Source organism: Rhipicephalus microplus, chromosome X (assembly GCF_043290135.1).
Source record: "Rhipicephalus microplus isolate Deutch F79 chromosome X, USDA_Rmic, whole genome shotgun sequence".
NCBI lineage: Eukaryota > Metazoa > Arthropoda > Arachnida > Ixodida > Ixodidae > Rhipicephalus > Rhipicephalus microplus.
The window spans coordinates 210483005-210627183 of NC_134710.1; the positions used below are offsets into that span (position 1 = coordinate 210483005).

General features: G+C 43.1%; 3 protein-coding genes across 6 annotated transcripts in view; 1 reads left to right on the top strand and 2 right to left on the bottom strand.

The window, feature by feature from the left end:
• Window positions 1-20692: 20692 nt before the first annotated feature.
• On the bottom strand, window positions 20693-34443 carry Ttc19 (tetratricopeptide repeat domain 19). The gene is made up of 3 exons (XM_037435906.2): window positions 34251-34443; window positions 30378-30561; window positions 20693-21833 (listed from the first exon to the last, which is right to left on the bottom strand). Exons 1-3 carry the CDS (start codon window positions 34400-34402, stop codon window positions 21093-21095), a joined length of 1077 nt encoding a protein of 358 aa, XP_037291803.2. The 5' UTR covers window positions 34403-34443; the 3' UTR covers window positions 20693-21092.
• A 6173-nt stretch (window positions 34444-40616) lies between these two features.
• qm (geranylgeranyl pyrophosphate synthase quemao) lies at window positions 40617-94988 on the top strand. Of its 4 annotated transcripts, XR_012887170.1 has the most exons (11): window positions 40617-41107; window positions 41581-41649; window positions 47533-47618; window positions 48876-49039; window positions 55752-55853; window positions 65441-65501; window positions 76900-76978; window positions 77510-77729; window positions 81095-81156; window positions 82792-82906; window positions 94374-94488. XR_012887170.1 is itself a non-coding variant. In XM_037435902.2 (10 exons), the coding sequence occupies exons 1-10, from the start codon at window positions 41063-41065 to the stop codon at window positions 94447-94449; spliced, it is 1017 nt and encodes a 338-aa protein (XP_037291799.2). In that variant the 5' UTR covers window positions 40618-41062; the 3' UTR covers window positions 94450-94988. The 4 variants fall into 4 exon arrangements, 3 of the variants coding, with proteins under 3 accessions (XP_037291799.2, XP_037291801.2, XP_075734646.1); XM_037435902.2 differs by lacking the exon at window positions 81095-81156 and having other exon boundaries at window positions 40618-41107; window positions 94374-94988; XM_037435904.2 differs by lacking the exon at window positions 81095-81156 and having other exon boundaries at window positions 40621-41107; window positions 77510-77612; window positions 94374-94988.
• Window positions 94989-122482: 27494 nt separating this feature from the next.
• Window positions 122483-144179, bottom strand: part of LOC119183552 (uncharacterized) — a 22027-nt gene continuing 330 nt past the window's right edge. Inside the window, exons 1-3 of the mRNA XM_037433728.2 lie at window positions 144041-144179; window positions 130768-131596; window positions 122483-123182 (exon numbers count right to left, since the gene is read on the bottom strand). The exon at window positions 144041-144179 is cut by the window's right edge and continues 330 nt beyond it. Coding sequence (XP_037289625.2) covers window positions 123056-123182; window positions 130768-131596; window positions 144041-144179 — 1095 coding nt within the window. The 3' untranslated portion in view covers window positions 122483-123055. The remainder of the gene's footprint in view (window positions 123183-130767; window positions 131597-144040) is intronic.

Sequence of the window (144179 nt, forward strand, 5' to 3'; positions counted from 1 at the left end):
TTCAAGTACCGATACCTACGTTACAGACGTTAATTTCGCGTCACAACTAGACGAATGGCTAAGTTTAGGTGGCCAGCCGACATGGAGCCACAACCACTTAAGGGATACTTCTTGATCTCCTTCTACACCATGTTGGTCAGCAACTAGACTGCTTAGCAAGGCGAAATCCTGCTCTTAAATCGACTTCCGTGTCCCCTGATTCTCGTCCTGGGGGAAAAGAGACCTCTACATGGGTCCAATCATGCACGTTTCATTGTTAGAAATTCCACCCTATCGGAAAAGTTGCCATGGTGGATACTGGAAAACATGGTGGGAGTAGTGGAAATAATAGTGGGCATGGTGGAAATTATGATGGCTATGGTGGGACGTAGTGGAAAATATGGTGGTTATGCTGGGACATACTGGGTGGTATGGTGTACAGATGATGGGTAAAGTGGAAATGATGGTGGAAAACAGAGGCTAGATAGTGGGCAATAATGGGACACTCTGCCCACCATTGCGATAATGCTGGGAAGCCCTAAGCATATGGTGGGTGGTGCTTATTATGGTGGGCTACATGGTGTACCAAGTTGAGAAACTCTTCCCACCATTGCGATAATGCTGGGAAGCACTAAGCAGATGATGGGTGCTGCTTGTTATGGTGAGCCACATGGTGTACCAAGCTGAGAAGCTCTGCCCACCATCGCCATAGTGCTGGGAAGCAGTAAGCAGATGATGGGTGGGCTTATAATGGCGTGCAATTTATATAGTGTACAAAGCTGGGATCTGTACACTACATGTTCTACCACCATGATTTCCACCAAAGGTTAGGCCTACTGACTGAGCCCGTACAATTGTGTTATCCGTGCTTCCGGGTTTCAGAATACTTGATTACGACGATTAAGTATGACAATAAAGCGCAGCCATATGGCATCAATTAACCTAAATGAAGCATTTTTCATTGTGTATGGTGTCCGCTCAAGAAGCAACTAACATCGATGCGACGCGATTAAAGCACTCCCAGAGAACGTAATTAAGTGTCTTCTCACCGACAGCCGCCGGTCACACTCGCCGGCACTTCTCTAGCTTTTGTACGTGAACTCAGACGTGGCAATTCGTGTGCTTGGTGAACCAATATAATAGCGTAATGTTTCCGGCACACTGCATTCGTTTTGGCCAAGCCGTTATGTAGTTGTTGCTTTAGCGAAAGAGCTACAGCATTGCGCTGGCGCGACCGCCCTCTACATTGCGCGAAAAGCATCCCAATACTCAATCAAATAAATTAGGCGGGCGTATCTATGGAATGAGCCTAGAAGCGTCATAAAGCGTGAGCAGATGTCGCCCTTTAGAACGAGCGCGAAACGGATATTAAACTTGGCAGACCCCGCCGGTAAACTGTCGCTGCTCCCCAGTCCACTTGTTTTTTTCTCTTGAAGTTGTGAATTGCAAAAAATAGCACTAGTGTCATTAACATAGTGGCAATCGTTACAGGCCGCAGTTGCTTGTGTTTAATAAATGTGCAATATTTAGTAGCAGGCGTAGATCTTGTCTATGTTGTGTACACGACAAACATAACTAAGTTGAACCTTAAGTTTGTATGGCAACTAAGTATTTAACACACAATCAACGTCATGTTGGTGTGGCGCAGTTCATTCTTTCGTCGGCACTCACGCGCGTCGGACGCAAGAATCATGTGCTCCGTAGGAGCGGCGTTTGCGGCACATACTAGCCGCGGTAACAGGATGACCGAAGACCAAGACGCAGGATATGAGATTATTTTGCCACCACTGCCCAAGGGACGCGTCGCGCAAAACACCGTGTTTTTACACGGTGATGTGCGCGGCAGACCGTATCGAGTCGAAGATTTCCGAGACGCGCTCGGACCTACAGGACTGCTGCCGGAGGTGTTGGCACTGGGGGCCTACCAGATAAATCATGTCTGGGAAGTCACCATGAACAACGCGGACGCTACGAAACGCTTGCTGGATGTGAAGGAGTTGAAAGTCAAGGGCCGACGCTGCATTATCGTAGACCCCCAGGATCAGCAGGTGCGGCTGCGTCTTCATTGGCTGCTGTACGGCGTCAACGATGAAGACGTGCGAACGGCGTTGGCGGCTTATGGGAAGGTCGTACAAGTCACAAGGGAGCATTGGCGTGTTCAAGGTGTCAGCGACAAGGGTTCAACCACACGGACTGTGCTTCTTAAGCTCAAGAGTGGCGTGAAGGTTGAAGATCTCCCCCATCAAATCAGGGTGGCTGGTGAACTGGCACTTGTGGTTGCACCTGGTCGGCCAATGCAGTGTCTGCGCTGCCAAGGTACCGGCCATGTTAGAAGAGAGTGTAAGGTACCCCGATGCTCGCGTTGTCGGCGGTTCGGCCACAGCGAAGATGCGTGCATGCGCACGTACGCATCGGCTATCAGATCAGCCGAAGGTGACGACACAGCAGAGTTGGTGATGGACGTGAGCGAGGCTGAAGATGCGGCGAAAGGCGCAGGCGACGCGGTGAACTCTGAACCTCCAACAGGTACAGTTACACCGACTGGTGGTGATGAACCAACAGCCAAAGCAGACATAGCATCTGGGGAGGTGGTTACTCAAGAGCCAGCCGGCCAAACCGAAGAAGGCTTCACAAGCACCTCATCGAAGGAGCCTGAGCCGGTGGAATTAACCGAACTTCCAGTGTCGTGCGAGAGTATCAGTGGTGGGGCGCCAAGCAAAAGACCCCGCGAGCAGTCTGCAGGACGGCGTGAGGCGTCCAGCGAAAAGCAAGAAGAGGGGCCACCTGCGAAGGCGACTTCGTTCAGACGCAGCAGCACAAGGCTGCGTCCCAACCTGATATCGGACAATCACTGGCCACCTTTGTCCTCCAGTGGCACGGGTCCACCTGGAGGCTCCGAAGATGTCTAGCTCTATGCTAGACGCCGAAGGTAAGCACCATGCCCCGGGCTAACTTCTTCACTGTGTAGACATGGCTGTTGCACCGAAACTTAGAGTGGCAACGTTAAACGTTCGAGGTCTCGCCGCTAAGCGGAAACAGAGCCAAGTCTACAGGCTACTCGTGGATCATGATCTGGATGTACTTGCTGTACAAGAAACAAAAGTAGATGGTGAGGAGGAGACTCGGGGCATGGTGCTGAGGTTTACGGCGCGTTACCACGCAGTTGTAAGTCAAGCAATAGGCACGTCTGCAGGCTGCGTTTTGTTCATTAAGAAGTTACCGGGTCTGGTAGTGCAAGATACCTTCGCTTGCCCGTCTGGTAGATTGGTTTCCTGTGATTTTGTATTCAATGAATGTCAGTGGCGTATAGTGTGTATTTATGCACCAACCATTTGTGAGGAGCGATCACTTTTTTTTTCAAGCCTAAAGCAGCACTTCACTTTGGAAAGGAAATCTGTATTACTTGGTGATTTTAACTGCGTCCTCAATGGGCGAGATCGAGCGAATGGACGCGCCAATTACGATAAAAGTAGTAGGACGCTAGCGGACGTAGTTACTCAATTCGAGTTAGAAGACGTGGGCAGCTGTATGGAGGGAACGCGGGAGGTGCGTTTCACACATTTTCAGGGGAATAGCCATGCGCGCCTTGATCGTATTTACGTGTCGCTTGAATTAATAGCTCACTGCAAGACATATGCTGTTTACCCAATACACTTTAGCGATCATTGTTTAGTTAAATGTGATATGGGAGAGAAAACACAAGGTGGAACTTTCTCATGGGAGCTGTGGAAGATGAATTCCACTTTGATCACTGACGAATATTTCTTAGATCAGGTTATGAACTGCATCAATGATATAAAAATGGATGATGGAGCTAAACTTGCAGAACAATGGGAAGAGTTCAAGCAGCAAATAAAAATAAAAGCTATTGATCGTTCTTGCGCATTGAGTTATGAAAGGAAAAAGAAAGAAAAAGAACTCCGAAAGACTTTGGAAAGACTAGTAGACTTGGAGTGCAGACAACCGGGAGAGTATAAAATTGACATACGCAATATTAAGCAGAAACTTGCACTGCATGACGAGGAACGCTACCGCGGTGCACTCGTCCGTGCTAGGGCCGAGGCTTTAGCGGCTGGAGAGACGCCAACCAAAAGAGCGTTAGGGGTGGAGAAAACGAACGCCCGACGGAATCATATCGAGAAAATAGAGAAGGACGGTCACGAAGTAACTGATACGGACAGCATTTTATCCGTATTTTTAAGTCATTTTGAAAACCTTTTTGCGTGTAGACAGGCAAACCTAGAAAGATTTAAAGACGAATATTTAGGACTCATGCCGCAAGTGAGTGAGGAAGTGAAAAACGCTTTGGGATTATCTATATCTGCATCTGAAGTTGAACGGGCGATTGATAAGTTAAATCCTGGGAAATCTCCAGGACCAGATGGTCTTTGTGCCAAGTGGTACAAATGTTTTAAAAGCGAATTGTCTTCAATACTTGCGGGCGTTTTTAATGAGGCATATGAAGAAAAGAAATTACCACCATCCTTTGGTGAATCGCGTACCGTTCTGATTCCGAAAACAGACGAGGTTGAAAAGCTCAGGCACGTCACAGCGTACAGGCCAATCGCACTGACAAACGTAGACTACAAAATATTAATGAAAATTTTGGCGGCCAGACTTCAGTCAGTAATAAAAGATATTGTCGGTCCACACCAAACGTGTGGAATAAAAGGTCGGTCCATAGTTACAAACGTTCATAAAATGCGATCCGTGCTCGAATGTGTTGACACCTGTCATGCTCGTGTGGCCATACTCCAGCTGGATCTGGAGAAAGCGTTTGATTGCGTTTCCCGCGCTCTTTTGTTTGCAGTATTGAAGCACATTAATGTTGGCAAGATAATTATTGACGGAGTAGCCATGGCATATCGGAACGGTAGTACGAGACTAATTATCACCCCATAAGAATCGAGCGCTCAGTGCGTCAAGGTTGCCCTGTTAGTCCACTTTTGTTTTGCATCTATATTGAAACTTTATGTCAGTCGATATTGCAGAATGACATCATTAATGGGTTTAGAGTACAATCTTCAGAGGTCAAACTACTCGCATACGCTGATGATGTTGCGATTTGTAGCACTACCTATGTCGGTATTGAAGAATCAATCAGAGTTTCTAAATATTTCGCCGAAGTTACAGGAAGCCACATAAATTGGGGTAAATGCCTCGGCTTCTGGCATGGATATTGGCCTTCAACACCAGAATTTTTCGCAGCCATTAAATGGACAAGAACGCCAGTTAAATATCTTGGAGTACCGCTCGAGTCATACAAAAGTACTGACGAATATTGGACACAGCAAACGAAAGAAATTAAAGAAAAAGCGAATAGGTGGAATGCAACTTATCTGTCCATGTTTGCTAGGGCTACTGCATGCAACTGGTTTTTTGTGTCTAAGCTGTGGTATGTGATGCAAGTGTTGTACTGTTCCCGGGTCAATGTGCAAAAATTACATCGGGTGTTTGCAATATTTGTGTGGGGGTCTAACTGGGAAAGGTGCAGTCGCACGAATTGGTTTAGACGGGTGAAGTGTGGAGGCCTTGGGCTAGGACATCTGTTTATCAAGCAGTTAGTAAATAGGTTTTTCTTTTTTCGTGAGACAATTAAGAGATCCTTTCCTACTAACAGTGTGTCAAACAAGACTAAGTAGACTGTTGCCCGAGTTTGTTGTGAGCACCCATGTTACCCCAGGGGCTGTGCAAGGATACATGAAAGAAGTAGTAGCCAGCGTGCGGTTTTTGTGTGTTCGCTTTTCAACTGACTATCTGTGGTCTGTTGGAAAGAAAAAACTGTACAAAGATTTATGTGACACGATGCTCCCCGTCCCACTGTACAGAGCGCTATATACAGCACGCAAGGGTCAGAACGTACTTAAACGAGTAAAAAAAATGCCAGCAGCTCCAGGTGCGAAAACGCTCTTTTTCAAATTACACACTGGAACACTTCCTGTAAGAACCTTCCTAGAGGAGCGTGGGTTTTATATGCCTTGGGGATCTCACTGTCTAATCTGTAAGAAACCGGAAATTATCGACCATGTTTTCCTGCACTGTTGGGAAGGAGTTTATTTTTGGGACGTATTACAAAGGACAATCAAAAAAGAGTTTCCGTTAGACCCTCATGGTATCAGGTATTTGGCAATAGAGAACGAGGATGGATTACCTTTCGATTTTATCATGATGACTGCCTTGCACAGTATATGGCGCTCTAGAATGGCTGGATTTCATTGTGACCCAGACAGAAGACCAGCAAGAGAGTATTTTAAGGAAAGCATCTCAAGATTACTTGAGGTAGTAAGAACAGACGAATGTGTACCTTTGTGGGTAGAAAGGGTAGAAGCCCTACTGACCATGAAGGAATTCTAGGATGCGATGTGTTATAGTTATGTTTTAAGTTTTTTTTGTATTGTATGTAGTGAATTGTAATACATCTTAGTAACCCGTTTGTGAAGTTTACCGGAAATAAAGAAAAAAAAATGGTGTGGCGCAGTGGTCAGCGTCTTCGAATGGGAGTCCGCAGGTTGCACGTTCGATCCTCCGTGGCGCCTCGTTTTTTTTTTTTTTTTTTTTTTTACGGGACAGGTGTTTTTTATACCGTTTTTATAGAATTCTTTTTTATTTTTTGTGGCAGCTCGTCACGGTGATTCTGACGTCATTTTGCGCTCAAGTGTTGCAGGCACTGCAGCACCCACCATACCCACCATGCGCCATGGTGGGCGTTTCCCACCATTCACCCACTACATTAATCCACTATAATGGTGGGTGGTGGTTTCCACCATGCCCACCATTCGTTTTTTTCCGATAGGGCACCCTAAAAATATATTGACCACGTCCCTTTTTAATTAGGAGAGGGTCCTCAACTGAGCGAGAGTGACAACCTGTTGGGGTTCTCTCATACGGCTTGTCCACAAGCAGTTTTGCCCGTGGGAATGGTCAGTTTCCTTGGTTTCAGCCGGTGCGTCTTGCAGTCTACAGCTAGTTCGGGGTGCATCGCGGCCTTTGACGACCCTGCCGACGCCGCCGTAGGTACAAAGGATCAAACATCGGCGACTAACGTTTGAAGAAGAACACCCCATTCAGTACTTCCCTGCACTAAAGGCCAGTCTTTTCATGCGCGAACGGTTCCACCGGTCAGCGGGGGAGTGCGGCGCCCGTTAATTTGCCGCTACGCCGTGTCGCAAAAATGGCAGTCCGTGACAGCATGTATGCAAGCAAACAAACAAGTCGCCCGACATTCCGATCTTCTTGTTACCGTTCGCACATTCTGCTTGCTGGATAGTTTCCTCGTAATTGCGAAAGGATAGAAGGGTGTAAGCTTGGGCTAGCTGGGTTTAGCTTTTAATCGACTCTTGAAACATAGAGGGAAGTTTAAACGAGGAAGTTTTTCCTTCTCGGCAACTTGCGAAATTCTGTGAGGACTTGTTCTGGGGTCACTTGAAGTTCTCGATGGATGCTGAGCAGTGCTAGTCCGGTCAATCTGTCGTTGTTCATATGATTTCGAAGGTAGCTCTTCAGCCTTCTCAGTGTGGAAAAGGTCCGTTCCGGGGTCGACGTCGACACGGGTAAAGTCGCCAGGATAGAAAGTAGGCTGTGGATGTTCGGAAAAAAGTCGCGGTTGCACATCTCTAAGGCCTGTAAAGCACAAGCTGGGCGATTCTTTTCTTCGATCTGGCAGCATTTGTTCACCCACACTGTGAACTCTGCTTCGATGACATTATCCGAAGGAATGTCGCCAAGGTAAAACTGCACTGCATCATCAATATCAGAAAGGCTAGCCGATGCGCAGAATTTCGGCAGCAGCATGTTAAAGCCAACCACGACCTTCTTATGGGCATCGAACCGGTCTCTTAATTGATTTTCGAAGTCAGCCAGCAAAGGCAAATACACATTCTTCCGGTAGTACTCTTCGGGAGTAGCAGAAAGTACGTTGCTTCTTTGCATCTGCCTTCCAGTGATGCGTGGTATGGCCATCTCAACATTTTTGATCTTCAGCAAAGAGAGCGACTTTAGAAAAATCTTATTAAATTCCGTTTCCGCACTAGCCCTTTTTGTGGAAAGATCGTCTATAACATTCTTTACGTGATCGCACGCTTGAGCCAAGTCACAGTCAATTTTTTTAAGAAACTTGCAAAGTGGCAGTGTCAAAGAGAAGAGGTCGCTACAGATCTGAAGCGAAACGACAAACTCGGGCTTCGTAATGACATTGAGCAGTTGAGAAGCTTTTGATGAAGTATCAGATGACGCGGCCTCTTCTTCCAAATATTCGAGGAATTGTACAATAGGCACGTACAGTTCAAGGAAACGCTGAAGTGCATCGTGACTCTTTACCCACCTTGTTTGGCAAAAGGAGAGAACTGATTTTCCTTTTTCTTGTGTTAAATCTTCTACTTTGTCTCGCAGTTGGTTCGTCCTCTGTGGCGAAGCTCTCACAAACGTACAGGTTGAAGATACAGTTCCCAAACGTGCGGATGCTGGGGAGTTTGCATGCATGCGTGAAGCAGAGCAAGGTTGAACGAGTGCATGGGCGCTACAATGCACGTACAACGCTTTGGGCGCTGTTTGACGAATGAAGGCTTGAACACCGTTAAGGTGGCCGCTCATTGATGCCGCGCCGTCGTATCCTTGCCCGCAAAGTAGGTTCAGGTCAAAGCCATGACCTCTAAGGCTGTTCAGGATTGTGCTCGCCAGCGCCTTGCCAGTGAGATCGTACACGGGAACGAAATCTACAAAATCTTCTTTAAGAATGGGCACTCCCGACGTGTCGTGTCCAACGTACCTTACACATAGGGAAATGTGGGCGGTGCGAGATATATCAGTGGCCTCGTCAGCTAGAACTGAAAAACACGAACCTGAGTTGACGTTTTCCACTATCTTTCTTTGTATGATTTTACCACAGAGGGTGATCAACTCATTTTGAATTTTTGGGCTCGTGTACAGCGCATTCGCCGGAGATGTTTCCATGTGAGCTCTTAAGGCGGCATCTCCACATTTTGCTCTCATCCTAAGCAGGGCGCGGAAATTTCCATCATTTTTGAATGGCAGCACATCAGACATATTTATCGGACCAGAGTCGTCTGTGCCGCGAAGCGGTACTTCTTGCCTGCCACAGAAAAGAATTGTTTCTATTATTGGCAGCAAGTTCTTGCGGTTTTCTTCCGCCTGCTTTTTAAGGCCGTGGTCAAGTTGTGTTAAGATGTCATGCTGTGAGCGGGACCGGACTGCTAAAAAGTTCTCCGATAGCGTTGTTGACATGGCGTGATAACTGCTGGATGCGTGGCTCTTAAAGGCGTCCATGGCTTTCTTGTAATTGGTGAACTCCTTAGTTACAAAACAGCCCAAGCGCTGGTGCTCCCCTTTTCCTGCACACTCGCTTGCGAAGACTACGCAATATTTGCATAATGCTCCTTGAAGCTTCTCTGAATAAACAAGCCATGGGTAACGATCTACCCAGTGAGGTTGGAACTTCAGATTCCTTTTCCCTGTGGCTGGATAATCATAGTTAGCCGGAGGGGTCCACGGATTGAGCAGCAGCTTCTCCATCGTCTCTGGATCATTTACATTATTGCTTTTCGAGACAAACAGTCCCAAGTCGAAAATATTCGCACTCGTCGCACAGAGGGGAGGCGAACCAGAATGTGTAGGTGCCATGCCACTCACCTTCCTTGGGCATTGCCCAGTGGTAAAGGCGTCACTTTGCCCAGCGTTGACTGTAGAACAAAGATCACTTGGAGTTGCACTGCGGCCACCATCATTTCCCGGCGGCGCATGGGTGTCCTGCTGGTGTTCGTTCTCAGGTGATTCATATAAACCGGTGCGTTCTCCTGAGTCGCTACAGAAGTTCGGACGCGCTTGGCTTTCCACCAGTGCTGAGGAGGGCGAAGTTTTATCCTTCGAAGGAGGCGGTTCTTCTCCGTCCGCTTCATCGGTTCGAACTTTCTTGAAGTAAGACGCAAGACTCCTTTGCTTCGTTGTTGCAGAGTGTCTTCATTTTGCTGCCGCAATCCTGTGCACGCACACAGAAGTGGCCAGTGGCTCCAAAAAGACGTTTGCGACTGCTTCGACTGCCTGGCGTGAACGGCGGGCGATGTTTTCTTCCTCTCTTATCCACTTTACAGTGGCTAGAATGTAGAAGTGTGATGAACGCGCCGGCTCCCGCGTGGCGCATGTGTTTTCTGAACGCCGCTACAGCTGGTGTGCATGCAGGCCCATTATTGTACCCCAGCTGCAGCAAACTGGATTAACGCTACCTAAAGACCTTTTCACAGAAGACTCCATGGGCACTGCATACTCCCCTTAATATACGCGAACCCCCAAGAATGCACTGCCGAGACATTTGCACTCCCGTGGTACAGTCCAGAAAGGAGGTGTTGCTCCGTTCCTGTGAAAAAAGTCACCTTTTCACAGACGGCTCCCTGGGCGCCTGCATAATTCTCTCTGGGCTGCGCTAATTAAATAGCCGTGACCCCCCAAAAATGCACTTTGTAGGCTGTGACGTCAGCCTCTGTACTCCCGCGCACAGCCCAGCTTGGCGGCGTTTTTTTTCTCCTGTGAAAGTTGACCGCTGGTGCCGGATTGTGTGCCGGCTGTATCCTCGCTTTGTGCGCTTTGTAGGGAGGCGCATATACCTTCTGTGTACAGAAGAGGTAGATTTCCTTGCGTGTGGTTAAGGTTGTTCGAAGTTGCTCGGATATGCCAGTCTTTCAGTAGATGTCATCTTCGATGATTCGTTTCGGTGGCGAGGACTACAGTTTGAGAAAAGTTTGCCCTGCAGCCTGCGTCCTCGGAATGCGCCGCTGAGTTTTTCCGCTTAGGGGTTTCGTTCCCTGGCAAATTTGCGCACGTCGTGTTGGTGTTGCCGTTGCTGTCGAACTGTTTACCTTCACAGAAGTAGACGCGCTTTTCGTAGGAACCCAAAGCCGACACGTGCGGTCCGCACAAACGGATAACTTCTCCAGCGGCAATGCACAAGGAAAGCATCTGGAATCAATAAAGGAGCTGCTACGGTGTGAAAATGAAAAAAAAAAAAAAAAGACTCGAAGGAACGCGAGGGCGAAGTGCAAAGCTGTACAAATAGGGCAGGTGCGCGTGCGGGGGAGGGAGCGCTGAGGTGTTCTGGTAAAAGGGTAGGTTTGAAGAAAAAAAAGAGGGAAGCAATGCCAGGAAAGTTACAGTGTAACTTTGGCAGCTGGTGGTCGCTGTGAAGGCGTGTAAATATTTTAGTATCACCCGAAAAGTTAAAGCATCAAAAAAATTTCGGGGGGGGGGGGGTCAGAACCCCCTCACCCCCCCCCCCTAGTTACGGGCCTGGTCTGAGTCTTATACTACGGCATGCTCATATGATCATATTGGGCACATAAAACCCTGCCAGTTATTACAATTCTCGATAAGAAAAAAGGGCTGATAAGAGGCATCTTTCCGTCATGCAACAACAATCACCTGCTTTAGCTGTGTCTTCTTTCTTAAAAAGCTGCACCGATTATTGTCCTGTCAGGAATGCTATTTCATGCCCAGCACACATGGGTTCATGACTTACAAATACTGTGCGCATTGTAGGGGTTCGAACAGGTTTCCAAAAGAAAAATTCAAGGACTCTTCAATGACCTTTCAAAATATTTAAGAAACACGATTGTATTTGAGGGTAAATTTTACTGCACAAAACAAAGGATGCTCAGTTCACTTATTGCATAGTTTCGCTACACTTGAAGTTCTGAACCTCAGTGTTAGTCTTTCAGTCTTTTTCCTACTTGCATCTTAATGCTATCAAGTTCATCAGTCTTAACCTTCGCATCCTTTCGCAGGCTGTTGGATAGGACTAGGCTAGTGACTGAGGTGGCTGAGGCTAGTGAGAGTGTGCTGTAATTTTTTCAATGGTTTGCTGCGAGGTACCACTAAATGCGCAAAACTTTTTTTCCAGCTCAAGATGCTGTAGCTTGCCACCAGCTTATGGCTTCTGGCCCACCAAAGCCAAAGCAAGCGTGCATGTTTCGATCACGCCGCTGTAATATTGGCGGACTGACCGTGTCCGACTTTAAAATCGTGATGTCATTAAGCACTATAAGAATAAGTTTGCCCAGGGCCACCCTCAACTGTCATGATTTGTGAGTCGTGCAATCTGACTCTGTGAAAAACCCCTAACATTCGAGGGTTTTCAAAGACTGAAATAAAATTCCAGGAATTTCAATGAAAATGAAATTTTCAATTTCAAGGGTTTTCAACGATTTCAAGGACCTGTGCACATCCTGATGGTGAAACAGCAAGGAAAGACCAGAGCTAATGACAACTGTTATATAGCAGAAAGATGTCTAAAATACACCTTAGCAGCTTGGGGTGTAGTTTAATGGCTGCAGCATTCTCCTGCCAAGCACAATACTCTAGGCTTCATTAAGAGTGGTCCTGTTGAATGCTAAAATGCTTGAGCTACAGCAAAAACTTGTCAATTCAAACTTTATGGACTCCATAAACTTGTTCGAACAAAGTAGAGTTCAAATTTGTGGGCGGGCACTAGAATGAACGAACATTAATTGTGCTACACTGCACCCAAAGAAGCCACCTCTAACTCATTATTGTGAACTGAGTACTATTACACGTTTGTGCCAGGCAATTTTACAAATTAATTTCATGGACCTCTAACAGCGAGCAGACATTAATTGGTCAGTCAGTGATATGCCAGAAAGAAGCACCAACATGCATTCATGTGAGCAGTGAGCCTTCATGTCAGATCACATGACTCTATTTATGCTCTAAAACACGTTTACTTACATTATAGAGATAGTGCAATCAGAATTAAAAGTAGCCAGTAATTTTAATTTACTTGCATTCCTTCCATCGAAACTTTATGAGCATCATTTACAGCTAGCCCAAGAGCTCTAGTGTAACGTCCGCATTCTCATCTGCTTAGAAATGCATCTGTTGCGTTGTTTTAAATTTAGTTTGGTTTGGTTTTTCAACACACTGTGATCATTCACAGCAGACTTTTACAAGAGGTGATGAAAACCAGGTGCTCGAAGTTTGAAATAACCATTGTGGATACCAATGCATTTGAATTACCAGGGGTTTTCCCCCATAGAAATACACAACTGTGAGGGGACCTGGATGTCAGTTCAAATTGATCGAGTTTGAAATAATGAGCTTTTACTCTACCAAAATTAGTACCACAAAGTCTTCACTGTAGGGACAGATGCATGTTTTCGAAGCACCTGTAAAACTGCATAAGTTGGCATAACCCACGTTACTTTCATTACTTCTAACCAGCAGTGCTGCGGCACCAGCTGTTGCTGGCAGTGCTAATCAGCAGTGGGGAGGAAAGCAATGAAATGCGCATGCCTTTGTGTTCACGGGGATGGCCATCATCTATGCCTATGAGGAAGAAGCCTGTGTCACTGTTCATGCTTCCGTATCTGTATGAGCGCTATGCCAAAGACGAGAGAACCCAGGACTGCAGAAGCAAGAAGTGGAAAAATTATGGGCGCAACAAGCTGAATATATAAACACATGCACAACATGAAAAGGAGCTCACATAAAGCATTCGAAGGGTTTGCCAAACATATTTACTGCTCATTGTGGCTCATATCATCTAACAAAAGCGCAGCAAGGCTTTCGCCTTCTTGCATTACGAAAGTGTGCCAAACTTTTTATTTAAAGACAACTGTTGTCTTCATTCACACAACACGTGAAATGTTCTGGAGGAAGCACAGTCATCTCCGAAACAAATTAAGCCCTTCAATATTCTGATTAGCATTACAACTGCATCACTGTGGTCACTCCTACTGTAGCTACTCAGCCAAGTTGGAAACCCTTAGTTTCAGTTTTTAATTTGACATATCCCCTTTCCCCAATACAGCCCCCTTGCCTTTCTTATACACTAAAATCTACAGGAGACACTACTGAGTATTAGTAAACATGTTGGTAGTGACAATTACTCCATGGTAGTGATGCAAAATGAATGTTTCGTCAGCTAAACACTGCATTTAAATAGTAAACTGAGGTACAGCTCACTGTGCCATGTTAGCTGGTGCATTCAACTAAATCGCAAAGCAAAAGAAAAAAAATAATTAGGGCACAGATTAGCACTCCCATACTGATAGAGGCCACCCACATTGCCCACCTATAAAGTAGGCAAAACTCGACGCAGCAAGCATTCGATAACTTGGATGCCTTGCAGTATTGGCGAGCACAGGGAGTGTGATCAATCACCTTCAGCGGCGGTCACTGCGTGCGATGCAGAATCTCGCATATACGATGACTTAAGCAAATACTTATGCGCCTTTCTTCAAGCAGTCCATTGGCATGCAATGAAATCAATATTGTGGAGATATCTCACCCCGGTATAAAGCACCAAGGCTTCCTTTTGCTGGGCACAACACCAGTTGTAAAGATGTCTGTGTGTGTCCCAGCAACATGAACATCACAGGAGCATCTACTTTAAGAAGCTCGCATGATTGTTAATAAGCAAAGGAACTATCTATTGCCTCCAAAGTTGAACCTAGAATTCCATTCGACTTGAGTTTGACATTTTTGAATGTCCTTTTCTACAAAACCAACATATAATAGAATAGGCAACTGTTGAGTTTATTAGTAAGTGCTTTTAAATGCAAAGTGTTTCTCTATGAACTTCAGCGAATTTGAGAGTGTCTGTCTGTGACTCTCTAGCCGCCTAGACTTTGTCTTCTCTCGTCTGTACCAATAATGGGATTTATACCAAAATTTGTACGGCATAACATGACTGTGTTATGAACCTAAATGACTGGTCATATTATTAAAATCATGACTTGTAATAAGCAGCATGGTTTTCATACCACAATCATGGTGTTCAAGTGGTTGTTTTGTTAACCTGATATAAACCAAGACTGGTCATACAAGACATTTCTGTATGACTAACATAAATGACAGGTGGTATTATGAAAGTCTTTCATGCATGTCATGTATAGCATGACGTATATACATGCTCATGTTGCATTCGTGGCTGTTTTGCTATAGCTTGACATACACTAAATTTGGTCTTGGGTGATGTGACTGAATAGCGAGCGTTAATTACAGGTGGTATCATGACAATCATGACAGATATTTGATGTAAAGGATGATTTTTATGCTGTGTCCATGGTGCACTCACGTTCTCCTCGCTAGTTTCATATAGGCTGATATACAGCAAAATAGCTATGGCGCGACATTACCCACGACAAACACAGATGACAAATGATTGATATGTGGGGTTTAACGTCCCAAAACCACCATATGATTATGAGACGCCGTAGTGGAGGGCTCCGGAAATTTCGACCACCTGGGGTTCTTTAACGTGCACCCAAATCTCAGCACACGGGCCTACAACATTTCCGCCTCCATCGGAAATGCAGCCGCTGCAGCCGGGATTCGAACCCGCGACCTGCGGGTCAGCAGCCGAGTACCTTAGCCACTAGACCACTGTGGCGGGGCACAGATGACAAATGGTAAAATGAAATCATGACATCTATGTCACGTACAAGATGATTTACATGCTATGCTTATGGAGTGCCAACTAATGTTTCACTTCATATGCACCAAAATTGGTATCATGCAATGTCACTGTATGACAAATTTAAATGAAATGTTTATATGAAAATCATGAGATGCATGTCATGTCACCATGACTTGCATGCCACGCTCTTGATGTGTTTGTGGCCAGTTCGCTAGCTTGATATACACTAAATATGGAATTCCACAACGTGTCTGTAGGACAAATAAAAATCATGACATCCATGACCTGTCTAAACGATGAACATAAATGACAGATTGTAAAATGAAAGAAAATGATGACATGTCATATACAGCATGACTTGCAAGCCACACTCATGGTGTGCTCACAGCCCTTTCGCTAGCTCGACTTACACCCAATTTGGTATTGCAGGACATCACTATATGACAAACAGGAATGACAGATGGTAAATGAAAATAATGACATCCATTTCATGTACATTATTTACATGTCATACTCATGGTGTGCTTGCAGCCAGTTCACAAGCTTGATATACTCTAAAATATTGTCACGGGGTTCTGAAGCAGACGAATGGAGCACACTCTACATTCAGATGAAACTGTTTATTCAGCCGAACTTGTGGCCAGGAAACTGAAGGTCAGATTACAGCAACACACAAACACTGATAGTGGCAAACAAAGAGCCGGCCTACGACCAACTGACAAGTGGCAAAACGCGGTGTCATTTATACATGTGTCGTCCAACATTCCAGTCTTATCACTAGGCTTCGCACAAGCTCTGGAATAATCTCGAGTGTTCATGTCTACCCGGCAATCTTAACACAATGATCTACAATAATCGTAAAGGTTCTCGAATAATAATGCACAGTTTGAGTTGAGCATTCCTGACCCAGGCTTTGTGGGCGAAAACCAAATCAAACAAAAATGGAAATAAGAAACATGTGTGGCCACACCAAATTTGATGCATGTGGCCATACACCAAATTTCGTATTGCACGACCTATTTGTATGGCAAACATAAATGACAGATGATAAAATGAAAATCATGACATCCATATCATGTACAACATGACTTACATGCCATGCTCATGGTGCACTTGCAGCCACTTCACTAGGTTGATATACACCTAATTTAGTATTGCACAACTTGTCTATATGATGAACATAAATGGCAGATAGTGAAATAAGAATCACGACAGTGATGTCATACCCAGCATGAATTACATGCCACGCTCATGGTGCACTCACAGCCATTTTGCTTCCTTGATGCACACCAAAATTAGTAGCATGTGATGTGTCTATATGACAAACAGGGATGACAAGCGGTGACAAAAATCTTGAAATACATGTAATGTACAATGTGATTTACAAGCCACATTCGTGATGCACTCGTGGCCGCTTTACTAACTTGATAAACGTACACCAAAAGTGGTGTTGCATGATATGACTGCATGATAAACATAAATAACCAAACCTAACTTGTAAATCATTACATACATGTTATGCACAGCATGATTTGCTCCTTGCTGACTGTTTTGCATTACGCCAATTCTCCCAATGTGTGGGATCTGCCCGTTTTTTCTTTCATGTGCAATGTACTACTGCAACAAATAACTACTATGACTAATATATTTTACTCATGTTTATAAATGATTAAATTCTTTGTATTCTACTAATTTATCAAAACATAGAAATTATTGGGTTAAAATTTTTAATTGATAGCCAGCCCTAGCATAATCACAACACAAAAGAAATTCTATTTAATTGCTATGCATGCCAGCCTTGCATGGCTAACCATACAATTCATTGCTTCATCCAGACCAGATCATTATTATTATTACCATAACAAATTAGGCATGCCCATTGAAAAATAAAATGAATGCAATCCTGGTTAGTGTCTAAACTTAACTGTCGCTGCAAAAAAGCGAACCACTGCACAAGGGTGCATTGGAATGACGAGTGCAACTCAGGAGAAAATTAATTTTCAAGCTATACATTTCACACTGACACCATACCTTTACTAGTATCACGCATATGTTTAAAATTACTACAGCAGTTGTCTTCCGCTGCACTGTTCCACTGTGTTATTATCTATACTATCTTTACTTACACATACCCTGGCACTTCTACGAGTGGGACACATATGGTGAATTCTGTAGGCTATTTTTTAAAGCAGGTAACTATTGTTAGAGCAAGACTGCCTTATCCAATTGACAAGCTTTCAGCCATTGTTCAAGTGCAACTACAGATTTTTATTTCAGAGCAGCAATGAAAAATGAACACACAACCACAGTTGAGGCCATCATCCTAATGAAAGACAAACGAGTGGATTGTAAAGAATTTCTATTAAAAGCTCATTTTGGGAAATTAAACATAGCATCTATTATTATTGTATTGATTCATTTTTACTTCAGAATATGTGAATAACTAGCTACTACACTCTTACTACAAAGACCACAACCATATCTTAATTGCAACCATGCATAAAACACAATGAAGAGCGTTTTTCTTGAATTTTATTTCTTGTTACTTTGCATTACAGGTAAATTCACCATACAGAGAACACAAAGGTGTACAACTTTACCAAACACACGGTGCCAGCAGCAGAAACTGTGCCACACCACCAAGGTTCAACAAATCTTCAGTTGAACAAATAACTGTACAACAAATATATTTTGTATAAGACATACTGATTAAACAATTTATCATACATTGGAGAAGTTACACTTCAATGTGCATAAAGATATCCTGCTCAGTGTGACTCGTCGAGTCATATACGGCATTAACACTTGAACTGTAGCCGACCTGCCAAACTTTACACATTTGAGAAAATACTGCTGTCGGTGTTTCAAAATACAGAAATCTGGTGAAATATACAACGAATTGCTATATCACTCAAAGTATTGACTGCATATATATATATATATATATATATATATATATATATATATATATATATATATATATATATATATATATATATATATATATATATATATATATGAGCTGTGTTCTATACGAACTAAGAGGCACTCTAGGGAATAGTCAGGAAGTTTTATCAGGTAAATATTCACTTAATAGACAACAGAGCTGCAAGTTCATGTTACACAATGGTTCTATGAAAGAGCATTGTTGCTGCGGGTAGACACAAAGAATTTAATGGGCCAGAAAAATTCAAGGTCTAAAACTTAGGCTCGCAATCTAAATGTCCACTCAATTGAACAGTAAAAATATTTACACTTGCGTGAAGATTACACTTGCAAGCAAACTCTTCAAACGTTCACAACAAAGCTTTTGAAGTTGGCAAGTATGCTACCACTTTCTGACTACTTGGGGTGTGTTCCAATACTCATTGTAGACGGCTAATTATATGGCTAATTAGACAGCTAAATGGACGGTGGTCATCTTAAGTCCTATTCTAATTCTCAAGTAGCCGGCAAAATAGACAGCTCCGAGAAGATGGCATTGTAGACAAATACGAGGCAGGCTACTTTGCTGTCCAAACAAGATGGCAGCTCAGCTAATCGCTCAGATAGATAGAATCTCTACAGAATGGTCGTCTGCACACAAGCAGACGCTCCTCCTGACGCTCAATGTGAGTAACATTTTTTTTTTTAGATTTCAACACGAAATAAGCCAGAAAATACTGTTAGGTTTGTTTATTTTAGCTTTCTCTTCTCGACGCAAGATGGCGCTTTGTCGCGTAAAAGCCGTCCAGACGTGTTTCATTTCTCGGACAGCATGAGCTCGGTGCTGTCTTTCATGCTGTCTACTAAGCTGCCTGTGTAGACTGTCTACGTGTTGTCTAATAATTAGAACACTGCCTTGGAAAACAATTCTGAAAGATACATGCCATCAAATAGACCAGCCAGCATGATTCAGCATGATTCAGCAAATAGACCAGCCAAATTCAGCATATTCATGCTGAATTTGGCCAATGCCTATTAACAAATCAGAGCAGTGTGACAAAAACATACAATACTAAAATGGTGTGAAGTGCTGCAACACAAAATTAAAAAGTGATGTACACTACTGATCCAAAATTAGCAGTAACGACATGGTATTCAATATCTGCAATTTATTTCAACAGCAAGTGGCAATGTTTTTCTTTATACATATTAAAAAATTGATGTTACACTAATGAAGGTTTGCACCTCAGTAAACACATGTAAAAGCTACATTCAGGTAAATTTAACTTGCAGCAATTCTTAGAATAAATCTTCATCACAAAATTCTGAACCTAACAGGCCAAGAAAGTAGCTACCCAGCTTTTTTGGGGGAAAAAAACAGCACTCATTTTACATGGCTCATCTCTGTGTACTACGAAAAATGAAGATAATACTATGAACAAAAAAAAGGAGATAGTTATTTTGGGTTTTTAATGCCCTTGACATATTTGTCTCTACAGAAATAGCAAGAACAAATGATGATCGAGAGTGCGGGTAAAAAAAAACGGGCAGAAGGTACTGTACATGTTTTAAGCTTTCAAGCCTGCCTTGTGTATTGTACTGATTGCTTCTGTTACACACCGGCCAGCACAAACTCTATGATTGCACCAGAAAGTCAGGAATCGGGTTAACATTTCAAGCTGAAACAGCATTTAGCAGTGAACTTTACTCATAGCATATGAAAATAACACCGGCTATTCTTCAGCAGCCAGCAAGTTACTATACAATGTAGAGTATGTTATTTCTAGTTTGTGCAAGACACCCTCTTTGAGTAATAACACAAGCACTTTCTCAATTTTTATGCAGATTTTGCAGAGTAACATCCTGTTAAAATGCTAATGAAGCACTGTCACTCTGCAACTGCTTTCAGCTATATAAATTAAGTTTTTATACCATGTGTAACATTACTATGATTGATGCATACATATGCATCTACAAAAAAAATTATAGCACAACATTTGCACATTTTTTTATTTTTTGTTGCTGATGTACTAATAGCATTCCACCAAAACACAGCTTGAAAAATCACTTTTGATACTTTTGTTCCACCAGCACGCAAGTAACTGCTATGATAACATTAGACAATGCTTCTAACTTTATTGCTTAACAATGTTTATGCTCCCACACTTGTCACACAGAGTCGGAGAGAGATAACTAATGACAACAACAGTGCAATGTACATTATGCTCACTTCAAATGTTTACAACACATAGGTAGCAGTGCTCAATGAAAAAAATCCCTCGGAACAAAGTGGAAGAACGTTCACATGTATCAAGCATCACATTTTAACCCCAGTAGAATTATCAGCTAGGAGCTTTCAGTAAGGAAATATATCTACACACAATCAATTCACCTCAGTTGTGCACAGTGCCTACACCAGGCGCAGGCTTCTAAAGACCAGAGAAGGCAGTGCAGGCTAGGAACATAGAAGGATGCTTCTTGGCCACAAGCAAACATGCTTAACTGGACAGAGCTGTACCACAGTTGAGACAAATGCTATTCTTGCGAGCCGCCATTGTAGCTCGATGGATACATGTTTATGACTAGATGCTGTATTATGGCTTCTGCCATCAGCAAAATGGCAACATAAATGTGCAAGCATAACTACATGACACTGCAATTGATGTCAATATGCTGCAACCAAAGAAGTCAGCCAAGAGCACAAAAAAAAAACACTTTGCATCAGTGGAATGCAGCAAAGCGTCATTGATCACCTCACAAACACTGCTCTGGGAGCACGCTTCTTTAGCTCCTCCAGGCATTCACGAGACCTAGCTGCAGCTTCACTGTTGTTTGTTTTGTTGGCCAGCTTTAGGGCTTCACGGCATGCATCTTCTGCTTCTGCATAGCTCCGGCCTTCCTCCATTAACACACCACCCAAGTTGCAGTAGAACACGGCCAGATTGCCCGACTTAATTTCACGACCCACTACAATCGCTTCATTGAGCAATTTCAGTGCTCTGTCATAGTCATGCAGCATTGAAGCCACAGTGCCAACATCATTCAACAATGAAAGAGTAACTTCATGACCCATGCCATTAACCTTCTTTGAGACCGTAAGTGCATCCTCAAAGCATTTCTGTGCTTCTAAGATTCGCCCCTGCTCCAGCTGATGCCGTCCAAAGGCCTCTGTGCTTCGTGCCCAAAGCACCAAAGTATCCCTTTCAACATCACTTAACTCAGAAAGGCAGGCTAAGTAATCTTTTTTTTCCAACTTTTTTTCTTGAGTATCAATGCAAAAGCGATATCCCTGCTCAGCCTTCTTTGTGTATTTACGGTGATCATAAATCTCGGCAAGCTTGAGCGAGATCTCTACAATGGCATTGTCATCACGTGGCATCCCAGCAGCAATAGACCGCATGATGACATCCACGAAGAGCTTCTCAGCCTTATCATAGTCGCCCTTCTCAAATGCTACATTAGCCAGGACATCAAAAATGTAGGTCTCGGCCTGTAAAAGATGGAAAAATATGACATAAGAATCACTAAACGATGCTGAATATCTGTGACATTATTCACACATGAACTAATAGAGTGGAGGTTGTAGCAGCTGACTGAAAATAGACTTTCCTAGATCACTAAAGCAATAATGTAGTGCATCATACACTCTCTTTTAATCGTTTTCCCTGCTAACAAAAAGTAAATCGAGTGCCTCTATTTCCATCCTAATGCAACAGGCTATCCTAGAGTTCAGGGAATTCATTTGTAAAAAAAAATGTTAGCACCTAAAGCCATAATCAGCACCATCTGCTTCAAAGTAGTCACTTTGAGCATGTATACGTTGGTCCCAGTGTGTCTGCTATAAATCCATGCATTCAAACAATTCTATGCATTTAGGCAGCTAAATGTTAGTGTGCTGCCGACCATCTTTTCAATGGATTTCATCACCAGTGTGAAACCGATGCCCTACGAGCTTCAGACCGGGGTCAGGTTCAGGTTTGAGTCAGGCCCAAATTAGGCCCCGGTTTCATACGTATCAGTATAATGGCGAGGGTATGCTGCTTTACTTTGTTTTGTGGGGTTTGACGTAGCAATGTGACACATACCATTTGAAACGCTGCAAATGAGAACACTTTGAGTCCATTAGCCTGCACGGTAATTGCACAGTACAGGACGTCTACCATTTCGCTCCATCGGAATGCTGCACGAATATCTAAACTCTTAATATGACTTTACACCATTGAGTGAAAGACGCTCTTGAGTACTGTGTAAGGAAATGTTTATCAGGTGGTATTGCTACAAGAGCAACAATACATTGCCTGGAGTGGCGTATATAATATGTACACGTATCTCAGGAAACATTCAGAGTATGGAGCTACGCTCTCACGCCCACCGCTCCCGTTTCCAGCTGCGTGACTCCGTAAGACCGCTAAACAGGACCAGTGAGTCATTAATATATCAGGACCTGTTTTTCATTATAAACATGTTATAAACATTACATATGTACTCCTATAATACAGTTGTCACATCGGGTTAATGTCAATTGTACTTGGGCGCCATCCCCTAAAGTTGATTTACGCATCAGTGTTCAGGGACCATTCTCGCGAGTGCAAGCGTGACATATCAGCTTACTACTTCTGGTGTTGCCAATACCCTTGTTGCTGTTGGTATCCTTACGCAGCTGTAAAAACTGCTTATATTAACCATACGCGACTGTTCAACATAAATCTGGGTGTACAATTTTCGAACACATCTTTAACATTATTTCGTAACGTCTCTCTAAAAAAATTATAACACAGCCACCTTCCCTCCACATGCTTCGCATAACATTGATTCCCACGTATGTAGGATCTGCCAATCTTTTTTTCTTTACATTTGACTTTTCGTTCCCCACCATATTCGCCACTTTTCCTTTTTCTCACGCATCTCATTCTCCTCTATTGTCGCTGCCATGAACTGCAAGTCTGCAACCACTACCGTGGGCCACAAACAGCCAGACTTCACTCCCCAGATCACACCGAGGCCTTCGGCCATCGACCACCCTCTCTCCAGCTTCCGGTCCCTGCGGGAGATCACGCTCCTGACACTCGACACCATGCGTACTTCTGGGAGGGGAGTGCCAAAGATACAGCTGGCTGGTTGACTTCAGTGCCCTAATAGACAGTTATTTGGAAGGCTCTCAATGTGGTCTTGCTTTAAAACATAACACTTTCAAAGATCGGACGCGGTCACATGAAGACGACGAGATAGGCATCGTCGGGGAACATCGAGTACGGTGGCTCCCTTTCCCAGATCACAGATGGCAAGGCGGTAGCAGTGATTCGGGAAAGAAGGGTGGGGTGAAAAACCTTCTTGTTTTGAAAAAGAAAACAGGGTACGTTGGGGACAGTTGCTTACCGCGTAGTCAACACGACAGCTTTATGTAACGCTACCCAGCCTGGTGGTTTGCTGGCAGAAGCAGCTACAGCGCGTTTTGAATGCGGAAAATTTCTAGTCTCACGATGTCGCGCTTGCTCGGCGCTTGCTCGCCTCCCATGCCGGCCCCAGAAGACAACCGCTAAACTTTGGCTCCCCTCCCCTCTCTCACCTCGCAAGGCTGACGCACGCAGTTTCTGCTATCAAGACTCGCTCGCTAGATTTCTTGTCGACCGGTTGTGCCCCCGTGATCTCCCACGAAAGTGCAGCTCTGGCCGACCGGCTCGCCCTCCGCCATCTCCTGACGCCGTACAGCTCTCGCTGAGTGGTGCCCCGTCCTCAAACTCCCGTATCCGTGTCCATCTTTCCTATTTTCTCCTTATTTCTGTATGTGGGTCTCTCTGTCCCTGCTCTATCCCTATCCCCTTTAATCCCTCCTTACCCCCATCCCTCGTGAGCCACTGTTGGTGCCACATCATGATGCAGACAGTCATGGGGCTCACTTTTATCTTTTTTTCTCTCTTTTAGGAATCACTTACTGCTACTTACTACTGCTACTAACTTTTCTTGGCACTGAGGGGAAGGCTACGGAGCCAAATCACGTGCATCCTACCGCCAGTTAAGGTACTAGTTCCAAAGTAGCGCCCGTATTTTCAACGTGAAATATAAATGTTCTTCCTTCATTTTCTATGTGAAGTTATTTGAGACAGGATGCAGATCACACCTGTAAGTTATTCGTATTTCTTTTAATTTATCTGTAGTAACTTCGCGTTTTTGAACGCGTGAAAAAGTCCCGCTTTTTTACGTGCACCTCGAACGCTTAGCCGCGTCTGCATCTACATGAAACGCTGATGGTGCGCCCCCGTCACTTCGCACAGCATTACGAGACGCGCGCCAAAAGGGACTACTTCACGTAGTGGTACATGTGCAGAAGCTCCCCCCCGTAGCTTTCCCTTCAGTGCCAAGACAAGTTGCCGCCGAGTATAGTAAAGAAACGACTGCTCGCGCTGAGGATCGCGCGTTTTGAATTCAGTCAAGGGCGTCTTTACTTGGCTTCTGCTTGATGTTGAAGGCAATGCTTCCTCTTCATTCAATAAACAGGAATAATAAAGACGAAATAAGAAGAAAAAATGGACATGGGCCGGGCAAGTAGAACATAGACAGGATAACCGTTGGTCATTAAGGGTAACTGGCTGGATTCCCAGATAGGCAAACGCATGAAGGGGAGACAGAAAGTTAGTAAAACGTTCGCAGGTATAACATGGCAGCAGAAAGCACAATACCGGGTTGATTGGCAGATCATGGGAGAGGTCTTTGCCTAGCAGTGGGAGTAGTCAGGCTGATGATCATGATGAACAATTAAGCATTCCCAAACCATACCCAATAACGCAACATTCACGTGATACCCCTCCCCTCCCCCACCTCTGCGAAGCATTTAGTTCGGTTCCCTCTTGGGATGATGCGGTAGGCATTTTTTTTCTTTCCATTGTGCAAAAAACATTTGCAGACGACTTCCTACATCAACTCAATAGCCACAGCTCATACGCACTTTTTTTTATATAGAGCAGGAGTACAGGGTTCATACAGGTTTCTAAAGCGAAAATTCAAGGATATTCAAGGACTTTGCAGGACCTGCTGCAAGTTGTTCAAAGACTCGAAGCAGCACGCTTACAATAAGCACTTGCAATAAACGTGTGGATATTGCAATTATAAAAAAAGGGGCGTAGTCGCAATGACTTCTCACAACCTCTTTATAGGGAGAAGGCACGATGCCATGTCAGAAAGTTACGCGCTGATGGGCTTCAACGCGCTTGTGTAGTAGTCGGGCCTTAAAGGGGTCGTGCCACGATATTTGTGGCTTGCGCGCTCTTTGCTGCAAGCTTTAATTATAGCTCCAATAAGCACGATACACCCACCAAGGTTCATTTATTCGCGCTGTATAATTTGTCGCCTTTTTAATATGGACAATTTTCAGTTCCTGTTTGTGGGGATTGAGTTCGGCAAGTAGGTAGCAGTGTAGCTGACTTAAGTCACATGATCACAACGCTTTGCACGCGTCATGCTGAGTATTGTCAGCTCTCGCACACATGTGCCACAAAAGCATCTGCAAAACAAACTTGCCGCTACCTGCAGCAGCTGCGATGCTTTGCCTGTATGTACGGGGCGGAAGTCCAGCGTCCTTCGTGCTTGAGCGGCGCGTTGCATGTATGGGGTGACATTCTTCGTGTGACATTCTAATTTCTTGCTATCACATTCACCGCTTCACCCTCGCCACAAACTTTTTTTTCACATGCACTTTTGCTGAATGAGACCATGTGCACCCACGTCGCATTACTGCTTCAGAAATAAGGAGTGACAGGTTCACACACCGATATACCACATTTAGGAGGTCGCAATGCCAATATGAAAGTGCACTGCTTAAGAAATTCAAGGATTTCCAAGGATGGAAAAAAATTACAGGACTTTATAGGACCTCGAAAATTAAATTTTCAAATTCAAGGGTTTTCAAGGATTTCAAGGACCTGTACGAACCCTGTGAGTATAAATGTCTGGCATTTTTTGTGCTTTTTGAAGGTATTATACTTTGCAGTCTTTTTTTTTTTTTTAATTCAAAAATAAGGTAGCATGCTTAGCACCGCGTATATGAGAGAGCCAGTTACGACTCCAATTTTATTTGATATTGCTCTAAAATTATTTCCCGAAAGTTGTCAAAACCCTTTTTAGCAGCAGTTATCTTGTGTGCATGCTGCAGGTATCTACACAAAAACTGAAGATTGGACAGTGCTTCGTTTACGCTGAAGGCACATTTGGCTGAAACGGGCCAGGCCGGGCCCAAACCTTTCAGGCCCGGGCCGGGCTCAGGCAAACCAGAGCATGGATTTTTCGGGCCGGGCCCGGGCCTGAAATATCGGCTCGTGCAGTGCTCTCCACGAACTGTGGGGGTGCTAACACCCCCTGTAAAGTTGTTTGCACCGCATGGCGTACGTATCTCGCACAAAAGCCGTAGTTCGGAGACACAACTATTGAGCAGTAGGTGGCATTGTGTTCGCAAGCGTTGGTCACCACTATGACCATCATGGTTAGATCGGTAGCGCCGGCGGTAACCCCTGGCGGCAAGCCTTGGTAGCGGCACGAGAGAGTTGAGCGAGTCTCTTCGGAGCATGGCGGTTGGCGCGGACGGTTGTCTCTAGTGTGAGTCCCCGGTGCACGGCACCACGGGCCGTCTGCCGACGGCCCTTGTGGCGAGTCGGGCGTTGGGGGCACCACTTTGTCATATTGCTGAGTGTTGTGTAATAGTGTGTAAGGTTGTTTAGTGTGTGGATCACAATATCTTATAATAACACAGCTGACGATATCGTTGTTCTCAAAAGCAGTTAAATAAATGTTTGTGTGGTTCGGTCCAACCGTGACTACTGTGTTCTTTTACTCCAAGAGCGAAGCACTCGCCATTTTGAGACCCCACAAGACCTAAATTTCATCCCCAGTTTTAACACTGAAAAGACATCTGGGACTGCCTATGAATTGTTGCTCTTGTTCTGTATGGACAAAAAAAGCAGCAAAGCTTTGGTTCTTCACTGAAAAGTTTTTTCTCAAATTTCCCTGAAATTCCTCTCATGTGTAAGACACTCAACAAAATTTGACAAACTTACCATACAACAGTCCTACAATATCACAGCTATCCTTTACATTCAGCATGGAATTTGCAAGTATAGCGATACAAACTGCTGCAAACTTTTGTATTATTTTAGTGTTGAGCTTGTTCACAAACATTCAAGGCATGCATAGTTGACAGACATTTCACTGTCTTTGAATAATTTACACCACATTTTTTCTTGGCTTATAGCATCACTTCATAAGCATCCCGAGCTATAAAATGGGTTTCTGCAGTAGTTTTGCTAAGTTTATAAAAAAAAACCTGATGCATATCTTTTGCTCTTTAATGCCTGTCACACTCATTAAAAATGTGCCAAATCAGTGAAACAGTATTGCAAGACTACACATAACAAACCAACGCTTCTTCTTAGCTGTATAACTGTCAGCACACTGGTACAAAAAGCATACTGCTTGCCAGATTTAGCGGCGGAAATGTGTACTGCACCCAGTTTGTGTGCAGAATTCAAATTCACCAAACTTTCGGGTGGCATTGTATATTGAGAAAAATTATTACACCCAAGTTCTTTTCTCTTTGATTGCCAACGAGGTTGTGCCTGTAAGTATGATGCCAGAATACCTCAAACATTCCACACAGCTTCCAAGCTTAGGGTGGGTTTAGAATGGTTCCTCTATAGAAAAAAATGGGGATGGGAGGGGAAGGTGTGGTATCAAAGGCCACTGACAACTGTCAGTAAATATGGTGCAATGATCTCAAGTTATAACTATACAGTTGAAAGTTACATAGTTGTATATTAGCCATTCTTTATCATTTTACTATTAACTTCTCCAAGTTACACACAAAATAGTAAGCTTGATCCCCTACTGTCACTTTCCCCATAGCATGTATTGCCCTTGAATGTGTATTTTTTTCATGTGTCGTTTGTGCTTGGGTAGCACGCTGCAAGTTTTGAGCTGCTTGTCATTCTTCATATGACATTCCAATTTGATGTTATCGCATTCATTGCTTCACCCTTGCGGCAAAACTGTAACTTATTTTCAGACCATGCACAACCTGAGCTCTTTTTGCCTCAAGTCAAATTTAAAAAAAAATGGCAATTTGCCTGACATTAGCAGGCTTTAAAAAAAGTATTCCGACTACTTCAAAGCGCATCGTGCACTTTTTTGAAAAAGCGCGGTACTTACCAAGTCCACTTGCTCTGTGTGTATTAGATGCACACGGAGATGCGGTGCAATGCATTTAATTTGACGTTAATTGTGCTTTTTTTTATGTTATTGCTGCGGCAAAAGATATTTCCGTGTTGACAAATCAGTGTTTAGAAAGCGCAGCATAATTGAAAATTGACACGCTTCGGCTACTAATAGAAATGAGACCGGGAGCACTTGTGCAAGCACTTCAAGTAAGCACGGTCCTCATTCCGCATTACCGCAAGAACAAAAAATTACACATAGTGACAATGGCAATGCTTTCATTGATGTATATATGTATAGTTTCTACAAACTGCGATTACAAGCAACTGTGTTTATAAAAAAAGTGGGGAAACCATGGCACTCATAGAGAACACAATGGATCTTGTTCCTTCGTATGGGAACCCTCATAATTGCCAGTTTGAAACCATTCTTATTTTCAAAAAGGCCAGTATGGGCCAAGTAAAAGCTCTCTCAAAGCTGTTTGCCATATCACTGAGGCAAAACGCTATGATATGATTGGGTGAAATCGACTGCCATCAACAGTACTTGGCTATTAGAGACACAAAAGATATGACAAAACGAAACCAAAATAACAAGAAAAGCAAGAAGCTGATTCGTGTGATTACTATATCGCAAGCTGCTAATAAATCGTTCAGTAAATCTATATGAACAAAACATGAAATAAACCCATTTTTCCTTTCCAACTCTCAATGTCTCAAAAATAAATTTTTTCGTTACATCCACCCCATGATCAAAACAACTTGAATAAACAGAAGGCTGACTGTTTACCAGAATACGGCAAATGTCAATATGAAGCTACTGAAGAAGAATGGTGTACGTATGCCAAATAGTTTTTGGGGGATGATTTTATTTTAAAATTGACAAAATCACTAGCTTTGCTAAAAAAAATAGCAAAAATGAAAACACATGATAAAATTGTAATCCTTACTCTAGTGCAAGAATAGATGCCGACAAATAAAATTGAACGAACAGAACGCTTCCAACACAGTACTTTCGCAGATGAATCGTAAAGAAGCCTTAAAATACATGGAAGGTATAGGGCCTATAGCACACCTACAACAAAGCCATTATCATTACAGGTAACATTCTTTCCTCGCAGCTACGCATAATAAGGGCAAAGCTCACTAGTTGAATAATAATATCTGGGGTTTTATGTCCCAAAAGCACGCTATGATTATGAGGCGCCTCACTAGCTGAAGTGCTTGCACGAGTGCTCCCGGCCTCGTTTCTGTTAGTAGCCAAAGCTTGTTGATTTCCAATTATACTGTTCTTCCTAAACAGTTTCTTTGATTTGTCCCCACGAGAATATCTTTTGCTGTTGCAACAAAATCAATAAAAGCAAAAGTAACGCCAAAACAAATACACTGAACCACATCTTTGTGGGGCCCTCTCACACACAAGATAATTGGACTTAGTAAATGCCACACATGCTAAAAAGGCTGCACCACGCACTTTTAAGAAGCCGGAATACTTCTTTTAAAACCTGCTATGCTCAAGGAAACTACCAGTTTTGACTTTTAACAAATATATTACTTCGGGCAGAAAGCCCGGGTCGTACAGTTTCGTAACAAGGGACTTTGCTTCTCGTTATTTGTTCTCGAAAACCTGGTCTTACTGGTTCAATCAAAGCACAGCAAAGTGCGTGGGGCACTGAATATTTTTGAGAGGCCTCTTCATTTCATTCAAGCAAAAAATGAAATTTCAATTTTGTTTTAAATTTTACCCTACCTTATGCCCTTAAGCAGTGTGCATAAAAGAATGCACAAACAATACTGTGCCCTGTCTTTAGTCGCTGCTTGTTTGGCATTTGCATTACCTGGTGATCTTCCCGCTCTTGAGCCATCTTGAGAGCGATATGAAGCATTGACTCGGCCTTATTAAAATCTTGCCTCTGAAGGTTCAAAATGCCAAGCTTGATTGTGTGAATTAGTGGGTCCTCTGGTTCACGCTCCTGTAACCCAAGAAGTGACAGCAACCCTGCCAGCATGGCATTCTTGCAGCTGTATAAGCAGAAAAGGAATAAAGATGTCACCAACATAGCCATACCAGCCAAAGTATATGCAGCCCATAACGCAATAAATCGCCAATGTCTAGTAAATGTTTATTCATCAACTACTTGCTTTGGACTTTTATTACTTTCTGAAATTTCGGATAACATACAGCATCCCAATTACAGACTCTATTATCAGTTAGCAGCAGAAGCAGAGAAACACAACTATATAACAACTTAAAGGTGCACTGACATCAAATTTACTTATGTCAAGATTTTTGAGTCAACTAGTAGCTATCGACCCCCTAGTAGCGATTCGCGACCTAAAACGCATCCGAGTGACGAATGAAGATCTATAATATTGATTAATATATCCGCTATCAAACGTGGTTCAAAACGAGTCAAAAACGACCGAATTATAGCGCTGCCAGCACTACCTCGCAGCCACATCGAGGCCGCTGCACAGCTGATGCTGCTTCCATAAAAAATGGTGACGTCACGCACACTGGCATTTCGTCTGCTAGGAGGGCACGTGCAGTCAGTACAGGCACTGTGCCGTGCTCCCTAACGGGCTGTAAAAATTAGGTGCCTTCTTCCTCTTCTAACTAATACCACCACCACCAGTCAGTACAGCTGTATCTCTGATTATGTAGACTAGAGCCCCTCCATGCGTTGTCCGCCGGCTAGGTTAAGTAGCGCCAACTAGTTCTTCCCTTCTCTCTTTAGCCCCGGCCTTGAGAAGGGGCAGCTGGTACTGCCAGTGAAACCCAACTGGTTCGCCAACACAAGATTTACCCTGAAGCAACACGGCGCAAAGTGAAGCGAGCAAATGCGGCTGTTCTTCACAGGCGTCCAGTCTTTCTGTTCATTGGCGCGTACAAAGTCAACCCACTGTTGCGTTGAGGTTCCTGGCTTGGAAAGGCATGAAACACTACGCAGTTTCCGCTTTTTCCACGCCTCGACATACAGGGCGGTTCCCTGACATTCTGGAACGTATTGTCACTCTGAATGATCGTACTCACGCTGTGGAGCACACGTCAAATCAGTCGATGCGACAAGATGAATCGCACGCACGCTTCAACACAGCAAGAAGGGCCAGTAGTGAGAGCATGGCCGGGAGTCGGCTCCAAACACACTCAGATCGTTGACATCATTGTTACTAGTGTATCATCACTCAGGATGGTATTTGTGAAATGTATCACACCGAACACGTAGCACTAGTGTCGATGTTTCAGGGCAGTCTATTTTACGTTTTTTCCGCCGTAGCTTTTCTACACTGTTTGACATGAAATTAAAATAACTTCCACACGACGGATGCCATTCAAATTTGGCCAAGAAGACTTTTGCATACCAAGCGATCAAATAATGGGCACATCTCGATCTTGAAATTTGATGTCAGTGCTCCTTTGACTCAAATGTGCAATGCTCGCATAATGAAACACATTAATGTAGGGCTAAGTCAATAACACATATACTTTAATTTCCACAAACTTCACTTTTTGTCACATTGATTCAATTCTGACTCATACTTACATCAGAGCTCACATTAGTTTAAGTGGAGAGATCTGTAATCAATACTTATTATCTCTCAAAATTGCACAGTACAGCTGCCATTCTTGATGTTTTGATACTGCAATTTCATTTTGTGAGTAGTGTACATTTGTAAAAGATAGGCACAAAACAGGTAGCCAAAAGACAATGCTGCAATAATAATGGCATGACAGCTAATTATTTAAGTGTAGAAGAGTGACATAGAATGAAGCTGCCGTTGTATTTAATTTTCCCGCAGACAGGTGCTTCTGGGTGCTTAGCACAGCTCCTGATATTATTCATAAAAGCTAAGGTATAGCGGCAAGAAGGGCCACTTTATTGCACAATAGTACAATGAAAGTACATTTAGTACCAATTTAATATGTAACGAAGGTTGCACTGCGAGACCCATTTTACGGTAGGGCATTCATAACAAGGTGCACTTTTTTATTTAAATTTTACTCTAAATTTTATTCTCTTGTGGTCGGCATCTTCTTATTTTGACAAAACATGAGTGTCCACATGAATTCGTTTTCACAAACTGAAGTCATCAATCATCTTTGCAATAATCTCTTCAGAGGCTGCGCTGGCACGAAATACAGTTTATAATCAAAGGTCAAAGGCCGCACATACTGACGACTATCTCGATCAAAGGCACTCATTCTCATGCGTGAGGTAGGCACCTCAAATTCTTCTCCTGCTTTTTTACCATAATTTTCACCAAAAGGCACCAAAATGGAGAAAACAATAACAGTTTCACAGAAAGTCTTCTTACAACCGTTTCAGCATTGTATGTGTTCAGGAATATGGAATGTTTTCTTAAGCTACACAACAAAAAAATTAATGGTTCCTCACAACAACACTCTGTACTTTAACACCAGCATGGGGAAGGGGAATCTTCGTGACAGAATGGAAATACTGCAGAAAAAGTGGAGTCTAATACACACAAAATTAATTTTGTGATAAGAATAAATTAATTATGTGGGGTTTAACGTCCCAAACCACCATATGATTGAGAGCCGCCGCAGTGGAGCGCTCGGAAAATTTCTACCACCTGGGGTTCTTAAACCTGCACTCATGTCTGGGCACACGAGCCTACAGCATTTTTGCCTCCATCGAAAATGCAGCCGGGATGCGATTCCGCGACCTTCGTAGGAATAAAGTAGTACATATGAGCTTTAAATTTAAATAAGGTTGTGCACTGCTGTGTGCTGCAGATATGCTCTGGTTTTGGCAGCTGTACATTAAGCGGCGATCTTTAACCAAGTCAAGTTCATCATGTCAGACCACCAAGTTTAATGCAACGCGATTTCTTGATTTCTGAAGAACCCACATGAAGATGGGTTGTGAATTCCCAACTAGACATCGAGTTTGCAGCCAGGTTTTCAGCTAGAAATGGTTCGTCAGGTTGGAAATTTCCCATTCCCAGTTGGAAATGGCATTTAACGTGACATTTAAAATTCCTAATCACTAATTTTTCACACGCATGGTTTCTTCTGAAATTTATTTTAAATACGTCCGTAATTTTCATACCCCTCTGCATAATTTTAGTAGCTAAAACCGAGCACTAAAGTCCGGAAAAGCCCAGCAGTAGTAATGTTCAAACTTTACCCACGGGCGTGCTTTGCCCCTATCAATCATTACGCGTTCAGTACGTTCGCAAATAACTCTAACAACCACTCGTTTCATATGTCAATGAACAGCTGACGTGCTGCGATTGACTGCTACTCGATGAGCGGTATCCGCTGAACCACAGAGCACATGCCCGTTAAAATGAGAAAATTAGTACACTTACGACATCGCTAAGTCGCCTAGTTTGACAATTCAGCTGCTTCACATTCGAGCTTTAACAGCTATGACACAGTCAAGCAGTAGACCTCTGTGGCGACAACAAATACTTAGTGCGGTCTCAGCGATGGCGGGCTTTGAAGTTCTTGCAAGGAAAGCACGGCAGCTACAAATAACACGAAATAAACCCGGTCACCCTTCGTTTGAAAGATTTGTGTTGTAATATGCGATAAACACGCCAAGCAGTAAGTGTTTTACATTTCTCGGTGCACTCAACACGCCAAACAGTATTTTCTGCGCAGCATCAATGTTAAAATTTTCAAGGCCAAGATTACGCTTGCGGCTGCCGTGCGCATGCAAGCCAATGAGCAATTCGGTCACCTTGGCAACTTCTGGCAAAAGCTCTGCGTGACTTGCGGGAAAATGGAGGCATTGATCTGCGATGTTGGCGAACTGCTTTGCTTGAATATGTAGTTAAACGGTCGTCTAACAAGGCGAAAGAGGACACGGTATGAAGACGCCATTGACGCCATTTAGCATGCGCTCCAGTGTTAAAGTAGTTCAAGGTTAGCCATCCCTCAGTTCGGTTTAGCACTTTCGGTTTCAGTTTCATTTTGTGGATGTCATACTCTGTTTCAAACATAAAAATGATATATATAAACAGAAACCCATAAATGCGACCGGCATGAAGTACGTACGTGAGTGAACTAATGAAATGTATAAGGTGTGTGTGTGTGTCGGGGGGGGGGGGGGGGGGGGTTCCAATGGGTTGTAACATACGAGCTGTTTATTTGCCCATTTGCCAGCCATTGGTTGCAATCTGTCATCAGAAAGATACTATCATCATCTAATCGGCACGCGCTATATGTTCGTCCACTCATCATCTCCGTAACTCTGATGGGCGAGAGAACGAGTACGCACAAAGTAAATATCGATACTTACTGTGTTTAGTGTGTTGTTTTTGTTTCACAACAATAATCGTTATCTATCTTGCATTCCTTTCCTGGCATATCACTGCGCGCGGTATTATGCGTGTTATCAGCGTGACAGCGTGGCATAACGTTTATGATACGAAAGTCGAGCAGAGTTTTCTCAGAAAGGAAGCGCAAGCAAGGCAGATACACCGTTCGCACTCGATCATTTTTTTTTTAAGTGTCGAAAGAGAAAGTAAGAGAGAGAAATTATCGAAGAAAATTTTCTTAGGGCGGAATGACGATTTGTGGAGTGTAACGTCCAAAAATCACCATATATGATTGTGAGAGACGCAGTAGTGGAGGGCTCCAGAAATTTCGACCACCTGGGGTTCTTCGACGTGCACCCAAATCTGAGCACACAGGCCTACAGCACTGTCACCTCCATCAAAAATGCAGCCCCACCGCGGTGGTCTAGTAGCTAAGGTACTCGGCTGCTGACCCGCAGGTCGCGGGTTCGAATCCCGGCTTCGGCGGCTGCATTTCCGATGGAGGCGGAAATGTTGTAGGCCCGTGTGCTCAGAGTTGGGTGCACGTTAAAGAACCCCAGGTGGTCGAAATTTCCGGAGACCTCCACTACGGCGTCTCTCATAATCAAATGGTGGTTTTGGGACGTTAAACCCCACATATCAATCAATCCATCAAAAATGCAGCCGCCGCAGCCGGGATTAGATCCCATGACCTGCGGGGTCAGCAGCCGAGTACCTTAGCCACGTGACCACCACGACGGGGCTTCTTGATGCAGAATTCGAACCGGCATGCTTCGCCCATGAACCGATCAGTCCGATCGATCGCGGGCATCGAGGTGTGGGAAAGTGAAATATGAGGGTGGGTAGAATACATGTGACAGGGAAAGGCAGATGGGAGAGAGTGAAGCATCGCACAGAATTAGAAATATAGAGAGAAAGAAAATGAATTAAAAGAAAGGCCAAGAAAGAACGCGAGAAATATGAATAGAGAGAGGGGGGAGAAAGAGAGCGCTAGAAGAAGCTGCAGACAAGTATACAGATTTTTCAACGGCAAGAAGGATCACGTCATCCTCTAGACATGTATAGTTGCACGAGGGTAGTGTGTTCGGGGAGAACACACAAGGAGGACAAGAGTTATTAGGTGGGCTAGTTTTTCATTCATGAACATCGCGGCAGAAGAGCGCAGAAAGTGTGACGAAGAACGTTCAGCTAGTGCTTTGTCCTGCTTTCTCCTCTGCCACGAAGCCCAGAGAGGATTACGGCGGCACCCATGCAGGAAAAGCCTTCATTCACATATGGCCCATAGAGACAGAAAAATAAACAGAAGTAAGAAGGCCGCCCAGCTACACACTTCTTTACAATTGTCAGTGGGAAGCTGCCTTAATATTTATCTCCTCCAATCTCAGAGCACTATACTATAACTGCATCACCGACATTTGCATTTGCCCACTTTAGTTTTGTAACTTGACGCTGTGTGCATAGACCTGCAGCCACAAATATCTCTGGAGCAGGGGCGGCGCCAGGGGGGGGGGGGGCAAGGGTGGGCTGGAGCCCCCCCAAAATTCTCGCCTGCCCCCCCTATGCCCACCCAAGTGCCCGGAAGCATATATTGAAAACCTAGTAGGAGCAGAGCTAGCTTGGCCCCCCGGAGGAACTCACTTTTCGTGGTTGCCCCCCCCAGTAAAAACATCCTGGCGACGCCCCTGCTCTGGAGGAAAAGGGCGGCTCGCTTTCATGCCAACTTGCAATCGCTGTGCGCGGTGGATTCGTAACAACGTTCTGCATTCGTTCGCTATGCGCAGGGGTCTCTACATGATCCATGCCAGGAGCTCGTCCTGGCATGTGCACTATGCTGGAGCATATTTTTTTCCCCCATTACAGGATATGCCTGCAAAGTGTGTGGTGCATTTAACTGCGCTTATTAGAAAATCACGTGCAACGTGCTGCCAGACTGCGAAAAAGGCACGTGCAGTGTACGTACGTGTCGCGAATGTTCAGCTGCACGTGCTAAATTTACCGTGCAATCATCCTGAATATGTATTTGGATACCCACGCGTGCTAGACTGAATAGTACGTATAGTAATATTAATTTGAAGTAACTGGTAATAATGTCAATTAGTGTGAAATATTTTAAGTGTTAATTTAGTAGTCAATGTAATGTAAATGAGAAGAAATAAAAGCGGACTGCCTACGGCAACTTATCTTTAAGCCAACTGTTTTTTACAGCGAAAGCTGTTACGAGATCACAAGGGTCGCGTGTGCCGTGAATACATATATTGATATGCGTGTGTCATGGTATAGAATAAATGATTATTTCTGTTTTTGCCTGCATGCAGGAGTATTCCTTCTTCCTGTACATTTTCTCTTTGTTCGCCTGATCTGCGGGAATACACCGCTACACCGAAAAGACAAACAGGAACGAGGAACCTATACGCAATACGATGTGCGGCTGGCTACAAGCAGATATGCTGCGCACCCATGTTCCAATGGCTCAAAGTTCGCCGAAACCGACATCAGCTCAGCTGGCCCCTATCTGCTCCACGAAAAAGGTTTGTGCAAAAGTGGGTCGTTGGGGACGCGAAGCTTATAAGTGATGTTATAGAAGCACTCCTTCGGCTTTCTCAACGCAAGTTCCAGTCGACAAATACATGACCGAGAAGAACGTAATGAGGCATGCAGCACGCCAGAAGCATCAATACAGACACTTCAGCATGGCGCGAAGTGAAATGGAACTTGCACTAATTTCGTCACTTATTATGTTTTATTGGTTCGGGCGTACTCACGCTTTTGCCAATGCTACGAAGTGCGCTTATATGTAATACGTACGGTCCAGGTCGTTTTCAGTAAAAAATTTCAATGTCTTCATAATCATATGCGCAACGAACTCTTACCCCAACCACTATACATTTCCCATCGCATTGACCACCGTCACAAGGTTGGCATTAACTATTATCATACAAAATCTGCCACTCAGTCATTCTTGCCCCGTTCGTCCCGGGAATGGAACCACCTTCCCGCTGAAATTGCGGGTATCACCGATAACCAACTGTTCCGTGCTACCTTAGCCAATATTGTATATGCAGAAATATCTGATGTTTATTCTCTGTTTGTGTGACCACATTGTTGCGATAATACTAATTTGTTTTGTCTTTCCTTTTCCTTTTTATGTACACAACGTTTTTTGTAACCATGCTACCTCATGTTATGCCTTTGTTCTGTACCACTCCCCTCTGTAATGCCTCTGGCCCTGAGGGTATAATAAATAAATAAATAAATAAAAATAAATATGCTGGTTTCAGCACACATTTTTTTTTATGGCGTTGCTACCCCTCATACGTCGACCGCTTTGTTCCTATGAATTCGATACGCACGCACATCTCTCAAGAAGACGCACACTACCGAAAGAAGTTCTGCGCGTACATTTTCTACAGGCACCGATTAACGTGTACACAATGCAGTATAGAAGCTCAATATGCGCTACCACACTGAGTGCACTTTTCAAAATATTTTTTTTTTAATTGACGCTAATGCATGGTGATCGAGGGTCGTTTATGTTTCCTGCTTGGGAATATCGTAAAAAGGAACAACTGATAATATATAAGAAAGTGGGCTCTAATATGTATTCCTACATAATATATTCCATATAGCAACACCTATAGCTGTACATAGTGTTCACAAAACGTACGTCATGCGCTCCAAAAAAAGTCATGTCCTAACATGGCGAGTTTATGTAATCTGACGACTCAGAGGCGCTGCACACGGATCGCATTGAGAGGGCCAGACAACAAGGCTGCATTGGTAGGAGGTGCGTGCGTCCCTTTGTGATCTATAGCGTATGTGGATGCCGCGTCGGTCCTCGTAGGCTTGACAGTGAAGTTTCCGGTCCATTCATGCTTCAGAAGTGCCTTGCCTCTCTGGTTGGTGCCGCGAACTGTGATCATGCCCCTCCCCACCTCCTGCGGTGAGCCGTGTGCAACGTGTGAGTGGCTAAGAGGGAGGGTTACAGCGGGATATATATATATATATATTCATCAGTCTGACTACGTCCACTGCAGGACAAAGGTCTCTCCCATGTTCCGCCAGTTAACCCGGTCCTGTGCTTGCTGCCCTAATCTCATCTGTCAACCGAACTTTTTCTCCCGCTACCCCGCTTGCCTTCTCTGGGAATCCATGGTCAGTTATCCTTTAAACGACCAGCGGTTATCCTGCCTACGCGCTACATGCCCGACCCATATATATTCCTTCTTCTTCATTTCAACTATGATATCCATAACGCCGGTTTCTTCTCCGGTCTGTTGTGCTCTCTTCTTATCTCTTAAGGTTACACCTATAATTTTTCTTTCCATCGCTCACTGTGTCGTCCTCAATGTAAGCTGAGCCCTCTTTGTAAGCCTCCAGGTTTCTGCTCCGTAGGAAGTACTGGCAAGGTGCAGCTGTTATATACTTTCCTCTTGAGGGATAGTGGTAATCTACAAGTCATGATTTGAGAGTGCTTGCCTGATGTGCTCAACCCGATTCTTATTCTTCTAGTTACTTCAATTTAGTGGTTCGGCTCCGCGGTTATTACCTACATGTACTAAGTAGACGTAGTCTCTTACAACTTCAAGTGAATTATTGCCTATCTCGAAGCGCTGTTCTCCTCCGAGGCTGTTGTACATTACTTTCGTTTACCTTTCTGCTCTCCTTGTCTAATTCAGTAATCATTAGTCGCAATTTGTCCCCTGAGTTACGCAGCAATGTCATCGGCAAAGCGCAGGTTATTCTTTCCGTATCTTTGAGAATATATATATATATATATATATATATATATATATATATATATATATATATATATATATATATATATATATATATATATATATATATATATATATATATATATATATATATGATCACTTTCTTCTGGCTACCGTAATAAAAATGATAAACTTCCAGAATAGTGCAGCATAGGAAACAAAACAATAAAATATTTATTTAATCCTAAGAGTTTCGGCTGGTGGACCAACCTTCTTCGTAGGATTTAAGCGAAATGATACGAGTTGCCGTAGCAGAGGGCCACCCTCACAGTTTGGGGACCCGCAAAACAAAAAAAAAAAAAGGAAAGAAGAAGAAAGTCGTAGGTTTGATTCCTGCTCACAGCAAGTTATTTTTTCACTCACTTTTCTGTCTTTTTATTTACATTACATTGGCTGTAATAAATTCCCCTATACATTCCTTGGCATAATTGTGACACACACACACACACACACACACACACACATATATATATATATATATATATATATATATATATATATATATATATATATATATATATATATATATATATTATGATGTGTGTGTGTATATATCGGAGAGCTCAGCTTTCTTCCAATTCCCACCCACCCCAATTTTATGAAAGAAATGACGCAAGATGGCTAGATCAGTAGATCAGGGCTTTGTTCAAGGCGGTGGCCTTTTCCTCAATAACAACCGTTAAGGTGCAAAGCAAAAAAAATGAATTGTCTTCATTATGTGGTTCCAAAATAGTCATTCTTATGGTTGCTTGTCGAACGGATGAAATTCATCAGACTTTTTTTATCTATGTGTGCAATATGGACATTGAATGCTCCCGCGCTAGCAAGATGATTGTCCTGTGATTCACGTCGAAAACAGCGTTCATAGTGTCTTGCTTTCACGAGGTACAAATAAACAAAAAGGCAAATTATGCTCGTATCCTTATGAAACAGCGCCACGTCGCTTTTGATGACATCATCGCTCTTTGCCTCTCTATGCGTCTAGCGCCAGCCGCACTACCCTTCTCCTTCCAGCGTGGTCGAGGAGGCGGATGCGAGGCGGTAACTGTATTTTGTCTGCTGCCGCCGCACGTCTTCCGCTGGCGTTGATGTTGACGCGAATCAATGAACCTGGTCCGACAGCGGCATAAGTTCGTTTGCTTTGCTAGAATGCGTTAAATTTTACATGTTAAGAAAAGCTTTATCAAGTGCGCCACTGTTCGAACTCTGCGTTCGTCTACTAATTCTTCAAATTTAATGTGTGATGTCAACGAGTGTTCCGATTCACCATGTGTCTGCCCATCGTGCGTGTAGAAAACTTGATAGTAATGTGCGAGTAGGGAACAGTTTTCTCTAAAGTAGCGCCTCGCGCCTGTGCATCTTGAATTTTGACGTGTTTCAGTTGACGCAGTGCATTCTTTTAGTCTCTGCTGTGAAACAGACGAGGAAGAAGTTTACTGCATCTGTGTCTTCGCGCCATGGACAAGAAAGGACAATCTATGACCAGTGAGGAAATGGAAAAAGTGAGTACTAGGCTGCATTAAATAATCTTTTTTAATTGTTTCTTTAAATTGAAGTATGGGAGACTCGTCGTTTATAGTAAGGGACCGGCGTCCCAGTGCTTGGTGCATTGCTGTGTTCACGTTGAGTGCTCAATGCACAATGGTTATTGCTGGCGTCGTTATCTTTTTGACGGTAACTCTGGCCCCTTAGGAGGCGTGGTGCATGAACCGCCCTTAACTCATACAGAGATTCATAGGCAACATTATCGTTCCGCTGGCGCAGACCTGCCTTGTCTGTTAACGTGAAATGCCGTCGTTACTGTGCAGAGCAAGCTGGGTAAACTTAATAAAATAGGGCATGAATGAATCAGCTTTCTGGGAACAGGTAACACGAATTAAGTGCTTTTGATGACATTTCAGATGATTTCACTCGTAGAACTGCCACATAAGTCTAATGCTCTTGGCAAATTCTTCTCTCCTGGAAATTATTTCAGGCGATACTTCAACCTTATTATTACATCGTCAAAATTCCAGGAAAACAAATAAGAACCAAGCTGGCACAGGTAAGATGAATCTAAAGTTCACTTGCTTATTAATATTATTTTTATTGTTATTATCATTTTTGTTTCAGAACTGTAGACCTTGATGGGTTCTTATAGATGGAAACTTTTAAGGGGTAGTTTAAAATATTCAAAAGCCATTGGCGCATTGAATACTACCATTATTTCATCATCGTACAGAACATGCATATGTGGGCCTTAGCCAAACAACCTAATCATAAATAACTGGTACCTAAAACTTGCAAACATCTTGTAATTTGCTGGTGTACACCAAGTAAAATTTGTTCTAAGTGATCATGTATATGAATGAGTTGGCCATTACAATGCTGCTTCATTTCATTGAGCTTTTAAATGTTATACCATTCCTTCTGTGAAAATGGGCAGTATTCATTCACATAGGTCAGTTTAGCGAATCAATAAAGCATTGTATAATATTGTATTTACCTTACCTAATGTCTTCTATTTTGATAATTGCATGTTGACCATATGGAATTTTTCAGTTGTTTTTTATATCTGTCTGCCAGCAGTGCAACTTCATACTAACCTCGAAAAGCATAGTCACTGATATTGGTAATAAAAAAAGAAATGCTTTTTTAAAATTAAATTTCTGTGTTGATACACAACTCTGCTGAATACATTTTCTAGTTGCGGTTTGTCTAACACCACTCCTATTGACAGTGCTTTCCTTGTTTACACAAAACCAATAATTAAACATTGGCTTTCAGTAAGGCCTGTTCAGACATGGATCCCGATTTTCTCTAAGAAAAGTTGTCTGATGGCGTACCAGAGAAGTTGTTCTGGTGTAGTCAACAAACTATGTGAGGAAAATTTTTTAAGTCAAAATGCCAGGTCCGGGTGCCTGGGTCCTCATTATGATGTCAACAGCCTGCACTACGGACAATCAAGATTTCCACGCCCCTACTTTTTCCTCACATTCATTAACTGCCCTCATAATTTAGGTGAGTCACTGATTTCTGCTAAAAAAGACAAATGCTGTCACTCAAAGTGGTATTAGACAAAATGGGCCTTAGCATTGCATTCCCAAAGAACTGTGGTAGGCTATGGTATTGTTCTATTGAGCCTGCAGGCACAGGCTTGATTCTCGCCAGGGCAATAGCATTCTATTTGATACAGATAAGAAAGCTCTCATGTTGTGCATGTATTGGGTGCATCATTAAGGGACACTATAAAGTGAAGCTTTAAATCAGTGTAGGGAGACAAAATATGCCTTCATAACTTTACTGTCATTTATTTCACCATCACTGGCTAAATAATTAGAAAACAAAGTGGAGGTCAGAGTTTCATGTTAAAATTTCATGCTAAAAATTTAGCATAAAAACATCAATGTAACGGCAGGAACAGCAAAGTGCATGTAGCTATGTTAGTTGAGTGACGTTTTTTGAAACTTCCAATATTAGGCTTTTAGTTCCTTTGAGCGAAAGTAACTATTTTTTACCAGCATATAATTACCTAGGCCCTAACAGATGTCAAAATATATCACATTGCGGTGATCTGGTTCAGAAATTTCCAAGTGGCCTTAATTCTTGTATCAAGTTTTTGTGCGTTTTCTCATTTGCCAGACATCTTCTGGTAGTAAGAGTGGTGCTTTTAGAATTGTGAAATTGTAAGTTAATAATGCCAGGGAAACAAATTATCTTTAGTGTACCTTTAAAGGACCCTAGATGGCCAAAATGAAGTTGGAGTTTCCCACTATGAAATGCTTTGTAACCCGCATATTGTGGTTTCAGCATGTAAAATTCCAAAACTTAGTTTGTAAATCCATTTGCGCAGTAGATTGGGATATAAATGAATTGTTACAGAAAATTTGGTAAGTTTGGACAGAAATAGGACAAGAGAATAGAAATACAGAACATGTCCTCGTTCCTCCTCTGTATCTTTCTGTGGCATCATAGCCTACTTCAAACTTTTCATCTCTATTATATTCTTGTTCTGTTTATAACTTATTACATTCTGTGTTGCAATGACAAATCAAACGACCAACTTGTCCAGTAGACATTGCATTTCATATTTCATTTTTCCCTTCATTGTTTACAAGCATGGGCATGAACAACTGAGTGGCTTCTGCAGATAATCCTTACAGTAGCGTCAATAAATCTACCTACAGCTCGTACAGTACTTTTCACATTTCAGAGAGAAAGTGCTGCATAATAAAAGAAAAAAAAAGTTTCTACAAACTTCATGTGCTCATGTCCTCCTCTCCATAGCAAACTTGGGATTTCTTGTGTTGTTAAACTGCTTAATCTATCTTGGAAGTTATTTAGTTATTTTTTTTCTATGACCACAATAAGCAATTCAGAACATTCTGATTAACTTTGTGTTTGATTTCTATGAGATCTGCTTGTTTTTTTTTTCATCTGTATTGCTTTAGTTCGCTTGACAAATATTATGCCACTTTATAATCTTCAGAGAAAGTCTGATCTCTGCTTGTAATCATCTTTTCATTTCTTCTAAGCTTGTGCTCTTTTACATGTATGTTAACATAGCTGGCAACATAGAGGAATACTATAGCATTAATGAAAGGGTGGTAGGTATCGTAGTTAAACTGAATAAGAGATACAAGATGAAGGTGGTACAGGCTTACGCGCCTACATCCAGCCATGATGACGCTTCAGTTGAAAGCTTCTATGAAGACGTGGAATCCGCAATGAGTAAGGTAAAAACGCAGTATACTATACTCATGGGAGACTTTAATGCAAAGGTAGGGAAGAAGCAGGCTGAAGACCAGGCAGTAGGATAATATGGTATCGGTACTAGGAACGCCAGAGGAGAGCTACTTGTAGAATTCGCAGAATGCAATAATTTACGGATTTTGAATACCTTCTACTGAAAACGAGGAAACCGCAAGTGGACATGGAGGAGCCCTAATGGCAAAATTTATAATCAGTGCACACACAGACATCACGCAGAATGTGGAAGTGTTTGGCAAGGTATGATGCAGTGACCATAGAATGGAGCGATCTCTGATTCACCTAGACTTGAAAAAGGAATGACAGAAACTGATACGCAAGAAGCCAGTTAATGAGCTAGCACTGAGAGGGAAAGTACAGGAATTCAGAGTGTCGCTGCAGAACAGGTACTCGGCTCTTAGTGAGGAAACCAACCTTAGCGTAGATACAATGAATGATAATCTAACGAGTATCATTACGGAGTGTGCAGTGGAAGTTGGAGGCAGGGTAGTTAGACAGGACACTGGCAAGCTTTCCCACGAAACGAAGAATCTCATTAAGAAGCGTCAAATCATAAAAGTCTCAAGTATAACACACAAAATAGAACTGGCAGAGCTTTCGAAGTTGATTAATCGGTGTAAGGTATGCGATGTAAGAAGGTATAACATGGAGAGAATTGAGCATGCTCTAAATAATGAAGGAAGCGTCAAAGCAATGAAGAGGAAACTTGGGATAGGCTAAAATTGTATGTATGCACTAAGGGTCAAAGAAGGCAAAATAACTACCAATATGGATAGGATTGTTAAAATAGCGGAGGAGTTTTACAGAGATCTGTACAGTAGCCAGGACAACCACGACCTTAATACTATAAGAACTAGCAGTAACCCAGATGACACCCCACCAGTAATGATAGAAGATGTCAGAAAAGCTTTGGAGAGCATACAAAGAGGCAAAGCTGCTGGTGAGGATCGGGTAACATCAGATCTGCTGAAATATGGAGGACAGATTGTGTTAGAAAAACTAGCCACCCTGTTTACGAGGTGTCTCCTGACGGGAAGAGTACCAGAGTCTTGGAAGAATGCTAACATCATCTTAATACATAAGAAAGGAGATGACAAGGACTTGAAGAATTACAGGCCGATCAGCTTGCTCTCTGTAGTATACAAGCTATTTACTAAGGTAATTGCTAACAGAGTAAAGAAAACATTAGAATTCAATCAATCAAAAGAAACAAGCAGGATTTCGAACAGGCTACTCAACAATCGACCACATTCATACTATTAATCGGGTAATAGAGAAATGCTCAGAATATAACCAACCACTATACATAGCCTTCATAGATTATGAGAAGGCGTTTGATTCAGTAGAAATATCAGCCGTCATGCACATACTTCGTAATCAGGGCATCGATGAAGTATATATAAACATCCTGGAAGAAATCTACAGGGGATCAACTGCTACTATAGTGCTTCATAAAGAAAGCAACAGAATACCAATCAAGAAGGGTGTAAGGCACGGAGACCAAATCTTCCCAATGCTATTTACCGCGTCCTTACAGGAGGTTTTCGGAAGCCTAGAATGGGAACAGTTAGGCATAAGAGTTAATGGAGAGTACCTCAATAACCTGCGCTTCGTCGATGACATTGCATTGCTGAGGAACTCGGGGGACGAATTGCAACTCATGATTACGGAGTTAGACAAGGAGAGCCGAAAGATGGGTCGTAAAATTAATCTGCAGAAAACGAAAGTAATGTACAACAATCTCGCAAGAGAGCAGCACTTCGAGATAGGTAATAGTCCACTCCAAGTTGTAAAAGACTATGTCTACTTAGGGCAGGTAATAGCCGTGGAGCCGAACCATGAGATTGGAGTAACTAGAAAAATAAGAATTGGGTGAAGCACATTTAGCAAGCACTCTCAAATTATGACAGGTAGATTGCCACTATCGCTCTAGAGGAAGGTATATAACAGCTGTATCTTGCCGGTACTTAGCTACGGAGCAGAAACCTGGAGACTTACAAAGAGGGTTCAGCTTAAATTGAGGACGATGCAGCGAGCAATGGAAAGAAAAATGGTAGGTGTAACCTTAAGAGACTAGAAGAGAGCAGAGTGGATTAGGGAACAAACGGGGGTTAAGGATATCATAGTTGAAATCAAGAAGAGGAAATGGACATGGGCCGGGCATGTAGCGCGTAGACGGGATAACCGCTGGTCATTAAGGATAACTAACTGGATTCCCAGAGAAGGCAAGCGGTTTAGGGGGAGACGGAAGGTTAGGTGGGCAGATGAGATTAAGAAGTTTGCGGGTATAAATTGGCAGCAGCAAGCACAGGACCAGGTTAACTGGAGGAACATGGGAGAGGCCTTTGTCCTGCAGTGGACGTAGTCAGGCGGATGATTATGATGATGATGACATGTATGTTACTGATGGCTGCCAATTTTTTATTCTAACGCAACTGTACACTTCGAAATGTTTATCATGGTACCACTCGTTTAATTTGTACCAATTATTTGCTATGTTATTGCAGACAGTTTTAAGGGCACTGATATGAAGACCTGTTGTTTTGTGTGATTGACTTTATTGAAAATATTCTTCTGTGGTACGCTTTTTATTTAAAGAGACACTGAAAAGCATAACAATTTTTCACGTATTGGTAAAGTACAATTTCACAATCCCAAAAACACCATTCTTACCGCGACACAATGCTTGGTAAGCGAGAAAATGTGGGAAAGAAAATGTGGGTGGAGGCGCCACCTTGAGATTCCTGCCCCAAACAGCATGACGTCGTAGATTTTGAAGGCCTCACCTAGGTCCTACATAGCTTTTAATTGATAAAAATAAAGCACATTGTCATCTGTGGGTGCCAGAGACCTAGCATATGAAGTTTAAAAAAATGTCAAACCATTGTTTCGAAAACACCAGAAATACATTTTGAAATTTTTGACGTCACGCGCAAAGATTTCGGTGTGAAATATAAAAATGAAACTTCTTTAATTTTCTCTGCTAATTATGAACTTGTGATAGTGAAATATATTGCATTAGAGTTCTGAGAGTGCTATCTGTTAATCTAAACAAAGATGCTGTTTCTCTGTAGTGTCCTTTAAGTTTGGAACAAAAGTTCACTGAAGTGACGCCGTGTAAGCAGAAAGATCTGAGATTTGCTTCATTCCTATTTTTTTTTCTGCTTTGAATTTACAGGCCTTCAATTATTGGCTTAAGATATCCCCTGAAAAATGTCAAGCTGTTACAGAGATTGTTCAAATGCTCCACAATTCTAGTCTCCTGTAAGTATCATATCTTAACTTTGCATGAATACTCTTGCTTGTGGCTTGGCTGCATTCACATATTAGCAAAAATTTCTCTACCTGCAATGCTGCTATTTCCTCTTCCCAAGTACATTGTAGCAAACCGTAGTCTTACTCTGGCTTCCTCAGTCTTTCCTTTATCTTTCTCTCTCTGCTGTCATAACTCACGGCATTGTTTCTGCTTTGCATTTACAGGCCTTCAATTATCGGCTGAAAATATCTCCTGAAAAATGCTTTTAATGCGCAAGCAATGTGATGCATCACTCCTGTGAATAGGTTCTTGCCTGCAGTATTTAAGGAACAGGTTGTTTTAGTTGCTGTGAAGCCAAGTTAGTACACATGATTTGCTGCTTTTTTTTTCTTTTTTTTTTATCTTAAAGGAACCCTAAAGGCAACTATCAAGTCAATGTTGATTGTTGAAATAGCGGTCCAGAAACCCCGAATGGGCCAAGGAACTGCGTATTTTCAAATAAAATCACGCTTCAGTGGTCTACATCGGGTTAGCACACTTCAAATTGTTTGCCTGCAGCACAACGTCTTGCATCACTGTTGCCATGCACAACGTTGCCTGACTTTGCTGATCGGCCACTGACACTAGGAGCAGCAGAACAAAAGCAGTGGAAACCACAGTAGCAACAATAGAATCATTGAACCATTTCCTGCCATTGGCTCCAAGATGGCAGACGTGCTTGGTTCAACTGGGCCCCGCTAGATGCCACGACCTGTGCAGTTCAACCAAGCAAAGTTTGAAATTTTGAACCACTCGTGCCATTGCCAATAGTAACGTCCGGTGATTCTTTTTTTTCATGAATTAGACAGAAATGAACAAGCAGCATTTCTTTACGTTTCTTGCTGCACGGAAGGCTCTTTATTTAGTGCTGCTAGTTCAATTACTAGTGATTAATTGTAGACTGTAACTCGGACATCATTGAGATCATTTTGAGAATGTCCTACTGCGGCACATGTGTTCTCGTGCATTTACCTTAATTTCTCAGCAAGTAGGGCGCTGCTGTTGATGATATTGTAGTTTTAGATGCTGTCATACATTGAGATTACACTCTCACGTAAATTGTTGACCTTAGTGTCCCTTTAAGTGGAAAAAAAAAAAGTTGTATACTTGCATATTGATGAATGCAGGAATTTTGTGCTAACCTATTACTTGGCCACTTTAGTACACCTAGTTCATTCAGCATCATCTATAACTTCATAGACCTTTTTCTTTTCTGTTTTTTATAGGATTGATGACATTGAGGATAACTCTTTGCTGCGAAGAGGTGTGCCTGTCGCACATCACATCTTTGGAGTGGCCAGCACTATAAACTCTGCCAACTATGTTTACTTCCTCAGTCTTGAGAAATGTCTACAGCTGGGTGATCCTCAGGCCACCACTGTTTTCACTGGTGAGCCTGCCTACGTCCTCTGCTTGTTAATCTTTCTCATACCTCAAGTCATTGATAGAGTGGAGCGGATGGTGATTAGCTTTCATTTCATTGAGGCGATTGGTTTTACTTGTCACAGCAGCGATACATATGAATGTAATGCACTAATAATTAGTTAAAATCACAAGTCCTATGAATCTGCAATGTAGGCTTGTCCATACAAATTTAAAATTAGATTAAGCATATGTGGGTGCGGCGATGGCGTAGTGGTTAGAGCATCCGCCTCGCATGCAAGAGGTCCGTGGTTCAAATCCCGGTGCCGCGCAGTTCCCAACCGGAAAAAAAAAAAATCCGCGTGTTGATGGAACTGCATTAAGAGGCCTGGGGTGCGGCCTCACCGGTAACCACCGCCGGGAACGCACTCCCTCACCAGAGAAGGATTGGCCACCCTGGTGCAGTATCTGGCCACTACCTCCCACATGCATACGTCAAATAACTCACGGCCCTCAGTTCCCAGCAGCTGCGAACCAACTGACCATGGCGGTGGTCGGATCTGCAACGCAGCAGAGGGTGCTAAGAATCTCTGGACTACAGGCCGCCTTTGGAACCTGAACTTGGCAACGTTTAACGCTAGAACCTTATCTAGTGAGAGAAGTCTAGCTGTACTATTCGAGGAGCTAGAGGGTGTTAAATGGGATATAATAGGGCTCAGTGAGGTTAGGAGGACAGATGGGGCCTATACTGTGCTACAGAATGGGCATGTCCTTTGCTATCGGGGCTTGGCAGACAGAAGAGAACTGGGAGTGGGCTTCCTAATTCACAGAAACATAGCTGGCAACATAGAGGAATACTATAGCATTAATGAAAAGGTGGTAGGTATTGTAATTAAACTGAATAAAAGATACAAGATGAAAATAGTACAGGCTTACTCGCCTACATCCAGCCATGATGACGCTTCAGTTGAAAGCTTCTATGAAGACGTGGAATCGGCAATGAGTAAGGTAAAAACACAGTATACTATAGTGATGGGGGACTTTAATGCAAAGGTAGGGAAGAAGCAGGCTGGAGACCAGGCAGTAGGAGATTATAGCATCGGCACTAGAAACGCCAGAGGAGAGCTACTAGTAGAATTCGCAGAACGCAATAATTTGCGGATTTTGAATACTTTCTACCGAAAACGAGAAAACCGCAAGTGGACATGGAAGAGCCCTAATGGCGAAAATAAGAACGAAATAGACTTTATAATGACTGCACACCCAGGAATCGTGCAGGATGTGGAAGTGGTTGGCAAGGTACGATGCAGTGACCATAGAATGGTACGGTCTCGAATTCGCCTAGACTTGAAGAAGGAAGGACAGAAACTGATACGCAAGAAGCCAATCAATGAGCTATCACTGAGAGGGAAAGTACAGGAATTCAGAGTGTCGCTGCAGAACAGGTACTCGGCTCTTAGTGAGGAAACCAACCTTAGCGTAGATACAATGAATGATAATCTAACGAGTATCATTACGGAGTGTGCAGTGGAAGTTGGAGGCAGGGTAGTTAGACAGGACACTGGCAAGCTTTCCCAGGAAACAAAGAACCTAATTAAGAAGCGTCAAAGCATGAAAGTTTCAAGTACAACAGACAAAATAGAACTGGCAGAGCTTTCGAAGTTGATTAATAGGCGTAAAGTATGCGATGTAAGAAGGTATAACATGGAGAGAATTGAACACGCTCTGAAAAACGGAGGAAGCGTCAAAGCAGTGAAGAGGAAACTTGGGATAGGCAAAAGTCGGATGTATGCACTAAGGGACAAAGAAGGCAAAATAACTACCAATATGGATAGGATAGTTAAAATAGCAGAGGAGTTTTACAGAGATCTGTACAGTAGGCGAGACAACCACGACCTTAATACTATAAGAACTAGCAGTAACCCAGATGACACCACACCAGTAATGATAGAAGAAGTCAGAAAAGCTTTGGAAAGCATGCAAAGAGGCAAAGCTGCTGGTGAGGATCAGGTAACATCAGATCTGCTGAAAGATGGAGAACAGATTGTGTTAGAAAAACTAGCCACCCTGTTTACGAGGTGTCTCCTGACGGGAAGGGTACCGGAGTCTTGGAAGAACGCTAACATCATCTTAATACATAAGAAAGGAGATGACAAGGACTTGAAGAATTACAGGCCGATCAGCTTGCTCTCTGTAGTATACAAGCTATTTACAAAGGTAATTGCTAACAGAGTAAAGAAAACGTTAGAATTCAATCAACCAAAGGAACAAGCAGGATTTCGAACAGGCTACTCAACATTTGACCACATTCATACTATCAATCAGGTAATAGAGAAATGCTCAGAGTATAACCAACCACTATACATAGCCTTCATAGATTACGAGAAGGCGTTTGATTCAGTAGAAATATCAGCCGTCATACAGACACTGTGGAATCAGGGCGTAGATGAAGTACATATAAACGTTCTGGAAGAAATCTACAGGGGATCAACTGCTACCATAGTGCTTCATAAAGAAAGCAACAGAATACCAATCAAGAAGGGTGTAAGGCAGGGGACACAATCTCCCCAATGCTATTTACCGCGTGCTTACAGGAGGTTTTTAGAAGCCTAGAATGGGAACAGTTAGGGATAAGAGTTAATGGAGAGTACCTCTATAACTTGCGCTTCGCCGATGACATTGCATTGCTGAGTAACTCAGGGGACGAATTGCAACTCATGATTACGGAGTTGGACAAGGAGAGCAGAAAGGTGGGTCTTAAAATTAATCTGCAGAAAACGAAAGTAATGTACAACAACCTCGGAAAGGAGCAGCGCTTCGAGATAGGTAAAAGTGCACTTGAAGTTGTAAAAGACTATGTCTACTTAGGGCAGGTAATAACCGCAGAGCCTAACCACGAGATTGAAGTAACTAGAAGAATAAGAATGGGGTGGAGTACATTTGGCAAGCACTCTCAAATTATGACAGGTAGATTGCCACTATCCCTCAAGAAGAAGGTATATAACAGCTGTATCTTGCCGGTACTTAGCTACGGAGCAGAAACCTGGAGACTTACAAAGAGGGTTCAGCTTAAATTGAGGACGACGCAGCGAGCAATGGAAAGAAAAGTGGTAGGTGTAACCTTAAGAGACAAGAAGAGAGCAGAGTGGATTAGGGGACAAACGGGGGTTAAGGATATCATAGTTGAAATAAAGAAGAGGAAATGAACATGGGCCGGGCATGTAGCGCGTAGACAGGATAACCGCTGGTCATTAAGGGTAACTAACTGGATTCCCAGAGAAGGGAAGCGGGTTAGGGGGAGACAGAAGGTTAGGTGGGCAGACGAGATTAAGAAGTTTGCGGGTATAAATTGGCAGCAGCAAGCACGGGACCGGGTTAACTGGCGGAACATGAGAGAGGCCTTTGTCCTGCAGGGGACGTAGTCAAGCTGATGATGATGATGATGAAGCATATGTAAAATATTTGATGTCTGGGTGTATGGTATGCACTGCTTTAGTGTGAAAGGAAACACTCCATTAGTTTTGAACGCCAATACCTGCAAACATGCGCGTTAGAACCTGATTATTTGTTATGTAGATGAATTCTCCATCTAAACTTTTTCTTGCAGCCCTGGAAAAGAATAAATTACCAGTTTCAATATAAACATGGCCTTCTTTTTCACATTGCTTCTTTTATGTAAAGATGGCATGTATTGCTCTTAAGAAAGAGATAACATATCACTCCTGATGAACTAGTTCTGATTTATTGTAACTTCATGTGCACTTATATGAGCCTCACTATCTGTAGCTAAAAGATACCGTAAAAACTGGAATATAGGTCGAATTAAAAAAAAACTTAATAAAAAAAATGTGGAAGTCTCGCAACAATGTGCAGCTGAAGTCTAAAGCCTCCATTGCCATCATGAGCATCAGCAGCAGCGCTGTTGGGCAAGGATAGGCAAGGCCTACAGTGTTCTAGCAACGCCATTTTGCCTTGGTTATTTGCTGCCAGTTTTCTCTTTTTCTCATTTTATTTCTTTAAGAAATAAGTGGTAGACGACGGCGGTTTACAATAGGATTTAAGAAAAAAGTTATTGAGTATGCCAAAGTGCACGGCAACCTGGCGGCACAACGAGAATTGGGTGCATCGGAGAAAAGTGTCCGATACTGGAGGAGCCGAAACCAGCGCATCATGTCTTGCAGTAACAAAAAAAAAAAATTGTTTCGTGGAGGGACTGCAGTGCACCCCCCAACTGGAAATGCCTACTTGCCGAATTCGTCCGGGAGATAGTGCACGAGTCTGGGCTAACGAGGGTGCAATTCAAAGGATCACCATCGTGGGTGGCCGATTTATGAAGAGAAAGGGCATTGGATGGAACGGAAGATGATGCACTCTGGGACGTTACTAGTCAAAAACGGATGTCGTCGGACTCGAGTTTGGACGAGTCTGAGTGACAGCGCTTTGTGGCCTTCTGACGTTTAACTGCACAGGATTAGTGTCCAAATAACGTCACCACATTGGAGCTGGTTGCGTCGCGTATTTACCAAGGTAATTGTGCACCGTGATACTTTCGGATTTTTAAAAATTTCTTTTTTGGAGATACAAAGTTTGGGGGGTGGACCTATATTCCGGTCTGACGTATATTCCGTTTTTACAGTACACACTACAAAATGTTGCCTGTGTAGGTGCTCAGAAAGTGACTTTGAACCATTAATTTCTTTCTTGGATTTTGCTAAATGAACGTAGTAGTTGATTTTCGGGTTATGCAGAAGGAAAAAAAAAACGATTGAAATAATGCCATATGCACTCTTGTTATACACCAGAACACAACGAGCTCAGTGCGTGCTGCCATATTGAAAAGCGCGTCACGCCATCTGTTGCAAGCGTGGGGAAGCGACATCTATGCACTGCCACGTGAGGAGACGCTCCGTAAATGAAACTCAAAACTGCACAACCCGAGTCGGGCTGTAAGGATGTTTTGCACACTTTCTCTCCTGGAATTTCGTGCTGATTTTATGTGAAATGTCGAGGACACCTTCCTCGACAGTCCGGAATGTCCACAGCACGTGCATAGCAGATTTCGGAAGCAACTTCATCAGATACATACTATTGGTGCTTATCAGGTGCATAGAAGCAGTTGGCAATTCACGATTTCTTCGAAAGGTCTGATCAGCAGTGAATGGGCAATAAACTTCTGGACCTTACACCTCTGCTTTCTTTTCATTACGTGCAGTTAGTGTTTAAAAACACCTAGAAATTTTTAAATGTGTTAAAATCAATGCCTAATCATAATGTGTGGTGTCATTTCACCCAGAGTCATCTATCTGAGAACTTCTGACAATTCAAACTTCTTGATAATTGAAATAATATTGAGTGGTCTTTTCGAGTTTGAATTAATGAGAGTCAACTGTAGGTGTTTTGGCTGATCAGGTAATTTTAATCGAATTACTAAATTCTACTCCAATATCAATTCTATATAATTGAGAGTTCTGTGGGTTTCCGGGTGATAGAGCAGTGTTTACAGTGTGATCTAAAGGTCATGCGTTCGATTCCGGCTGCAACGGTCACATTTCGATGGAGGTGAAATGCCAGAGGCCAGCGTACTGGTTGATGTCGATGCACATTAAAGAACTCCAGATGGTCGTATTTTCCAGAGCTCTCCACGACAGCGTCTCTCATAATCATATCCTGATTTTTGAAGGAAAAACCCCAGGTGTTATTATTAATAGAAAGTTCTGTGGAGTGATTGTGAACAAACTTTCTTTGGATAATTGGCTGCATAGTTTGTTCAACAAACATGCAGCGGATTGTCCAAACTGTGAAAAATAGATAAGTCATTCTCTTGATATGTTGAATTTCATGGTCATATGCTGCTTTTCATGGAGGTTCACCCGCCCTCGAAATTCTTCAGTTCTGCTTGTGTATATATGCACATACACACATCATCATCAAGTATGGTTACTGGGAGGCAGTAGCCTCGTCAGAATGACGAACCCAGTAACCAAGTATGGTTACTGGGATGCATTAGTCTCGTCGGAATGACGAACCTAGAAACAATGTACAGAAATTATTGGGAAACTTCATCTGGTCTAAATTCATCCAGAGCACTTTGCTGGGCTAGTCTGTTCATGTTCATGTACAAGCCACAAAAATGTGGCTGTTTTGCACGACAAAAGAACGAGGGAAGGGGTCAAGGGGAGTTCAAACTTTTGACTATTTATTCATCATATCCTGCATAAAAATTTATTGGCACAGACATATGGACTAAGCTAGGCCTACATTGTGGTGTGGGCTCGTTGTATGCCTTTACTGTGCATATCTGTGCCTATAAATTTCAATGCAGGATGAAATGAATAAACAGTCTGAAGTTCATGCTTCTCTTGACTCCTTCTCTTGTTATTTTATCTTGCAAAACACCCATATTTTTGTGGCTTGTACATGTTCTACATTACCACTCGCAGTGTCGCTGTAGCTTTTGAGACTATAATATCCATTTTACAATGGGGTCCAGAAGTTTGTCTTGAAGTAATCCAGAAGTACATCTTAGTTTTATCTCATACTGAAGTCACCGTGCAGGAAAAGAATAATGCTTTAACTATGTGGGCATGTCTCTCTCATTTTTATCTGTGTTTCAAGCTTGTGCTATCATCCAGGTGGCTATTGTGAAATATCTGAAATATGGAGCCACATATTCGCTTTATATGGCTGGATGTCCATTGTAGAAAATTGTAACACCGTTCATGAACCTATACTTAATGCAGAACAGTGCCTAGAGCTTCACCGTGGTCAAGGCATGGAAATCTACTGGAGGGACAACTACATCTGTCCTTCAGAGGATGACTACATCACAATGGTTAAACGAAGTAAGTTTCCTATTTGTCTTTTGCAGTGACAAAGCTGGTGGAAATTAGTTTAATAAACCAGCAGTTGAATATAAACAACACTTGTTACGTTACATTCCTGCAACCTTTTCTTCCACTTTTTTTCTATTATGTTACACATGAACTAGCCCATTGTTGCACTCTTTTGCAAACAACAAAAGGTAGAACTGAGAGCTTTTTTTTTGTTAGCTGTGGTTTTCTTAAGGCCAGCTGTATGCACAGAACACCATTTTACAACGTTGATTCCAATTCAAGCTGCCAAAAAGTTCTGAAGGATTGATATCATATGTTTACAGTGCCATCTGTATGTTTCAAAAACACACCAACTTGTCCTCCTTTTTCATTCTTTTTTTTTGCCAGCAAATGCTTACAGGGATTCTTCCTTTTTTTGCCAGCAAATCTTACAGGGATACAAAGACTTTAGCGCGGTTATTTCTGCGCTCTTTACCTTCAGTTTTCATTCCAAGGTCTGTTTAGGTCGCCATGTTGGCTATTGCTTGCATGTATGCACATATGTGGGGGCATAGGGATGTATTTTGGATTTGTCTCTAAAGCGAGTTTTTGTTACATTAGGAAATACTGTTGTCTGTCACGTTTTTAATCTCTCAAGTGACCACTTGATATGCAGCTGTTTATTGCCCACAGGGTTCAATTACTGCTGTTTACAAGCAACTGCACTATTGCTAAACAAATTAAGCCGCTGTATATGAAATGTGCTACTGTGTCTCTGCGTTTGTTTTCTTTGAATCCAAAAGTTGATGATTGACTGTTGGTGGCAATGAGATGAATTATTACCAGAAATTTCTAATACTTGTGGTTCTTATGATCGGTGCACTACAACAGAGTTTTTTTGCATGTGCTCAAACACTCCTGATTACACAATAGCTGGGTACACCAACTTCTTTGCTTCAAGCGAGCTGAGCAGCAATTCCTTTGGTGCGAACTACTGCCAAAATGTGACAGTAATGTTGTGTGTGTGTGTATTTTTAAGCCTGGGAAACATATTTAAACCTTTGCATATTTATTATTAATGTAATATATATTCCTGTTTTTTTTATTATTCATTTATAAGCAGTACCTTTATACTCATGGAAAAAATCTTTGTCATCTATGGTCACTGTAGGAAAGTAAGAGCAATTTTTTTCATGAGGCTGCTGTGAAGATCTTCAATCTGCAACTAAAAAAAAAAATCGACGCTGTGGGGTCGCATTTGTAGAAAAAATTTCTCTCTCGAAGGTTAGGCCTAATTAAACCAAACCAGTTCCTACATGCATACATGCTAACTCTCTTGATGTGGCCAGACGACGCATGCATTCTGACCAATCCTCCAGATTGTACAGGCATGGCCATAAATCTCTAAGAAAAAAAAGCAGCGTAAACCCCACTGCAATAAACAAAATAACATGTACTATTCTAAATTTCTTGGCTTTGAGGAGCCCCAACATTTAAAGGAACACTAAAAAGCAAAACGATTCTTCGTGTATTGGTAAAGTACTATTTCACAATCTTGAGAACACCACCTTACTGCGACAAGACGTTTAGTAAGTGAGAATATGTGCGAAAGGAAAACAGAGGCAGAGACGCTACCTTGAGAATCCTGCACCAAACGATGTGAGGTCAAAAATTTTGAAAGCTTCTTCTGTGTCCTATGTAGCTTCTAATTGATAAAAATAAAGTACATTGTCATCTATGGGTGCCATAGAACTAGCATATGAAGTTGCAGAAAATTTCACAGAGCCCATATTGCAAAAATACAAAGAAAAATGCATTTTGAAATTTCGGATGTTGGACATGGAAATTTAGGTGCAAAATTTAAAAATGAAACTTCAGCCTCCATTGTCTCTGCTGATAATGAACTTGCGATGGTGAAACTTGTGTTAGAGTTGTCAGCGTGCAGTTCATCAATCTAAACCAAGTGATTGTTTCTGTTTAGTGTCCCTTTAACTATCCCAAGGGGGGCTGTGGTATTCTTTCCCTCTCCTGATCAATACAGTTGAAGGAGGTGCCTCTAGTTCTGCTTTTAATCAAAGGAGCATTTCCCCCTCTTTTGCCTGTGGCCTTTGTTAATGCAGTTAGCCATGTTTTATTTTTGTTGTGACTTGCTGCAACGCATGCCTACCATTAGGGCAATAGTGATGAAATAGGGGTCTGGAGACTCTGGGGGTCTGCAAAACCCATTGTTTGGGGGGGGGAGGAAATAGCTTTTTGTGAGGCACATCATGTCCACTCACAGCGGCCGTCTTCGATTATTTTTTCGTATGCTTCATTGCATAACATGCTTGAATTGTGGCCAGGCAGACTTAGGTCTTCTATACTCCATGAGATGGTCGTAAAGCTTTTGTTGTAGTTTTCTACGAGATATGCATGCGAGCATACTTCTTTAGGCTTGCATGCTTGAAGAGAAAACATAGCTAGGAACAGGTTGAATACAAGCTGTTGAGAGAGAATTGGCATGACACTTTAGTTTGATCATTGTTTGCCGGGGGAAAATAAAAGGCACCCATTTCATGCTGCCCATGACCATCCTTCACCCACCGTGCCTTTATTCAGGGGGTGTAGTCGAGGGAGGGTTGGGGTTTCAGCCCTCTTCTCCTCAATTTTTTCAAATTTCCTTGCATATATATATATATATATATATATATATATATATGGCGCAACGGGAGCGTTGTCAACAAGGATAAATATATTTATTTCCCAACAGTTTCGGGAGGGGTCCTCCCTTCATCAGGGGATGAGTTATACTAACATGAACTTCCAAACTTTGTTGCTGCCGCGTCCCTCTCGCCTTGGAAGATGTTTGTGAGAGTGAGAGAACTAAAAAAAAAGAAAGAAAAAAAAGAGAAGAAAAAAGACGAAAAGAATAAAAGGGAAAAAAGAAAAAAAAAGTAAAACATCTCTTTCTTACTTTCTTTTTTTTTCTCTTTTTTCCCTTTTATTCTTTTCATCTTTTTTCTTCTATTTTTTCTTTTTTTTCTTTTTTTCTTTTAGTTCTCTCTCACTCTTGCAAACATCTTCCAAGGCGAGAGGGACGCGGCAGCAACGAAGTTTGGAAGTTCATGTTAGTATAACTCATCCCCTGATGAAGGGAGGACCCCTCCCGAAACTGTTGGAAAATAAATATATTTATCCTTGTTGACAACGCTCCCGTTGTGCCATATCCCATACCTTCAAGAAGACTAACTGGCCCATTGAATTATTAGTCCCACTATATATATATATATATATATATATATATATATATATATATATATATATATATGTGTGTGTGTGTGTGTGTGTGTGTGCGCGCGCGTGCACACACACACACACACAAATACACATGCATAAACATACATAAAGTATGGCTGAATTTCCCTTCTCCCAAAAAGATTTCTGGCTATGCGTCTGCTTTCTCTGTTTGCAAGGGGTCCCTCATCACGTTGGTCTCCGCAAGGGGTCCCCAAAACATCTATTGCTAAGTACTGCTGCATCAGAATTTTATTTTAGGCCCTGCAGGACATAAACAGTCTTCTAGCAAATGAAGTGTCGTATGCACAGTGGTCTATATTAGTTTCCAAGATGTCAAACGTCTTGTGCAATAGTTTCTTAAGTCACCTTCATCACAGTACAGTACTCACAGATTTGAAAAGCAAAAATTTAAGGCCAAGTAACGTACTATCTGTGTCGAATGAAGCCCGAACAGTGGTAAGTCTTCGTGACAGTGTAGTGCGTGCCGTCTAGTTATCACCATTGACAGGTGTGCGCATCCTGTTTGGCAGCTCTGCAGATATATATGCGTGCGTGCCTGTCTATTATGTTAAGTGGACAGGCACACTATACCACCGTGAAGGCTTGCCGCTGTTTGGGTTTCATTTGACCCAGATAGTACATGCATTTACAGTTTATGTCATATTAGTGTACTTTTGACTCGAACACTTGCATTAGAGCCAACGTTATATTTAGTGGCCATATTTGCAACGACACAGCACAGTTGTCATGAGAAATGGTTCAAAATAGTCATCAGAAAAAAAACTTATGTTGTGATGTACAATAAGAACAGAAGTGCACAATATGTTAGAGAATTCACTTTGTCCTTTAATCATGCACACATGCACATACAGTGTTGTTATGAGAACCAGTAGGATCACTAATGCCTGAAAAGTCTGCTGGCAGTCAATAAAAGCTGTTTATGACTTTGCTGCAATTTTATGAAAAAATTAAGAAAAACATGGGAGGGCTTTCGTTCATTGCATTGTTCTAAATATCGTGATGCTGGTGGGACATTAAATCTTCGAGTACACTTTGTCATGTATTCCTTTAGAGGTGCTGAAACTTTCGTTGGCAGGTGTTTGTAGCTGTTTCAGCATGAAAAGGACACTAAGAAAAAAAATAATTTTTCTTATGTTAGTGAGTTGCTTTTTCAGAGTACCAAAATCACCACACTTGCTGTGGAAAGACTCTTTGTAAGCGAGAAAAGGCACAAAAAGGAAGTGTAGGGGGTGATGTCATACATTTCAGTGGCATCCACTAAAGCCTATGTAGTTCTTAATCGGTAAATACGAAGTACGCTGACCTCTGAAGGGGCCACAGACTTGACGTGCTAAATTTGTGGAAGTTTCATTGAGCCACTGTCACCCAAATGCAGCAAATATACTTGGAAGTCTATGATACAGTGCACAAAGCATATCTGCCAGGTCTCCCAGATTTGGACCGTTTCTTTCGTTTGTATGGTTGTCATGAAATTTTCTCGGAAATTGAAGTTTCTGTTCGTGACCTGGCTGCATTGACAAAAATGCAGGTCAATCCGCTCCAGGCTTTTTTGCAAACCTACTGCATTTTATTATTTAGGAGGCATTCATCTAAACATACGTTAGAATCTCCGTGATTCTAAACTACGGCAGATACGAATTCGGGAAATTCCTCAGCCAAATACGCTGTGGCCATTGGGCCAAAATTCAAATGTTCTGAACACTTTTCCTAATCGCGGTGGGTGATATGAACTTTAGTACCGAAACCGCTGAACGAAAGCGAAGAGCAGTGTGCTCGAAACTTCGGAAGTACGCGTGCGACCAATGCACTCACTGTCTTCTACAGTGCCTGTGGTTGTAATTGCCACAACCGCTGGGGATGAAACCGCAGTTGTTCTTGACATGCTCATGTATGGCGACGACGTTACTCACAGAACTCTGAAAGTGTGCGCGCGTCCAACGCTCGACTAGTCAAAGCAATGCTGCTTTCCGCAAGCTCTGTGGAAAAAACCGCAGCAGATGCGATCATAGATAGCATAAAACGACTTAGTTTTGAAGGCTTAGCTCATGCACGCAGATTGATAAACAACCGTTTGCGGCGACCGCCGTGCACAAAGCCGCGGTCGTGGTGACGCGATGGCGATGTACGAGCTTTGAGGGCACACGGGACAGGAATGCCAAAAGGCTAGAAGCCTTTTTTTATTCCTGTCCGAAGAATCTAGCAGTGAGCAAAGGTTTGACCAACGCTTTCGCGATAGCCAGCTGCGCCGTGCCGCCTGTTCACGTGTGTCCCAGTAAGACATTCGCAAGTTGTTTTGACGGAAAAGGTTTTGCTAGTCGTTTTGATGACGCAAAATTTTGGGAGTATTTGCGCTCCCCCTTTGAGACTCTGTCTTCATTGAAAACCCTCCCCTCATGCGTTCGGCTACGCCATCATAAGACCGCGATGCCGATGTTTGCGCTTTCAATTGGGACTCCCGCTTTGCTCTTATTTTTCATGATGTCTTTCTGTTAGTTTTTTTTTTTGGTGCAAAAAAATGGCGGAAATAACTTGGTGTGACTCCCCTGCCATTGTGGAAATCTCCTGGATTCAGAATTCTTGAACTTGCCAAGTACAGCAAAGGGTTTACCATAGGTGTGAAATTTAAAAACGAAGCTTTGGCTTTGATTTTCACTTCAATCAATAAGCTTATGATGTTAAAATTAATGACGTTAGATTGTACACTTGCTCAAAGCCATGATGGTTTTGATGACCTTGCTACGGGAGTGATCGTGGACTTATCAGCCACATCAACTGCACCTATGCCCAAAGGGTAACCTGTGGTACAATGTAAAATGGTACTTTCATTAGTGTCCAGGTGGCAGTTTTATCGAAATGAACTGCACGCAATGGTACAATGATTTGCATATCAGAAGCGGTTTTCACTGTATTCTTTTGGGTTGTGCAATGATTGATCGTAGCTGCGCAAAACATAGGAGTTAATATTGTCACGGGGTCGTGACGTGGCCGAAAACAGGATACTTTGTGTTGGGATTTAACAGTTTATTTGGGCGAACCTGTGCCCGGCAAACGGAAAGTCCGATTACAGTAGCAGCAGTCTTGCACAGATAGCAGTGAACGCAGTGTCGGCCGTCGATCAACTACTGACAAGCGGTGAAGCGCGTCGGCATTTATACTCTTGCCGACGAATGTTCTAGCGTTATCGCTGGCGGTGGCGTAGGTTCCAGAATAATCTGTACAGTTCGCAGAGTAGGTGTGATGTTATCGAAATGATCTACTACAGTCCGGAAGCTTCTCGAAAACTGCAGGCGCGGTTTGCACTGAGAATTTGTAGTGTTTTGGGATGATAACAAAACTTGGGAAATGGAACGTGGCATTATGAAACGTTTATTACGTTATTATGATCGATTCGCAACTCCAGAAAACACTCCATGTGCTGGCAACAGTGGTCGAAAAAACAAAGGTGGTTGAGCTTAACAGGGTGAATACAGCATTTTTGCCCTGCCCTGTGTTGAAGTTTCTTGATTGTGGCATTGAATCGCTTTGCTTCGTCAAAGGTGAAAGGTTGCTGGCTGCCTCATTCTCATCGGCATAAAGGATTTTACTCTCCAAACAGCCGAAATAGTGGCACTGTACACACAAAAATTGAGTCTCTTCGGTAAACTGCATCAGAATTACTTCAAGTAGAAGCTATCTAGCGAGTATGAGGTTGAAGAAGGCAACTGCTCATGTGCAGTGGGCCTCTCTGAAAGCTGCTAGCACTTTTGCGCTGCATGCAACAGTGCTATAGGTAAGGCCTTAACAGTTTCCAAGGTAATTATGCTGTGACTTGTGCTGCCGATCAGATGTGTCCCACCGAGTTCTCTTGTCTCGTCAAAAGCAGAATACGCATGTCGTTTAATTGATCACAGAATGGAGCTATGCCTGGGCCAGTGTGTCTCGAGATAAGGCAAATCGTTGTTTTGATTGTAATAGAAGTGCTCCTTTCTTTTTGTTCGTGATTCATGTTAACTTCTAATGAATAAGGTCGTGTGCTTCCGAACACTCGCTTGTTTGTGTTGGCAATAGGTGATATTCGAAACAGATACATGCACGCACACTACGCATGCTACGAATGCACGGACATGATATAAATATAAATAAATATATATACATACAAACATACGTACATGCACGCTATGCATGCGAAAACCTCGCACGTGCATTTGTATGCAAGCATATTCACACATTAGAAGTCGAAAGCTTTCGGGGGAAAGCATTACAGCAGCTTAATTTGAGATTGAATAGCACTATGCCTTGTACAAAAGCATATGCAAGAAATACAGTCGCACATGTATAGCGAAAAATTTTCTAAATCACGTGCTTTTATAAACGAAAGTATACTCCGTGCTTAGAGAAGCCAGAATGTTGATTAGAATGAACACATGCTAAATAACGGTGTACTCACGAGGAGAATTAAGTCGTCATGAGCGAACTGATTAGAACTAACTACCGTAGTGTCCTTCACCTTCTTTCAAATGCATAAGTTTCTGATTGGTGCCGTTCTCTGTCGTGCATCGCCTGCATCCTTCAAGAAGTGATACAACGATGCATTGCCATGTTTCCTTTGTGATGCCACTCATTACGGCACACTGCATTGGTCTTTGGACATAACTTTCTTCTCTTTTAAGCTCGATGTGTGGCTTGGCGAAAATAAAGGAACTATGCAGCTGCTTCTCAATGCATGCAACCTGGTGACATGTCTCCTTTTAAGGTTGGCCCTGTTAGCTCCGTTTCCTGGCGCGGCCGCTAGGTGGTGAGCGCTTAGTTGGAGTCCCGAATAGTGAACACTCCAACAACAGTTGACGTTGCGCGATATGTTGTAGGGTCTTTCTCGTAAGCTGTCTTATGCAGTGGCATAGCTCTATGGTAGAATACATGACTACCACGCAGAATGTGTAGGCTTTATTTGAGCTGTAACCATGATTTTCATTCTTTCCGTCCTTCTGATTTTTCCCCCATCTACATCACTAACCACGCCTGCCCCACATTTTCTGTGGCACAAGCTCCATAACGCAATCGCGGGAATATTTTTTGAAATTTTGTCATTGCTGTCCTAATTCGATACAAAGTGTCAATCACCTCTGGCTCATACCCGCATTCCGTGGGGTGCGCATATGTACCACACATAACTGAATAAAAAGATTTCATGACGAACGTGACAAGTATCTCATAGTACTCATTAAATTATCTATTCATAGTGTTCGTAATACACTAATGCCCTCTCATGCAGATTTCGGTACGTGTAAAGTTAAAGACGCGACCACAAAATTGCCCAGTAGGAGGTGGCTACACAAATGTAGAGCTATGTAGATAGGAACGCTGAAAGTGCCTGCAGTTGGCTAAGAAATACTTTGCATTTAATATTATAAATACAGTTTAACAACAATGTACCGCTTCCATTAAGTTTTTACAAAATTACGCCCATAGAACACCATGCATTATGTACCTCAATACTATAACAAAGCGTGCCTATGAGTGGTTTCAATATAACAAAGTTTTAGAATAATTATGTGAATTGGAAATTTTATTGACTTAGTTATGATATTTAAGTACCGTGGGCACTCTTTTTGGTGTCAGTTTCATAATTGGAAAGCCTTCAAGTTGGCTGCACAGCTCTTTCAGGAGCTTTTTATATAAAAATATTTTTGCTCAGCTAAATATCTTTAGCACCACCTTTAAACTACTCATTTGCTTCATCCTTGTTAGATCAATAATTAAAAAAATTATTTTTATCCTTTTGTTAATTATGCACATTATTGCCGGTCTAGGCAATCTTATGGCAACAATGTCACCATAATTTGTCTTATTTTAAATGTTTTGTCCATCTCATTCATCTATTGAGAAACACCCAGTATTTCACACATAAACATACTTGCATTGTTGTCGGTAACAGTGACTGAATACTCTGGGGTGCCAGAAATTCAAAACCTAAGCTTTCGTTGCTCATGGTGCTCAGTTTTGGCATCAGCACTTAAAATGAACAGGGCACAGGACTGTATACCGTGCCTCTAATTACCCAACTGTGTGCCAAGTCTTTGCAGCAGTTTATCTTTTTTATATCCTGTGCCCTGTTGTGATGATGTCATATTCTTCTGAAACAGATTGTGATAGTAGGTTATGCTGCTTTTCAAAATCTGCAGAACCATACTGTAGTTGGTGTGCTTGGACCTTATGGGATGCCTTGAGAATGTGCTATAATTGGATGAAATTGAAGCATTTGGGATGACTTTTTCTTAAGCTATCTGTTGATGGCAGGCATTTATTGTGGCCATTCACAGTGTTCTGCTTATTTTCTCTAGAAACTGGTGGCCTTTTTGGACTGGCTGTGCGGCTTATGCAACTTTTTAGTGAAAACAAGAGGTAAGACATAGCCTAGTTGTTTGCCCAATGATGAGGTGGGCGTTTAAGTTGTTTTACAGTGAAGTTGTATATGCCTAAGGGATTTGTCTGTTTATGTATAGAAAGCCCTAGTGCCCTCCAGGCAGCAATGGAAGAATTGCTTGTATTGAAGCATTAAAGTCGAACACCTGGCACCCTCTATGAAGTGCTAGAAGGAACTAATTCATTAGAATAGAATAAAAAAAGATTGTTGCCAATGCTGGCATTTGAACCGAGGCCCCAACTCTCCGAAGGCGAGTGTGCTTACTGTTAAACTACACACCCATCTTCGCAAAATTCGAATATAGCTAACCCATATGAATTCCTTTTATTTTCTGCCACTTTGGTTAGGACTCTAAGAATGCAAACAATAAGCAACACTGGTAATGTCAGCAGTGCAAACAGCTGTCTTGGCTCAACAGCAAAAATAACAAGAACTACCTAGGGCCTTCATATTTGCATTCATTATACTGGCCTTGGAAGGACGTCCTCTCAGTGTTGCATTTGTGTTCTGAGGTCAAGGCAACTCCAGCGATTTTTTTTTGAGGTCAGTGGATCTCAAATTTTCTGGGTACATTCCATTGAACATTGCTGTCATTTTTGCCAAATTACTGGCTGGAGAGATTAGAAGATTCTGTATTAATGAAATTTATTGATTGCCCAGACTCTCACAACTGTCGGCAGTATTGTGTGACATCATTCAGGGCAAAACAACAGAAGTGACGGAATCAAGGTGCCAATAAAGCATATGCTGTACACTAGGCAACAATCGTATGTTTGGTAAACACATCATTCGTTGGGCAAGCGAATTTCAGTTCTTTGAGGGCATGCGTGCAATGGGTGGTAAATGGTGTCATGCTGTGGGCTCCACACAGTTATCCTTAACAGTCACGAAACACTCACAGTCAACAATTATCCTGTGTCTTCATAGTAGAGTGTCTTAGCTGGCAATGCCGGTTTGCCACTTGTAAAGTACAATAATGCCAAACTGGCTGAAGAGTGTACATGTACGAACATTGCTTTACGGAAACACTTTCCATCCTCCATGACTGGGTCAATCTTTATTATTATGTGTTGTGTGCAAGATGGCTCGTACATGGCTTATACTAAATTTCGCTGACCCTACTGTCGTGATGTCAAACGCCGTTATCTACAAACTTATGCATTCTTCTCGGAGCTATCTTTAACAGCTTTAGTTTGCAAACTTCCTAAGAGTCGACATTTTACACAATCGCAACAGCCACAAACTTGACCGCCTGGACAGATGATGCCATCTAGCTGGGAAATGCCCAACCAGGAGAGCACATACCTAAGCACGTGTGTCCTACTTTGTTGTAAAGGAAGAGCAATTCTAGTTGGCCTCCAGATGCATTCTAACTGCAGCTGTCATTGAGAGCTCAAAAGAGCTTGTGCACGTGGCACAGGCAGTCGCAGATGTGGTACTGCTGTTGCAGCGCTAAGAGAGAGCTTTCCGCCGAGAGTCAGCTCTTTGCTGCTTTTGCAGCTCTCATACTCCCTGCTGGTGGAACCTGCATGCTTTGCATGATTTTTGGTTTTTACTACTTTTACGTGATGCAAAAAAACAATTGCTCTATTGGGTTTCGGTTTCTGTGCTGCGTTTTTTCCTTACTGAAAATTATTGTCCAATTTCTCGAGTGTGTATACTATCACACCTGTAACAGGAGCATCTCGGAAGCATTGAAGCGTCATTGAAGCATTACTGCTTTAGTTGGCCTTTAAAAACCAACTCCAGCAATTTTTTCACAATATAAGAGTAATCATGCTTTTATACTCCCGAGACACTCTTGTCAAATTCCCGATAGCTGAAAATGCTCAGCCACTTCAAGAATAATTTTAATAAGCAAAAAGGCATAATACCGAAACTGAAACCCAAACGAGTGTACAGTCTACACATGACGTACTATTTGGTAAGAACCGGAAATGTTGAAAGGCATGCCGGTCCTGCCAGCACAGAGTTGGAAAACTCTTAAAGCCGGGAAGAGCAGAGGCTCCAAGGATAGGTGACCATGCTGCGCTATGTCTGTGACTAATTATTTTATGTGCACAAGCTCTCCAAAGCTGTCAGACAATGACAGCTGCAATTTGGATGCATTTAAAGGTCAACAAGCATCGCTGTTTTTCTTTGATTAAGTAGAACATATTTTCCTTGCTTGCCTTATTGCGCATAACATCGACGTTTAGTACCACTTGTCCAGGCCATTCAAGTCTGTGGCTGGGGCGATGGGCTAAAATGTATGATTAAGCTCGTGTCAAGAAGTTCAGCCTCAAACTAGGACTTGAATATTGTCGTGGAAAGAGGGCATAAGTTTGTCAATTACAGTATGACTTCAATTATATAATTATTAATATTGTGAGCGCAACAAGCGAATGACTCTTTATTCTCTTTGTAATCATCATCACCTGTACATCTTCTTCATCTAAGAATATCATCACCAGCGTGATTGAGCTCGAGCCTGGCCGAATAAACCGGTTCCTCACAAGTGGTGGACTGTGCTTTTCGTTCCCTCAAGTCCTCTCGCCCGTTCTCGCTGGAGCTCCGCTCGGGTCGTCGCATACAACCCCCTGCCATGGCGGCCCAAGAAAACCCTGGCCCATCCAACGTCGCCGTCTTACTGCAGCCACCGCCACCCGCTCCGCCCAACAACACTCGCCTGCGTGATCCACCTGTGTTTTCCGGTCTCCGAGGCGATGATGTCGAAGACTGGATCAAGAACTACGACCTCGTCAGCGATTTGAACAGGTGGGACAATCCACACAAGTTGCGCAGCGTCCCATTTTACTTGTCCGATGTTGCGAAAACTTGGTTCTGGAACCACCACCCGGATCTTCCCGACTGGGACACTTTCGAGCAGCAAATTCGTCAGGTATTTGGTGCCCCTGCAGTTCGCACTGAGGCAGCAAAGAAGAAACTCGCTCAACGCACGCAGCTGCCGGGTGAATCTTACACCTCTTATATTGAGGGTGTCCTTGCACTGTGCAAGCGAGTTAACCCCGGCATGTCTCAAAACGACCAAATACGCCACATTATTAAAGGCATTAACACCGTCGCCTTTAACGCCCTCGCCACGCAAAATCCTGCCACCACCCAGGACGTGATAACCATCTGTCAGCGACTTGACGAGCTTCAGTCTCTTCGCCTTTGCTACGATGCCACCGACGTTCGTTTGCCTGCACCTCTCGACTTGCGCGCGCTTATTCGCGACATCGTTCGTGAAGAGCTGCACGGGCGCTGCTCTTCCTGTGCTGCAGAAGTTACTTTGCCTCCTGAAAAAGATAGCTTGCGAGACCTGATTAAACAAGAGATCGCCTCCGCATCGCGTGCGACGTGTTCCAACAGTCCCTGCGTGCGCCAGACGCGCACGTACGCCGAAGTTGCCGCGCTCTCTGCCGCACCCACCGTTTCTGTGCCTACAACAGCAGACCATACGCCTGTGGCTTCGTTATCACCGCCAGTGCGTGCACCACCTTACTACGCACCTCAGCGCCCACCTCGACCAACCTGTTACTACTGCGGCTATCGAGGACATATCGCTCGGTTTTGTCGAAGGCGCCAACAAGACGAGCAACGCGGCTACGCTCCCGAAGAACATCGAAGCTTCCGTCCGACCATGAACTACTTACGGCCACCCTCCCGATCGTCCTATTACCGTTCACCGTCACCTACTTACCACACGGACATGCCTGGGAATTCCCGTACTTCTCGCCGCAGGTCGCCTTCGCCAGGTCGCCGTTCAGTGTCGCCTCTACGGCCCGCCTCCCATTCCACGAACGCCCACGCGGAAAACTCCCCAATGCAGTTTTAGGAGGGGAAACTGCATCCCTTGGACAGCTAACAATTCCTCCAGAGCGGCCATCGAATTTGATAGTAGTGTTTGTAGAAGGTGTACGTGTTGAGGCTCTTGTAGACACTGGCGCTGCCGTTTCGATTATTCGTGCTGATTTTTGTTCCCGCCTTCGAAAAGTCACCACACCTTATGGCGGCCCACCTCTACGTGCGGCAACCAACGCTCTCATTCGTCCACTTGCACAGTGTACCGTTCGTGTCTGCATAGAAGGCATTCGTCATCACATTGTTTTCGCGGTATTTCGTGAGTGCACCCACGCTCTCATTCTTGGGCGGGATTTCTTGTCTTCTGCGTCCGCTTTCATATCATGTCATCAGCGCCTCCTGCATCTAAACGCCACTGACTCTTCTCCGCTTGAACAAGATGGACGCATCCGCCTTGTCACCAAGTCAGATTATGTACTTCGGCCATACATCGAAGAAATTATAAGTGTTAATTGCACCGACATTGTGGATGGCGACGTACTAATTCTCCCTTATGGTCATACCCTACGTAGGGGCATTGTGATCACACCGGGGCTTATTCGCTTCTTCGATGGGTGTACGTACCTAACCGCCATAAATCAAACGCCCGAGAGTGTACTGCTCCCCTGTGGCTCAACAGTATCTTGCGCGGTCGACAGTGAGCCTGTTGCGATTGTTACTTTTCCGAACAACAACCACAACGATGTTCCGAAGTCGCAATCATTGCCATTCAATGCCTCTGCCACACCTGTGTCGGCGACAATAAGCAATGACTTAACACCTGATCAAACTGAAGATTTGCTCGCCCTGTTAAATAGACACCGTTCTCTATTTGACGTCAACTCGCCCGCCCTAAGCATGACTACCACCGCTACTCACAGCATCCAGACTGACGGCTCTCGTATTGTACATCGGCGTCCATATCGCGTGTCTCAGGCAGAACGCAAGATCATCGAGGAAAACGTCTCAGACATGCTACGACGCAACATCATACGCCCTTCCTCGAGTCCCTGGTCATCCCCAGTTGTTCTCGTTCAAAAGAAAGATGGGACAGTGCGTTTCTGCGTCGATTACCATGCGCTAAACAAAATAACGCGCAAGGATGTTTATCCCCTCCCTCGGATCGACGATGCACTGGATTCATTACAGGGCGCAGAGTATTTTTCCAGCCTCGACCTTAGGTCAGGCTACTGGCAGATACCAATGTCGGAGTCTGATAAAGAGAAGACCGCCTTTTCAACGCCAGATGGGTTGTACGAGTTCAATGTGATGCCTTTTGGACTCTGTAATGCGCCCGCCACCTTCGAACGCATGATAGACGGCGTATTCACAATATCAGCCAAGTTAGTTGAATTCCTTTAAATGAGACACTGATGTAAGAGACAAATGGGTATGAGAGATACCAGTGTGCCAACATTGAAATAGGTGTTGATAAGAAAAGCCATAATGTGGCATCCTTCTTATAAGAGACACTTCATATAAAAGACAAGAATTGCTCCCTGGTGCATGTCTTTTATAGAGGGGTTCAACTGTGGCTTTCTCATGATGTGCAGCTTACCATACAGCCGTAGAGACAGTCACACTGTATTCAGACTTTATTACGGAAAGTGTTTAAGTACGTTGAAATTTCCTGTATGCGCATAATTTAACAGGCACAATATTAACCGGACTTTTTGTGCGGTAAGCCGGCGGCGCTAACTAAAACACCCTACGATCAAGGCGAAGTGTAGTCGACAGCTGCGAGTTTTTAGTGATTGTTATCGTATGCCGCCGCCCACAATGCAATGCCACTTGCCACCCATCGTACACCCACCCATAAGAAAAACAAAATTGCAAGTTCAAAAAAGGATGTGCTGGCAAAACACACACGATCCACAGCAGACACTGTAGTGGCACCTAAATTCCATCACTTCCGTCGCCTTGCAGAGCTTGACATCACACAATGTTGCCAATAAATCTGGCAAGCTAGGTTAGCAATTCTTGTCAATCTATAAAATTAGTTTGAAAACAATCTGTGAAACTCTTTTGCAATCTATAAAATTAATTTGAAAACAATCTGTGAAACTCTTGGGTCTGTAATGTGGCATAACTGGGGTGAATGTGCAAACGAATGCACCAAGTGAACTTCATTGAAATCCCTTGGCGACGAAAAATCTCCGGAGTTGGCCTTTAAGAAACTTTGGTCTTTGTAAGCTGGCATTTTTGCATAGTGTGTTGTGTTGAAGCCGACCCAGAACCTCAACGTCAGTGTCATCATTGCGTCGCAACAGACTCTGCACAGTGGTTTGAATGTTGATGGGCACGTTCACAGCTTGGCCTTTCTTACCAAACTGGCCCCTCCTATGTTGTTTCTAAGCAGTGTGCCACACAGCTTCGCTGGTCATCCACCTTCACCCAGCGGAGCGGCTCCTAAATTTTTTTCTTGGGAACCACTGTGCCTCGCTGAATGAATTTTATTGGATTTAATAAAAGAAGTTAACATGCAATGAGAGTAAGAAGCAGAATTTTCATTTAGGTCAATAATTTTTTACAAAAACTTTTGAAACTGAAAATCTAGGAAAAAAAGAAAACAGTATAAAGTTCACAACTTTTAACTTGTCACTAAGAAACCCTGTCACAATTATGTAAGCTAGTAGATAAAATTGATGAAAATTCACTCTATATCACTAATTTACATAAACAGCACTGTGAGAAAATCATCACTAATTTAACAGTTTCGTGTAAGCTTACCTCTTTTTTTGTCTGCTTCATTAAGCAACATTAGTTCATGAAATGACGATATGTTTTTGGTGACAAATTAGGAAATTCGTAAGCCTTATACCTTTCTTTTTAAAGATTATCGACAGTTCTTTAAATCTGACATACTAAATGGAAATGTTGCTTGCTATAATTCCTAAAAATTAATTCTCCCTCCTTATAGTATTAGATTTTTTCGGCTTTATGCTACAGTTGTCTTATGAAATCACTCTTGTGTTTTATATCTCCCATTGGCATCAAATGAAACCTGACCAGCTGCAAGCATTAGCAATGGTATAGTGCGCTCTGTTCAGTCATCGCCACAGACATGAGCGGTGCTGCCTTATTGGAGTAGTGTAAACTGAACTGTGTGCACTATTAGTCCCAAGAACCGTAGTTTCCTATCCTAAATATGCACTAGAGTGACCTCTGGAGATAGTGTCTATGAAAGCTTCAACACATGGCGCTTCAGCGAGCATGGGAATTATGGGTTGCCCATGGATTTGCCTAGTCTTCGTACTTTACGTTCCTCCTGGCATTGCGTGGCATGAAGCTGCTTTGTCATGAAACAATAATCGACAAATGTTTGGCAGATATGCTTCAACACTTTCACCTTTTAGGATCACTATTTCAAGTGAGCTCACGAAGTTCAGAACGGTTTGTTTTTTCATTCCAAACAAAACCAAAACACAGCAATAAATGAAGCCCCAAGTGTGATTTGCCACCCGCAAGCACGAAGACTAGGCAAAGCCATGTCATACCCATAATTCACATGGTCACTATACAATCACAGCGCCAGAGTCATCTCTAGTTAACTTTAGGAAACTTTACGTCAAGAACAAACACTGGCGTCACTGCTGACGCGGCGATGTGACGACACGGCAAGGACACGCCTGCTCTTTTGCCATTTTTCACTATTTCCGCTACCCATTGTGTGCCCGCTCTTCAGCAATACGGTGGCGATTACTGCTTAATTTCGAGATGTAAATCTTTCAAGGTATCAGTTGTAAAGCTCCATAACTACAGCGAAAGTTATTTAAGCTGTAGGAAGTTTTGATAATAGGCAAACTTCTGTCTTAACGGGATACGTTTGTTGTTTTCACTGTGTACTCCAAAAAATGAGTGCTATGAGAATATTCCAAGTGATTCTAACTTCAGTACAACTAGGCATAGATATTGGGGTTAAAACATTTGTGCCGAAGTATTCCTATTAGTATTCGGATGTTTTCAATTCACCAACTGCGTTGTGGGTTGCCATGAAAGTTGCGTCTGCCTTTGCAGATCATATAGGTGATTTGACAAAATGGCACTTTCTCTAACAGAAGACTTCACATGCATCGCTCTGTCATAAACAATCGCTCAATGTATTCAGAAAATTAAACGAAGTCATGAGGCTGCACACACAGTGGTTACAGAAATGCTGAGATGTCCGTTTACTCAAATCCTTTTTTATGCACAGATTTCTTCTGAGCAGTCACTGAGGATTATGTAGCCGTAAAGGCTAATTTGCGTGAAATGCTGGTCAGAACTACTGCTGCTTCGCAAAGAGTAATGTCAACTTCAGGTGCAAGCACCGCAGATATTGACATATGAAGAACAAATGCCACGGTCGAAATGAACGTTTTTGAATAGCACAATCAGCTAGCGACGTATTCTATGTCAACTTCAGAATGGTACAAGTATTTCTGGGCTTCTGGCATGGCCACACTTACGTAGTTTGCTTTTGCATTTAATGAATATTGGATTATGATAATGTTTCTTCTGTCATAAAAATTTTTGATCTCATCATATTTGTGATAAAAAAGAAAGCTTAGTGCACTTGAAATGTACGGTCATACTTTTTAGATGAATGTATTGACAACGTGAGCATGTCTTAGGCTTAGAAAGTGAGGAGATTAGCCCACACTAACTTTCTGAACAAGGCAGGGATTCGAGGCCCCTTATGCTGCACCTCACAAATGGCACTACAGCAAATTTTTCCAACTTTCTAACATGGTGCAGAGCTGGATGTTGAGCCATATTGCAAACAAATATAGCTTCAGTTGCGTTTCTAGTGTTATGAGAGCATGGACAAGGTAATGGGGAAATTTTTATACAGTAACTGTCTCTTGAATTCCATATTTGCCGTAGTATATGTGGCATTGGTGGGTTACTGGCACTGAGGATGTCTTGAATTGAGTCTACATAATCCCTTCTCAAGCCCTTGGTGTAGTTCAATACTTCGTCACCGTAAACCTGTTGACTCACGTTCTATGTTTTGCTAGGTGTTTTTTGATGATGTAAACAATTATTTTAGCCATCTTTATTTCTAATCTTTGAATACCTGTCCAGAAATATGTGTCACTCATGTAATGTCGATCTAAATGCACTAGTAAGCTAAACAGAATTTATTATTATTGCTCAAAGAATTAAGTTGCATTTTTTGATGATGCTGTAGCCTAAACACTGACAAAACTTCAGAAAACTGTTTCAGGGTCCCTTTAAGGTGTGAGGCCAAGTGGAAAAAGCAAGTTTTTTTCTCAATATATCGTTTTCTGGTTTTTGGTTATGTTAAATGCCCAATGTATTGCCCGTCACTTTGCTGCATAAGCCTTCCGTCCGCGTAGTTTTTTTTCCAAAGGTACAAGCAAAAATGTTCGGCCACCCATCACCTATGAAAACGAAACTTAAAGGGCCAATTGGGTGTCAATCATAGGATTAGCTTGATACATAGTGTTTTGTTGGTTATTTAGCACAAATATCAAGAGGAAATATCTAATAATGCTCTAAAAGTGCTGTCAACAGATCATTTTTAGCCATAAGTCAGTTTTCTGACCAGGTGAACCGGAACGCAAGATATGTGTTTTTCACGCTCGAGGGCACATATGCGAGCTTGTAAACTATCAAATTTACTTTGTTCAAGTATGTGTGTAATTTTAAAAATGGTAACAGAAGCACATTTGATGTTTTTAAGCAAATTGTAGTCAAGCCTGACCTTTATACTGGAAAAGTGTGCCTCACAAACGATCAGTAATGTAGCATGAGAGCTCCTCATCATGTCACTGTTGCTGTAAAAGAAGCTCAAAAAAAAAATTGAGCTGCTGTTGGAGAAGAGGCACACAATAGTAAGGTCCGTGTTGTAACTGGCGAGCAATATTGAGAATTTTAGCCTTCTCGAGTATCTTGTGTAAGCACTGTACCTGTTTCAAATTTTTTTGTCGATTTTCTCAAAAGCTATATTTTTGACATTTTTCTGTATGCGAATAATCGTAGCTCTTTCGCTAATCAACATTTTTCATTAAAACATTGCCAACTTCCTTATCACAATGTGAGGCGTGCAATGAACCTCAATGAGCAAAGTCGTGCTACAAGATTTAATATGGGTGTCTGTTATACTAAGGTGCCACTAGTGTTAGTGCATACTTTTATGGTTATTTAATTACAGTTGAATCTCATTAATTCGAACATGCTTAATTCGAACTTGGGGTTAAGTCGAACTCACGCTGTGGTCCTATCAGAGCTATGTGTATTCCAATGTACGAAAACGTCCTGTAATTCGAACGTGCAAGCACTTGCGACGGTTAAAGCGAACATACCGCGCTCCGAAAATGCTCCGAGCACCACGGCCGATTCCGGGACGGCACCTCCGACACCTCAACGCTGCGCGCGAAGAAGGAAAAGAAAAAAAAGGAAAGAAAAAGCTGCGGTGGAATGTTTGCTCTCCCTCAAATGCTGATATGCGACGCGCCTGTGTCACGCTTCTCTCTTTTCTGTCCTTGCCACGTAGAGACGCTTCTTTCAATGCCATGCGCGAAGAGAGCAAGAAAAAAAAGCTGCCGTGGAGTGCTGGTTTTTTCTCAAATGCCGATCTGCTCCTCTCCCAGCGTGGAGACTATCCTTCTTTCTCGTCATGCGCTGGCCACGCTCTGGCTGCGGAGCAGAGGGTAGCAGCTGAGGCGCAGTCGTTGCCATCATATTTAAAGAGTGTTCGCGCTGGACTCAGCCGCGCGTTATTCTCTTGCCAGGAGAATGCTGAAGCCAAAGTTAACTTGCTTTGCAAACTGTGTGCAAAATTGATTCATTCGCTGCAAGGCAAACGTGTGCAGACGCGCATCACCGATTACTTCAATTAATGACGGATGTCCTGTGATTTGTGAATAAATGTAAGTCTTCTGAAGCTTCTTTCTCATTTGTTAGCTCAACGCACATGCGCCACTGCATGGTGAGCCCTCCGTTCATTTAGCTTTCATTAATTCGAACTTATTTAATTTGAACAAATTTTCGGACCCCTTCAAGTTCGAAGTATCAAGCTTCGACTGTATTACATTTTTACTATCCATCAAATCTTATTTATTTTAGTTCACTGCACAGGTCAAAACTTTTTGTATGCGTCCGCAAAAAATTGATATTCTTTAACGAGTGGTACTTGAGTTACGAGTGTAAGCGCAAGGATTCTTTTAATGAAATATTTAATAATGAAAACATAAAATATGACTTGCTTTATAATGGTCTCATGTGCTTAAAAAGATGCTTTATATTACAGACTAATTATTTCTACTGACTATTGCTTCTTAAAAAAGTTTTCTATCACTTGGCCTTGTACCTTAATAGCACTTAAGGAAACCTATTTGTGGCATTACAGAACTGAAGTATGTATGAACTGTGCTCATGAGAAATATCTTATTGATATGATGCTGGGTGTATAAGAGGCGCTTTTTCCAATAAAATTTTGGTTGTGAGTGCAGCACTTGTCGTGTCTTTTCTTGTTCATGTATTCGTTTAACGCTGCCCTATACAATTCACTTATTGGTATCATTGCTGTACTTGCTTTTGCAGTGATTTCAGTGAATTGATTGGCACCTTGGGGCTGTACTTTCAAATAAGGGATGATTATGCCAACCTGGTTCTAAAAGAGGTATGGTTGTTTTAATTAAAAAGCAATAATTATCTGTCTGAGCGTGTTGCAATTTATTACTGTGCATACATAACTTGTTTAACTTTGCACATTGGCAGGCTTTTTGCACCTTTCCATCGCTGTAGAAGGTTGCAGTGAATGAAGCAGTAAACGAAGCACATATGCCTTGCAGCTTGTTACTCCGCTTCAGTAGTACAGTGTTCACGGTGCTCAGCTGTTGACCAGAAAATAGTGGGTTCGATCCCAGCCATGGCGGCCGCATTTTGATGGAGGTGAAATTATAGAGGCCTGGTTACCGTGCAATGTTAATGCATTTTAAAGAACACCAGATGGTCAAAATTTCCGTTGCCCTCTGCTACGGTGTGCCTAATAATCATATGGTTTGGGCATATAAAATCCCATAAATTAGCATTAATATTGCAGCTTGTTTGGCATGATTTGGTTCGTTAGCTTCCTTTGACCTGGTCTTGCCTGTTCAGAAAAATGTGTGTGTTGCAGTGCCAAGAAACGATAATTTTGCCTTTCTTTCAGTATACAGATAACAAGAGCTTTGCAGAGGATCTCACGGAGGGAAAGTTTTCATTTCCCATTATACATGCTATCCAGAAGCACCCAGAAGACCCTCGGATGATGAGTATCCTTGCTCCGCCAGAGGAAACGTTGGGCCATTGTTGTTTGGCAAGTTGGTCCATAGCTACACAAGTAGCAGCATCACCAGAAAAACATATATCAAGGAGAGCAGGAAGCGATGGTACTAATCTCGTCAGTAACATTAGCCAAGCTTTTAACAGAGGAAGAAATCAATCAATAAGAAAAAAAGTTGTACCACTTTTGAGACATTCAAGTGTGAGAGCCCAGGTTGTTTTTTAAAAGACTTTGTTACTTACTGTGTCAGCCCAATGTTGCTAGGCACTTAGCTATATTGAGGCCTCCCTCCTTTGCATAAAGAGAATGAGAGGGACTATAGCTGTCATGTGGCAACTTTTGGTTGCTTTGTAGTTCAGTCATATCATTAGCCATAGCAAGAGGGAAGGAACCAAGAATGGAAAACAAGTATATTGCAGTTCACAATACATGAAACACCTGCAAGTAATGATGACAAACATCCAGTTATTAAGTAAGGTACAAGGGATTACTGACAATTTTCTCTTCATGTAGAGCAGGGGTCTCAAACATGTGGCCTGCCACTTCATGAGGACTTGACTTAAAGGGACACTAAAGTCAAACATTAAGTCGATGTTGATTGCTGAAGTAGTTGTCCAGAAACCTCATAGGGCTACTTGTGTGCCAAGGAAGTGCTTATTTTGAAATAATATCGCGTTTTAGTGGCCCGCGTCGAGTTACTCCACTTCAAGTCCCTTGCCTGAAAGTGGCCATCTCGCGTCACCGTTGCCGTACTCAATGTTCTATGGCTCTACTGTGCGGCCGCCAACACTAGTAGCAGCAGTGCGAAAGTAGCGGGAGTCACAGCCGCAACAACAGCCATTGAACAATTTTCTGCCATGGCTTCCGAGATGGTGGGCATGCTTGGTTCAACAAAGCCCCATTAGGTAGAATCACCTGTCCAGTTTAACTAGGTGAAAATGGAACATTTGAAGCACCCGTGCCATTTCTCATAGTAGCTTCCGGCAGTTCTTTTTTTTATAAGTGAAACAGAAACAGACAAGCAGCATTTGATTGCACCTCTTAGCATGGAAGGTTTTTTTATTGGAGCAATTTTGATTATAAGTGATTAATTGTAGTTGGCTGCTTGTCCATCATCGGGATAATTTCCAAAATAGCCCGGTCATGGGGCCCATCATGTGGTACATTTCATTTAGCCTAATTTCTCGATAAGTAGGTCACTGCTGTTATAATATTGCCTTTTTAAACATAATACATTGAGCTTTCACTCTTACATAAATTGTTATTTGCCTTTAGTGGTCCCTTTAACAAGGAAGTCTAATCGCAAGTTTTGTGACTTTGCTAAATGGCACCCACATTACTTTCTCTCCTATTGCAATTAATAACTCTTTGTTCGAGAAAGCTGCAGAGGTGAATCTATTCTCAAGCATATTTTTTCGTGAGGCTCCTCATACAACCACCATGTGTTAAAACATCGCTGTGGAACAAAAACTATATATGTTGCAAAATTGGCATCTGGTTTTACTCGTTGTTGAGAAGGGTATCAATATCTTTCTGCGAACTCTGCGTCACATCCTTCTCAGACATGACCCATATATGAGATACAGGAAAGGTGTTTTTTCGATTTGCTACACGAGGTGACAATGGAAATCTCCCCCCCCCCCCCCCCATCCTCTCCAACCTGCTTCATTGTCCCGTCCCTTGTGGAACTAAGTTTCTTGACTGTGGCCCACTAGTTGAGGTGAGCTTGAGACCCCTGATATAGGGGTTAGTGGGAAGGGTTTACGAGAGATACTGTATATGCTACCTTTAGGTAGCATATACAGAGTTGTGCATACCTTTTTCTTCCGTTGCTCATGGCGCTATTTGGCGAGCGCTGTCACGTGGTGCAAAGTGATGTCAAATGTTCCATTTCATGCGGCGAAGTCAACTTCACTTGCACGGCGCGGCGCCCCTGCGTTCTCTGCCCGCACAGACTTCAGCCTCATCGTGACTGCCATTTGGGGTTTTACTTAGTAGGTGTACGATTTGCGTTACCATGTTACCGGATCTGCGTATGCGCAGATCCGGTAACATAGAATCTGCGCATGCGCAGGTCTTTACAGAACATAAAACATTATGTAACATAAATTACCCGCTGGGTAGGCTTTACGTTTACGGCGCTGTTTCACAAATCTATCTTTGTTCGTAGAAATTCGCAATATCCGCATCGCGGAGACTTCAGGCATCATGTCAAAACAAGCCGAAGTGCGAACGCCAATAGAGATTACATTGTTTCAGCCAGATTACGAAAGCTAAAATGGCTAGAACGTGGAAGCCGCAAACGTGTGTGCCCCTGACAGACTGGATAGGTGGCACCATCTAGCGGTCTTAAAAGGAACCAGGCAATCACAAAATTGTTTTTGAAGAAACATTGCGCATTATACGTCTGGGGTAAGAACCGCACTGCGGCGTTATCACGAATTAGTTATGTTTTTTAATTTTTTTCACCTCACTCTGTTATTTGTTGAGTTTAACTTCCCGAAACCACCATATTTTAAAGAAAGGCGCCGTAGTGTAGGGCTCCGGAAATTTCAACCATCTGGGGTTCATCAACATGCACCTAAATCTAAGCACACAGGCCTCAACCATTTTCGCTACCTATAGAAACATACCGCCTCACTGCAACCGTGCAATCGTGTTCAGCGCGTTCGAATAAGTCTGCGGCACGCCACCCGCACCAGACCATCTCCTGCTTGTGCGACGAGCCGCTTCACTGCACAGCCGTGGAACTTAATGGCGGACCTATGCGCTACTCTGCTCCCATAGGGAGCATACACAGTAACTCTAGGGTTTACTAGTTGCTATCTAGATTGAAAGATGACAACTAGTAAATAGTTTTGTATAGCTGCATGCAGGAGTGCAAGTACCTTTTTGGGAAGTAACCTGTTTATTCAAGTTTGTCAAACCACAATATGGGTCAGTATATATATTTTTCCTTTCCCTAACTCAATATTTAACCAAGCCATACTGGTATGTGTGAGGGTAGCTGCCTGGGCAAGATTATACATGTACTTACTGTAATTCATAGATCAGACAGGGTGTTCACCATCAAGATGGTGAGCTCCAAGTAGTTGCGGAGAGGTGGTTATTCATTCTTGTCTTCGACTAATTTAGTGGTGTTGCTGCATGTGCTGCATTATCAAACCGCTTCATGACAACAAGCAGCAAGTATTAGTGCTTTTGCTGTGGAAGCCTGCATGTTCTATTTGCTTGATTTTATTATTAAATATTTATGTTGCATCAGGCTGCATTTGTGATGAAGCTTCTGTAAGTAACTGCCATGTACATATGTAAGGATCTTGGCCAAAGTGTGATGCACGCAGTGTGAATGACATGGTGACAGAATCGCATGGGCTTGGCCGTTGTATTCACTGTATGTATTAGCGTATTATTTATGCATGCAGCACCGTATTTTTTCTAAGAAGCTAATGTTCAGCTTATCTGCACTAGGTTACAGCATGCTGGTTTTCTTCCACAGTCACAATTAGGTACTCTACGTGATGTCGTGAGCAGTAAGTTGAAGCAAATTCTTTTTATATATTATACATCATAATGAATTTTTTTTATGATAACTGACAACTCTTGATGCAAAAAGTGAGCTATGTTGTGCCACTTGACAATAATTTTCATTGACTGCGGTAAAATGCACTGCACAACAAGAAGCAAGTCATGCTATATCACTACAATATTTATGCGCATTTCAAGAAAAATTCCAGAACCAAAATAATGAAGCTCGTATTTTTTCAAGTAGCGTGCTTATTAAAACAGCAGCTTATGGCTCCTGGTCAGGCCGAGCCATAGATTTGGTGTCTGCTTTTTTTCTGTGGTGCATATAGTTTCTAACTTGGAGCCCAGATAGTACCATGAATTTGACCACCATTGGATGCATTTATGGCTACTGTTGAAACTATTTTCTGAAGTGCTGATCCCTCTTGAATTATTTCGTTTTATCGGGAAGTTCATAAAGTTGAGGGAGATTCTGCACTCCTCTGAAATCTAAAATTATGGCATAGGGACATCCAAAAGTAACTGCCACATTGTTTTGCTGCCGATCCACTTCTACACATTTGAAAACTTCGCAAGGGTGGCCTTAGGCTGGCCCAGATGTGGAGTCTCCCATGTTGCCTGGATATGGGCCGGGCGATGCAGGCCTGGTAGGCACGTCACGTGAAACTATGACAGGCTGCCAATTTGCGATGGCGTGGGAGACGCATTCAGTGATTGTGCAACAACTATACTTAGTGGGAAAGTTGTGAGGGGACCTGCCCTTAGCACCATCTGGTACATAAGAGTGCTACAGACAGCAGAGTCCATTGTTCCATGCATGGGTGTGGCATGTAGCCTCTTCTAAATAAAGCTAAGGCCGTAAATGGTGTACTTAGATATTAGAATACGATAGCATTAGTTTGCACATTTGAAGAAAAACCCATCTGTGTCAGAATGTCAGAGCATCACTGCTTTTTTATTTTGTTTTTTCAGGAAAACCTTCATTACACAGGGCTTGGGGACCAAGCTAGTTTATTAATTCATGTTGATGACAAGATATAACTCTATGGGTACCCACTTGGGAATGACGTTTTCATTGTTTTGGAGCTTCATAAATTTGGGTTTTGTTAGATTGATGAGTTTTAATTGCATTGCAAACAAAAATATTAGAACTGTGGCACAGAGGAGCATGCCCCCATCTTTTGACGCCATTCTTGCATGTTTTCGTGGGAGTATGTCATCATGGGAAAAGCTTATGAGATGAGTGCACAGCATGGTTATTTGTTCAGTGCAGCAAGAAGTGAACTTGCATTTAAAAAAAATGCATTTAGATGAGCCTATAACCTGCTGAACACACTGCAAAGTCTCTGAATTCAGAATTTCTGAAGCATGAAATTGTCGTTAGTACATCTTTTTTCTGCTTTGCTGTGGTAGTGGTTGATGTCACTTTCTCTACTTGTCTTGAAAACATTATTGGGCGGGCCTCTTGTTCTTCACTTTCTCTATTTGTGTGAGTGTGTCTTCTTCCCCCTCTTCATTCACTTTCAGTACACGCTAACTCTATCTCCAAAAATTACATAAAGGTTGCTAGGGCAAACAAGGCATGTATGTGGTATTTAAAAATTTTGGGAATTTTTCTTTGACCCAAACCCTTTCAAAAGACATTGTAAAGAAGCGAACCAAAGACTTGGAAATCAAGAAGTATGCTGTGGATGTCCTTGAAAAGTTGGGATCATTTGCCTACACCAGGGAAATCTTGCAGAAGCTGGATGCAGAGTGAGTTTTGAATTGCCTTTTTGTGAAGTTGTAAAAAAAGCAGTTGCAGTTTTCAATAAACAATTGTATCGGGCCAGTTGGTAAGGATCCATCTTGCTAGGAAGCGCAGCCACTATTACAAAGAACGCACTGCGCTTCCTAGCAAGATGCAGTTTTCAGCTTTAGTACTTTTTCTCGCAAAAATTAAAACAGGGTAACGAGCACTTCGAGTTTCATTTTATTGAAACTTACTACACATAAAGTACATAATACTGCTATTCAGACAACAGGTACTAATACTGGAAATTGGCAAAGTGTGAATAAAAAAATTGTAATTGACATTAGTTGAACTTATGACACAAACGCTCAGACAGGGACGAACACAGGACATGGACAAGCGCACTCTTGCCACTAACTTTATGTTTTTTTTTTTTCTGTTTTGGGACTTGCCTTTCTTTGCATAAGATTCAGAATCCGCTTTATTTCCAACACACTTGTTGAAGGTTCCTCAGGTTAAAAAGGCTGTACGAGCAGTTTGACGGGACCAGAAGGCCTACAGAAGCCAGCACATGCAGAGGATTTCACACAGTTGTACACTTCGTAAATAATAACAAACAGCATTGTACAACAAATATAAAAATCATATACACACAATGAATATTAGAGCACTGTTCCAGTACGATGCTCACAGTGCGAAATATTAGTTCACTTTAAGCAAAAGAAAAGATTATGGCTTCATGAAGCCATCATGCCCATTGGTTCGAACACATTGAATGGGCTGCCAAAATTAATAATGGTTTTTTGTGAAGCTGTAAAGTACTGGTATGCAATATTCTAGTCTGGCTCTACTGTAGTTATTGCACGTATGTAGTACTGGTATTTGCCTGTTACGTATATTGTAGTCGTGAAAGGTACACTCTTTAAGTTTTGGAAGCTTGTTTCTATACACATAGAGAGATATTTTATAGTTGTGTAAGCTGGAAGCCTTTCGCAGATTATTTAATAAATAAGGGAGCAGTGGGTTGTAAGCTTGGGTGTCTTAAAATATCCAGAGATTCTTAAATTTCCAAAGATTCTTAACACCTTCTCTTAGAGCTCTTATAGTTTATTATAGTTAGTTGTTTTTGTATCACTGACTAAGAGTACCATATGAAACACTTGAATGAAAATTCGCATAATATATAGCACTCTTTAGACTTAATGTAGGTCGCCACCTTCAAAAACACAATATTCTAAAAAAAGTTTTTTGGAATTAACATTTTCACAATCCTTGACTATTCAAGAATACAGTATTTTGGAAGAAAAATGATGAAATTATCTCGAGCCATTCGAAAGTTATGATCATTTTTCCGGTCCTCCCCTTGGATGCACTAAAAACCGGAACTGGAGGTTTCTGATTGCACAACGCCTGCAATATCATCATTAGTGTTTTTTGTTAGGCATATTAAGGTAGGTCACCACCTTCAAAAAAAGTTTTACAGCTTCGGTCCAAAAGTTATAATCATGATTTTATGTTGGTAAACATAAGTTTTGCAGTGATGAAACGGCTCAAAATTGAAGGAAATCAAATTTATAAAAATTGAAATATGGCAAAATATGCGTTCTACGCCAGCAATCAAAACTGCAAAATGATTGGTGCGATTCAAACGTGACTTGGCATGTATGTATTGGGGGCACTACCCTGTGCATCTAACCTTAATGATCACCACATCTCTAAGCTATGGCACGTTATCGCAAAAAGACTGAAAAAGTTGATATTCAGTGATGGTCATTTTTCACACAATTGGCCAGTGTACTAAAAGTTACTGCTCGTTTTCAATAATTATGCTTCTATGCAGTTCTACATACAAAAAAGTAGTAAATAAAGTTTCATGAGAAAAGTTTCATTGAAAAGTGAGTTATCACTGTTCTTGTAAGTGTAGGATGCAAAGACACGTTTTGAGAAAATCGGCTTTAAAAGTTCGAATCGAATGTTCGCAATATATAAAAGCGGTTAATATCCTTGAAATTCACCAGGATCATTTCTTTGAAGATACGTTGAAGGGTTACGATCTCTTTTTGATTGAGCTGAAGCATATACTTTTTTCTAGCTCGGGTTGCGTCTCCAGCTGACACTCATTCACGTGTGTCAGAGCAGGTCTAGGCTTAATGCATTAATTTTATAACTTGTGTTGATGCTTCTTTTTGGTCCTATATTTCGCCATATTTTGCGGAGTACTCTTTCTCTCCTAAAGGCCACAACTAAGTCCAAGAGGTGGATGGTAGTGTACAAAAAGCACAGATAGCCGAGCAAGAACGAGCACAAACTAAACAACAGAGTGCCGTATACGTGTAGTAGACATTCTAAAATAAATCGACATCATGTACCACGATGTTTAGAATTTACCTAGACAACTAAGCATTACTTAATATGCCTAACAAAAAACACTAATGACAATATTGCAGGCATTGTGCAATCAGAAACCTGCGGTTTCGAGTTCATCAAGGGGGTGGGGTGGTTTGAAAATTGGTCATAACTTTCGAAGAGCTCGAGATAATTTCTTCATTTTTATACTTAAATATTCTTGAATAGCCAAGGATTGCGAAAGTCTTATTTCCGAAAAACTCATTTTTTAGGAAATTGGGTTTTTGAAGGTAATCACCTATCTTAAGTAATGCTAAGTTGCCTAGGACATGATATTTTCGATTTATTTTAAAATGTCTACTATACGTATACGGCACTCTGTTGTTTAAGGTGCACTCGTTCTTGCTCGGCTATCTGTGCTTTTTTGTACACTACCCTCCACCTCTTAGACTTAGTTAACCTGTAGGAGAGAAAGTTATAGCACTCAGCAAAAAATGGCGAAGTATACGACAAAAAAGAAGCATCTACGCAACTTATAAAATTAATATACCAAGCCTGGACCTGCTCTGATGCATGTGAATGAGTGTCAGCTGGAGATGTAACACGAGCTATAAAAAGTACATGCTTTAGCTCGCTCAAAAGGAAATTGTAATCCTTCGATATATGTCCGAAGCAATGATCCGGGTGAATTTCAAAGATACTGACCATTTTTCTATAATGTGAACATTCGATTCAAATCTTTAAAGCCGTTTTTCTCAGAAACTTGTGTTTTTACATCCTACACTTAAGCGAACATTGATAACTCTCTTTTTAATGAGTATTTTCCCTTGAAACTTTTCTTGCTATTTCTTTGTATGTAGGACTGTGCATTCAAGTAGAATTATTGAAAACGAGCCGTAACTTTTTGTACATCGACCAAATGTGTGAGAAATGACATTGCTGAATAAAATAAACTTTTTCAATCTTTTTGCGATAACTTGCCATAGCTTAGAAATGTGGTGATAGTTGAGGGTAGATACAAAGTTGTGTCGATCCTTAATATATACATGCCAAGTCGCGTTTGTATCGCACCAATCATTTTGCAGTTATGATTGTTGGCACAACATGCATATTTCGGCATAATTTAATTTTTATTAATTTTATTTTTTAAATTTTTAGCAGTTTCATCTTGTAAACCTTACGTTTATTATACCCTACAAGATAAAACCATAATTATAACTTTTGGACAGAAACTGTAAAACTTTTTTTGAAGGTGGTGACCTACTTTAAAGGAACTAATTCTCAAAGTTTGTAGAGGCATCCAACCGGTTGCATAATTCAATTAGCTTGTTGACATACGGGCTCCAAGACATTGCAGAGTTGAGCCCGCTTATAATGAACCTAAGTGTGATGCAGCATCTGTTTGCTGTATCTCGAAGTTCTTAGTGAATGAAACACAGCTTTAAAGGGCCACTCACCAAGTTTGACAATTTTGAGCTGACAAGCGCAATGCGTAGATGAGGCGTACATGAGCACGTCTGCCAAAATTTGCAAAGCTGCACGTTGCATAAATGGGTCAAATTTCAAGATGAACGCTGCTCCCCCTTCTTTTTGCGGGCGCGCACCTAGAGAATGAGGGCATGACGTGCGCGTATGAATGGTCCTACGTACACGGCAATGTAGTGACGTTGGTCCTCTACGTAGATGACCATGCTCTGTTGTTGCCAATAGTGGCACGTGATTGGCGAAAATTATTTAACACAACATGCGTATTAATGTACTTGTTGCTTGAAGAGATGAATAAATCTCTAGATAAATAATGAGACGGAATAAGGGAATGTGAGTGTTTTTTTTTTTTTTTTTAATTTTTTCCCCGTGAATTGCAACAAGTTGCGGCGGGGCTAATGTGCCGGGATTTCGCATGTGTTCATGTTCCCGAAATTTCGTGGTCAGCGCATCTAGCAGACGACAGCCGTGAAATGCTCCCAAGCGTTCGCGCACTCATTGTGCTCATATATTCCACCGCGTCTAGCCAGCATTTCTAAATCATCCCGCAGAAACGGGCAGTAAACCTCAAAACAACGCTGGTAAAAAAAAAACGCCGCTCGCATGCACGGGGATTGGGCTTGTTCGGGCACGTCATGCGCACGCGAAGTCTTGGTTGGATACCAGAGAGGGTAGGGAAGAGATTTGGCTTGCGAAGGCTACGCGAAGGAGTGGCAAGGGTTTCGAGCTCGCCTCCTCTCATCCTCGTTTCGTGCCGCTTTAAAAACACAGTTTTCTCAGCTCATAACCAACTGATTCAAAAAATTATTGTGGCAAAATGTTCCTCACCGGACATCCAACAACTTCCACGGTCTAACTAAAATTTGGTATAGGGCCTGGTGAGTGGTCTTTTAAAAATGTGGCAAAAGAAAATGCAATTCTTTTTTTCCAAAAAAGTCTGCATTGCACGTGTTTCAAAGAACAGAAGCCATAAAAATTGTCTTGGAGGGTTTTAATGTGGTAGCATGCTCTTCGCCGAGGCCCGTGGCATATACAAGCTGCCTGAGGTGATTAATGTATGCTACAAGCACGCTTGTGGTTGCTGGCGTCACAGTTTCGTTGCTATCGCTATTCGATACCTTCAAATCGCTCTTGCTGTGCGCTTCATTCACAATGTCTTCATCTGTGCACGGTTCTGCAGTGTCGGCTTAATGAAATCATCCCAATAGATGCCCCTCGCATTCTCCCATGTCGATGTCGACGAAGCACTGCCACGAATTGCCGCTGGAGTGGTCCTGTTCGGAAGCTTTTGATGTCGACAAAGTCAGCCTCGCGAAAACAGCTTCTAAAAAATGTAGCCATCACCGCAGCTCAAGAAGCCTTCACCATCTCCACAACTGAATACAGGGACACGCAAAGCGGCAAGTTGGCTACTTGGTGGTCAACAGATATGAGAAAGAGCTCCACAACTTAGCACCCATCCAAGCCAAGCGGTCACACTTTCGACGTTTTGTTGAGCAACAGAAAAAAAGCGTAGAAGGCCTCCCATCTATCATTCTGACCACACACGCACACCAACGACGACTAAGATGTGCACATGTGAGATTGAAACTATCACGTGTGAAACTGCTCTGGGCCTGTTCCCAGTCAGAAACGAAACTTCTCGCAGAGCGTCGGAGACCTTCTCGGTGGAGACAAGTTAAGCAGTTGCGATAAGCAGAGGAGAAACTTGAGATAGATGTGTGAAGGAGTTGCGATAGAGATGGTAGCAACAGTGGGAAGGTGACCTTGAAAGCCAAAACACACGGAAAGAAGGTAGGTCATGTAGCTTGCAAAGTCCATGAAGCGTGCAACTCCCGTGTAAGGCCTGACCCCACGTACCCGTAGCAGCGCATCAGCGCGTGTCTTTCTCACGTGGTGCCGAGCCCTCTCCTATATGGAAAGAAAGAGCATGCGGCTTTACGTAACCACACGCCCACTCTCTCTATAGAGGGAGGGTGCGACGCCGCATCAAAAAGCCTCGAATTGACGTGCTGCGATGAATACGTGGGGTCAGAGCTTTAAAGGAGAGTGGTCGGCGCGCGCAAATGTCGAAGTATCGCATTGATGCGCCAGCAAAGTAGCGTGGCTCATGCTGAGCCAAGAGCGAAGTGAGCGAGAACAGGACCTAAACACGAAACGAATTGCAAATATTTGAAGTCTCTGGGGTAGTGCACGCGCGTACACTGGAAAGATACGACTCCGATCCAGACAAGTTGAAAAGGATCGAGCACAGTCGGTCGCCGACGATGTTGGTAAATGGTTTGGTCACTGCAGGCCGACAATGCCAACAATAGTGTAACAAGACCAGCGATCAAAAACTGAGGGAAGATTAGTTGGCCAACCGGTCTTGCAAAAGATTGGTGGCAGTGTGAAAACAAGCCTCATGTGGCAATGCGAGGTGTTCAGAGTGGCAGGGGAACAAAGGACAGAGGGAGTGCGTAACAAAAACGGTCAGGGAGAGTGAGAACAAGAGGGCTGTGGAGGCAGGGTCAGAGTTTAACAACAACAATCTATGGGCACCTTGCCGTTGGCTTGTCTGTGGTCAAAAGTGGTTTCCCGGGAAGTCACCGAAGCTCAAACTTCGTTCGCTGTAACTGATCGGCGGCGCTCAGAAACGTTTATTGTAAGTGCGATTTTGTGCCATTGAAATAATGTATGTTTCCTTGGTCACGCGGGCATCGTTTGTTTTAAGCAAAAGCTTGTTTTAAGTACGGCCGTTATATGTCGGCTCGACTGTATCTTTAAACCGAACACCTAGAAACTTTATCATTTAAACATGCTGAACGAATGTTCCTTGAAATTTAAAGGGGTACGTCTCAATGAAACCTATTTCTGTAATTAATGAAAATCAAATGATGAACTTTGGCATACAGACATGATTTGTTGTACTGATATCATTACTGAAATAAGTTCTGAGCTATCTGCTGTAGTTTTTGACTTGAAACACTTGATAGACCCTCATCGTCATCCTAAGATAATTAGGCATAATATCAAGATTTTTGCACAAGAATGTTTACAAGGGCCCATTCTGTGCCATAAAGTTATTGATTAATTTTTTAAAGGCGATTGTCTTTCTTGGGGTACTTCGACACAATATTTTGGTCTGTCTGTCTATCGGTCTGTCTGTACATTTGTCTGTTTGTTTGCCGTAATGATACCCCAAACGTCCATAATCCAACCCCATCTGCAGCGCTCACCAATATTGCTGAAGTTTCAGCGTTCATACTTGTGGGACTGTCAGTTAAAAAGCAATTATTGCACATTTTTGGGGCACAATAAGAACACGTCAATATTCTGTACGTGTCTCTTTATACTAGAGAAGGCATATATAAGTATTTCTAAGTATCGTAGCATTTATCACGCTGTGCTGACAATGCAACGCTATGCACAAAAAAGGCAAGTATTTCCAACGCTTTGCTAAGACGACACGGTGGTGGCACCTGCCCATCGCTTTGCGTTCTACACTTTATTGCCACCGAGACAGGCGTGCATGCCTTCCTTCGTTTTCGAAGATAACTGCCAGATAACACAACTGCCAGATAACACAACTGCCAGATAACACTCGTGTCTCACGTGCCTTGATGCGCTCGTTCGTCTTCGCTGTTCGGATCAAGGCACTCTAACGCAACGCCTCCAGAATACAATTCACCGATTTTCTCGCGCAGAACATCAAATAAACATTTTTTTACTCTCTCAAGACGGAAGACTAAAGTCTATCGACGACATTCGCAGTGAAATATGCAGATGCCAGGCGAATTTTTCATATTCAAATAAGTGCACAATAAGGTCTTAATTAATATGTCCTGTGTATATTGTTTTACTAAGAACTTTTACAAAAAGTGAGTTATGAAAACCTGTATGATGTGTAGACAAATATGGACAGCTTTATGTCACTTACCAATGTCTCAAGATCAAAGGGCAGAAAACGGAATGGTTAGACATGTCTTTATATGTTGTGAAGTGGCACTGAGGGATGACTGACAGCAGCTGCTCAAAAAATGAAAGCTGAGGAAACGGAGCTCAAAAAAGATCGAGCTCTAAGCTAATAAAATGGAACTCTTCAAGAAGCTGGTTTCATTTTTCATTGGAGAAATGCAGCTTTATGGCTGCGATCTGGCCTCTTTACGATGATGGCAATATGATGACACTGTGCCAAGGGAAAGCTGCTAATTGGCATTTTCTAAAGCCCAATGTTTTTCAGTGTTTGATGAGAGCACACCAGCAGAATGCCATTTTCTCAAGTTCTACTGGTTATGTTGCTCTAACGTTTTATACTATAATGTAAAAGATGGTCTCGGGATCACAGAATAAGATAAATTGGAAAAATGAACATTTTGACCAAATTTACAATTTCCATTTCCATTGCCCTTAAAGGGGAACTTCGGTGCATTTTCATCCATACTAAGATAATGCTGTTATTTAATAGTATTGACAGTCCTGAAAAATCTTTCATCTCCCCCATCCCTCTCCCATGCGCAGGGTAGCAAACCGGCTGCCTATAGGCTGGTTAACCTCCCTGCCGTTCTTTTCTCTCTATCTTCCTTCCTTCCTTCCTAGGGTGGGTCATTTTGCCCAGGCACTCGTCAATAATTTAAATTAAGCAAAAAACAAGTAAAAAAAGAAACGGGGAGCGGCCCTGTCGTCCATGGTGGGTATCCAATGATGTCACAAGAATCCGTCGCCGATCATGTCACGAGATCCGCTACACCTCGCCACGGCTGGCCAGCGTGTAAACATAGCTCACGTGCCTCGATCTTCTGATGTGCGAAAAACAAGTGTGGAATGTCATCTGACGCGGAATCAAGCTGTGTCGCTCGCCTGAACTTACCAGGGACTAGTTCAGGGGTGATTGCAGTGACTATCTGAGCGCGGAAGCATCTTTTTTTTTATTTTGACCCTCCAGCGCCTGAAGCATCTGACATGCCCCGAATCGATTTCCTCGTTGCTCAATATTGTAAGACCCGACGTCAACAACTACTAACACGCTGCATGGAGCTGATAAAACTAAACTGTGCTTGCGTTGTCGTCACCTCGTAGAAGAAAGCGTGCGCTGCATCCGTTTGCTGTGAAAGGCGTGGTTTTTGAAAAAAAGAGTAGGTCCTGACGTCTATACACAAGGTGGCCTGCGTTTACAAGTGTGATTCCAGAATCGGTTACCGATTTTAAAATTTTTTTTTCTAAGAAACTCAATGACCTATGGTTGTATGATTCGGCACATATTACCACGGTACCAACGCATACAGATGTTCAACGTTATATTGAAATCGATGAATATCGAAAAAACGCCGGAGTTCCCCTTCAAGCATGAGTTCAGAGACATTCTTTGTTGAGGTTTATATTTAATATATTTAGTTTTTTTAACATTTAAAGTTAGTCTGTTACAGTCCACCCATTGTTTAAGTTGAACTAAATAATTGTTTATTGTGATAGTTAAGGGCCAACTTCAGTGATTTTTTTATCATGTCAAAATAATTGTGCTTTTATATTCCTGGGGCATTCTTGTCACGTTCCCGATAGCTTAAATTCTCAGCCACTTTGAAATGAATTTTTAATAAGCAAAAAGACGTAATACCCAAACTCATATAGCTCGGCATACTCACTCACGAGTACACTCACTCATTTGAATGTGGTGAGTATGAGTGAAGTACTCAGAGTGTGAGTAGGAGTGAGCATGAATGTGAGGGAGTACTCATGAGTGTGAGAAGTCATGAGTAAGAACGTGAGTGAGTACTTGTGTGAGCGAACCTGAGTGAGCATTCAGAGTATGAGTAGTCGTGAGTGAGCATACATGAGGGTGATCGAGTAGACGTGAGTATGAACGTAATTGAGTACGCATGAGTGTGAGTAGTCGTGAGTGTGAACGGGAGTGTACTTACTCGTGAGTGTGAGTTGGAATGCAGCACAGAGAAACGCGGAGACACATGCAATGAGAAATTGTGCTGAGAAAGTGCCCATGGTGCTGATGTTGTCTAGCGGCAGTTGACTAGACAAGCGGTATGGGGCCACAAACTGTGTGTGTAAAGATATTCCAGATTGGCATGGAATATCTTTTAAAGATATTCCATGCCAATCTTAGACATACTGTGCCATCCTTCGTGAACAAGAAAAACTAGTTTACTGCGTTAGGCAGTTTGTATTTTGACTGCGCAGTCTTGACTTTTAACGTTTATGTATTACTACTTAAAATATTAGGCGCTGTATTTCCTTTAGCGAAAAAGATCTAGTGCGATCTACAAAAAGCACCCATTTTCTCTGCGTTAGGGAAAGAGTTAATGGGGATGGCACTCAGCCCACCTAATCCCGCAGTGACGTTGTTTCTAATTCTGCAAGTAATCTTGTCCCTACATAATTCCGCAGCTGAACTGGAGAAGCACGCAGGCATTCCTTCTTATGGCCTTCGCAACGGGGCTGCTTCCATAGGGACGGCGCTCGGCCCATCCAACCCAGTAGCTACATGGTTTCTGATTTTACAAATATTCTTATCCCTACTTATTATGACAGCCAATAGACTGGAGAAGCATGCAGGCATGCCTTCTTATGGCCTTTATAATGTGGCTGTTTCCATTTCCCGCCACATCACCATGGTTTCACTGTGACCCTACCGCTCCGTTTGCAACTGCCATCCATGTAAAGTAAATGCGAGCACACGCTAGCTTTGCAGGATCTTCGCTGTGCACTGTGCATTTTTCACAGGAGCAAGGTTCGTTGCTTGGATGACTGTAAAACGCCCCTTGTATAGCAGCAGTGTCACAGCGTGTGGCTGTTTCTAGCTCCCACTGCACCTCCTGGGGGCTGCTGTGGCTCTGCCACTATTGGCCGCTGTACTGAGGAGGAACACTTCCGCTGTGTTTGGAGCGATAGTGAAGGTCATAAGAAGGAACGCCCGCATGCCTACCCAGTTTGACCGCGGTATTACATGCATAAAAAATTATACCGTCTCCTACTAAAGGGAACCCTGAGTAGCATGTGAAGCAGTGCATGGGTTGACTGGAAGTTCTGTTCATCACAGGCACCTTGTCCGATGTAAACGCGTCCTTTCAAGTGGAGCACACCATGAATTCACTGTAGTTTTTGTTGCTGTTACTCCTCCCAAACTTTTGTTGAAGCACGCCACGTGGATTCATCGCACATCTACAGAGTCTCGTTCCCCGACGCCATTACGTGATTGCTGAGAAAGCATAAGGGGGAGAGGACACAACCTCTTACACTGCCACTTACGCAGGCTCGATTGCACTAGCGCGTGCCAGCGCATTCTGACTCGGATACAACGCGTTGGTTTCTGTATGTCTGCATAATCTCATTCCGCAACGCCATCACATGATAGCTGAGAGAGTATAAGGGGAAGAGAACACAGCATCTCACCAAGCCCCTTACACAGGCTTAGATGCGCTAGCACGTGAGCGCATTCTGGCAGTGCTTAGATCAGCTGTAGCGCATGTGCAGTAACGTTGTGTTATGCACACTGGATTGAACTCTACCATAAGCTGCATCACGTCTAAAAAAAAATTTGACACCATAGATTCCCTCATTCATCATGCTTGTTTTCACTTTAGTGGTATTTGTGAAAGCAGCATATGTATTCACTTGTGCTTTTGCAAGTGTTCTTTGTAAAGCTTGTGATTGTGTTTATTGTTTCAGAGCTCGAAAGGAAGCTGAAAAGCTTGGAGGCAATCCTTACATAGCTCAAGTTCTCGACGAGCTCAAGAACTGGTGAAGGTCATCTGAGCCGAGATCATCTTGCTTATATTTGTGACATCATCACCTTATTCCCTTGGCACTTAAGTGTCACCACACTCCTGTCTTCAAAGTACTCTGCATGCACACGGGTGGCATTATTGCACCACCTGCTGTGTGCATATTCAAATCATGCAAATACTAGTCTGTGCACCTACATCTATGCTCTAGAAGGTGCCATCTTTATTGCTTACAATGAAGAAGCTTGCTGCAGCCATTTAACGAAGCTTGGAGCTGATTTAAGTGTACTATAATTATTCATTAAGAAGAACTTTCTTGATTTCAGTTTTACAGAAACAGGTTATTTTTCTATGCTTTGCCAATTATCTGCCAAAAAGCGATAGAAAATGCTGTGGTCTGGAAAGGTCACTTTAAATTTTACATTTGTGTATTCCAAAGTGTAGACTTCAAGTGAATTCATCCACTTTTTAAATTGACAATAGGTTGTTATTTTAATGTTTTATATTTTATTGTTACTTGGAAATAAATGTGCAACCATGTTGCTACAGCGTTTCCATATACAGTCTTGTGTGCATGTTACGTAAAAAGCACATCTGTAAAATGCATAGCAGCTTGATGTGCAAGACCTGGACAGGGAACAAACGAGTTAGGTGTGGTGCAGTACCAGCAAACAGAGTTGGTGGCACACGTCTACCAGTATTATTATGCTCCTGCTACATTTTTTTCAACACTTCGGACACTTGAAGCAAACATTATTATTTGTTGGTTTACAAACAGTTGTTTATCTTATGTGAGGATTAGAAAAAGTGCAGTTTTATGTATCACAACAAGTATTTCGTGCACTGGGGTCATATTCTGAGTTGCAGAAGTTGCTATAATATTGTGTATGTTGAGAGGCTGGTCAAGGAAAGGCAGACAGGTAGGGTCATTAGGCATGCAAGATTATGTCCTACAAAGCAGCACACTCAGTAGAAGTGATTATCTCGGAGTACGGCCCATGTAGAAAACCGAAAAAAAAAAGATGGGTACGTTAGTGGGAGAGAAATTATCATCTAAATGTAAAGTGAGAACTTCAAGTTTGGACAGTAGGTGTGTCAGTGAGAGTGAATTTCGTGGTTTTTTTTATGCCCACTGGTCTCTATGAAATTCTCAGCATATGGTCTCTTCAATATTCTGATGATTTGCCTTTGATACAGCCAAATTTTTGCCTGCCCCCAGGTGTACAGGCACTGCCATAAATCACCAGAAAAACAGTCTTGACCCCATGGTGAAAAGAAAATAAGTAACAAAAGATGGTGGATCTAGAATTTTCAGACTTTGAGAACTGTAAAAGCATTGCAGAGGAGCTGTGAGGCTGTCCCCTCACCCCACCGAATTAAAGAGTGGGAAGGGCACTTCTTGTTCTGCCCTTAAAGTAGAACTGCCTCCTCATTTGCTTGTGGCCTTTGTCATTTATATTTTAGTGAATTATCATTAATTTTAGAGAAGTCATGATAATGCATAGAGAAGTGATTGTTTTTTCCGATGGAGGCGGAAATGTTGTAGGCCCGTGTGCTCAGATTTGGGTGCACGTTAAAGAACCCCAGGTGAGCGAAATTTCCGGAGCCCTCCACTACGGCGTCTCTCATAATCATATAGTGGTTTTGGGACGTTAAACCCCACATATCAATCAATCGAAGTGATTGTTTTACACATCATACTGAAGCACATTTCTTACTATACAGCTGCTGTTTTAAGCACCTTGGTGCATAAACAGTGCCTTCATGCAAACAGTGTCGTACACAGAAAGGTTTACATTACAACCTGTTAGTCATGGGACATTGTGCATTTTGTCCAATAATTACAGGGATGTGCGTGCATCATATAATAGCAAGTACCAGTGTGATTGCTGATGACCAAAAAATGTACTCTAGTTTTCTTTTGTCGCGTAAGAATCTCCTGAATTTTGAGGTCCTCATGTTGGTAGGTGTGTATGGGTAATTAATTGTCATAAATGGAATAGAGCAGTAGATGTTTCTCTCCAAAAGTGATGTGGGAAAAACAGTTCTCAGAACAAGAACAAACACTTCGAAACATTTTTACCTGAACAAAGCATAGAATGGGAAAACGCATTAGGGGTATAAACACGTATAAACACAGAGCAAAGCACATTTGTATCTTGGTCACAGTCCCGAACTTAATGTCCATGTTTTGGCAGCACTGGTACCAGGCACCCCTTGGTATAGGGCTGTTACAGGCCTGTAACAGCCCTGTACCAAGGTTGTAATAGCGCATGCGTCAAGTAGTGTGTGTGGAAAACGCAAGGCAACAGCTGCACACCCTGTACGACTCTGAATCAGCAATGTAGAACTCCAGGTTAGCAAATATATTGCATTTTAGCCAATTAATGCCAAGAAGTAATGTGTAAGATGGGGAAATCTGATGCAAGGCCACGACAAGAAGGCTATGCACTTTGCTTGTCTCCCACTATAGCTTTGCTGGGAAGGAAACTTGCTGCTCACTGCCGAGAATCTGAGGCCATGTGTATTGGGACCACCACTTTTTTTAGTTACCTGACAGTTGATGAAACCTGACCATTAGCAGGCAAAACCAGAGAGAGTGCAGACAGCATGAAGTAATGCCACATCTGCATCACAATTGAACCCATACGCAGTAGGTTCAAAGAAAACAGACTGGTGCAGGCCGTCTCATGCGCGTGCATATGGGAAGCATCCAAAAAAACTGCATAATACGGAATGCACAAGGGCGCAATCTGTGCCAAGTACATTAATCACAGCAGCAGTGGAAGCGCGTATACTTTTGAAGCTTGTGTAGGAATTTTCTGCACTTCCCGGAACGGTCCTTTCTACGCGTTGTTCCAAATTTGTGGTGTGTATGATAAGACCATCGAGCATGTGCTTAAAGGCCAACTCCGGCGAATTCTCGAGGTCAGTCAATCTCAATGAAATTCTCTAGGTATGTTCCTTTGTACATTTCTGTCATTTATGCCAAATTACAGGCTTGAGAGATGCGCTGATTGTTTGCAAGTGAATTTTAAAGATTGCCTCGAAAAGCCCACCTCGCTTGCCAAAATTATTGGCAACACTGTCTGTGTGACGTCATGTTTGGCATGTCAACGAAAGTAACACAGCTGATGGCATCGCCACTTTGGTCGTGACAGCGTTTATTGTGCTGGCCACGTGGCAACGGCGGCGGTTTTTGGCACAGGTATATCATGGGAAAGCTTTATTCCTTCGTGGTGTTTAGCCGGCACTTCGCTGGTCTGGCTTTCCGGCGGGACTCTTGTTCTTACCAAACAGTACGTCATATGCAGACAGGGTGCCTGATTGGGATTGGTATTGCACCTTTTTGGGTGTTAAAAATTTTCAAATTTCTTGAACATTTCAGCTATTGGGCTCGTGACAAGAGTGTCTCAGGAACATAGAAACACCATTGCGTTGACATGGTCAAAAAATCACTGGAGTTGGCCTTTAATATTCCACTGTAGGTGACTACCCCCTGCTCCTTTTTTTTTATTCTATCATTCAGCGACTGCAAAGAGAAAGAGCAGCAGGCACCGACAAGGACAGTAGTGTTGTCATCAGATTTTATTTTGTCTGCACCTTTGAACATACTGTTACGTCACGTCTAAACTAACTTTCACAGATGTAACATTGCCCTTTTTTTGGTATTCTGGCGTTTGATGATATATGGTAGCAATGGTCTCTCAGGATGCAGGCTGCCCTGCGTTTGTGGCGGGGGTGCCTGTTTTTTCCTTACTGAATCTGAAATCTAACCTATCTCCCTCATTACCGCAGATGTCCATCAATCTCTGCAAATCTTCCTTGTTGCTGGCCATTAGCACTATATCATCTGCGTACATCAATGCTGGTAGTGCCTGTTCAAATAGTTTTTCTTGTTTGACGAAAGAGAGGTTGAACTCATTGAACAGGCACTACCAGCATTGATGTACGCGGATGATATAGTGCTAATGGCCGACAAGTATGTTTGCAGAGATTGATGGACATCTGCGGTAATGAGGGAGAACACAGGCCCCTGTGGCTGTAGCTCGGTAAAATTGCAGCTTCCGCTGGTGTTTGGGGGAGCGTGTTTGCAGTAATCAGACAGAACGATTGGTCTCCCAATAAATCTTCGTACTACACTCATATATATAGCTGTCACTTACAAACCAAGTATTTTATAGATTATAAATAGTGGTGGCTGAAGACTACACGACAGTGAAATTTCGGAACCATCTAAACTCCCTAAGAAATTAGACGAGCCTAGAGCAGAGGTTTACAGCTACAGCTCAAGGTGCTAGGCTAGAAGGGGACGAAGCTGTTGAATATATAAGAACAAGGGTGACAGAAAAATTTCAGCAAAGAAGTGCTTTATGCACCGCAATAGACAAAGATGAATCAAATGGCGCAATGGCTCCATTTTCACAACGAGAGTGGGAAAGGGCTGAGAAGAGGGTTTTTAGTAGTACATCAACAGGCCCAGATGGCATTCTAATTATGCTGATAAAGACATTAGGTCCGAAGTCTAAGCAGGCTTTGAGAGAGGCAGCGAGCAAAATAATAATCAATGGTGCAGTCCCCGATGGATGGAAACTTAGCAGGATGAGCATGATCTATGAAGGAAAGGGGGACAAAGCTGACATAAACAACTACCGTCCTATAACAGTGACATCAGTGGTCTGCAGGCTGGCGATGCAGATTATAAAGGAAAAAATGCAGGCATCGATGGAGGATGAGAGGGTGCTGGGGGAACTGCAGAATGGGTTTCGGAAACACAGGAGGTTGGAAGACAATCTGTTCTCACTGACGCAGTGCATCGAAATAGCAGAAAAGGAACACAGTCCCCTGTGGCTAGCATTTTTGCATATCAAGGGAGCGTACGATAGCGTGTTTCAAGAGGAATTGTGGGGAATACTGGACACACTAGGCGTGGGAGATGGAGTCACTAATCTTTTAAAGGATATCTATAAAGGTAACAAGGTAGTTATAAAGTGGGAAAAACAGGTATCCAAGTCTGCAGAGGTAAAACGGGGGCTTAGGCAGGGGTGTCCTCTGTCACCCTTATTATTCATGATGTACCTACAAGGATTAGAGGCCAAATTAGAGGAAAGTGAACTGGGCTTCAACCTCTCTTTCGTCAAACAAGGAAAACTCATTGAACAGGCACTACCAGCATTGATGTACGCAGATGATATAGTGCTAATGGCCAACAACAAGGAAGATTTGCAGAGATTGATGGACATCTGCGGTAATGAGGGAGATAGGTTAGATTTCAGATTCAGGAAGGAAAGATCAGCAGTCATGATTTTTAATGACAATGAAGGTAGTGAGCTTAGAATACACGAGGTCACGCTAGAAATAACAGATAAATACAAATATCTGGGCATACAGACAAGCAATGGGGCCGAGTACCTAAGGGGACAAGAAATATACGTGACGACTAAAAGTAAGAGGAATGCAGCGGTGATGAAAAACAGGGCACTGTGGAATTACAATAGGTATCATGTTGTCAGAGGAATGTGGAAAGGGGTCATGGTTCCTAGTCTGACGTTCGGCAATGCGGTCTTGTGCATGAGATCAGAAGTTCAAGCAAGATTAGAAATTAAGCAACGTGGAATAGGTAGGCTTGCCTTAGGAGCTCACGGGAATACACCAAATCAGGGAGTACAAGGTGATATGGGATGGACATCATTTGAGGGCAGGGAAGCTAGCAGCAAGATAAAGTTTGAGAATCGATTGAGAGAAATGGGGGAGGAGCGTTGGGCTAGGAAGGTATTCAGCTACTTGTACATGAAGAATGTCGATACAAAATGGAGGAAGCGAACCAGAAAATTGACTGGTAAATACTTAGAAAACAGTAGGGGGCCAAACCAAAAAGAATTATCGGTTAAGAAGAAGGTGAAGGAAGCTGAGACCGATATGTGGAGAACTGGCATGATTAAGAAGTAGCACTAGAAATCTATCAAACCCTTAAGCAGGAAATTGCCAAGAAAAGGATCTTTTGATAATACTCGGGGTAGTTCTCTACTGTTTGAGGCCAGGACGAGAGTATTGCAAACCAAGACATATCGGGCCAAATACGAAAGGGTAGACACGGTATGCAGTGCGTGTGGAGAGGAAGAGGAAAGTGCCGAACACTTGACAATGTTCTGTAAAGGGCTTCACCCTATAGTTTAGGATGATGGCGCAGAATTTTTCAAAGCACTGGGGTTTAGGGACAGGGAGGGCAAAATAGACTTTAAGCTGGTAGAATTAACTAGAATGAGGTTATCTGATTGGTGGCTAAAGTCAAGGCACGAGTGAAAATTATACCCTTCACTGCAAAGTATACGAATCCTCAACCTCACTATTGAAAGAAAAAAAAAATCTAGTTTTTGGTTCATTAAGTATTACGGCTTGGTGGCACTAGCCACCACCCGATCTAAAGGGCACTGCCATATCCATCCATTCATACATCCAGGTGGAGTTACTGTATATGCTACCTTTAGGTAGCACTTACAGTTCGCATATACAGTAACTCTAAGACTAGGGGATGCTGGCGCTGAACGGCCGCGCGTATTAAGAAGCTCGCGAATTTGTGTTTCGTGCTAGTTAATTCGCAGTCGTGCTTCTTGACGGCTCTCACGGATGCAGGGAGGATGAAAAGTAACACGAATATAGCAGCGCGTGTTTTCAACGGGCCCTGTCAAGCCGTGCTACCGGTTTGATATATGTGTTCAAGTTTTATAGCAGTCGCGTTTTATTTTCTCTTTCAAGCTATTACAACCTCATTATTTGCATGCCTCACTATATAATATCGTTGTGTACCTTTCTGCATATTTAACGGGAAAAATCAGATTGTCTTTTTTTTTTTTCATTTCTTATTCGTTACAAAAAAAAAAAAAAAAGAACTCGACGGTCCCCTTATGGATTGACGTGAGATGACTGAAAGGCAAAAACTATCTTCGTTTTCTTCCAATTCAATGCACTGAGTGTTTCCGACTTCCCTCCGGGATCTTTCTGCGCGCAACATGGTTTTCTTATACTGCCTCAAGGATTAGATACAAAGCTAGCTTCCGGTCCCTCAGCTGGTTATGCACTGCTTTAATTATCAGCCCATTTCGACCAAGCGAAGATGTTGTATGATGCTGTCAAGTTATGCGACCTTCCGATACGTCACAAACATTTATGCAATGTGACGTCATATAATGACGTTTTCACGTAATGGTGATTTCCTGCATCACTCGTGTTCACGCCGCCGACGAGAAAAGAAGCCGGACGCCGCCGCTGATCAATTTTCGCTTTTGATGAGGCATTTAAATCTATCGCTTTAATGCACTATACGGCTGTAACTCGGTAAAATTGCAGCTTCCGCTGGTGTTTGGGGGAGCGTGCTTGCAGTAATCAGACAGAACGATTGGTCCCCTAATAAATCTTCGTACTACACTCATATATGTAGCCGTCATTTACAAACCGAGTACTTTATAAATTATAAGTAGTGATGGCTGAAGACTACCCGTCACGTTTGGCAACATGGCAATTTTCCGCCATGCAACATTTCCGCCTCCATCGGAAATGCAGCCGCCGCAGCCGGATTCGATCCCGCGACGTGCGGGTCAGCAGCCAAGTACCTCAGCCACTAGACCACCGCGGCGGGGCGCTGAAGTGGGAATGCGCCACAGTTAATAGGGGGACAAGAACAAGCTTTTGTAATGGGCTGGAGCTTTGGACGGCCCACTCGTTACGCTATTCGCATTGTGCGATGACTGATTGTTATTTCGCTGTTCTAAAAGGATTTATAAGTAGTAATAACGCAATTGCTTTCCTGACATCCAGCCTGCCTAAGGCAAGTTGGCCAGCAAGTCACAAACAACAGCGTAGTCCGAGTGTGTTTGCTGTTGCTTGAATGTCACATGCTGCAACAAAGAAAAAAAAACAGCGTAGCTAAGTGGTAGAGTACTGGCCTGCCACACAGCGGACCCGGGTTCAAGCCCCACCGCATCTTTGGTGCTAAGTTTTTTTTTTTTTTCTAATTTCACGCGATGTGGTTACGGACACCGGCGGCGGCGGCGGCGGACAACCGCACGTGACCCGAGTTGTGATCTCATAACAGCTTTCGCTGTAGAAAAAAAAAATCATTTTTCTTGAAGCAGCAAATACTCTGACTGGTTCATAAAACGATTGCTCGTTCCCATCCATAACTACCGCGGCACACTCAGTGCTGGCCACCAGAGATGGTTTGGGCAGCTGGTCATGCTCACGACCGGCTTTATAAATAGCGACCTGCGCACGCGCCCTTCTCCTACGGGGCTACGCGGTCCAAGAAAAGCCGTGATGTTGACGGCGCGTCTCACCAGGGGGCACTGGGTTTAATCCTCAACTTAGGGACAACAATGGAAAGCTGAACACACCCGCGATTGAAATAAGTAAGAGACGGTTAGAGTATTGGTGGCAGAAAATTAGAGAGAAAGGACAAAAATAAATATTGGAAAAATAAAATATGGACAGTGTGCCGTAAATGGCAGAGAACTTAAGCTGAAAATTTACCTTTTTTCCATTAAGATAGAATTTATCGAAGTAGAGGCATTAGGCCAACATAAAAAAAAAAGGTTTTTTTTTTTTTTTTGTCGAGCCTGGTGGCATACTTGTCACCACCCCGTTATAAAGGGGACGCTCATAGCATCCATCCATCCATCCAACTTCGTGTCGGCTGCTACAGCTACTACGACAGCGGAACGCGCGAGATCGTGTAAACCCCGTGCCTTTGCAAACATCAGCTGTTTTGTTTTTTGTTCTGCCTACCATGACGTGAAACAAGGCAGTATATACCAACTTCCAACCAACCAACTTCGAGGAAACGTAGAAACGTCAGCACTCGTAACGGTGGCTTGTTGCACGGGCCCGCAACCTGGGCTAGCTTTTCCTGGCAGCCTAGACAACATTGTCAAAGAATGTTATGCAGTGCCATGCTGGTTCTGTCTAATGAGGTATATTTAGCAGGTCCGCGAGGTGCACTCCGAAGTGCAGGAAAACAAGTAGGCTAGGTCGGCTGTTACATTTTGTGCGCGTACGTACTTGTCACTTTATCCTTTCGAGAGTTCTTGCGCAACTTCACCTTCAATTGTGGCTTGTTTGATACGCAGGTCACACAGATTGGTGCAATGAGCTCGCTAACTTTTAAACTGTATTACGGTAGTTGTACCTGCATTGGCCGTCTCGTCAGATTTATCGCGTTTTATGCAGGTGACGGGAGCGCCAACAAATATTACACGCTTTTTTTTTCTGGGTTTTACGCGCTGTGCTTGCATTTGGGCTTCGAGGCGCACCGTAAGGACTACGGAATTAGTTCAAGGAAACTTGAACGTGATGCGGCCGTGCGCCCGCTTGATTTGCAGAGCGGTACGCAGCAATAAACCATTGCGCAAGTTGCACCGTGTAACTACTTCGCCCAACTTCTTTCAACCATAGCTAATAGTTGAGGTAATACCAAGAGACGTGCATGCAAATGCACAAGCAAACGCGCCGATCACCCTCGCCCGGCAGCATACGCAGTCGCGAGGATGGGAGACGTGAGGATTAAAAGCAGCGCCACGGCTTGCAGCGGCGCTCGCGGAAACTATAAATAACACACCAAGCAAAAAAAAAAAAAAAAATCACGGACACGGCGCTGGTGGCGGATGCGCAGGTCGCTATTTATAAAGCCGGTCGTGGTCATGCTACGTCGCAGTCATGGCCGAGTGTGAGGATGATAGCGCCGCTAGGACTATGGCACGGGCGCATACTCGAATCAAGAAATAGAAGACCGAAGTCAGATGAGAACAGCCGGCTCGGAGCAAGGATGCTGCCCTTGCTCGCCACGAAGAAAAAAATTATTCTGGAAAGTATTATTTTCCATGCGCCCAGGCGACTAGCAACTGGTCATTTATATACACCACTTACAAATGGTGGTGCGCCGATATCGGGGAAATATTGTTTCCCTTACCAGCAAACTGTCGAGGTGGCACGAAGTGCGCGTTCGGCGCTTCCCTCTGCGATGCGTGGCCTGTTATTCCGCACTTGCCCTACGGGGCGTAGTCGCCCGTGTCCATGCGTGCGCTTATGTTGTTATAGGGGCAGTTTGTACGTCGTGTGTTTTACCGGAAAGATCGCCTTTAGGGGACGGAGCATACAAAGGTCACTTCGCTCGCGCCCCACTCATGAAAGACGCGCTGTTCAAAAGAAGTAAAAACTGTGACACTTGTTAGTTTGCGTTCGTCCTCTATATACCTGTGCGTATGTTTCATGCGTCATTTGCATTTGAACAGCACGTTAAGTGTCGAGCTGTGACCGTAGTTAGTTGGCACTCATCCTGCCAGTGTGTGTTCTTTTCATGCTGCCTTTGTGCTTGCGAAACGCGCTCCAAGTTTTCATCTGCTTGCTGTTCTTTGTGTAATATCCCAATTCATTGCTATCGCATTCATTACTTCGCGCTTGCGGTGAAACTGCGACTTTTAAAAAAAAAAAACGAAGCATTTATTTTCATTCTGTAGGCACCTGTAGCGTGTACGTATCTATCTATGCTCCAAGACGAAAAGGATCGAAATAGGGTGCACTGCAGTAGTCCTTCAGAGGACTAAACGGGCTGCTTGTCACAGATCATTAACGGATTTTGTACTAACTGCAGGACTAACTCGACAACTGTTACCCCTTAATACTTACTCCAGTCGGTTTGAATGTTGGTCCTCGTAGGATGCTTCAGTGGGACTTACAGCTTAACCATTTGGACGAATGGAAAAAAAAATGGCAACCGGAACTTGTCGGTATATTTCATGGTAATTCCAACTTAATCAGCATTCAAGGACGTGCACAAGAACATATCAGTATAATCTGCCATTTCGAAGTAAAACACCGCAAACACCGACCGCCCGCGCTACACAACCTAAATCTAACCATCGGAAAGATATAGGCCCAGTACTCTGACCTCCCATGTAATGCCGGCGGTGTTTTACTCGTTACGAAAACATGTAAATAAATACGTTACTCATTGCTCCAACAAAAAAGGAATGCGTTCCTGCACAACCTAAGAAAAAAGGTAACGCGTTAACGTTACCGTTACCGAAAAAAAGTAACGCTCTTTACCTCTGCCTTTACTCCGCAATAATAAGTTTTAATCAACGTGTTTTTGTTGCAGGAACACACGATATATATATATATATATATATATATATATATATATATATATATATATATATATATATATATATATATATATATATATATATATATATATATATATATATATATATATATATATATATTGACGCGTGTCTACATGTGGACGTCTACATGTGGAATGTCTCGCCGTGGTATGGGCAGTTACGAAATTTCGTCCGTATTTATATGGCCACCCCTTCAAAGTAATTAGCGACCACCACTCACTGTGTTGGTTAACTAATCTTAAAGACCCTACCGGCCGATTAGCGCGTTGGAGTCTCAGGCTGCAGGAATTCGACATGGCAGTCGTACATAAGTCAGGGAAGCGACATTTGGACGCCGACTGTTTGTCCCGTTCACCCATTGAGTCGGCAACCCTACCCGAGGAGGAGGAAACATCATTTCTCGGTGTCCTCGACACGACCACCATTGCGCAGCAACAACGAGACGACGCTGAGTTGCTTGGCTTAATTACCTACTTGGATGGCAGATCTCGGAAGGCGCCAAGAGTTTTCGCAAGAGCGTTGTCATCATTTTGTTTACGTGGCGGAGTACTCTATAAAAGAAATTTTTCGTCGACGGGATCAGCCTATCTGCTCGTCATCCCAGCAGCCCTTCGCACCGAAGTACTGAAAGCATGCCACAACGAGGTTACCTCTGGCCACTTGGGTTACACAAGAACGTTGGCCAGGGTACAGCAAAGGTATTACTGGCCAAGACTAACCACAGCCGTGAAGCACCACGTTCGTACCTGTCTCGACTGCCAGCGACGCAAGTCACCGCCAACTAAACCAGCAGGCCTCCTGCAACCCGTACAGGTCCCAATGACTCCATTCCACCAGATCGGCATGGACATTTTGGGCCCACTCCCTACTTCTACTGCAGGCAACCGATGGGTTATCGTCGCGACGGATTATTTGACCCGTTATGCCGAGACAAAGGCTATCCAGAGAGGTACAGCAGCGGAGGTGGCAAGATTTTTTATCGAGAATATTGTACTGAGGCATGGAGCACCAACCGTCGTAATCACAGACAGATGAACCGCATTTACAGCAGCTCTTTTGGACCATGTTTTGATGCTGAGTGGAACAACGCATCGTAAGACGACCGCATGCCACCCACAAACGAACGGGCTGACAGAGCGTCTAAACAAAACCATTGAAGACATGCTTTCGATGTACGTTGACGTCGAACACAAAAATTGGGATACAATCTTGCCTTACATAACGTTTGCATACAACACGGCCAAGCGAGAAACGACCCGCATAACACCTTTCAGCCTCGTTCATGGACGGGAAGTACGAACCATGTTAGATGCAATGTTACCGCACGAAGGCGACGACATCGTCCCGGACGCCGACACGTTTACAGAACGCGCAGAAGAAGCTAGGCAACTTGCACGTTTACGGATCAGCCAGAAGCAAGACTACGATGCAGGCCGCTACAATGCTCACCGCAGAACAGTCGTCTACCAAACTGGCGACAAAGTATGGGTTTGGACGCCCATACGAAAATGAGGACTTTCCGAAAAACTTTTAAGAAGATACTTTGGACCGTACCTAGTTGTGCGACGACTGAGCGATGTCACTTACGAAGTTGTTCCCGACTGTTCGTATAGTACATACGAACAGTCCATTTTCACGGGCTTGCTCTAGCGAAATAAATGGGCGAATTTGTAGTAGTAAAAAAACGCTTTAACGGCCTAGTCACTCCAAAATATCTCAGCATAAACACTTTTTGTTCACTTGAACCTGCATAATTACTACAACTATTTGCAAGCGTTTAGGGCACGGTGCTCAATATGAGCATCGCTCGCTCATAAGTTCAATAACCAGAAACGTAGCTGCCATTGCAGAGAAAAAGAAGCAAAATTTGTTTCCAAAACAAAGTCGATCATCATCATCATCATCAGCAGCAGCAGCAGCAGCAGCCTGACTACGTCCACTTCAGGACAAAGGCCTCTCTCATGTTCCGCCAGTTAACCCGGTCCTGTGCTTGCTGCTGCCAATTCATACCCGCAAACTTCTTAATCTCATCTGCCCACCTAACCTTCTGTCTCCCCCTAACCCGCTTGCCTTCTCTGGGAATCCAGTTAGTAACCCTTAATGACCAACGGTTATCCTGTCTACGCGCTACATGCCCGGTCCATGTCCATTTTCTCTTCTTGATTTCAACTATGATATCCTTAACCCCCGCTTGTTCCCTAATCCACTCTGCTCTCTTCTTGTCTCTTAAGGTTATATCTACCATTTTTTTCCATTGCTCGCTGCGTCATCCTCAATTTAAGCTGAACCCTCTTTGTAAGTCTCCAGGTTTCTGCTCCGTACCTATGTACCGGCAAGATACAGCTGTTATATACCTTCCTCTTAAGAGGTAATGGCAATCTACCTGTCATAATATGAGAGTGCTTGCCAAATGTGCTCCACCCCATTCTTATTCTTCCAGTTACTTCAATCTCGTGGTTCGGCTCCGCGGTTATTACCTGCCCTCAGTAGACATAGTCTTTTACAACTTGAAGTGCACTATTCCCTATCTCGAAGCGCTGCTCCTTTCCGAGGTTGTTGTACATTACTTTTGTTTTCTGCAGATTAATTTTAAGACCCACCTTTCTGCTCTCCTTGTCCAACTCCGTAATCATGAGTTGCAATTCGTCCCCTGAGTTACTCAGCAATGCAATGTCATCGGCGAAGCGCAGGTTACTAAGGTATTCTCCATCAACTCTTATCCCTAACTGTTCCCATTCTAGGCTTCTGAAAACCTCCTGTAAGCACGCGGTAAATAGCATTGGGGAGATTGTGTCCCCCTGCCTTACACCCTTCTTGATTGGTATTCTGTTGCTTTCTTCATGTAGCACTATGGTAGCAGTTGATCCCCTGTAGATTTCTTCCAGAATGTTTATATATACGTCATCTACGCCCTGATTCCGCAGTGTCTGCATGACGGCTGATATTTCTACTGAATCAAACGCCTTCTCGTAATCTATGAAGGCTATGTATAGTGGTTGGTTATATTCTGAGCATTTCTCTATTACCTGATTGATAGTATGAATGTGGTCGATTGTTGAGTAGCCTGTTCGAAATCCTGCTTGTTCCTTTGGTTGATTCAATTTTAATGTTTTCTTTACTATGTTAGCAATTACATTTGTAGATAGCTTGTATACTACAGAGAGCAAGGTGATCGGCCTGTAATATTCAAGTCCTTGTCACCTCCTTTCTCATGTATTAAGATGATGTTAGCATTCTTCCAAGACTCTGGTACTCTTCCCGTCAGAAGACACCTCGTAAATAGGGTGGCTAGTTTTTCTAACACAATCTGTCCTCCATCTTTCAGCAGATCTGATGTAACCTGATCCTCACCAGCAGCTTTGCCTCTTTGTATGCTTTCCGAAGCTTTTCTGACTTCTTCTATCACTACTGGTGGGGTGTCATCTGGGTTACTGCTAGTTCTTATAGTATTAAGGTCGTGGTTGTTCCGGCTACTGTACAGATCTCTGTAAAACTCATCCGCTATTTTAACAATCCTATCCATATTGGTAGTTATTTTGCCTTCTTTGTCCCTTAGTGCACACATCCGATTTTTGCTTATCCCAAGTTTCCTCTTCACTGCTTTGACGCTTCCTCCGTTTTTCAGAGCGTGTTGAATTCTCTCCATGTTATACCTTCTGACATAGCATACCTTAATAATCAACTTCGAAAGCTTGCCAGTTCTATTTTGTCCGTTGTACTTGAGACTTTCATGATTTGACGCTTCTTAATGAGATTCTTCGTTTCCTGGGAAAGCTTGCCAGTGTCCTGTCTAACTACCCTGCCTCCAACTTCCACTGCACACTCCGTGATGATACTCGTCAGATTATCATTCATTGTATCTACGCTAAGGTTGGTTTACCTCACTAAGAGCCGAGTACCTGTTCTGAAGCGAGACTCTGAATTCCTGTACTTTCCCTCTCAGTGCTAGCTCATTGATTGGCTTCTTGCGTATCAGTTTCTGTCGTTCCTTCTTCAAGTCTAGGCGAATTCGAGACCGTACCATTGTATGGTCACTGCATTACCTTGCCAACCACTTCCACATCCTGCACGATGCCTGGGTGTGCACTCATTATAGTCTATTTCGTTCTTACTTTCGCCATTAGGACTCCTCCATGTCCACTTGCGGTTTCCTCGTTTTGGGTAGAAGGTATTCAAAATCCGTAAATTATTGCGTTCTGCAAATTCTAGTAGTAGCTCTCCTCTGGCGTTCCTAGTACCGATACCACAATATCCTACTGCCTGGTCTTCAGCCTGCTTCTCCCCTATTTTTGCATTAAAGTTTCCCATGAGTATAGTATACTGCGTTTTTACCTTACTCATTGCCGATTCCACGTCTTCATAGAAGTATTAAACTGAAGCGTCATCATGACTGGATGTAGGCGCGTAAGCCTGTACCACCTTCATCTTGTATCTTTTATTCAGTTTAATTACGATACCTACGACCCTTTCATTAATGCTATAGTATTGCTCTATGTTGCCAGCTATGTTTCTGTGAATTAGGAACCCCATCCCCAGTTCTCTTCTGTCAGCCAAGCCCTGATAGAGGACGTGCCCATTCTGTAGCATCGTATATGCCTCATCTGTCCTCCTAACCTCACTGAGGCCTATTATATCCCATATAACACCCTCTAGCTCCTCGAATAGTACAGCTAGACTTCCCTCACTAGATAAGGTTCTAATGTTAAACGTTGCCAAGTTCAGGTTCCAATGGCGGCCTTTTCGGATCCAGAGATTCTTAGCACCCTCTACTGCGTTGCAGATCTGACCGCCGCCGTGGTCAGTTGCTTCGCAGCTGCTGGGGACTCAGGGCCGTGAGTTAATTGACGTATGCATGTGGGAGGTAGTGGCCGGATACTGCACCAGGGTGGCCAATCCTTCTCTGGTGAGGGAGTGCGTTACCGGCGGTGGTTACCGGTAAGGTCGCACCCAAGGCGTCTTAATGCAGTTCCATCACCACGCGGATTTTTTAAAAATCTGGTTGGGAACTGCGCGGCACCGGAATTGAGTTACGGACCTTTTGCATGTGAGGCGGAGGCTCTAACCACCATGCCATCGCCGCACCCCCGAAGGTTACATATGCTAACTAATATATAATGTACAAGTGCTTTCATGGTTTAGCACTCCTTCAAGACGGTGAAACCTCCTTCACCAGAATTTACATGTGGATCTTATTCATGTATTTCGAATACTTTGAAATTTCGAATATTTTAAATTTGAATCAAAGTGACTTCGAATACTCTAATATTTGTTCAAATATTTTCCCAAACCTACATAATAACAAAATAAAAACAAATTTTTCACTCTTTTGCCAGAAACAAACAGGCAAGAAATGCATTCTGCAGGATCAACCGAGAAAAACTTTAACGCGTTCATTAATATTTTGCTAACACATGGGACGTTCGAAAGACACCGGTCACTGTTACTAGGCCTAATTTCAAATGCACACCATGGATAACTGCTGGTTTTTTGCACTCCATGAATCACAAGAACATGTATAAAGTGTTAAAGCGTTAACAGCATATCAGTCTCGAAGCAAGATACAAGCAATACAATGGCCACCTAAACAAAGTTTTGGGAATTTATAAGCGGGGCTATTTCAGTTCGAAAATAGCTCAAGCTAATAAGAAGAGTAAGGTGACGTGGAACTTTAATGATCAAGCCCCCAACAAAGGAATGGTGAATATGTTCCAGGGATTATTAACAGTGATAACAATGTGGTTAAAACTATCCTTATAAGCAATGTTTTTATAATCACTTTGGAAATGTAGGCACGGCAAGTGACACAATATCATACCACAACATTAGTGCCTTCATGGGCGGCACAAAAAGCTTGAAATGAAGTTTTGTTATCCGGCAACGAAGAACGAAATTAAATAAGCAATTCTGTCACTAAAACACCAAGCCGGCTGGAGACAATGACGTATAGGTTGAAAAATATAAAACACTTATCTGCACCACTAGCTGAGCCATTAACATATAGTATGTCATCAATGATATTTGTGAAACAGGCTGTTTATCTCAAAATTAGAAGTCGCCAAAATAATGCCCATATTTATTAAACGTGACAAGATGAAAGTTGCAAACTGTCGTCCAATCACTATATTGTGAGCATTGACCAAAATTTTTGAAAGGGTAATGTACTGAATACCCAACATTTTTTTTTAGAAACATAATTTGCATGCATCTGAGAGAAAGAAAAAATCAACAGAACATCCTGTACTTAATATTGTTAAAAAAGTAAATCTGGAAATAAATTACTTAAAATGGGCATATTAATTGACCTCATGAAAGAGTTTGATATGTTTGACAATGACACATCAATAACCAAATTAGAACACTATATAATATGTGGGACCACATGAACACTTCTGCCTAAATATATAAATATAAATAAAAATATACATACATGTGTATGTAAAAGGTGCGTCATCATGTTGATGTATAATGAACAGTGCGTTTTTGCAAAGATCGATTTTGGGGCCATTTTTGTTTTTTACGTTATATCAATGTCTGTCATTCATCACATATGAAGATTGTATCCTTTATGCAGACGATATTATTACATTTACAACAGACAAAAACAAAAATATACTATGCAACCAAGCAGCAACAACCATGTGTCATAATAAGAGGTATAGGGCATTGTTTATGGATAACTATGGATAACTATGGGTATTGCAGAATTTCTTGGTGTCTACTTGGACCCACAAGTTTCATGGCACATGCATGCTTAGGTCGACAAAAGAAATAGGAACACACTCAGACTCGCTCAAAAAATATATTTGGCACTTTGGACTCACTCTAAATTACGAAAATATTACTCACCTAGACTCGCTCAGACTTACAGCTCAATCTTAGTGGGTCCGAGAGAGTTCACTCATGAGTGAGTTTGCCAACATGTGCATGTATATTCATGAGACTACACATAATATTGAAAAAACCTAATATTTACAGGCTATGCTACAATTTTTCATCAGGGGCAATGAGAACATTATGTCAATATTTCTTACATTCTTACATCACATATGCTATAGGAACTTATGGAACATACCCTACAATGCTGAAACCTCTAAAAGTAGCACGGAATATGGTACTACGTGCCCTTCCTTTCATACAAAAAATACACACAGTTTCACATGTTTATGAATTATTGAACATACAGCAGATTGTGCCAATTATCATGTTTTACTACTTGCCTACAAACTTTTAATAATGCTGTTCTATGTCTGTCAATAGCATATTTAACATATGAAAAATTCACATATTTCTTCCTTTTACTTTAACTGCATCATTTTGCATACCCCACATAAGGACTAACTACAGATCCAATTCATTTTGTTATGTTGCATCAAGACTCTGGAACTCTTTGCCATGCACCACCAGTCATCCACTAATTTCAGTTATATAAACAGTTTGTTCAAGATCACCTACAAAACTTACAGGTTTTATAAATATTCCAATTTTTTTCTGCAATTGGTTACTTCGTAATTATCTATACTAAAACTTGTATTCAGCATCACCTGCAGCGCAGCCAGACTAGCTACATATGAAACTTTAATTTGATCTAAACTAAAATATGCCTGTAATGTTTTTATAACATCAATCAAATAAACATAATTAGTAGTTCTCTTGAATTCGTCCTTAACCAATGTCCCAGATTTGTTCTTTTATTTATTTATTTTATTTACAGTTCAGCGGGCCCATACTTAGGCCCTAGCAGGAGGGGCAACTTTAAAAAAAAGTTGTACAATATGTCACAGCACTTAATCAGGCAACTTATAGAGCACTTGAACAGCAGTGTTACAGCGCCTAAACAATTAAAGAACAAAACCCTCATCCGCAACAAAAGTCTACATATAGTTCACTCAGGCACTGACAACACGCCATATTCGTACTTATCATTCAAAACTAATAAACTAGACAAAAAAGTGTCAAGTAGTTGTTTAGTACCTCCTGATTGAAAAGCACTTATTGGTAAGGAGTTCCAGTCAGCAGTAGTCTTAGGGAAAGAACTGTTTTTGAAAGCACAAGTATAATCAAAAACAGGCGCCAAGGAATATTTATGATTATGCCTCGTTTTTCTAGAAGATATACAGTCTACACTGTTGGGTAGACTTGCCGTAAATTTACCAGAAAGAATTTTGTGTAGGAATATTTTCCTGGAATATTTCAATAATGTTTTGATGCTATTAAGTTGCATAAATTATGTTACAATATTAATTCGCTAAAAATAAATCTGACAACCTTCGCTTGAACTATTTCAATCAAGACATCTTTTGCTGATTGAGGGTCCCAAAATAAACCAATGCATATATATATATATATATCAGCAAAACCTCCTCAATATTCGGACTCGGCTATTTCAAAATTCCGCTTAATTCAAAGTATGTCCGCGGTCCTGTATTTTGAAATGTAAGCCTGAGCAGATAATTTGAAACGGTGGTCAGCACCAGTCCGGTTAATTAGAAAACTTTGGGTGTCATGTGCCAGTTCTCGATCCTGATTTCGCCGCAAATTCGTGGAAAGAACGGCCCTTAAGAGCCACAAGGCAATGCAATGTAGTGATACTAATAAGCGGCAGCTAAGGCAATCTAGCCTGGTTACTTCTAGTGCAAAAAAAAAAAAAAAGCCGGTCTCGTGGGTAATTAAATTGTGTGCCTGCAGAAAACACAATGTGCTTCACTGCACCACAGTAATGACGTGCGGGCAGCACATTGCATGCCTCTCGCAATGTCAGCGCGTCATGATTTACCCATTCTTCTGGGATTGTAAGGAAGTTAATAAAATACAGTTTGACATGATTTGCAGTGTATGCCAACCTTTGATTGCCGGTTGCTCCAGAAATTTGCACACTTGCTCTGCTGGCGATGTTCTTGCCTGCAAAGCCTACTTTGATAACCAAGTTAGAAAGCTTCAGTGATCATGTTTTTCAGCCAAAATGCATCGCCAGTTTCGTGACAGTGGCCATTATTGACTTCTTTATTTTATCAGAAAGAATGATCGCATGATGACATGCTGATGCAGCGAGATGCTGGCGACATGCCGCTGGCATGCCACTACCATGTTGCAGTGAAGATATTTTGTTTTCCGCAGGTGCGCATTTCAATTGATCAGAACAGCGTCCACTTTCTTTTTCCCGGTGGCAGCCATAGGGCCCGCCGTTCTCTCGTGTTTGCGACAAAATTTCGACCAGGTATAGCGGGAAAATATAACACTTGCAGCCGCAAACTAGCCTGCAGAGCAAACAACCAGCCCTGCTTAGAATAATTCCAAGTTCCTTGCATCCAACTTATTTGTACGTTCTGTTGATTCGAAAACCCACTTAATTCGAAGACTTTTCGCGGTCCCTGTGACTTCGAATTAAGGAGGGTTTATTGTATAGGTATTGATCTAATTATTACAGGTATTGTATGCCAATAATCTGTTCATCATAGAGGATTTAAGCTTTCTTTAATTAACAAACCACAGTTTACTAAGTGGATCCATGCATATCATGGAATCTGACTGCGTAAGTGTATTTGTCAAAGTGTCTCCTAGAAATTTGTATTTTTCTACATCTTTGAGTTGGTTAATCCAAATACAATAAGTATAAAAGCTGGGAGCTTGCTTTCTTATCATCTTCATAGGAAATGTTTTGTCACTATTAAGTTACATACCCCAGTTCTGGCACCCTTTGTCTATATTGTAAGAGATTGATAAAGTAACATCTGTTGATTTACACAACATATTTTTTTGAAAACGACACAGTCGTCCACGAATATTTGAATAGATATGTTCTTATGTATGACATCAACTAAATCATTAATAAATATAATATTAAATATTAATATTAATATTAAAGTCGATCAACCTTGTCGCAACTGTTAGATAGCAACTGTCATAAAATCTCACATATTTATACTCTTTTCAAACGTACTTTTCTTCAGCTTTAGACATTGTCACTTTACTTTGTGTTGCGCAAATATTTCATACACAAAATGCCCTCTTTGTAATGGTATTAATTATGTTCTACATCGTCGTAAACTTTCGTGAACGCCGCTCAATGAAATTGGTTGCTCCGTGTTGAATCTGTTTGATATTTTCTGCCTCATAATTTAGACACTAAGAAAAGTAAGTTACTATTTGGGCTACTGGTTAGTAAATGCTTAAAATAAAAAGTACTCTATCAAATATAAAATATACATGTTCAGATTCGTGTCGATCTTTCATGGAATCACCCGTTTGCAATAACCGTGGTTATGAAACTAATTGCTGTGATGTATGCCGTGTAATCTGTAAACCTGGTTGCCGTTAGCATTTGTGAGACAGTGGTATTATATGGCTTTAGTTGAAACAGAGGGACGCCAATCAAGGTTGCGAGTAAAAAAGATTTGTTTTGCGCAGCAAGAAAAAAAAATTGACGTTTCACGCACCACTCGCATTCCTTTTTTAAGGCTTTTCTTTCTGCCGTGAGGTCACGCCTATTCTCCATGATGCGCAAAATTCCATTGCGGCAGATTCTCGATCGGCAGCACACCCGTAGACCTTTTAAAGTTAGCAACTGTCAAAAGTCAATGCTGTCAAGAAAAGCCAGCTGTTTTGCAGTCAAGGCAACCAAGGGCTTTCTAACACAATTACGCTTGGCGATCTCTGCTGTTTGATCATTAGCGTGGTTGACCAGTACACTGGTTTGGTCGAACACGGGAGTGCGACCTCACTGAGAACACGGATGGGCAAGGAACATGCCGTTCCTTTTTTTTCTGCACCTTCTAATTGTGTTCTTGCAGCCTGATATTCAGGCAACGCCCCGTCTGCCCAACGCATTTTATAGCGCATGAAAGGGCAAGATTGTACACAACTTTGTCGGTACATTCGAGAAACTGCTTTTCTATTAAATGCGAAGCATTTCTTAGCGAAATTTGGCGACTTTTAGCGTATCTATCTATCTATCTATCTATCTATCTATCTATCTATCTATCTATCTATCTATCTATCTATCTATCTATCTATCTATCTATCTATCTATCTATCTATCTATCTATCTGTCTGTCTGTCTGTCTGTCTGTCTGTCTGTCTGTCTGTCTGTCTGTCCGTCCGTCCGTCCGTCCATCCGTCCGTCCGTCCGTCCGTCCGTCCGTCCATCCACCCATCCATCCATCCACCCACCCACCCACCTACCTACCTACCTACCTACCTACCTACCTACCTACCTACCTACCTACCTACCTACCTACCTACCTACCTACCTACCTACCTACCTACCCACCTACCTACCTACCTACCTACCTACCTACCTACCTAGTAGGACTTCTCACTCTCTTGGCCGTTTCGATATAAATGTATCGATGGTATGGCACAACATGACTGTATGACGAGCGTAAATGACCAGTCATAACATAATAATCAAGACATGTATGTCATGAATGTCAAAATTACATTTCATGGTCTTGCTGCTCTTGTGGTGATTTCGTTTACATGACATGTTTCAGAACTGGTATTGTATCACATGACTGCATGGCGAAAACAAGTGACAGACCCTAACATGGAAATCATGACATGCGTGTGATGTAAGAACATGACTACATGCCACGCTCGTGATGTGCTTGCGGTCGTTTCACTAGCGTCGCATATACCAAATTCCGTATTGTGGGACTTCAATGGATGAGGAAGATACGTGACTGGTGCAAACATGATAATCATGAGATGAGTGTCTTGTAACAGCATGACACATGGCACGCTCATGATGCGCTCACGGCCGTTTCGCGTGCTTCACATATACCAAATTTTTTTTTACGTGTCGCGAACAGACGACGAAGCTCAATGGAACTCCCAAACATCATAATTAAGACATGTGTGTCATGGCATGACTACAAGCTATTTTCAGAGTGCGTTCGCGGTCGTTGTGCTAGCTTCACATATACCAATTTTGGTGATACGTGATGTCAATGAATGACGACGGTATATGAGTTGTGCAAGCATGATAATCAGGACATGCACGTCATGTAAGAAGACGACAGCACACCATGATCATGATGCTCTCGTGGCCGTTCCGCAAGCTTCAGATATACCGAATTTGGTATTATGTGAGGGGAATGGACGACAAGGGTAAATGACATGTCCAAACATGATGGCCATGGCATGCTCATCATGTCTCACACGACTACATGATATATCATGTAGTCATGTCGCGAGCGCATAATGAGCGTATATGCTCATTATGCGCTCGCGGCCATTTTGCTTGCACTACATATACCAAATTTTATATCACGTCACGTCAATAAACGATGATGATAAATGACGCGTTCAAACAAGATATTCATAATATGCGTATCATTTGAAAAATGACTACATGCTACGCTCATATATAGCATGGTCGTGACCGTTTCGCTAGTTCAACATATACGAAATTTGGTATTACGTGACGTGCATGAATGGACGACGAAGGTAAATGACAATTCCAAGCATGATAATCATGATATGCGTGCCATGTAAAATATGCCTACGTGCTACGCTCATAACGCGCTCGCGGCCGTTTCACTAGCTCAACACATACCAAATTTGGTAGCACGTCACCGAAATAGACGACGAAGGTAAACGATGCATCCAAGCGTGTCATGTAAAACATGACTACATGCTATGCTCATAGCACGCTCACGGCCGTTTCGCTAGCTCCACATATACAAAATTGGGTATCACGTGGCGTGATTAGAAGACGAAAGTAAATGACACGTTCAAACATAATAATCATGACATGGAAGTCATGTACGGCATAATTTACGTCCAGCTCGTAGCGTTGTGCTGATTTTAAAGTGACTTATTAATCTTCCCCATTCGCGCTTCGCATATCATCGATTGCACTGTACGTGGGATCTGCCGTTTTTTTTTTTTTCACTGGAACTTGCGGACATCGCTTTATGTGGCCGTCGTCTCTCGAAGACGCCCTTTGCCCCCCCCCCCCCCCCGAACGAAGCATCACGTACAGTGAACACATGGTATGGAGTAAACCGGCGTATGCGCTTTCCCTTCAGGCAGCCTGTCTTCTGCAGCACAGAAAGGCTAGATGCCAGCAGTTCACCTGCTACAATCCATGAAAATCATATCCTTACAGTTACATTGTAGCAGATTCTAGGGACCACAGTAATAGTTTCTCTTGGCTGATTCCGCGGCTTTCTTGAAGCTTTGTGTGGCGATGGCCCAACCTACCCCACAGGGAGTCGGCATGTCTTAAGAAATTTCTAGCCGCTATTTTTCCCACACCCACAGAAAAAAAAATCGATTTTGCCCACGCATTTTTCGTCCATGCCTGGCAAGCCACCAGCTGACCCACGCTGTGTCAAAAAAGTTCGTTGGGGTGAGCTCTAGTAAATTGGCACATGCAAGATAAAAAAAAATCTCAGCACAAATCCACGGAATGATGATGATGAGTGGGGCAGAGCTTCAAAGGGCTTCATCGGCAAACCGTAAATCAACCACTGCCTCCGTCAACACCACCTAGACTTTTTTTCAAAGTCTAGGTGATGTTGGCTCCGTCCGTCCGTCCGCCCGTCCGTCTGTTCGTCCGTCCGTCCGTCTGTCTGTCGCCTGTCTGTATCGCTGTCTAAACATATGTCCATCCATCCGTCCATATAGTGAACACTATAAGTACCGCCATCTCGCATCTTTTCATCACATACAAGTGCCGCCATCCAGCAGACATTCCAACGACTAAGGTGAGGTGACTATAATAACTACTACTACTGCTACTACATGCATCGGGGACGCACGACCCATGGCTGAAGGGGCTTCGTCCCTAAAAGTGTATCGATTTGCAGTAGTTGGAGTTTAGGGAAAAGTTGTTAATTTAGAGCACGAGGTACTCTAGTATGGGAGTGCATAAAGCCGTCCCGTGGGTTTCACACTTGATCAGGCCGTGACATGAAATTACAGGCTAATTATCAAAAATAACCGACTCCCTACGTTTTCTTTCTCAAGAACAGATGCACTTCTACAATTGAGCTGGCGTAAAGCCCTTCTAGTTGCTCTAGCGAAAACGAAACTCTATTAGCGATAAATATTTATTATTACAAAATTACAGCAAAAACATTTGAGCACAAATATGTTTCGGGTATAGCATGTGCTTTCTAGCTAAAGTAAATATTATGACTAAAAAATTGAAAAGTGACACAACATCTTATATTCATCATATACAAGTACCGCCATCCAGCAGGCATTCCAAGGACAAAAACAAGAGGTGGCTACTACATACAGCAGACGCGCGACCCACGCCCTAGGGAGCTTCGCTCCTAAAAAGTAAAGAGTAACGTGACACGAGACGTTACCGAAAATTAGCAAAGTAGGTATGCTACCCGTTACAATTCCGAAATTCTAACGAGTACGTTACTAAGTTACCAAAAAAATTAACACGTTACCGGTAACGGCGTTACTTCTAAGGCGTTACTGCCAACGTTGAGTGCTGGTGGGAGACTTCTGTTCGGTGTAATAAAAGAATAAACATTGACAACGTAGTACATGCAAACTGACTTGGGCTCATTCCTAGCACCGAAGCGCACCGATCCTCTAAAAACGAATGCGCCTGATCTTCAACGTTACTCCACGCAATGTTACTCTACGCGTAATTGTTGATTGTTGAGATAAGTATACGACAAGGAACGTCATGGTCGAGCGCGATAATGTAGCCACGAGCTAAACGTGGCGAAAACAGGATGCCAAGGGAGTGCATTCGACCACCGGTCAGGCAGGCTGGAAACGTACTGGAAACAGAAATTTACTAGTGAAACCAACGCGTGTTCCATCTATCGTTAACTGCAGCAAGCATATCATTTTCAACGCTTGGCGCTAATCTCTGTCTATGCGAGCTGAGGCCAAGCGTGGAAGCTTTCGAGTTAAAGGTGCTGACGGCTGTACATGCCGATCATTGATTAACACGTGGCTACGTGTTTAGCTGGGGTCGGAATGTTGTAAGGAGCTCGGGCGGAAGTAATCTCAGAGGCCTCCGTGCGGATTATTATAAACCAGATTATTGCAGGCAATAAAAGCTTCAAAATGAATTTAAACAGCCGAATCATTAAAAACTACCATCAAGAAACGTTTCTGACACTTTTTATTGCATGGGTGCAATTATCCCCTCCGTAGAACGACAAACAAATGAAAGAAAATGCCTCTGGTTTGAAACCACCACCCAACTTTAACTGTTGATCGTCCTTGACACAATGCCGAATTTCGCATAGTAACCAATGAAACGCAGCACGCTCAGGGGCGTATTTGACTTTTTCGTGTGGTTGGCTCATTTAAAAGGGGGTTTCGCCAGAGCTCGGAAAGGTCCTGACTTTTTGCCAAGCTGGGGCCATCCAGCATAGTGTCCCTGAACCATGAAAGAATAAGAACGGGATGGAGAACATTCGGCAAGCATTATCCAATCATGAATAGTTGTCTACCACTATCCCTCAAGAGGAAGGCATATAACTGCTGCATTTTGCTGGTAATTGCCTACGGAGCAGAAGCCTGGAGGTCTGCAAAGAGGGTTCAACCATGGTTCAACCTTAATTGAGGACGACGCAGTGGGCGATGGAAAAGAAAATGATGGGTGTAAGCTCAAGAGATAGGAAGAGAGCAGAGTGGTCAGAGAAAAAACGGAGGTTAGGACGTTTTAGTTGAAATCAAGAATAAATGAACATGTACCGGACACGTAGCGTGTAGGCAGGATAACCGTTTTATTGAGGCGGTAACTTATTGGATTCCTAGAGAATGCAAACGCGTTAAGGGGACGTAGAAAATTATTCTGGCAGGCGAGATTAGGAAGTTTGCAGGTATAACGTGGCAGCAGAAAGCACAGGACCCGGGTTGATTGGCGGAACACGGGAGATGCATTTGCCCTGCAGTGGGTGTAGCGAGGTTCGTGATGGTGATATCTATTTTACATAAATTATATGTAGGCGTAGTGAATTTATTAGATGCGAAGCAGTTTATGGTCGAGCTCAATCCGGTGTGCGTAGTCACCCTTACTGCACACGAGCAACAGCTGGCATGAGCACTGTAAGAACGCGCTGGCACGGGCTAGTGCGGTCGGGCCTGTGCAAGTGTGAGGCTGTGGCATCTCCTCATTACGCTCTCTGAGCCATCACGGGATCTCATCGGGGAACGAGATTCTGCAGACGCGCGATGAACGCACGTGCTCATGCGAGGCGTGGCGATGAACCCGCGTGGCGGGCTCGAACAAGAGCTTGGGACGAGTAACAGAAACTACAGTGAATTCTTGGTGCGCTCCACTTGCCAGGACGCGTTTATAACAGGCAAGGTGCCCATGATTAACGAAACTCTAACCCTTGCGCTGCTGCGCATGCTACTCATGGTTACCTTTAGTGGCAGATGGTGCATTTTTTTTATTTTTGGGCTTAGCGATGTGGATGCCCCCGCATTAACCTTTAGAAAAACATCGTGACCTGATTGATTTTGTAATAGCTAAATTTTTTATTTAGATTTTCTTGCTCATTACATATCTGACTGGAGCAATACCTAGCTTGTGCAAAACTGTCTTCGCATTTCGTGAAACACACATATTCAGTGTTACGTGGTTGTAATTATTACATCCATAAAGTTGGACTGCTCTTATCAAAAGCAAAGGAAAGTTGTTTTGCTGATCGATCAGCAGCGAGAGTAGCAGAAATCCTTTAAATTACTCACATGAAATGGTCATAATGTCTTTAATGTCACTAGTGTGCAGTATTGTTCAAGGGTAACTGAGGTAATAATAATAATAATAATAATAATAATAATAATAATAATAATAATAATAATAATAATAATAATAATAATAATAATAATAATAATAATAATAATAATAATAATAATAATAATAATAATAATAATAATTCCGGAACTTTACGTTTTGAGTTTTGATTGTATGGAGCTCTTTAATGTGGAAATGATGCACAATACAATAGTGCTTTCGCATTCCCTACCCAGTGAGATACGGTGGTGGTGCCGAACCCCGTCTTCGTGTTCAACAGCAAAATCAATCTAGGAAAAACATAGAGTATTCGGGGAGCAGTTCTGCTACACAACAATAATCGTTATCTGATAAGCTCGCGTTTTCTTTCTTGAACATCCGGCGCTGCAGCCACTTCTCTGTCAGGAATCATATGTCACACTTGTAATGCACGGGCCGTTCGCGACTGTGCACTACAGGAATCCTAGTGATAGCTCGAGGAAAGTACCCGAAGTATAGATGACAATTATTGTTGTGTGGCAAAAACACTCCCGAAAGACTTGATTTTTTAGAGTAAATATATGCCAGAGGTTTTTATCTCTAGGTCCTGGCGCAAGACGGGAAGCTTCTTCCAGGCGCTGCGAAGAACTCGATAACAAATCCCCAAACTCTCTGCACCGCAACTTCGGGCATTATATATAGCTGGGAAGCTTCCTTGCAAAGTTTTCGTTCACCGCACGCCCATCAGTTTCGGCGCAATCCCGCAATTTGAACGCCATCGTTCTGGTAGTAGACGATGCTGAAAGGGATCGGCGTAGTGTCCGGAGCAGCAGCTTGCCTCAGAACGGGACGATCTCGGTTCAGCTTCCACCTAGAAAAAGAACAGAATTGATGTTCGAATAAGAGTTACATATAAATGTTGCGATTCCCCAACACGCACCTAATTATCTGTATTGTTATTCTTTAATCGAAACCTCCCAGTGGCTGGGATTGAAAGAGTCACAGTTTCGCCGCAAAAGCGAAGCGATGAATGCGATGACGATTAATGGGAATGTCATGCGAAGAGCGGCAACCAGGTCTCAACGTGCAGCACGCTGCTCAAGGCGAAAGAATGTACAAAAAGAACACACACAAGCCGATACGAGCTATGAACATTCACAGCTCAATACTAAACGTGCTGCTCAAACTCAAAGAGCGCACGAAACGTATACGCACAGGTATACACACGATGAGCAAGAAATAACTATCACAGCTGTTACTTGGCTGTGTTTGAAAAGCGCGTTCTTTTCTCAAACGGAGAAAGTGCAGCAAGCGAAGAGACCTTCGTGCGCCTCGTAATACCACGGAATTCTTCCGGTGAAAGCATAAAACGTATTATTTTCCTCGACCTCTAGATAAACACGCGCGCGCGACCATGCACCGCAGGGCAACCGAGCGTGCTCTTCACGTCATTTCGCTGAAAAATGTGATAACACACTGACATTTCCCCGAGATTGTCATACCGCCAGCGGTAAATGGTGTATATAAATATGACAGAATCTCCCGCTAAAAAGATTCAATTATAGATGCGAAGCAGCGGGCGCTAACGCTTACACTGGCGGTGGCGTTACGCAGGGAAGAAACCTGAGGAGGCGCAAAGCCCGAAGTGATGGGTCGGTGCTTGCTACGGGAACAGGCCAATCGCTGCTAATTGGCAATGGGAGACAGAGGGCTCCGATTGGACCTAGAGACGCGCAGTCCAATTTTAGTTGATGCACACGCTGCGAACTTTCACTGTTCAACAACGGAAAGGAGAAATATCATATCGGCCCTACCATGCACGTCAAGATTCAGTGCCTGCCCCGCTGCGGTGGTATAGTTGCTAAGGTACTGGGCTGCTGACCCGAAGGTCATGGGAGGGAACCCTGGCCGCGGCGGCTGCATTTCCGATGGAGGCGGAAATGCTGTAGGCCCGTGTGCTCAGATTTGGTGCACGTCTAAGAACCCCAGGTGGTCAAAATGCACCCGTCAAAGAACCCCAGGTGGTCAAAATTTCTGGAGCCCTCTACTACGGTGTCTCTCATAATTATATGGTGGTTTTGGGACGTTAAGCTCAATATATTAATCAATAAATCAATCAACCAAAATGCAGTGCCTATATATATGGGGTGGCCAGTGAGCGGTTGTGCAGCGCAAACAGTCGGTTGTTTAAATCTAGAAACGCACTAACAGACGCTGCCTGCATCGGCGTTGGTGGTGAAAAAGGGGGAGCGTAGGAGAGGTAAGAGAGTGGCAGGGGACGCGCATGCGCCATGGGGGTGTTAACTCCGCTGGGAGGTGGATGCCAAGAGGAGAGAGAGAGATGGGTACGACCCGCGGCGCCGTACTGCGCGGGCCCACGCGAGAGACAACTGTTCGCGCCAACCGCCGCGATGTGGGTCGTCTGCCGGGGGCCCTCGTGGTGAGTCAGGCATTGACGAATCCACCTTGTGTGTGTTCTTGTGTTTGTGATAGTTTTGAATTGTGTAGTAGTGTGTAAGGTTGTTAGCGTGTTGACCACAGTTGATCTATAATAATTCGGCATTACGATACCATCGATCTAAAAGTAGTTGAATAAATTTGTATTGTTCTGGTTCATTTCGACCGCATTTGCCGTGTACGTTCACTCCAAGAGCGTGGCGCTCTCCACATCGAAACCCCACACTCAACATGACAAACACAAGGCGGCGTTGCCAACGCTTGACTCACCACGAGGGCCCACAGCAGACGACCCACGGTGCCGTCTACCGAGGACCGCCGCAAGAGCCAATCGCTCATGCCAACCACCACACGCAGAAGAGACCCGCTACCTCTCCCGTGCCGCCACCAAGGCTTTCCGACAGGCGTAACTGCCGGTGCCACCGTTCTAACCATGATGCTGACGGTGGTGATAAACGCTCGCGAGAACAACGCCACCTACCGCTTGATAGTTGTAACTTCCGAATGCGGCTTCTGCGCGAGGCACACGCGCCACGAGGCGCAAACAACTTCACAGGGGGTGCTAGCACTCTTTCTCCCCTTCCTGCCCCCTCCCCCCCCCCCCCCAATTCTACTGTAGGAGAGCTATACGGCGAGCAAGGGATTGTAGTCGCTATGCATGCAACGTCCGTTCTCAAGAGTGGTATGGGCAACCGCAGGTCTTGTTCATGACCCCGCCGCGATGGTCTAGTGGCTAAGGTACTCGGCTGCTGGCCCGCAGGTCGCGGGTTCGGATCCCGGCTGCGGCGGCTGCATTTTCCATGGAGACGGAAACGTTGTAGGCCCGTGTGCTCAGATTTGGGTGCACGTTAAAGAAAGAACCCCGGGTCGTCGAAATTTCCGGAGCCCTCCACTACGGCGTCTCTCATAATCATATGGTCGTTTTAGGACGTTAAACCCCACATATCAATCAAATCAATCAAGTCTTGGTCATGAGCTGATCGGGAGCTTCATCTGCGCGGTCATTGCCGACAATTCCGCAATGACTCGGCAACCATTGAAATACAATATCATGACCTTCCTCGAGCGCTTGGTGGTAGTCGTGTCTTATCTGACATACTGATTGAGTAATCCATGCCGCAAAGCGAGCCGTAGAGTGTGTAAGGCTGACCTGGAGTCGTAAAAGATGGCCCATCAATTAGGATGCTGCTGAAGAGTGTGCTTGACTGCACCTTGAAGCGCTGCGAGCTCTACTGCTGTCGACGTCGTGGTGTGAGAAAACTTTTATTGGTAGCGATACATTACCGCATGGAACAACCACTGCTCCTGTAGAACTGCTAGAACATCAGTGTTAATGAAAGTGTGCTTCGTCCAACAGACGCAAAGTCAATTGCTTCAGGTCTAGCGCGGTGACATGCGTGTCTTCCTAACGATTCCAGGAACCGATAAGCGCACATTAGCCTGATGAAGACTGCACAACGCAGATGCCACACGCATCGCAGGGCGCATCGCCAGGTGGTAATATGTCCTGGTGTTTCGTCACAAACCCACAGAACAAAGCATGGGGCCTGCGCACTTTCAAACTCGCTAAATGATGCGACGGAAGCCATGATAAATGCCGAATGTGTGATCTCAGTGTCTCGACAATGATATACGTTGTGGCCGGCTGTTCTTGAGCGATAGCGATAGTTGCAACTGTCGATGAACATCTCGGAAGGCCAAGACATGTCCGAAGTGCTTGTGCTTGTACGCTCTGTAGTGAACGGATGTTAGTTTTGCACGTGGTGGATAGGGCAAGAAGGCTGTACCGCAGCAGTCCGAGAAATACGGCTGTATAAAGCTGCAGCACTGAGTGCATGGAGGGGCCCCATGATTTTCCGGCAACGAACTTCAATACATTCTCAATGCCAAAGAGAATTTCTTAAAGGGCCCTGGACCACTTTTTCAATTAACCATGGATTGGCTTCACTAAATAAATTTATTAGCTGACAAATTTAACGCCGCAAAAACTTTAAGAGTCCGTCCAGTGCGAGCGGAGTTACAAAAGATTTGTCGCACGCTGCAATCGCATCTCTCTCTCTCTCATCCCCCCGAAAGCGCTGGTAGCTTAGCGGAGAGGGACAGCAGGGTCAAATAAAATAGGTCACGCGCGCCTCGTGATCTTGAGCATTGTTTTTTTTTTTCTCTCGAATATGCGGCTTTTTCAGTGAGATCGCGCGTGCGCGCTCGCGTGGACAAGTCGTAACCTCCCGTGGTGATCTCTGTAACGACCAAGCGCACCATGTTCAAATCAGCCAATGGGTGATAGATGGCCTTCTACGAGTGATTTTTCAGTGTCTTCCGTCATTTGTCGAGAGAGGAGAAAGCAATTTTAGCAGACTTTGATAACTTATTGTGAATTACAGGCCACGTGCTGTGCTATAATATTTAGCTCGCGTGTTCTCGGGAGCCCCTGCTACCAATTGGCAGTGATTTCTGACCATGTTCAAAAAGTTTTGCAGGACCTCTTTAAGGTATGCTACACGTAGACTTTAGGTTATTTTATGTCACAATGATGACGTCTAGGAATCTATGACTGCTCCTATACACAATTCATTGGTCGTCGACGCACATTGGGTAAAAAGACGTTGGTTTGCGTGTAAACGCCACCACTGCGCATTTATCTGTGGCGATAGTTGGCATCGGTGGTTCAGTGTTTCTTTAACTGTCAATTTCGCTGCTTAGCTTTGTGAACTACAACCAATATTTCGCGAAAGTTATACAACTAGTAGACATAGTTATTAAAAAAAATAAACACAAAAACGGCTCTTATGCCGATCAGAGGCCCAAACCCGGGTGGGGTGGTTCCTCATCGGCAGAAGAAACTAACTGTTTTCACTATACCGCCACCGCAATCCATCCAAATATCACGACTATAAAAAAAATAAAAAAATAAGCGTGCTGGCTTGTAAATATAAGCATAGATTTTGGTGTGCCAGCAGCTCTCTGTGACAAGTACTAATTTTGTCCGCACCCAGAAGCAGTGAACGATCGAGTAATAAGGTGTAATAAAATTCGAAGAACAGATAGACAGCAGCTTGTGAGCAACAAGCAAATGCCGTCAGCGCCACGAAATCGCCATTGCACGCTCACGCACGATCGCATGTACGGGTGGTAGTCGCAGTGACAGCATAAACAAAACGCGAGTGCAAAAACAAACCTGATAATACAGTCCAAGAAAAAATCCATTCTACCCTCAAAGAGTGCCACCACTTGCCCTCCTGGAATGGGTCGAAATATTCTTACGTTTTGCCAACAGAAAAAGTGCCGAAAACATACGACACCAACCACTTGCGACACCTTTGCCCCGTCGCATATTATCACATTTGACACCGAGCAGATCAAAACGCTTCAGGGCGTCTCACAGACTCATTGCCTATTTATACTACATCATTTAAGACAAAATTCAGCGCCCCATAAGAAAATGAATTCGCAGAAATCGAAAGCGTATGAATACATTCCATGGAAACGCAGTGCTTCGCACGCTCCAGTGGATTGCCAGACCAGGGACGGCTGACACCGCTTTTGAAGAGGTCCAGAGTGACGCGGCAGTGGAAGGTAGAATTCTAGGTCTCTCTACGAAAGGGAGGTTCCGAAGATCGACGTACTGACTACATTTTTCGGAGGTGTGCCATAGAAATATGCTGTACGCAGAGATGGCTCTGAGCAAGTATGAAGCTGAGCAAATGCTCATATTAATATAATATATTTAATCTTTAAGGAACGAAGCTCCTCTTCGTCTAACGTTGTCCCGAGTGAAGCGTAACCAGCAGTATCTCCTGAACAGTATAATAGATGGTGCTGTCTCATAGAAGTACATACAAACTGCAGTTGAGTGAGGATATTCTAGATGGCGTTGTACCGCTACTCTCCGGTTGGCTGCTGTGCGGGATGTGCCTGGATGCGCGGGAAACGAGTGCCTCTCTCAGTTTCCAGGATCGTCACCGCACGTGTCGGATGGTTGGTGGGGTATGGACGAAGCAGAGCAGCGTTCGCGGAGGGGCGCGCCTGCTCGTGCTCGTCGCCAGACAGACATACATACATACATGCATACATACATACATACATACATACATACATACATACATACATACATACATACATACATACATACATACATACATACATACATACATACATACATACATACATACATACATACATACATACATACATACATACATACATACATACATACATACATACATACATACATACATACATACATACATACAGACAGAAAGACGGACGCGCGGACGGAAGGTCAGATGGACACACGCGCGGAAGGACGGACGCATTAATGGATAGACGGACGGATAGATGGACGCTTCACCTCACTCATAATCATTTACTCCGTGTATAAGCTCTGATGTTTTTTATATTAAAGCAATTTTTCACATGACGCACCTACTGATATCGGCGCCAGCTTGACGTTAAACTACATTACTCATTCTGGTGACTTCATGCAGCAGTCTTGTGATGACGTCAAGCACCAAAGCTTCCAATATGGCCGCTATAGCGTCACCAAGGCATTCAAAATGGCAGTGTGTATGTCACCAATGAAGCCACGGCATGGAACTGCAGTTCATCCTGACATCTTGCCCGAGCATGTGACGAGAATAGCATGCTGTGTTGTGACATCAGGGTGCAGTAGGAACCGAAACTGGCTTTTAAAAACACATCGCGATCATGTTTATAGGGTGCATTCACGCTTGCCAATTTCTATGACTCCCGAATTCTTGGCCTTTCCGTTCACACAGAAAAACTACAACGGAAAATTTCGGCGTCAATAGCCCTTTGGAGAATCCTCAGGAAGGATTCTCCACAATTCTAAACGAGTATGCTGCTTGTATAGTTCGAAAATTAGATCTGTCTGAGGCAAAAATGTCCACTTTTCGGCACTGAAATGACTGTCAAAGACCCGCGAACATGAATTCTGCAATTTCAGAGAGCACTTACCGGATCATTGCTACTGCTACTTTCAGAACCGTATATATGTCCCATCAACTCCTGCGAATGTTGAACGCCCCTTTTCTGCACACAAACTAAGAATACTCGGTTCAGTAACAACACATTTCAAACGCGATAGTCTTGAGTTCCGTGCAACTGCCATTGCTTTTACAATTCTTCGTTTTCTTCAGTCACGACAGATATAAGATAAATTGTGGGACGCATATGAGTCATTCCACGTCAACTGTCCCAACCGGGGCGCTGGCCAAACATCGCTTTCTCTGAAAAGAGCTGAGAAAGTTACACGTCTATATATGCATCAGTTGTACGGTATTTTCTCAATATAGATTGAGCAGCAATATTTTTTGCTCACGCGACCACCAGTTGAAATTCACGAAACAGTGGAGAACAAGGTACGAAAAGGAAATTCTCTATAAATTGACCGTTTGGCCAATTCTTTCAACAATTGATTTTTGTGTTTTTCGAGCATCGTGTTTTCACTGTAGAGTAGTTACTTGTGGCAGCTGTCTGTTTTTCGTTCCTCAGAGCCTAGGTGAAATGGAGTAAATTGTATATAGGCTATTCAGAATTTTTTCTACAAAAGACGATTATCGATAAAATCCATCAATTAATTTTGTCTAACTCTCCATAAAACAGATTACTTTGTATTTTTCGTTTTCTCTGTGTGCCTATATTAACACCTAGACATGTGTGATTTTCTGATTTTCTTATGCAAATTGAGTTTTGGGAGGCTGGGACAGTGGCGTGGAATGAACCATACACAACTTGCTTCATCCCGCTTCGTTTTTATAAAAAAGTTCAAAAAATAACAATTACCAAAAAACGAGTTTGGTGAGTAATGTTCAAAAATTTATTATTTACATTACGAGACGTGTATCCAATGGTTTAACTGAGCTATATGAATGCATAAAGAACATAAGTTGGTGTGAAAATATGACTTCAAGGACAGCATTAGTACAGATTTCAAAGCTCAACCACGTGTGTTTTGGAGATGACGTAACCGAGCTTACCGAACATTGTAGAACCATAATCCCATGACAATGATGCCCATGAGCAGCACAGTGGCGCCGATGACAGTGGCGAATATAGCTCCCTTGTTTCTGCGGGTTCGAGGAGCATCAGCAGAGGTAGACGTTGCTGCGTCTTTCGTCGATGCAAGTACATTACTGGTAAGGGAGTCAGTCTTACTCGTTCCAAATTCGTTGGACATGAGTGAAGTTGAGCTGTTCTCCAGGCTTGCTTCATGCCCGGCCATGGGCACATTCGGAAACTTTGTAGTCGTTGTGTTTGTGTAATTGAGGACTTCGCTTGAGCGGGACAGGGTCATACTTGGGGACAGTGACTGGACAGTCACGTCTTCAGCACATTGAGTTACTTCCGAGGCAGCCACCGAGTGCGTTCTGAGGCTTGAGGTGGTTGTCGAGACGTTCGCACTTAGCGCTGCGCTGATCCTTGGTGGATTCTCCGGGAGGCTGTACTGCTCGCCTGTGTCGTGCGACGACGTGCCGCTAGCGTGGCTTGAGGCCGGGTGTGACGTTCCAGGTTCGTTCTTCGCTGGTGACCATTCACCCGATGAGAGGGTTGCCGTGATAGAATTGGCTCTCTCCTGAATGGCTGTGGTAGACGGGGAATCTACAACCAATTGACTTATGTGAAGAGATGAGCCAGCTCTGTTGTTGGAAACACCACAGGACAGTTGAGCACCAGCCTTGCGTGCATCGGTACGATTGAGCGAAGCAACTTCCTCCCTCGGGCTTGCGGTGAGGTTTTCAGGACGAGTATGCGTCCAGTCTGCTTGGCCTAAGCTCGTTATTATGTTTCTACCCTTGCACCAAGTACCTGAAAAAGTTGAAACGGCAAATTGCAGGCACATGTATGCAAATGTATATATAGTGTTGAGCTGTTATATGATCATGCGAGTTCTGTTTAAAAAAGTACTGACTCAAAATTGCATGCAAATTGATGCGCGTTCGCAAATTTATGAGACGAAGGATTAACGTCATCAACCACTAAGACCATGAAAGAAAAAAATCATTCCCGTTAACTGCGTTCTTTACTGGAAACGCTGGGCAGTTAAACCATGAAGGACGCTATAATGTCACACTTGTCTCCTTATCGACTACCAATTCATTCTTACCAATGTATATAAGAAACAAGGTTGCGTGGTTCATGGCTGTTCTGACGTGCTCTGAGGAACTTTATGTATGTACGCGTCCTGCCTGGTCATATACAGGTACAGGAGGTTGCGGGTTATCTGCGACTGCTGCCTCTCATGACGCGCATAAGTGTGGCTTCAGAGTTGACGTTGCCGGATCAGAGCGGGTAATTTATTGCCTCAGGTGCGGTTTGTAGACACTTTCATCTTCTGGCCTGCTTCACGGTGCCTTTTTCCCAGGGTGTTGGTGCAAGGTTTCTTGTCGGACGTATGTACCTATTTTGGCTGTCGGCAGATGAACTGTCCTATAGGGACTTGAATCAGATTATGCGAGAGCCTTTGCTGTGAACAAGCGTGAAACCAAAGAAACTCTGACATTTTGTTATGACGTTAAAGCCGATTTTCGTATGGCGCAGCTACTGACATCGACGCTAGCGTATACTCTAGTGACTTAACACATCATTAGGACAATTTGTGATGACGTCAGGCACTAAAAACTTACAAAATAGCCTCCTGTGCGCCACCATCACACAGTAAGTATAGTTATAGCGGAGTCAACAACGGCCGAGGAAACGTTGCGATATCTTGCTCGAGCACGTAGCGGGAAGCTCATGCCATGTCGTCACGTCAGGGTACAGTGTGAACCTAAAATATATAGCCTTTAAAACAAGCAATTAAATTTTGAGAAAGCACTCGCGCTTACCAGTACTTTTCCTTTAGGCTCTGCAGGGTTCGACCTCTCATTCGACATGAAAAAACGACAGCTGCAAATTCTCGTATCCGTACCCCTGTGACGTGCTGGCTGAAATATGCTGAGACTTACTAATGAGGGTTTACACGCCGAAAGTACCGGGGCAGATACGCAATAGAAGACAGAAGAAACAGCAGAGCTGGTGGCCCTATTTTCCTCCTCATCCTCGCTTTCCTCGATTTGATTCAATGTGAGGTTTAACGTCCCAAAACCACCATATGATTATGAGAGACGCCGTAGTGGAGGGCTTCGGAAATTTTGACCACCTGGTACTATTTAACGTGCACCCAAATCTGAGCACAGGGGCCTACAACATTTCTGCCTCCATCGGCAATACAGCCGCTTCAATCCCGCTTCCTACGGGTCAGCAGCCGAATACCTTAGCCACTAGAACACCGCGACGAGGCCCGCTTCCCTTTCCAACCACCTCGCTGTATCTATATTATACATGGCTATGCCATGCTCTCCCCCTTGTCTTCTTCCGTGCCGTATCATCGGTTCCCTTCGCTCGCACTTGCCTTTGTCATGCACTCGCTGTATACACAAGGCTACGCTGATAAATTTTCCCCGGCTCTTCACTCGCCAAGTCACGTAGACGGTGAAACCTAGATGCGGTAGTTCTAAAGAACCTCTATTACTCACGCCCGAGTATCAGTAAGCACATTTCAGTGCGTAACAGAAACGCGCGAACTGCGCAATGAATTCCGCCAGCTGCTCATAGCCAACCAGGCTCTGAAAACGGGCGGTGCGGTTAAGCTATCGCCCTTGATTCTCGGAAGCCTTATATTACCCCCATGCACATTTATCTTCTTTGAAGATAGGCTTAGAAGATAAGGCAGTGGACATGGCGCAGCTATTTGCAATGAAATAGGTTAGTATCGAGAATGCTTGCTCACAAGCATTTCTGAAAAATAAGCACAGGATTGATTGATTGATTTGTGGGGTTTAACGTCCCAAAACCACCATTTGATTATGAGAGACGCCGTAGTGGAGGGCTCCGGAAATTTCGACCACCTGGGGTTCTTTAACGTGCACCCAAATCTGAGTACACGGGCCTACAACATTTCCGCCTCCATCGGAAATGCAGCCGCCGCAGCCGGGATTCGAACCCGCGACCTACGGGTCAGCAGCCGAGTACCTGAGCCACTAGACCACCGCGGCGGGGCAAAATAAGCACAGGAATCGGCTTAAACCATCAGTCAACATGTGCCTGGTGCCGAGTTTTACTGAGCCTCGCATCAATTCGCTGGTGCAAGGAAAGTGAGTTCAGTTGCATGACAGTGAACACATTTCTCATAACCCTTGCGTTTGAACTTATAGCGCATGAATGAGGCGTGAGCCGAATGAAACATGCTTCAAAAAACAGTGGCTGCAGAGGGTGGGGGGTTGGCACTTAACGGAGCTTAGCAGGGTTCCCTGCAACCGACCTGCTTGAGAACCCTGTTTTAGACTCTCCCCTCGTTTCTTTCATCCTCACCTTCACACCACTCCAATTAACCCTCAATTATTTTTCCCACCGCTTAGCTATAATATACTACGCATCACTATGATGTGCAATAGGAACTTCTTTGGACATACCCGCTTTCTAATTCGCACGCGACATACACCCGCCCAGCTTTGTGCGTGACGCCAACTGTAGTTTTGCCACCCTTGAACTGCTCCGCGGTTGAAACCCGTCACAATAGTGACCGTGTCGTGGGAGACTCTTCGGATTACTTTTGACTATCTTGGGGTATTTATAGTGCACATAAGTTCAAGTTGAGCAACGATTGCTTTTTTTAATTGCAGAGCTATTTAATGGGGCCAGGCTATCACATGCTGCAATATGTGATAGTCGTTGGTAGGCGTAACGCTCCATGTGTAGCACATTGAGTGCGTGCTCGCGCCAAGGAGATATATTCTTTCTTTTGTTCTTCGAGCCCCTTGATGATAATCACTCATCACCATCACACATACGCACACACAAAGTTCTGTGCTCGGCGCAACGCAGGCAAAACCACGTATACAAAAAAAAAGAAGAAGCAAGCGCGAAATACAAGGAGAGAAAATAAAAAAATGGAAGAAAAAAATTGGCAGATCTCACGTACAGAGGGAATCGATGATCTGCGAAGCACGAATGAGGAAGGTTGATATGTCACTTGAAAATCAGCACAACGTTTCCAGGCGGAGGTAAACTAAGCCGTACATTACTTCCATGTTATGATTTTCATGTTTGGGCGTGTCATTTACTTTCGTCATCTATTAACGCCACGTGATACCAAATTCGGCATGTGTGGAGCTAGCAAAACGGCCGCGATGGCGCCATGAGTGTAGCATTTGCCATGTTTTACATTTCCACGCATGTCATGATTAGCATGTTTGGGCGTGTCGTTTACCTCGTTCTTCCGTTCGCGTCACGTAATACCAAATTCGGTATATGTGAAGCTAGTCAAACAGCTGTAAAATCCGAAGACTTCTTTCGTAGAAAACCGGTTTCAAAGGACTAATACGCCTGGAGATGAAGAGCGGAGCGTCTCAAAGTCCGTTTATTGCGACGCAGATCCAAGAACCACCTCACGTGCCACGCGCATCCGTCCTCTTTCTCTTCTTCCCCTGCACCCTATGTCCACTGTTTTTAACAACGACCGCGAGCGCATCATGAGCGTATCATATAGTCATGTTTTTACATGACACGCATCTTATGATTATCATGCTTGCACCAGTCATAGACCTTCGTCATCCATTCACGTAACGTAATAGCAAATTTGGTATATGTGAAAATAGCGAAACGACCCCGAGCACACCGTGAGCGTGGCGTGTAGTCGTGACGTACATGACACGCAGGTCATAATTTCCATGGTGGGGTCTCTCACTTGTGTTTGCCATGCAGTCATGTCATATCATACCAGTTTTGCAACGTGTCAGGTGAACAAAACCAACACAAGAGCAGAAAGACCATGAGATGTAAATCATGACATTCATGACATACATGTCGTGATTTCATGTTATGACTTCTCACTTATGCTCGTCGTGCGGTCATGTTATGCCATACCAATTTTCGTATTGATACCAATACGAAAACGGCTCGTAGGCGGCTAGATAGATGGATAGATAGATAGATAGATAGATAGATAGATAGATAGATAGATAGATAGATAGATAGATAGATAGATAGATAGATAGATAGATAGATAGATAGATAGATAGATAGATAGATAGATATAGATGGATAGATAGATAGATGGATAGATAGATAGATAGATAGATAGATAGATAGATAGATAGATAGATAGATAGATAGATAGATAGATAGATAGATAGATAGATAGATAGATAGATAGATAGATAGATAGATAGATAGCATAATTGTGTTAGGAAGCCCTTGGTTGCCTTGACTGCAAAAGAGCTGGCTTTTCTTGACAGCATTGACCACGGTCTTCAGCAGTGATATGTTTGTTTGCCTCTGCATTTTTGTGCATTTATTTATTATGTACTTCTTCATGTCTGATTAGTGCTTTCTGTTAAACCTGTTTGACGATAGTTAGGCGATTTTTCGTGTGCGCTCACGTGATCGGGTATGTGATGTGGCCTTTATATATGTGAGTCTTTTTCAATAAATCCTCAGTTGGCAGACAGTTCTTGTCTCTGCTCCCTTTTTCGTCCCTTGTCACTTCTGCACTGATTTTGAAGCAAGACTATAGCTTCCAATATTCTTCAACCCACCCTGTTCTGTCCAAGCTGATTCCACTGTACGACTCCAACTTCTTAATATCGTCGCTCCGCCTCACCCTTGTTGCGACATTGGGGGAACGTGTCCGGACCGGAGCCATCTCAGGGAGAGGACGAGCAGGAAAGCAGGATATAATAGCAAAAAAAAACGTTAATTTACCAGTGCTTTGCATGACGAAAGTAGCAGGCTATCTGAATGATGGTCGCATTTTTCGAGCGTCTCAGCACTCGCGTCTTAAAACTCGGGTCTTCCTAAAATTCCCTGCAGGAGAAAACAATGTAGTTGAGAACAGTCCAGTGAGAAGGTAGTCTTAATTTCCGACCCCAAAGTTGGAGGGTCAAAGACCTCCTCCTCCCCAACCCAGGGCTTAAGGTAGAGGCACACACAGTTCGCTCCACGGCGAGGGAGAGCGCAACACGAGACACAATGCAAATATACGACACAGTGCCATGACGTAGCGTCCCACTTGCAGTGTTGACTCATAGATGTGGCTGCGGCGCCGGGCAGGCGGCGAAGTGTGGGAAACGTTCCCGAAGACGGATCCCATTGATTGATTTGTGGGGTTTAACGTCCCAAAACCACTATATGATTATGAGAGACGCCGTAGTGGAGGGCTCCGGAAATTTAGACCACCTGGGGTTCTTTAACGTGCACCCAAATCTGAGCACACGGGCCTACAACATTTCCGCCTCCATCGGAAATGCAGCCGCCGCAGCCGGGATACGAACCCGCGCCCTGCGGGTCAGCAGCCGAGTACCTTAGCCACTAGACCACCGCGGCGGGGCAAGACGGATCCCACACGCTTGGCTTATTGTACGGTTCACCTTGATGAACAAAGCAGCGCAGAGGCGATCACCTTCTCAAAGCAGCTATAATTGCAAATATCCCTTTCTAAGCCACCAGACGGTCGAGTGTGTCGCCGATTCTGGAATTTTGCTCTCATCTGCTGGGAAGGGCTCTCCCAACGACAACTCGTGAAAAAAAAATCCGGCGAGGTGGAAAATTGCAAGATTTTCTGCATCCGTCGCCGTCCGAAGGACGAAGACCCCGTGGAATACGGGTGAGGCACAATACCTTGTACGAGGGGCGTAGCAAGGGCGCGGCACACCGGACCCATGCCACCCCTCCCCCGAAATTTGTTTCACCATGGCATACAGAGTGGAAAATGACCATTATAAAGGGCTACCCCTTCACAGTGGCGTACCAACTCATTCCGAGTGGGAGTGGGGGGGGGGGGGGGGTGAGGCAAAGCTACCGCTTTCGTCACAGCCAGTATATATATCATCATCATCATCAGCCTGACTACGTCCACTGCAGGATAAAGGCCTCTCCCATGTTCCGCCAGTTAACCCGGTGCTGTGCTTGCTGCTGCCAATTTATACCCGCAAACTTCTTAATCTCATCTGCCCACCTAACCTTCTGTCTCCCCCTAACCCGCTTCCCTTCTCTGGGAATCCAGTCAGTTACCCTTAATGACCAGCGGTTATCCTGTCTACGCGCTACATGCCCTGCCCATGTCCATTTCTTCTTCTTGATTTCAGCTATGTTTTCCTTAACCCCCGTTTGTTCCCTAATCCACTCTGCTCTCTTCTTGTCTCTTAAGGTTACACCTACCATTTTTCTTTCCATTGCTCGCTGCGTCGTCCTCAATTTAAGCTGAACCCTCTTTGTAAGTCTCCAGGTTTCTGCTCCGTAGCTAAGTACCGGCAAGATACAGCTGTTATATACCTTCCTCTTGAGGGATAGTGGCAATCTACCTGTCATAATTTAAGAGTGCTTGCCGAATGTGCTCCACCCCATTCTTATTCTTCTAGTTACTTCAATCTCGTGGTTCGGCTCTGCGGTTATTACCTGCCCTAAGTAGACATAATCTTTTACAACTTCAAGTGCACTATTACCTATCTCGAAGCGCTGCTTCTTGCCGAGGTTGTTGTACATTACTTTCGTTTTCTGCAGATTAATTTTAAGACCCACCTTTCTGCTCTCCTTGTCTAACTCCGTAATCATGAGTTGCAATTCGTCCCCCGAGTTACTCAGCAATGCAATGTCATCGGCGAAGCGCAGGTTACTAAGGTATTCTCCATTGACTCTTATCCCTAACTGTTCTCATTCTAGGCTTCTGAAAACCTCCTGTAAGCACGCGGTACATAGCATTGGGGGAATTGTGTCCCCCTGCCTTACACCCTTCTTGATTGGTATTCTGTTGCTTTCTTTATGAAGCACTATGGTAGCAGTTGATCCCCTGTAGATTTCTTCCAGAATGTTTATATATACTTCATCTACGCCCTGATTCCGCAGTGTTTGCATGACGGCTGATATTTCTACTGAATCAAACGCCTTCTCGTAATCTATGAAGGCTATGTATAGTGGTTGGTTATACTCTGAGCATTTCTCTATTACCTGATTGATAGTATGAATGTGGTCAATTGTTGAGTAGCCTGTTCGAAATCCTGCTTGTTCCTTTGGTTGATTGAATTCTAATGTTTTCTTTACTCTGTTAGCAATTACCTTTGTAAATAGCTTGTATACTACAGCGAGCAAGCTGATCGGCCTGTAATTCTTCAAGTCCTTGTCATCTCCTTTCTTATGTATTAAGATGATGTTAGCGTTCTTCCAAGACTCTGGTACTCTTCCCGTCAGGAGACACCTCGTAAACAGGGTGGCTAGTTTTTCTAACACAATCTGTCCTCCATCTTTCAGCAGATCTGATGTTACCTGATCCTCACCAGCAGCTTTGCCCCTTTGCATGCTCTCCAAAGCTTTTCTGACTTCTTCTATCATTACTAGTGGGGTGTAATCTGGGTTACTGCTAATTCTTATAGTATTAAGGTCGTGGTTGTCTCGGCTACTGTACAGATCTCTGTAAAACTCCTCCGCTATTTTAACTATCCTATCCATATTGGTAGTTATTTTGCCTTCTTTGTCCCTTAGTGCATACATCCGACTTTTGCCTATCCAAAGTTTCCTCTTCAATGCTTTGACACTACCTCCCACATGCTTACGTCAAATAAGTATATATATATATATATATATATATATATATATATATATATATATATATATATATATATATATATATATATATATATATATATATATATATATATATATATATATATATGCATTAAGAGAGAGAAAACTTCTTCGACGCGGCACTCGCACATTCCTGTGATTTTTTTTTACACGCACAGCACTTGTTCAATAGCGCAAAAAAGTGAGTTAGTTTTAAGCAGCGTGCACTAGAACAACACATATATGTTTGTCATGCATGTAGTAATATTACACGTGACGATGTTGATGCATTACGGTTACCTCAGAACTTTCCGCACGAATTCAGTTGATGGCGGCCTCCTCAACAGCAAATGTTTTATCATACAATGAAAATTTTAATTGACTGAAGACGGCTCACAAAGAATTCAGTTTTTAAATATGAAGCAATCCTTAAGGAACCAAAGGTATATTGAGCATTTCTATCTACATAGCATCCCGCTGAGCTTGAGTCCACTGCTTTATTCGTCGCCACTTTGCAGGCATGCCAACGTCACTTCAAGTTGCCATAAGCAAGGCAGATAAGATTTATCGGAGACTAAGGCGCAAACCTTTCTTGACGCTTCCAGTACACGGAAAATCTAAATTATTTAGAAAGTTTAGTCGCAATCATGTGCTCACAGCAGCTTCGAAAAAGCAGCGGTGATGGTAATGTTTTTCGATGAAAGAAAATGATTTTTCTAAAGGAGCAAATGCTTTGACCGGTCCATAAAACGTTTGTTCGTTCCCATCTTTAACTGCATCGGCCAGTTGCAGCAGAATAAAAACATGAACAAGTGATGTAGTATCATAGGACCCCTTTTCCGCACCTTCTCTGCAGCGCTGCAGCACAGGGCGTAGAACGTTGCAAAGAGCCTTCAAGGAAATCGTCACTCCTGAAATGGCGGAAAATTATCACTATATTGTAACTTTTCCTCGTAACAATATAATTGAGTGATTACAGTGGTGAATGAAAATTTCGCCTTGGTTGTTTGTTTTTCACCAGCGTGCAGCCGACAGTGACCACTGTCGAAAGTGGGAAGGCTTAGCCCCCTCCAACTTTTCTCAGTGGGGGGCTTGTGCCCCGCTTGCCCCCCTCCCGGCTGATACGTCTATGCCCCTAACCCCCCCCCCCCCCCCCGAAAAAATTTCTGGGTATACGTTTCTGCCTTGTAGCGTCCACGATCGCGCTTCCCGTCTCTTGGTGTCCCTTCCGACGTTCCAACTTCCTATCTGTTGTCTGTTCTCCCGACGTGACCTGCGCAGGCCCATTTTTTTTTCCCTTTTCAATTTCCAAGAAAATATCGGCTAACCCTGTTTGCTCTCCTGTCCACCCTGCTGTCTTTTCACCTCTGCGTTACGTTTATCAATCATATTGCATTTCATTGGGCTTCATTTGTTCATTTTCCAGGTTTCTGCCCCATATGCCAGAGCTGGCAAAATACGATGGTAGTACGGTTTCCGCTTGAGTGATGAGATACCGACCAGGAGTTGAGAGCGCTTTTTCTGTTTAATTCTTCCGTCATTTTCTGTCATTCGTCGCCGTCATTGCTGAACAGTGCGACGTCGTCTGCAAAACGTCAGTTGGTAAGATCTTCGTTAACCTTCATTCTGATTTCTTCCCAATCTAGTTGTTCTAATATCTCATTTAGACAGCCAGTGAATGTAAGTAGAGAGATTGCATCCCCCCGACATCCCCGTTTCACAATCGAGACATTGCGGCTTTCTGTAGGAGCGCCTCCTGTCGTCCCGGTGTGTCATGTGGTCACGGTTCATCATAAAATTGGGCATGCGTCGACCACCACGAGTAAATCCCACTACTCAAAAGAAGGCATGCAGCAGTAAAGCCTAACAAACCACCGACGACGTTAGCGGAGTGAAAATACCCTTCCCCACATGCCGTTGGGGAACTGAAACCAGTCACGCATGGAAGCAGAAGAAACTATATGGTGACTCATAAAGAAATTTCTCTCAAAGCGTTCCACGCATCGCCTCCTCCCCAGGTTTCACGTTGAAACATCCTTCCCAGATGATTTCTTGAGGAGTAGCTGTGCGATTTCCACACCATATATTGGCTATGGCACGCACATATGCTTCAAGTACTAGCTGTCGACAAAACGTTGCAAATGGCTGCCATCTACCGTGTGCAATGGCCCTTCAGAATTTGTGTAAGGCAAATCAAACAGTTTAAAGCAATTTGTGTTTCAAAACTAGTTTCATATACATCCCACAAATTTGATCACCCACGAAATCAAATCAGATCATCCCTGAAATTTGCCCACCAACCGAAGACACTTGCGCTCTTTACCGAAGACGCGTAAACGCGCCGTTGGGTGAAAGATGCTCATAATGCGCAGGTAAATGTGCGCCAACGCTGAGACATAATGGTTGTTTTTCACCATTTCCTAAGGATTCCTGAGCAAGTTTGGTTTGCAACGTGACGTACCACTGGCTATACATATATGTCGCTTTGTGCTAAAATCCGGACCGCAAAAGTAGCACACCAGTTAACGCACTTAGTAACCAGTTGAAATAGAAATGTCCTCGACCAAGAGAGTGGATCAACAGGATACAACATGATACACTGCACACAAACACTATGTTACAAGGAGGACACAGCAGCTGCGAGCTTAATTATTGCTGCAGTGAATCGCCTTAAAAAGTACCATCCAGTCCTCATATGGACGTACGTACACATGCATACCGGGCTTATTTTTTAGACAATAAAGTTTTTTTTATTTTTTTGCAAAAATCTTATGTCAGCTCTCTGTCTTCCTCTCACGAAGAACTCTACGCTGAGGCAAAAATACTGTGCCACAGTTAGAATGACATTGAACTAATTAACAATATCAATAACTGTTGTATATTTAGGACACACACACACACACACACACACACACACATATATATATATATATATATATATATATATATATATATATATATATATATATATATATATATATATATATATATATATATATATATATATATATATATATATATATATATATATATATATATATATATATATATATATTGTATTCGTCTGTGCCACCTTTCGCACCCCCGCAGTATTAATCGGTGATTACCATTTCACCACCACTATTGTTATTGTACAATACGTATGGGTCGGGTGCGGTAAAGTGAGACACGGAGTCAAAACGTGACATCTTGACTTTGCTGGCCTTTGTCGCCAATGTAATAATTACTTTTCTTTGTTTATATTTTACAGCGATAAGAGATGGTATTTGTCTACTTTTTCGTGTGTAAAAGTTGATGATTGCTCACAGCATTCACGCGAGAAAAACTACGTGGCTGATGTAAGTGTGTTCGTGACCCGTCAAAAAGGGGCGAAATTCTTCTCGGCCAAATTTTCGGATCCATGCATGAAGCTACTCCTGCATCAGTACAGCAACGCAAATGTTTATTTTGTTACTTCAGTCTACGAGCTACACATGAAAAGTTTAGTTCGTTTGGTGTCCGGGGACAAAGCGGGAATTTTCGTGAGTTCCGGCATGTGAGAGGGGCAAAACGCGACAAAAAAGGAATTTAATTGCCTTAGAGAGTGAATTATTAATAGAGCCATTAGCTTACACTTATTATCTATTAAATTTATTTGTTTAGGAGGGTTCGGACATACAAGAGAATATCACATAGAGCTTACTGAGGGCAAAGCGACATGAAAAAGCAGTGATTGCCATTCGGGACATGAATCCCTCCATTCGCGCTGCATCGAGTTTTTTTTTTTTTTTTTTTTTTGTACTTCCAAGGATGCCTTCAAGAGGCGCATAAAAAATGGCAGAATCTCCAGGTGAAGTCATTCGCAAACAAGTTTTCGTAATGAGTTTTCACAAGGTTTCTCCGATACCCTAACTAAAAAAAAAAAAAAAAACAAGCGCTAGAAAATTTGAATCTTGCACAGTTTTATATTCATTGCCTCACAAAGCCCGATGGACGAGGTTAAACACCATGAAACGCCTTTGCAGTTCTGCATCAAAACGGCAAGGTGAATAAGATACGTGAAAACATCTCTGGCCTCCAGTTGTTCCAATGCGGTGCAAGCGTTCAACAAAACACAACATTAGCACAAATAAAGACTGGCGGTGTTTGATCTGCAAGGAGTTTCCGAGCAACACAACACCGCGTTCTGTCTAGATTCAAGGCGTGTAGTCCAACGACTGGGCTCCTTGAGAATGTCTAAGGTACCACAGTGATCTTCAAGTATTTTTACTGCAAAAACTACAGGAATTAATTTTTATTTTTCACACTGTCTCGTTTTGCCCCACAGGTTGAGGCAAAATGAGGCATCTGGAGCATTTTGTTTATTTTTAAAACAATGTTTTGAATGGTGGCAACATGGCAATATTTATCTAGCACATACCTAAAAGAAAGTTTCTGCATTGATGTTTAACTGTAAGGAGTGAAATAATCAATATTTACTATTTCCAATTTTTTTGTCGCAATTTACCCCACCCTACTCTATGTACTGGGATGAGTCGTATAGTAAGCTAACATGCCTTGTTTTAACAATTCCCACTTGTTACATATAAAACCTTACAGACAGTTATTGCCCTTGCACGGCATTGCATTTTTGGTCTGGAGCTCACACCAGTCAAGACGGGAATGCTATTCACTCACCGGGGGCAAGTGTTAAAACGAGCGTCGTCGAAGCAGAAGTCCAGCTCGTGCGTCCTTTCCGATCATCGGATCGCTTGTGCGGCGCTGATCTGCAGTGGGCGCTGCTCTCCGGCGGCGCTTCGCTTGCTCCGTTGAAGCG

Excerpts from the sequence above, each read along its gene's own strand:
- qm (XM_037435902.2), top strand. The coding sequence starts at position 41,063 with ATGGACAAGAAAGGACAATCTATGACCAGTGAGGAAATGGAAAAA. Across the intron at positions 49,040-55,751 it reads GGCCACCACTGTTTTCACTG|AACAGTGCCTAGAGCTTCAC; the intron begins GTGAGCCTGCCT and ends TACTTAATGCAG. Across the intron at positions 77,730-82,791 it reads AAGGAGAGCAGGAAGCGATG|ACATTGTAAAGAAGCGAACC; the intron begins GTACTAATCTCG and ends CCCTTTCAAAAG.
- Ttc19 (XM_037435906.2), bottom strand. The coding sequence starts at position 34,402 with ATGGCGTCAATGGCGTCTTCATACCGTGTCCTCTTTCGCCTTGTTAGA. Across the intron at positions 30,562-34,250 it reads TTTTGCCAGAAGTTGCCAAG|CTGCAAGAATGCCATGCTGG; the intron begins GTGACCGAATTG and ends CTGCTTATACAG. Across the intron at positions 21,834-30,377 it reads AAGAGCGGGAAGATCACCAG|GCCGAGACCTACATTTTTGA; the intron begins GTAATGCAAATG and ends CATCTTTTACAG.